Source organism: Erigeron canadensis, chromosome 6 (genome assembly GCF_010389155.1).
Source record: "Erigeron canadensis isolate Cc75 chromosome 6, C_canadensis_v1, whole genome shotgun sequence".
NCBI classification, from domain to species: Eukaryota; Viridiplantae; Streptophyta; class Magnoliopsida; order Asterales; family Asteraceae; genus Erigeron; species Erigeron canadensis.
The window spans coordinates 7601251-7719215 of record NC_057766.1 but is presented as its reverse complement, the minus strand read 5'-3'; the positions used below and the strand labels follow the sequence as shown (position 1 = coordinate 7719215).

Sequence of the window (117965 nt, the reverse complement as noted above, 5' to 3'; positions counted from 1 at the left end):
AACACCATACCTCTTTAACACCTTAGCAAGTTGGTGATTTGCGAAATGAGTTCTACGATCACTTATTAAAGCCTTAGGACAACCAAAACAATTGCTTCAAGAAATCTACCACAACCCTTGCATCATTTGTTAGCAAGGCCTTAGCCTCGGCCCATTTAGACACATAATCAACCGCCACTAAAATGTAAAGAAACTTATTTGAAGGCGGAAAGGGTCCCATAAAATCAATACCCCAAACATCAAAAACTTCACAAACCTGAATGAAGTTTTGAGGCATCTCATCTCTCCTTGTGATGTTTCCTTGACGTTGACACGCGTCACAAGTATCCACCAAGGTATGAGCTTCCTTGAAAATCGTTGGCCAATAAAAACCTGCATCAAACACTTTCTTACCGGTAACGGAAGGTCCATAATGACCACTGGTTAGACCTCGGTGACATCCATCCAAGATCAAATGAGTCTCTCTTCCCGCAACATATCTTCTAATAATTCCATCCGCACAAACACGAAACAAATAGGGTTTTCCCAATAATAATGCTTAACATCGGAAAAGAACTTTTTCCTTTGTTGATCCTTCCATCCTTTTGGAATCACCCCTGCAACAAGATAATTGGCAAAATCTGCATACCATGGAACATTAGAACTACTCATCAAAGATTCATCCGGGAAGGTATAATCAATATCATCTCTCCTTGGTTCCTCACGGTGAGGATCCTCTAACCTACTCAAGTGATTGGCCGCCAAATTTTAAGCCCCTTTCTTATCTTTTATCTCAATGTCAAACTCTTGCAAAAGCAAGACCCAACGTATGAGACGAGGTTTAACATCTTATTTAGAAAACAAGTACTTAAGGGCTGAATGATCGGTGAAAACATTGGTCTTACTAAGCACCAAATACGACCTAAACTTATCAAACGCATACACAACAACAAGCAACTCTTTTTCAGTAGTGGTGTAATTTTGTTGAGCACTATTAAGAGTCTTACTAGCAAAATAAATAGGACGAAAATGATTACCTTCTCGTTGTCCTAAAACAGCTCCAACTGCAAAATCACTCGCATCACACATTAGTTCAAAAGGTTGAGACCAATCAGGAGAAACCATAATGGGTGAGTGAGTTAAACAATCTTTAAGCAGTTCAAATGCCTTTACACAATCCGAATTAAACTCAAAAGGCACATCTTTTTCAAGCAAACGGGTCATAGGTCGGGTTATCTTTGAAAAATCTTTAATAAACCTACGGTAGAACCCGGCATGACCTAAGAAACTTCTAACGCCCTTTACATTAGTTGGTGGATGTAATTTAGCAATAACATCAATTTTAGCCTTATCTACCTCAATCCCCAAACTAGACACCTTATGCCCCAAAACAATGCCCTCTCTAACCATGAAATGACATTTTTCCCAATTAAGAACAAGGTGTGCCTGCTCACATCGCTCAAGCATCTTATCCAAGTTAGAAAGACACTTGTCAAAAGAGTCACCAAAGACCGAGAAATCATCCATGAAAACCTCCATAGATGTCTCCAACATGTCTTGGAATATCGCGATCATGCACCTTTGGAAGGTGGCGGGCGCATTACACAATCCAAATGACATCCTAAGATAAGCATACGTGCCAAAAGGACATGTAAAGGTCGTCTTTTCTTGATCATTAGTGTTAATGGGTATTTGAAAGTACCCGGGGAAACCATCAAGAAAACATAAATACTCGTTTCCGGCTAACCGTTTGAGCATTTAGTCAATGAAGGGTAAAGGGAAGTGGTTTTTATGGGTTGCATCATTCAGTTTCCTATAGTCAATAAACACCCGCCACCCGGTAACCGTCCTAGTAGGCACAAGTTCATTATGTTCATTAGTGACAACGGTCATTCCCCCCTTCTTCGGTACACAATGGACCGGTCTTACCCATGGACTGTCAGAGATAGGATAAATAGTTCCAGCATCTAAAAGTTAATTATCTCTTTCTTAATGACATCTTTCATATTCGGATTTAGCCTTCTTTGTCTTTGAACACTCGGTTTGAAATTTTCATGCAAATTAATCTTATGTTTACAAAATTCGGGGCTAATTTCGGGTATGTCAGTTGTACGCCAAGCAAAGGCTCTTTTATGAGTCTTCAAAACAGTCATTAACTTACCTTTTTCATCATCCGAAAGTGATGATGCAATGACAACGGGAAGAAGTGACTTACCTTCGAGGAATGCATATTCCAAGTGCTCGGGAAGTGGCTTGAGCTCCAAATCGGTTTGTGGATTATCCACCGAAGTTTCAATCTTCAAACCATCCCTCTCGATCTCCTCAAAAGTCTCATCCTCTGGTGGTGATTCATCCGTGCTTAACTCCATGATCTCTCTCACCATATCTGCAACCATCACTTGCTCCTCTCCACTACAAGCAAGCAAAGCTTCTCCTTCATCTGTGTCCAAAAAATTCATCAATTTCATTTCCAAAGCTTCATCCTCGTCAATTACATCAATCCTGAAACATGAATCATTAGTAGAATAAGGATGTTGCAAAGCTTTATCAATTGAAAACGAAATCCTATCATTTCCCATACCCAACGAAATAACTTTATCCTTGACACGAATGATGGCATCGGCCATATACAAGAAAGGTCGGCCTAAGATAAGAGGCACCTTGGCATCCTCTTCCATCTCAAGGATAACAAAATCGGCCAAAAAATACAATATGGCCTACTTTAACACACAAATTTTCAGCAATCCCCATGGGGTACTGAAATGAATGATCAACGACCCTAATGCCATCCGAGTTGGCTTTAAAGCCACTAAAGACAGTCGCCTATAAACTAAAAAAGTCATCAAATTAATGCTTGCACCAATGTAGGCCAAAGCATCACAAGTAAGCTTAGCATCAAGAGAACAAGTAATCAGAAAACTCCCTAGATCTTCAAGCTTAGGAGGGATCTGATTTTGCACAATTGCCGAACACTCCTCATTGAGGAAAGTAGCCTTAGCTTCCTCTTATCCGTCACAAGATCCTTGATGAACTTGGCATAATTTGGCATTCCTGAAAGCAAATCAACCAAAGACACATTAATATAAACCGATTTAATCATGTCTACAAACTTACCGTATTGTTCCTTGAGCTTATCCTTCTTCAATCTTTGAGGAAAAGGAATCTTAGGCTTGTACGCCTTCACCTCATGTTTAACAACCGTCGGTTTAGCAATCGGTGTAGTAGATGTAAATGGAACGGCCGGTGATTTCACGGCCAGGTTCGGCTCCACTACAATCTCTTCATCAACTTGATCATCTTCATCCTCACTATCAACCTGCATAAGAACATTAGTAGCACTAGAAATAGGAGAAGAAATATGAGAGTTTACTACCTTACCGACCGAGTAGTAATGGCATTTACATGCTCATTTCTAACATTTGGTGGTTGATACTTATTACCTCCATCATTTGCACCTAGGCATGAGCACGGTCAGAAGACCGAACCGGACCGGACCGAAGAAGACCGAAGACCGAAGTTGCTTGAAATCACAGACCGAAGACCGGACCGAAACCTGCTCGAGCGGTCTGGTTCGGTTCTCGGTTTGCCCGGGTCGGTTCGGTCATTCTTGGGCCAGACCGAAAATGCCACAAAAACTCCAAAAAAGGGCCTTTTCCTGCTGGGCTAAAGACAATAACCTGTTGGGCTTACCTGCTGGGTCAAAAACTGTTGGGCTAAAACCTGCTGATCAGCTGATGTGCTAACATTTAACAACATATATGACCTGCTGGGCTAATGAATCCAAAGCAAAAAAACATGGTGGGCTAATTTCATGCATTGCAAATTTGCAATTTGCAAACCTGTTATACATCTTCATGCAGAATTGCATATTATCAATATATATTAGTAATATTACATACCAGTATACCAGTACATATGATACTTCATTAACATTACAGTAGCCCAAAAGAAATGATCAATGTTCACACTTTCACAGTAGCCACACTTTCACAGTTTCACCACAAATACATGCATACTAAAGTACTAAACTACAATACTACATAATATAGTGCAAGTTGTGCCACAGATTCACAGTAGCCAAAATTACATAATAAGTTCATGCACTACATCACTAAACTACATCAAATTGCCAAAAATATAGTGCAACAATGTAGTGCAACAAAAAAGATATATAGTTATACCCATATCTTCATCATCAAGTTGTTATGATCATCCTAACTTCCGCTTCTATATCTACAAACATAAACACAAACAAATTGATAAAAAACACATATATGTAAGTTCGAAATTTGATATTGATTGAAATTACCTCTTACAACGTCTTCATCTTTTTCTAAATCCACACCTTCATCATCGATTTTAACCACCATCTTGTTTTTCACCCAATCTTGAGTGCATATCAATGCCTCCACTAAAGTTTTGGCCAACCTATTCCTATAGGGATCCAATATACGACCACCCGTGCTAAATGCATATTCACTAGCAACGGTAGACACTTGTATTGGTAATATATCTACAACATACATAGAATTATAGAAATTATAAACTAAAAAAGTATACAAACATCACAAAAAAATTAAATAGAAATATAGAAGTACCTTTAGCCATCCTTGCTAAAATAGGGAACCTTGGACCATTGAGTTTCCACCAAAGAAGGACATCAAACACGGGATAAAGTTCGTCACGTGGCTCATTTAGATACTTATCTAACTCGGTTGAAATTTTATATGAGCCACCACCCCTTCCAACCAAAAAAACATTCACAACCGAGTTTTTTGTTTGACTTGGAGCAACTTCATTTGAAGATTTCTTTGATACATTTCTTCCATCCAAAGTATCAAACTTCTCTTTGTATTTAGCACACAAATCCCCAAAGGCTTTCTCAACTACATCCACTTTAGCCTTAACCATTTGTTCAAATTCATCATTCATGATCTCCGGTTTTTGGTCATAAGACATCACCATATCAAATCCATGTGTAATACCATCCAACTTCATAGTAGGATCTAGAATTAGAGCAAAATACATATACACATTGAGATTCATATAATCTCCCCAATACTTTTTAAACTTGTCTCTCATTGCTTTAACCATGTCACTATAGCCCGGGTACTTTTCCCACACACAAAGGTGACCATCCATATCAAGAACTTCCATGAAAAAAAGATGGGCAACCGGATAAGATGTGCCCGAAGCCAATTCCGTTTGATCTTTAAACTTCTCAAACAACTTTACAAAAGTTTCAATGTCTTCCCAATCCGAACGAGTAAACTTATATTCCGAGTCATATTTGAAAATTGCATCACGTAATTCCCACGCCGTTTTTAACATATCTAAAGTGGAGTTCCACCTAGTTGGGCAATCCGCACACAAGAACCTTTTAGATGTACATTTTGCCTCAAGTATACATTCCTTAAACCTATCTATTCTTTGTGTGGAGTTCTTGATATACCTAACGGCGTTACGGACACGATCAATAGTTTCATCATAAATAGCCAATCCATCTTTCACAATCAAATTTAGTATATGTGCTATACACCTAATTTGAAAGTGTTTGCCATTATCATACATAGAAGGCAACATATCTATTAAATACTTAATGGCCCTATCATTAGAGCTTACATTATCAACACTCATGGTCATCACATTCTTTAGTTTCCATTCATTGATGCAATCAAATAATTCTTGTCCTATATCATCACCTTTATGACTATAGATGCATTTAAAGTTAATGGTTTTCTTATGTAGCACCCAATCATCATCAATAAAATGTGCGGTCAAGACCATGTAGTTTTTTCTTTGATTGGACGATGTCTAAGTGTCCGTTGTCAAGTGCACTCCTTGGATATTGTTACTTAAAAAGTTATGTAATTTCTTTTTTTCATCAACAAAGTATTTTGATACCCCCTTTGAAGCGGTCCATCGTGAAGGCAACTTGTAAATGGGGGACAATGATTCAACAAACTCTATCATAGCCGGATGTCTAATTATAGAAAATGGTATCTCGGCTAATACAAACAAATTCAAAACCGCCTTCCAAATTTGATCATGATTATACTCCCACTGACGGACACTACCACTAGCATTTTCCCCATCCCCCACCGGTTTTGGTTAAACAAATGTTACTTTGGTTTTCTTGTTTATTTTCCGGGTTTTTATCACATTTCTTCCAATGACGGTTTAAAGCGGTCGTACCATTTTTAGTACTATCAGCTTGGTAAGACTTCATACAATAAACGTATTTACCTTTAAACAGCCCGTCTTTGATATCGGTATGTGGTTCAAAGTGATCCCAACAAGGTGCCTTCAATAGCCGCTTCTTGTTCGGGTTACTTTTTGAAATATAAACCCTCACACCTTGACTCACTTTCTTTCCCCGTTTCCGTTTTGCCTTTTGTTTTCCTTTAGTCTCAGTCGAGCCAGATGGTTTGTCACTCGCTACTACTTCTTCAGCCGATGATAAGTTCACTTCATCAATATGTTCATCACCATCCTAAAACAAGTTAAGCAACAAAAGAATGATTAAGGGACTGTTTTTTGAAAAAAAAAATACATATATATGTATATGCATGATATTATGGCTAGTTGGCTACTGTCCTACACTCCTATTATATTGTTCAATTTCGAATATATATGTTCTAATTTTCGAATTAATGCCTACTGAAATAAACATGATAAAAATTCATCCATAATAACTTAATAAACATACAACAAATTCATCTCATATGATAAAAATAATCTAAATATCTAGGGTTTTTTCAGAAATAATAATACAATTTAATCATAAAATTCGAAAAGAATAAAACTTATCTTACCTTGGATGATGATGATTGAGACATATTTGTAGCCTTGAATTCGAAAAAAACTATCAGATTTCTTGAGGATTTGAAGAAGATCTAGTGAAGAAGAAGAGATTTCTTATCTTTTAACAATCCCCACAAACCTACTTGTTTTTCTTGTAAACCGTAAAGACTAAACTAAACTACTAAAGTGTATAAAAACTAGTTACTGAATACCAAATAAGAAGCACGTTCTTTTTTTTTAAGGGAATGAATGGAATGGACGGTTGGACTTGGATTTTTGGAGACATGGACTAAATAACATATCAAAGCCCATTAGTAATATATTCATAAGCCCAATATATCAATGAAATCCCATTGGAGTCGGGTTTCGGTCCTGGACCGGTTTTTTCCGGGTTTTGGACCGAACCGGACCGATCCCGGTACACCATTGAAATCCTAGACCGAAGACCGGACCGATTATGGCTCGGTCGGTCCGGTCCGGGTCGGTTCTCGGTCTGCCAGTGTCGGTTTTTGGGTTTCCGGTCCTTTTGCTCATGCCTATTTGCACCGGAAGGCTTAGGATTTTGTTGGTGTTACTAGGCAAAGAACCTTGTTGACGATTTGAATTACCCAACCTATCAAGCCTTACACCTAAATCCTTGATCGCCGTTTGTTAACTCTTGATATTTTGATTCATCTTATCATTCAAAGCGGTGATATCGGTGCGCTGGTTCTCATTCTTCTTGTCTTGATCCACCATAAACTTCTTCACAAGATTCCTAAGCTCGGCATTAGGATCAACAACTTCAACGGGTTGAACTTTTGCACTTCCTTGATTATTTCCTTCCCATGAAGCTCCCAACCTAGACCTGTAATTTCCCGCACCATTAGAGTTAAAATTAGAGTTAGAATTGCCTTGGTACCAGTTTTGGAACGCTCCATTCCTTTGAAATAGCCCTCGATTTGCAAACGGTGGTTGGTATTGATTTTGAACATAATCGACTTCTTCTTTCCTTGGCGCTTTATCACAATCTTCCGTGTAATGCTTATCACCACAAATGTCACAACCCGCAACAGTCGTCTTCAAATCCTTCTCAATCAAACCAAATCTTCCATCCATACTCGCAAATTGCTTATCCATGTGACTTGCCAAAGCCTTAATTTCAGCTACAACATTATTACTTCCACTACTATCAACCCGAGCCACACTTCTTATTCCCGTTTTAACAATATCCGGTTTAGTTCTACCCGCTTCTCGAATTACACTTATATGAACCATATCTTCCATAACCTTATAGGCTTCGTTGTAAGTAACAATATTAATGTTACCTCCACAAGCACAATCCAATTCCCTTTGAGTGCGGCTATCTAAACCCCGGAAGAAAATAAGAATGTGCTCATTTAATTGAATACCATGCCCGGGACAATTCCTCATCAATTCCTTCAACCTTTTCCAAGCCTCAACCAAATCCTCACCACTATGTTGCTTAAAAGCCCGGATCTCCAACTTCATTGTTTCAACCAATTGAGCCAGAAAGCTCCGCTCAATGAATCGTTCCCTCAGTTCTTCCCATGTCTCAAATATGTTTTCATCGAGATTCTTATACCAAGTTGTCGCCTCTCCCGTGAGAGACAACGGAAACAATTCAAGCTTAACATGTGGCATTTGAGTCTCCCCATACTTGAACAATCGACAAACCTTTTCAAACTTCTCCACGTGATCATACGGATCCCACTTATCAACCCCGTCAAACTGATTTTCCTCAACCCAAGACAAATGATTACCCTTGACATTGAAATTCGGAGCGGTGGTTGGAGGACGAATAGTCGAGCCCCTATTAGGTGCAATGACTTTAGTACTCTCCCCAATAGTCCTATCAAATGGATGAACCATGTCTTCGGCCATGGTTCTAGGTGTAGTAGGAGGTGTAGAGGGTGGAGTGGAGTTTGGTGTTGAATGTGGTGAATTTCTAGGTGAAGTTTTCGGTGGAGTTGGTTGATTATTTTCCGGTGGTGTAGAATGGGTGGAACTTTCAGCTTCAACGTTTAAGTTTAAGGAATCTATTTTGATAAGTGGAGAGGTAACGGTTTTAGAAGGTTTCTTCCCACGTCTCTTCGTCTTTCCCGGATTAGATTGAGGACTTACTAGTGGTACACCAGCAACCCTTGTGGTCATCAACTAGGAAACAAACCTGAAAACACAAACAAATAAAAACCGTCAAACGCACCAGGTTACACAAACAAAACAAAACAGAAAAGTTAAGACTAAAAATCGAAAATTATCCTAAGAAAACAAGTAACTCTCTTGCACGTGAGTACAAGAAAGGATCAACTACGAAATCTCAAACTAAAACTCTTAAATTAGTCCCCGGCAGCGGCGCCAAAAAACTTGATGTGTGAAAATTGAGTTAAAGTTAAATACTAGAAATACTCCGAATCAAATACCACACACAATCGGGCAGTAGACCCGTCCGTATGCAATATAGACTAAAGTAAGTCCAGGTTCGTTCCACAGAGACTACAAAGAGTTAGCGAGTTTTAAGTAGCCAAAAAGGATTTGGTTTTTAAAGACAACACGTCATCTTGATTTTTATTTTAAAAAGTTAGTTGATTGAAAGAGTTAGAAAATTCCGCAGAATTTATCGAAAAGAGAATTGTCTTATTATCAAATAGAATTAAAAGATTATCCACTTCGACTCTATGACACACATTATTTAGGTTGCATCTATGTTAAAACCAATTCAACTTGTTGATTTTATAACGAGGTTAAACAAAGAACTCGCTAATAGCGCTCCTAGCTTATTACCCTATCCGACCCATTAACCAATCTTTCGACCCCTAAGTTCCGGTGACCACCTTCCCTATCAAGACCTACTAAATTGACGAATTTGTATTGTTATTGTAAAAAATCTTGTCTATTGATTTTACCAAACCGTTAACACTTTGAATTCTATTATCTATTGTTGTTTATTGTCTTGTTACCACAAGTCAACACCTATTAATTGTACCCAATTAACTAGAACAATGTACTCCTAAGCTTAGATACCTCTAAATCATTCTTACATTATCAACAAAACAGTAGATAAGAGCACAAGAACTCAAAATATTAAGATTACGACAAAACGTTTAACAATTAACTTGAATTCAAAAGATTATGCAACCATTATTCAATGTGTCACTTCATCTCAGTGGATGATGAAGTTATTTAGCTAGACATAATCATAAATAAGTCACAAATAGTAAAAGAAAGAGTAAACATCTTGTACCAAAGTGCGAAAGAGAATGAAAAGCTAAGAAAATCGACGTTTGAATGCCTTGAAACTCACGAGCAACCCTTAGATCTTGGTGGACGAAAAAGCTATTGAATATTGCCTCAAAGAACCCTAAAATCGACTGGAAGTGAAAGTATATCGAATGGGAGGGTTTTGGTCTCGTATTTATAGTGTTTCGCAAAAGTCTTCACAAACCGACCTACAGGTGCAGCGCACCTAACCTTGTTTCCAAAAATATATATGCCCGATACGCGACGCACCAAAGGAATGGTGCGCCGCACCTCCTTACTTACTCAATTCTTCCAAGTTTCTGATCAAAATATGCCCCGCACCAACCTTTCAGGTGCGACGCACCAGCTATGTTTTCAGCCAAAACTTGTAATTTTCATTATGTCTTCACTCGTACACGTCCACGGACCATCTTTATGCATCTTTTAGTCATCAAAAAGCCATTTCTAACCATTTCACCTGTTCTAAGCCTGCAATCACTAACAATACCATCAAAGCATCGAATATACATGTAATTTGCACATAATTAAGCTTATAACGTCTTAGAAACGATATGGATATGTATATATAAATGGACATATCAAATTACCCCATACTTAAGCCTTGCTTGTCCTCAAGGCTCAAGCAAATTCAGATCGTTGTATACAATATCAAGTGAAAGACATAACAGTTTAATAAAATGTTAGTAAAATAGAATTTTATTACGACAGTTTACATTTATGGACCAAATATAAAGGTTTTACTTGAACAGTCATAACTAGAAATCAAACATTTATAGATTTTGGGTGGCTTGTTTCAAAAAAATCTGTGTATTAATTGGCTATAAACTAGCCTTGCAATAGAAAGCATGAAAGGTTAGCGGGGGCTAAATAACCCTCAGTCCCCTACTAGCTCTACCTCTGTAGATAACTTTGATTAATAACTAAAATCAGTTCAAACATGTTGGAGTTATCAACTTTTTTATTTTGAGAGAGAGGTAGAACTACATATTATTTTCTTAAGCTGTTGTAATCTTATCTTTTGTTTTTTTTTCAAGGCAAATCGAGTATATTAAAAACTAGCCGCTAGTGATATGTTAAAAGCTGAAATGTACAAATATAGAAATGAAACAAAACAACACAATCTAAATCCTACCAGACATTAGCTGCAAGCACTAAAAAATAAATAAAAAGTCTCTTGCCAATTATGGAAATCGGACCAGGACGAGAGGAAAACCTCCTGCCTACAGAGGTCATGCATCATGCATGTCAATGGTTTTCAATTTACAAAAAGAATAAAAAGTCTCTTGCCAATTATGGAAATCTGACCGGGACGAGAGGAAAACCTCCCGCCTACAGAGGTCATGCATGTCAATGGTTTTCAATTTGTGAGGTGTTTTTCAATCTATGTTGTTTTGATGTAATCCTATGCATGTCATGATAAAAATATAAAAAATAAAAAAAAAAAGATGATTTCTATATATCCATTCGTTCCAGGATTATCTATAAATTCATCAAAATGTGCCAAAAATTTGGACATAAAATCAAATCAAGTACGTCTAGGTGAAAAATATCACTGTTTAGAAAAAAAATAAAAAAATTAAAACATGAAAAACCCCATTGCCATGTTACTTAAAATTTACTCCATTAATTAATTAGTTTTAATCTGTTCTACTTACTGTGTTTTTGACATTATTATATAGCTTTTAGATAAAATAAAATAAATATTAAAGTAAAACAAATAAAACAATATGTTTCTAATATATGAAAATCATCGTGCATCATGAAAATCATTATACATCAATTGTTTCATGAATCTTTGTGCATCAATTTAACCATGATCTAAGGGTCATGATCTTGTGTTATATGTTTTACTTTAATATTTGTTTTACAACACCTAACCCCTTATTTTATATATATATATATATATATATATATATATATATATATAGGGGATGGGAATATAAGTAGAGATGTGCATGGTCCGGATTGGACGGTTTTAATTAATTATTTCATCCAAACCAATAATAACGGTTTAATGTTTTTTCAAACCAAACCGTCCAGATTAGTGTCTTAAACCAAACCAACCAAAACCAATTAAACCAGTTTGGTTTGGCCGGTTTATCTTTCATAAATATATAAATAAAATCATGTGCTTATAGCTAACTAACATACTAAGATATAGTGAAATTATATTTTCTTCATGTCACAACTATTAAGTATTTGATATGTATACTTGTAAGATATAAAACAATACCATGATATAATTAATACGATGACATATTTACTTGAGTAGAATTATAATGTTATGTTTATAACTACATATTTTTAATCGAATGGTCCGGTTTGGTTTAAATGGTTGGTTCAATCTTTAAGACCACAAACCAAACCGTAAGAACGGTTTATTGGGAGAAAAAACCGTCGGTTTAAATTTTTGATGTCAAACCGACCAAACCGTACAATTGGTTTGGTCTAATTGGTTTTATTGGTTCGACCAAACCATGCACATCCCTAAATATAAGGTTGTCGGGTATCTAAGCTTAGGTGTAGAACATTCACACATATTATTTTTTTAATCCATAAAAATCATGGGGGCTCATGCATTTATTCATTAAAAAATAAATAATAAAATATTAATATGTGAGGGGATCCACACCTAAGCTTAGGTGTCGGATAACCTTATATTCCCTTTTCACTATGTATATATATATATATATATGGAAAAGGTTAGGTAAAGCATGCATTAACTATCTTAGGTAAAGCAAGGGGAATTATGTAAAATTTAGGGGGGAATTATGTAAAATTCAGGGGCAGTTTTGTATGTTTATCAAATTCAAAGGTTTAATTTGTAACCTTTTTTAACATGGCAGTACCTAAGATAGGTAAAGCGGTGCAGTAAGAATTATTTTCTCATATATCTATACATATACCTACATATAAAAAGAATAGCATCTTTTATTTATGAAAATGTTGAAATTACTCTATGCGATATGACAATAATACCCCTACTCTTCTTTTTAATCATCTCCATCTTTATTCACTAATTTAATTATCTCCACTATTATACCTAAAATACGCTTAATAAAATAAATTACACGGTCAGTCTTTCAAGTTTTAAAATACTTCAGTAACCATTATATTAATTATATTTATATCAATAGTCTAAACTACTCGTTTTCCCCTGTTGCCGCCACCATCCATCGAGCTGTCACCACCGCTGCAATCGCGCGGGAACCATGCTAGTATATATATATATATATATATATATATTTTCTTAAGACAGCCTTAATTACAGTTTCCTTTTTAACATTTTCATTTTTACCACTAATTACTTCTCTCATTTTTGACATTACCACACAAATTTACATTTTTTTTTTGTTTTTAACACAAAAGTTTGTATCTTCTTTAGTTTGTTTGGCCTTCAGTTTGTCTCCACTTTTTCCACTTATTGGATAAAGCTGTTATTTGTGTTTCCTAATTTCTCTCCACTTTTTCTTCTTCTTCACCATCTTTCTAGCACCTAGTACAACCACAAAATCTTCATCAACGACATCGGGAAAAAACCACCTCTCGTAAGAAACGCTGGTTAACTACCACGGCCTTCTTTCCTTAAATCTCTAAAAAAAAAGTTGTAGCATGATAAACAATCATATTCTTTTGGAGAAAATAAATCCTTTAAATCACTTTCTAAACAAATAAAGAAATACTATCATAGAACAACCAAAAAAAAACCAAAATGGTTATTGATGTGAAGAAATTGATATCTAGTGGTATTAAGAAAAGAGTATAGCGGGAGATAGCATTTATTACCATCTTAGTTAGTGTAGCAGGAAACCATGTTATTTAGTGTAGCAGGAAAAAGAGCAACAAAAAAGAGTATGTACATGAATGTAAAAGGAAATATTGATTTGATGGAGATAAAGAGTAGAAGAAAATACTAATATTATTTGGGATGGAAAAGAGGTAAAATGGTTGAATATACAACATAAAAGAGAGGAAGGAAAATGAAAAAAGAAATAATAAGATTTTCAAAGGTATCATATTCATTTTTTTTTTCTGGTATATATGGAGGGAAAGGAATGAGAGGAGGTTCAACGAAGGGATGACATGTAGTAAAAAGGTGTTTTAAGATATCAAATCTACTAGTTTTTTATGATACAAGAATAGAACTAGAAATTGTTGTATTAGGTGGGATGATTGGAATTCTTTCACCGTGGGTATATAAATAATGGTATTGTAAAGCGCATTGTTTGCCACTCTGCATTTGTGTGAGTTTAGCATTATGAATAATAGCTACTTTAAAAAAGAAAAAAAAAATACCCACCCACCGTTTTGTGATAAAATTCAGTACTTTTGCAAATTATATATATACTAAAAATCAATATGCTATGTACAAGACTTTATGAATGATATACAACCCATTTTAACTTATGGTTTTGTCACTTTTACCCCTATACTTTACATGTTTTACTTTTGGCTATGTACAAGATTATATACATTTTGGTTTTTGTCACTTTTACCCCCTGTAATTTATATGTTTTACTTTTGGCTATGTACAAGACTATATGCATACACAGCCATGTAGTGAGCACAAAGCGAACTATTCTTTCGCCTTTTACTAAAGACTATATGCATGATGTACAACTCTTTTTACCTTTTGATTTTTGTCACTTTTACCCCTATACTTTATATGGTTTACTTTTGACTTTTTTCGATTTTTTATCTATTAAACTTGCTATCTTTTAACTTTGTTTCCCATCAAAGTTTTTGTTTTAATTTTTTTTACATAAAACTTTTGGGTTTTAATGTTTCTATTAAACAACTTTGATACTTTGCAATTTTATTGCTAAAAAAGTTTGATTTTGATTATATCTTTTTATGTTTATTTGTATGACGTTTTAAATATATAATAATTTTTATTATCGTTATGTCTTAAATTCATTTAACACTTAAAACAAAACATTATATTATATCACCGTCGTCAAAATGTGATCTCTTTATTTGCATAAATATAGTTTTTTTTACATGTTTTTATATATCTATTAATGTTAATATTTTTACACGTTATTTTTATTACTGTTACATGTTTTGTTGTATATTTTTGAAATTTGGTTTCAAGTTTTCGACATAAATGTATTTAATAAACTATTATATATTGTTTATATCCAAAAATTTGTCGTGTAAATAGTATGTCCTGCGGCAATGCACGGGTTTAATAAATAGTTGATTTCTAGATAGGTGGCAATACGCCTACACATGTAGGGGTGTTCATATTGCGGTCCAAACTGAAAAAACCGAGAAATCGAACCGATTTTGAACCGAACCCGAGTAAAACCGAGATCATCGGCCCGGTCCACGGTCCTGTAATTGCTTGCCATTCGCTTCTCGGTCCGGTCCATGTCTAATCTGAGAAAACCTTCGGTTTGGACCGACCCGAAATATATTATGCCATCTATAATTCAAAATATTCAAAATCTAAATTTAAATTGGATTTTAGTTTAGCATAATATTATCAGTTTATGATTGATTAATTGTCCGTATACATCCATGCTCATCCAACGTACGATACATTTTAATATCATTAATGCCGACGCCTATGAACAGTGCCACATGCCACGTGGCGCTGTTCTATTGGTCTCGCCTGTATCCCGCGTTTTTCCCAGATTTTGCCATATCGGATTCCGTTAAGGTTATTTTTTGTTCGGTTTTTTTTTGTTTCCTACATAGTTTTTTTTGTGTGTTTTCTTTCTATTGGTCCACCTATACCCCGCGTTTTTTCAGATTTTGCTATATCGGATCCCGTTAAGGTTATTTTTCTTTCGGTTTTTGTTGGTTTATTACATAGTTTTTTTTGCTTTTGTGTTTTCTTTCTATTGGTTCATCGTATACCCCCATCACTATTTAGATTTTGCCATTTTGGATCCCGTTTAGGGATTTTTCTTGGTGTTCATCATAGTTTTTTTAGCTTTTGTGTTATGAATTAATATATTGGAAACTTTTACACAATATTTAATTTTTTCTTTGTTATTTCTATTTTCGTTAAGGTTATTTATCTTTTGGTTTCCCTTGGTTTTTTGATACCTTTTTTTTGCTTTTTTGAGTTTTTTTTTTTTTTTTTTTTTTTTGACATGGTTATCAATAGTCACCATGCTTATTAAAACTTGACACGTCGCATCGATTATAAAGTGACACATCGCATGTTTCCTATAGTTTGGATTTTGCCACATTGCATCCTGTTCGGATTTTGTCACGTCTTTTTCTTTTTTTAGTTTTGTTTTTCCTTTTTGGATTTTTTTATTACGGGTGACTTCTTTTGTTTTTTTCACACTTTTTAATTGTCATTCAACCTTATTGTGATACACCCCGTACTACTACTTGCATTTTGCTATATCGTAGCCACCTGATATCTGAATTAATATATTAATATTTTTGTCATATCACATCTCGTTCAGGTTTCTACTACGGGTTACGTTTTGTTTTCTTGCATACTTTTAAACAAACATATTAATGACAAAATTATTTCTATTAAGCTGTCGAAAATTCACGGCATATATATTAAAATAACGAACCGTTTCAACAAAGGAATTGAGACCCCGCAACGCGGGGTCCAAAATTTTCTAGTTATTAACTATGATATATAAATATTACAATTGTTAAACAATGGTTTGCATGAACAGATGCACATTTAGTCATTGACATTGCTGATGGTTCGTTTGCTATTGAAACACTGTATGATAGCCATACGATTATATGAAAAGAAATTCATGTTTCATAACATTATGATAATACCATATATTCATACTATATTCAGCTTTTGTTTGGTGGTGAACTACAGAACTTTTAGATCGATGATAACGATACACGCACAGAGTAGTCTTTTTCGTAGACATGACAAAAGTTAAAGCCCAAGACTTGGTCATCGGTCCAACCTTTTAGACCCATAAACCGAGTGTAAACCGAGCATGGACCGAACCAAAGCCACCGGTCCGGTCCTTGGCTCTACATTTCCACCCAAATGGTTCTCGGTTCGGTGCGGTTTTTGCCACGAAACTTTCGTTTTTTTAATTTTTGCCACAGAACTTCATTCTTTTTACTTTTTATTACATAAACTTTTAAACTTTTACTTTTTGTCACATAACTTTTATCTCTTTTACTTCTTACAGGAAATTTATGTTATTTACTTTTTAAACTTTTGTTTTCTAACTTTTGTCACAAAGTTTCATTTGCTTTAAATTTTATTACATAAATTTACTAGAGTTTTCATCCTTTTATTTTTTGCCACATCACTTTCGTTTTTTCTACTTTTGACACAAAAATTTTGTTTTATTTACTTTTTATACTTCTAATTTTTCAACTTTTGCCAGAAAAGTTTTATTCTCTTACTTTTTATCACATAACTTTTTTTTTTATATATAACTTTTGTCAACAATTTTTATTACATAATTTTTGGTTTTTTTAACTTTTGCCACAAAAGCTTCATCTTATTTGGTTTTTACACATACTTTGAGTTTACGCCATATTTTATACTTTTTCTTTTCTAACTTCTAACACGAATGTTTTATTTTCTTTACTTTTTACTACATAACTTTTGGATTTTTAACTTTTGTCAACGATGTTTTATTTTCTTAACTTTTTACCACATAACTTTAAGTATTTGAAGTTCAGTCCCCAAAGTTTTATTTTATTTACTTTTTACCATATAACTTTGTGTTCTTGCCACATAACTTTCAGTTTTGTAACCTTTTTCACGAAAGTTTCATTTTCCTATACTTTTCACCACATAAATTTTACATTTTCCTTTTGTCAACAAATTTTCATATTCTTAACTTTTTACCACATAACTTCAAAATTTTCAACTTTAGCCAACAAAGTTTCATGTTCTTAACTTCTGACCACATAACTTTTCACGTTTTAACTTTTGGCACAAAAATTTCATTTTATATAATTTTTTCCACGTGTATATTTTACGTAATGTCTCCCGGGGCAACGTCCGGAGACAAAAAACTAGTTAACAATTAAATACAACTAAACTTTATAAGAGATATTTTACTTGGTTTTATATGCTATCCTTAACTTAAATTTTTACAATTGAATTATTCAACGATATACTCAAATTTATACTTAAGCATTGGAAGTTGTTCTATGTCAAAAATTAACTTTCGTATACATTATTACATATATATTAATTAGATACGCGAAGCGCGGTTATTTTTTCTAGTTATATTGGTGTAATAATAACTCGTATATTATATATAATTTTGCTGATCGATGTGTTAATAAACTGTATATATATATATTAGGCTCCAAGTTATAACTTTGATAGATGGCATCTTATTAAAGATACATACAAATAAATTTTCCAATACGTACCTAAATATATTTGAATAAGTTAGTGTGAAAAAATTAAACTACTAGTTGATAATTAACCTTCAGTTTAGTGAAATTTGATGTCCAAGAAATAAAGTATTATTTAAGAAACCCATAACATATAGTAGATCGATTACTCAAAAAGTGTATCAATCTAATATAAAAAGCATGTTTATAAGATAAGTGGTCAGTATACTCCAAGCTTTTTTTTAACTACGAGTATAAAATAATTGTGTTTTTCCTTGCTTATTCATTGACCATTGAGTCCAATTTCCTTTTTCACAAGTTAAACCGACCTCTTACCTTTAATAAATATAAAATTATATGGGAACATATATGTATATATATTTCTGTATTCCCTATTTTGACCCTTAAATAATTAGTTCCTTTCACTGCCTAATTTAATTGATTAGCCATGCATGCCATGTATTAGGAGTAGTATATATATGATCAATTCAATGAAGTATAGTTTGGTGCGTCTCTCTTTGTCTTTGCTAGCTTTCATATACAATTAACTAAATGTAACATATATATTTCACAAGTCATCATACGTACTAATTTAATTCTAATCTAGCTACCACGCACCTCGTTACGGTGGCAGCCGTGGGCTGGGGAACGATTCAATACTGACGAAAGAGATCGATGGGAGACGACGAGTTGAGCCAAAGTAAGAAACAGCAAGAGGACTTGCTTGATAAAATTCTTGAGAGTGTAGATGATGATCATGAAAAGTTTTTAAAGAGATTAAGGGAAAGAATAGACAGGTATATATAATTTCGTTTCTCTCTTTTTAACTTAACTCATAAATTTGATCTTTTATCTTAGTAAGAAAATTAATGTACATAATCATTTTTATAAACTTTATTATTTATTTTTATCCTTCAAATTTAGGACAATAACTTATTAGCTAACCAAACTTATATTTGTTCAAACTGAACATTACTTATGTCACTAATCGATTTATAATTATCCTAATTAATAATAGTTGTTATCCATATATCTTTAGTCTTTTTATGTTTTAAATTAATCCATATTTTAATTACACCTAATATTTATTTAAAATATTTATTAGTAAAACCTATATTATTAATACTAGATTTATTCTCGCACATAACGGCGGTGGTAGGGGTGGTGGTGGTGGTGACGGGTGGTAGAGGTGATGGCGATAGATGGCGGCGGTAGTTTCGACAACGGTGACAGTGGCGGGGGCGACAGTGGAAGTGACGATGAGTTATTTTAGGAGTTGTGAGATTTATGTTGTATATTATTTCATTAAGGGTAATATAATATAGGTTTATTAGATGGAGATATTTAAATTAATGTAATAATTGAGAGGGGTATTTTTGGTTTTTCAAAAATTGAATTTTTTTATATAAAAAAAGTCATTTATTTATTATATTAAATATAAACTAGCACGGTACTCACGCAATGCGGCGGTCAGTGGCGGAACATCAGTAAGACCAAAAGGGGTTCTGGTCCCTCTAGATATTTGGGATATAATAAGCAGTTATTAATATTTTATACTGAAAATTAAAATTTATGTGTATTTACCCCTCTCAAAATTGAAGATATATATATATATATATGTATTAGATTTAGAAAAAATTTGACCCCTCCTATAGTGATGTTCAAGTTTCGCCGCTGGCGGCGGTCATTGTTACGACGGTCGTTGATGTTGGGGACATGTGGTGATAATGACTATTGATGCTGGTGGCGGTGGCGGGTGTTCTAGATTGATGTAAATGTAATTGATGTGTAAGTAATTGATTTAAAAGACTAGTTGAAATATTTTAGAAGATTAAAGACTAATGGTGTAAATTATTTTATTATGGGTATAATAGTCGTTTTGTATCTCTTTTTTTTTTAACTTTTCAACAAGGGGTGCATAATTTTTATATAGTAGTAAAGATAATTAGTAGTATTAATAACTATCCAATCTATCCAAATCCAAATATTTCTTATCAATTCCTAAGAAATGATGGAGACTTGGAGAGACACAAACTATAATATAAACCAAACAAAAGAACGTATTCTTTTTCATTTTACCAACCAAATTAGAATTCATTTTCCATTTTTTAACAGTTACTTTATATAGGTTCACCATGAAAGTTTTTTTATAGGTTTTCGGCTTAAACATTTTAGTCCTCTTATTGCTACCATGTGATTATTTTAAAGTCCATTATCTTAAGAAGAAATTTTCCGACATAAACCTAGTGAAAAAAATTTTGGAAAGAAAATTAAAAATTTACTTGATAGGAAAGTATGTGTTTTGTAATAAAATCTTGTATTATTTGTTCTTTATCCAATATAAAAACAGAAAAATCAATCCAAATGACATCGCCATATACATGAAGACATGAAGTATTACTAAAATGGTATCCGGCTATGGTGGTGACACATATCTATATACTGCTAGTGATGATCTAGATTGTTGATCCGGCCCAAAAAAAAAAAACAGACTACTCTTTAAACAAGTAGATATAAAAACAGAATTGAAAAAAATATAAGTAGAGTAACCCCTAAGGCTGTTTTTTCACGGATTTGAAAAAATATATGTATTAAATAAGGAAAATAACAACACAAATTCTAAAATCCATTGCCACCACATGATTATTTTAAAGTCCATTTTTAAAGATTAAATTTTTTGCCAGAAACTTATTAAAAAGCTTTTTAGAAAGAAAAATAAAAATTTGGTTACATGATAGGAAAATATGTGTCTTTGTAATAAAATCTTGTATTATTTGTTATATATCGAGTATAAAAACCGAAAATCTAGTCCAAATGACATCCATATACTTGATGTAGTATTAAAATGGTACATGACTTTAAATATTTTGGAAAACCCTCTAAATTTATTTATAATAACTTTATTGGTAAAGTTGGTGATCCTAAAATAAAATCAAGGGTCAAAATTTAAATATGATTTTTAAATCTTGATTATTGATTTTAATTTAAAATAAAAAATATTTTCAAACAATTTTATAAAAATCTCATCGCAATATGACTCTAGTCTCTAGATTCATTAAAAATTATAATGCATAGGATTTTTATTTTTAATTAGCAATATTGGAAAAATAAAATGTCAGCTGTTACTATAGCAAGTGATGGATTGGCAGACTAATCTTGAACAAAACTGACAATACACTAAAAAAGTGTCGCTATAAATAGAAGTTTCCATCATAAAGTGGTTGTTTTAATTACTACAATTGATGGCAGGATAAGAAAGGTTAAATTTTGTTTTTTCCATCATAAATGAGGTTTTGTAACCGATTTAAGATAAATTATGCATTTATATAAAGTACGGAAGTATTATGGCTATCTAAATAGCTAGAATGAATGCACCGAACATTCAGTGGTCACAAACTCACAATGGTACTCTTAGTTTGTAAATAATTAAATATCTATTCCTTGTAAAAGTTTAGAAGCTCCTAGCATTTTTTATTAATAAAATTTGACTGTTTGAAAAAAAAAGGGGTTATTATAATTTTTTAAAAAATTTCATATATATCTTAAGTGAGTTTTTAATGCATAAATATAATGTTTTAAAGCATGTTTTAGACATACATGAAATTATGTCTTTAAAATGGGACATATATGAAATTGCCCTTAATTTTTTTAACATTGTCATCTATATCTATCTATATTCTATTATAAAACAAACTACCCTTTTTTTGTTTCAACTCTCTACCTTTAAAATACTCAAAATACCCTTAATTTTCAACACATCTCTAACTCACACTAAATCTATCCAGTATGTCCTAAAAATATTTTCCAAGCATATTTATTCAAACTATATATCTCTTTCATTCGGTAATTTAAATATTTCCACCTGATATCTTTATAATACTTTTAATAAAATTATTTACAACAGATACATCCCTTAACCATAAAATAAGTACACTACTATTTACATCAATTACTTTTAGATTAATAATCACATCGTTACCATCACCGCCTGTTGTCGCCACCGTGGCCGCATTACGCGGGTACCCATCTCGTAATCCTATAAATGTATTAATATGTAATTCATTTTGTACTATATAAATTGTATTCCTATTATCTTTCAGAATATTAGTCTTTGTAATTTAGAAACAAATATTTTAAGGCGTGTGCCTATAAGAGTCCTGGGTGTGTGTCTCAAGGACCAAGGACGGAGGACACCATTGACAGGGAGCGTCCTCCCATTGCGTTTTGAAGGGGGAGTCCTCCCCAAGACTTTGCAGGCCGACACGCATGTGGGGTAGGGGCGGACTGATGTGGGGTAGGAGAGAACTAATGTGGGGTAGAAGCTTGTCTTATAGGCAGGAAAAGTTCTGAGGGAAGTCCTGAGTGATGTGATGCTAACGTGACGGTGAAGAAATCCTAAGGACGGAGTACTTATAAGGAAAGGCCTAACCATGTATCCCCATGATAATTTACCACTAACTCCCTTAACATCACCAAAATATTAATATAGGCTTCGAACTTGAGCAATCTTCTAACATTACATTAATCTAATCATATGAGAAAATGAGAGTGGTACTTTTACATACTCAAGTGGGGTGAGATCCTTCTTACATATTAATTTTTAAATTTATAGAAAACATGAAGTGGGGTGAAATCCTTCTTACATACTAATTTTTAAATTTATAGAAAACATGAAGGGTCAATTATTTATTCAATATATATTAAACATTAAAAATTATTGTAAAATGTAAGGGATGTTTCACTTAATTTAGGTGTGTGATAACACCACCTTCATTTTTTCTTTTCAATATTTATCCGATGGGATTTTCTAAATTAAATAATTTGAAATAACCAAACCCTTCTAATGATTTTTTTTATAAAAATTTTATGGATTTTATTATATATCATATATAGTGGTATAAAAATGTCCATCTACCCGTAAGATAATCAATCTCACCTATACTAACACACTTTCTTTTTGTGGGAAAATAATCAACCAAGCTACCACACAAGTATTTTCATCAGCTATCATATTTTTCGACGATATTTTTTTTTTACCTAAATGTTCGATATGCGAGATGTTTGGAATTGTCATCGATGACTTCCGCAGCCACAAGAAGATAATATCTTATTGCATCTGAGATTTAAACTTTGAACATCCGAGTGATTTATTTTATAACATGCAGCGCACATCATATTTTCCAAAGACGGAGCTAAAAAAGTTTTTACAAGAGGACAACTTTAAAAGTTGTTTGTTATATTTATAAGAGTTGTATCCGAACGTGTAAAAAAAATGGTAGCTAGCTCGAGAATAGAAAAGGAACTCTAAAAAAAATTTTGTTCCCCACACCAGGTGTAATACTCATATTTCCACAAACACTTACATTATTAATGTACTACACATGTACATATTCGAACAAAAAAAAACTTTTTATTAACCCTTTTTCATTCTTTCTACTAAAAATAAAAGTAGAGACTCAAGGTTCTTATTGATTTAATTCAAAATCAATGTTTTGATGATCAATGACTTATCCTACCACCCCATAGTAACTCCGCCCCTGATATTTTCGATGGTGAAATCAATAAGTTATTCATGTTGCTTTGTTGCACACGAAGAATTCTACGTGTACGTTTAATAAACTCAAATAGCAGACACAACTTTTATTGTTACAAAAAGTTATTCAGCCATTTTATTTTTGACTAATGACTTCAGTGACATTAAATCTTCCCAATAATCTAGTTTAATACATCAACATTTTTCCATCTTCCATGTACATTTGCGAAACCAAGACTGAAAGTGATCCATAACAAAAATTTCCTAACACCGACCTATATCAACACAAAATGATTATTACAATTATTAGCGATATTTAAAGGTTATTTGGCTAATTTTTACGGTTCTTTAATGAACATTTTGCTTTTTACTGGTTAGCATTTATAGTTGAGTTGTACAAATACGGTTTTATAAGTCTCATTGCTAAATAATAATTTTAAAACTTTGGATTAATTACATTGCTCGATATCTCATGTCGTGTTCATACATAGAGAATACAAAAACTTTTTTTTTATACTCTTTCTTTTCTCATTGTTTTCTACTCAAGCTTCCTAATAGGGTGATCATGGGTTCAACCCGGCTAGACCCAGCCTCAACCCAACCCGGCCTGTGATCCAAAAAATACAAAATATGTAGACCGAGAACCGGCCCATGTTTCATTGGGTCAGTCCAGTCCGGGTTAGCATGCGGGCTCGGTTTTTTTGCGGGCCGACCTGTAACCCGAAGAACAACAATATATTTCATCGTTTTTTAACTGTTTGTAGGGTTATTGTAATCATGTTTTAACTACAACACAATATCTTAGTTCTCATTTTGGTTGTGCTTTAACTATCAACAACAAGATTAAGAAATTATATGACAATTCCAAATTATAATATATAATATATATTTACGTGACTCTACATGAGTCCAATAACAATATATATTATTATCATTATTAAAAATACTAAAATACATATATAATATATAAATATACTAGTAAAAATATTATTATAATATATAATCTATATATTTATGTGAGTATTCATAAATCTTATAACAATTTAATGTCAATGTTGACTGGGTCGCCTGGTTCTTGGGTTTTTCCCTGGGTTAGCCCAGCCCGGCCTGTAACCCGAGATTTCATAAAATATAAGCCCGTGGACCGAACCATATACCTAACGGGTTGGGCCGAGCTTGGGTTATAGCATAAGTATATGACCAGTCATATTAAATTTTTTTTTTTTAATTTTGGATTAAAATCAACGAACAAAATTCAAAAATAAAAAATTTTAATTTTGACCCCTCGATCAACAACTTGAGGGATGCCTCTCATTTTCTATAGTTGCAATCTCAATCGAATCATTATGTCTAAAAACTTTTAGAACCATAATCAAATTATAAACCTATATTTATGATCAGGAGTACAATAGAATGTCTGGAAAAAAAAACATGAATCTTTGCCAAATTTTGACAGGCACAGATGACTAGTGTATGTTAGCACAGATAAGATGTGTTTCTAAATTGATTTTGTTCAATAAATTTTTAAGTTAAAGTTAGAAAAAAAGGTTAATTACTTTACTAGAAAATGTTCAATATAAAAAGTACTAATAGAAAACGAAATGCATAGTTTACTAGAAACAGATGAAATTTCCGATTGTTAAAAGGAGTAGATCGATTTAATTGATTGATTGAATTAAATAAAAAAGGAGATGGATGTTTGATGCAGGGCTGGAATAGAAACACCAAAAATAGAAGTGAGATACGAGAATTTATCAGTGGATGGAGATGTTAATGTTGGTCATAGACCTCTTCCTTCCCTCTTTAATTTCACTTTTAACTCCATCCAGGTAGTATATACATACACCCTCCGTATTTAATATAACACGTAATTTAAAAGTTCTCGTGAAATAATTCTTCTAAATCATGCATTCAGGACGCGTTGGCTGGAGTTGTTGCTTGGAAAAAGAAAAATATCAATATACTTCGCTCCATCTCCGGTATTCTCAAACCATCAAGGTATTTTTTTTTTTTTGTAGCCCAATTAGCATTTCTTACTTTCAATACCCATTGAGATAATTATTATGTTATGTAATATGTACAAGTCAGGTATATGGGTTCGGGGAGGGTTTCAGGTATACAGGTCAAGTTTGAGGGTTTCATCTAAAACTGTATTTAAAACCATCCCCATATACCCAACCTTGGACCTGCTTACCCGGACTCAAACCCGGTCCAAAAATGTCGGGTTTGATTTCCTTATCGGATATTTAACTATACACAAATGTCTAAAGTATATGTTCAACTATCGTTATCGTGTTCATCGTAGGTGTTTAACTTTCAAACTTTTAACATTGTATGTACCTGGGTATATTTGACTAGTGGCGGATTTAGGAAATCTTATAAGAGTTTGTAATATCCTTTTTAATACGTGTATACAGTGTGACCAATTTGTATTTACACTAATTTTTTTTAAAAAAACCGAAAAATTTACATTGATATTTTACTATTTTTCTTTGGAGGGTGTGCAAGTGCATACCCTCTTTTCTAAGTAAGTCCGGCCCTGTATGTGACATCTATATATGTTGCGAGTGTGCGACTTCAGGTGTCAGGTTGTTAGTTTGAAAGTTTTTGATTGGTCGGGTACGTCTAACGTTAAAAATAATAGAAGTTAAATACATACAATGAACATACTCTATAGTTGGTCACATTGTTGGTGTTGTTGACGGTTAATGTTGTAAAAATATGCAGGTTGACTTTGCTTCTAGGTCCACCAGGTGCAGGCAAAACCACATTGTTGCTAGCACTAGCAGGGAAACTTGATCATCACAATCATCTAAAAGTACGATGGTAGTATCATTGCATACCCTTGATTACAACTGCGTATATACTTACAAACGCTACGTATTTTTGTATCGCGAAACAGGTATCTGGAGATGTTACATATTGTGGGCATCAATTCTTTGAGTTTGTTCCTCAAAGAACTTGTGCTTATATAAGTCCACATGATCTTCATGCTGGGGAGATGACAGTTAGAGAGACATTAGATTTTTCTGCAAGGTGTTTAGGTATTGGGTCACGATATCGTCTGCTTACCGAGCTTTTGAAGAGGGAGAAAGAAGCAGGAATCGAACCAGATCCGGATATTAATGCTTTCATGAAGGCCACAGCCGTGCCAGGCCAAAAAACTAATTTAATCACCAGTTATATCCTCAAGGTTTGTTATTTAGTAGGTATCAAAGATGTATTTCATTCATGTGATTGATTGACATTCTAGTATGATTTATAGATACTTGGCTTGGAAACATGTGCTGATGCTATGGTTGGTGATCAAATGATAAGAGGTATCTCTGGTGGAGAAAAGAAACGTCTTACTACCGGTATGGTTTTCACGAGTTGATGAATAGGCTTCACCTACAATGCATATATATTTAATGCATATATATTTACATATATGAGATGGTAGATATAGGTGATAATTAGCTACATTTTGATTGCAATTCTAATACAGGGGAGATGTTAGTCGGACCTGCAAGAGTTTTTTTCATGGACGAAATATCAAATGGGTTGGACAGTTCCACTACTTATCGTATCATGAAATCCTTAAGAGAAATGGTACACATAATGGATTTGACCATGGTCATCTCTCTTTTGCAACCTGACCCAGAAACATTTAAACTATTTGATGATGTCATATTGATGTCAGAAGGTCAGATTGTATATCAAGGTCCTTGTCAAAATGTTCTTGAATTTTTTGGATCGATGGGTTTCAAGTGCCCAGAAAGAAAGGGGGTTGCCGACTTTCTTCAAGAGGTAACTTCAAGGAAAGACCAAGAACAATACTGGCTTAAAACCGAACAACCTTACACATACATCGGAATCCCTGAATTTTCACAGGCTTTCAAATCTTTCCATATTGGAGAGAAACTTGATATGGATATTCGTACGCCTTATGATAAATCCAAAACACACCCAGATGCCTTGGTGAAAGCTAAGTATGGAATATCTAAATTTGAGCTTTTGAAAGCATGCTTTCATAAGGAATGGTTGTTAACAAAACGCAACTCTATGCTTTACATATTCAAAACATTCCAGTTAACGTTCATGTCGTTGGTAAGCATGGCAGTCTTTTTTAGGACTGAGATGCATGTGGGAAATTTAGAAGATGGAGTAAAGTTTTTTGGGTCGCTTTTCTTCGCTCTCCTTATCATAATGTTTAATGGGATGGCTGAGCTTGTGCTGACGGTTATGAGACTCCCAGTGTTCTATAAACATCGAGATTCGTTGGTATATCCTGCATGGGCTTTTGCTCTTCCCATTTGGGTACTGAAAATACCCTTATCTTTCATGGAATCAGGAATATGGGTGATTTTGACATATTATACTATAGGATACTCGCCAGATGCCAGCAGGTAAGATAATGAGTCAGCTTTGTTTAGACTCTGGTTATGTCATACTAGATAAATATGGGTGATTCTTACATATAATATACTGAATAAGGATATCTCTGTTTTCCTATGGTGGTTCTTGTTTCACATTTTTATTCTCGGATCTTTTTGTTTCAGTTAATAGAGGAAAAATAAGTTTTTTAAGTTCAAAAAACAATTAGAAAAACAATCACTATTTCTTCTGCCACACAACCACTAATTGTGCAACTCCTTTTCATTAACTAGTAAAGTGTTATGTTTCAGATTCTGGAAGCAGTTTTTGACCTTCTTTGCCATATATCAAATGGCTCTCGCCCTATTTCGGTTGATTGCTGCTGTTGCAAGAACAGACGTTCTTGCAAACACCTTGGGTGCCTTCACATTGTTGTTGATTTTACTCCTTGGAGGATTCTTAGTGGCCAAAGGTAAGTTTGCTTTTTCAGGTTTTTTGGTATCTATTTTAATGTATCTACTTTATAACTTTCTCTGTTGGCGACTGGTTGCTGATAAAATATTTTCAAGTCTGAACACAAAAAAGGGACAGATTGTGAGATGACCATATAATTTTGTTGTGACATGATTTCAGATGATACGGAGCCATGGTTGTCATGGGGATTTTATGCTTCTCCTATGATGTATGCACAAAATGCCTTGGTTATAAATGAGTTTCTTGATTCAAGATGGAGTGCTGTAAGTGCTCTTCATAATTGAATTATTCCGTTTCAGTAAATGTGTCAGAATATGAATTCTGTTAACTTTTTACATTGTTACATATTCATGTTCCCATTGCCATCCCTGTTATTTTCTTAGGACAGCCCAACAGAGACCCACGAATCAATGCATCAACCGTTGGGGAAGCTCTTCTCAAATCAAGAAGTTTCTTCACTCAGGATTACTGGTTCTACATTTCTATTGGAGTACTTATTGGCTTCTCATTTCTCTTCAATATATTATTTATTGTTGCCTTAACTTTCCTAAATCGTACGTCACCTAACTCTAAAAGCTCCTCTTTTTAGCTTGCCTATAGATTGACTTAGTAGTTAATGATCCCCTTACCTGGAAAACAATTTCAGCATTAGGTGACACTAAAACTGCTATTGGAGATGAAAGTGATGTCAAGTATTCAAACAGTGAACTTAATCAAAGTGACATTGAAGGTTTGACCTTTACCTTTGCCATATCATAAAGTTTTTAGCACAAAAGTTGTGAATTCTCGTCTAACATGCTGCTAATAAAGTTGTCAATATGGCTAACTATGCTTTGAAGAAATTCTTTACTCAGAACATATTAATAGCACTTGTATAGAATGTTGCATAATGATGAAAATATAATAGATTTTTGTGATATGCCGATGACTTTAGGTGCCGATATGACTGTAAAAAGCACTACAAGGAAAATTGGCTCAATCGTTGGTGATGATAACCCTATGAAAAGAAGAGGAATGGTTTTGCCTTTTCAACCCCTTTCACTTGCTTTCAACCATGTCAGCTACAGCATTGACATGCCTGCTGTGAGTATATGGTTTCTTTCCAATGTTTATTAATACCTGATTTGCAAAAGAGGGCCACATTTAATTCAAACAACATGATATCTTCTATAAGTAAATATGTTATTGAGAAGTCGATGCATTCCAATTAAAGAAAAAGTTGAATGATTGTTAACTCTTAGACCGATCACTTCTTCCATTAATAATTTCTGCAGCTTTTTAGTTTTAGACGGGCCTTATATTGATTAATCTGGGTCACAATTAATACTTCTGCCTTAAAACTTCCTGATTTCACTAGGAAATGAAGGCAAGAGGTGTTGACGGTGGTCGTCTTCAATTGCTTAAGAATGTTAGTGGTGCTTTTAGACCTGGGATACTGACTGCACTTGTAGGCGTGAGTGGTGCTGGAAAGACAACCTTGATGGATGTGTTAGCAGGACGAAAAACTGGTGGTTACATCGAAGGAGACATCTTCATTTCAGGCTACCCTAAGAACCAAGCAACATTTGCGCGTGTCAGTGGTTATTGTGAACAGAATGATATTCATTCACCAAATGTCACTGTTTATGAATCTCTTCTGTATTCTGCATGGCTTCGTCTATCATCAGATGTGAATACAAGGACACAAAAGGTATTCCTCAGCAGTGTCACTTGCTATATATTAACTTGAATGAAGATTTTTTTTTGATATACTGTCTTAATTACTGCTAGCAGACTTGCCTCTTTCCTAAAATATGAGTTCACCCGTGGCCTCACACTAGTATTAAAAAAAGTACTCTGTATATCTATAGATAATTACTTCCAGTCATTGTAATTGGGAGGTGTAGAAGATCAGTACTCGAAGTTCATATTTTTCTTAATGTTTAAAAAGGAAATAGGACTTACGCCTCTAAGTCGCCAAGGAAAGTCACCCTCCCTACATTCATACTTTCTTTCCAAGTCAAACTCATGAGCTGCACATTGATGTATGAGATTGATCGATGTTGGTGATCCAGCGTTTGACCAATAACTCAGGGGATATTTAAGTTTTGCGAATCGAAAGACGAGACCATTTACGGGAAGAGGAGAGTAAACTTCCATCAGTAGATTGTATCTAAGTTAGGCTACTCATGTGTCTCTCCTTGATTCTACCAGACTAGTAACAAAGTTGTTACTGGCAGTGATATATGTCTAAAGTATAAGTGGATATACTGTTTATACGTTCACATTTAGTCCCTTGAATTGATCCTTGAGCCGAGCGGTTAAAAGATGAAAACAATCTTTGTATTTTCTTAGTTGGTTCTGAAGTTGCTTCCCTGATGAAACTTCCACTCAATTAACCATTCATAGCAACTTATGGTAACTAGTATATGCAAATCTTCCTCATATAGAGATACTATATATGGAAATAGAAATACTGCCGCTACCTAGTTTAACCTTAGTCCTTAATTGTTATACTTCCCGGACAACTGACTAGTGACTACTACATGCCTACCAGTAAAATAGTTATAATTTTTCTGAGATAATGAGCATGATTTGGAATATATTGTGTTTAACGTTTGTTAACATTTTTTTTAAAAAAAATATAGATGTATGTAGATGAGTTAATGGAACTGATGGAGCTTAAATCTATAAGAGATGCTATAGTGGGCCTTCCTGGAGTAGATGGCCTCTCAATTGAACAACGAAAAAGGCTGACAATAGCTGTAGAATTGGTAGCAAATCCATCCATCATCTTTTTGGATGAGCCGACATCCGGTCTTGATGCTAGAGCAGCTGCCATTGTCATGCGTACTGTAAGAAACACAGTAGACACAGGAAGAACAGTTGTATGCACAATTCACCAACCAAGCATAGACATATTTGAATCTTTTGATGAGGTGCGGGGCCCCGAAATTTTTTTATTAATGTTTCTGATGACACCATCTGTCACTAATTGTCGCCCCGTACTTGCAGTTGATTTTGATGAAGATGGGAGGACAAGTTATCTATGCTGGATTATTAGGTCAATATTCAAACAAGCTAGTGGAGTATTTTGAAGTGAGTGGTAATTCTAAGTCTTATTTAGAGGCTTAAAGTAGGGTGGCAAAATGAGTGAGTTGGGTATTGGTTCAAAATATATTTGTGTACAAATGGAAATTTTTTGTAGTGGGTTGAAATGGACAGATCGGGGTGAGTTGACTTTAGTCCAAATGGTTGTATGTTCGCTATTAATAAGTAGTTTCTCAAATACAATTACAAAATCCATACTTTTTAAAAAACATTACAGTTTTGAAAAGAATGATTCACGAGGTTGTATGCAATAAAAATACACTTCCCGTCACTTTAACCCATTTGACCTGTATCTTCTTAGTATAATTATTATTTAATGTACCTGTTGAAGATAGAACATAACCCTCCATTCAAAAGTAAATGGGTTGAACATACCACCTCTGTTTTAGAGTGATAGTATCCCTAATGGTTGTTATAGGCTATTACAGGAGTACCAAAGATTGGGGATGGTTATAATCCCGCCACATGGGTGTTAGAGGTGACCTCTTCAGCTGCAGAGAATCAACTTAACATTGATTATGCTGAAATATATCTAAATTCCTCTCTTTATCAGTAAGTTATAGCTGTTTCCTTCTATTTGATAAGAAGTTTCTCTCTTTATGCTTTCAAATTTTGGAGTTTTTAAATGGGCTTAGATAGAAATGTTTCACTATTAGTCAACAGTAAAAAAAAAAAAGAGGACAAAAACAACACAATTAGTCAAGGTGTATCCAAAACCATGACCAGCTCCAAATGGCTCGAGTATGATAAATAGATCACTTTCACAATAATATAGCTTTTGTAATCATATCTTTCACACAATGTTAAATGTTATGCCTCGAACTCATTACTCATTTCATCTAGCTCGTCCATTTTGCTACCTCTAGGCAACTTGCAGTTTTAGCTAAAATAAATATGCCATGGGATGCAAAATTTGATCTGCACAGTTAGAGGGTGTTTGGGATTGCGTTATAAAGCGATTATTTGATTATTACGTTTGTAAAACGCAAATAATCTAAAAAAGTGTTTGTATGAAAAAGTGATTATTGGCTATAAAAACGCAGTTTTAGAGAAGCATGTACCTACATGCTTTTTCAAAACGCAGTTTTGAAAACGCATAATTTATTTAGAAAACGCAGATTTTGTTTTGTAATCGCAATACCAAACACCCCCTTAGTAGGTGATATACATAGTTTTAGAAATTTTGTTATATCTACTATATCTTCTTACAACTCTTTGGCACAATATTTGTAGGGAGAATCAAGAAGTTGTTAAAGAACTTAGTACTCCTTCAAGTGGTTCCAAAGACCTTTTCTTTCATGATGAGCACGCCCAACCATTTCTTGTACAATGTAAAGCTTGTTTTTGGAAACAACATTGGTCTTATTGGAGGAACCCACAATATAATGTCACTCGATTTATCACCTCCATCATCATTGCTGCTATATTTGGTGGCATTTACTTCAACAAGGGTGAAAAGATGTAAGACTCTGGTTTGTAATGGTGGCTAAAGGGGTGGGTTTGGTAATTACTTAAATGGTTAAAAATTTTCTAGTTTCTCATTTAAGCAACATGATTTAGAAATTTCAATGTTAAAAAGACACTTCAGCAGGTTTTTGTCTATTTGATCAATTTTCATTTGAGATAATCTTTTAGTATGATGACTGGTTAGAGTCTTAGAGATTAAGCATAACCCTAATCGTCCCATTTATAAGGAACTGGGATGAAATTGTTAACAGGTGGTAACTTTGAATGGTAAATACAATATGCTTAGTATGATTTTACTATTACTATGGGGGCCTGCTTAATACCACCTGCCAAGTGTTCACTAATTGGTACTTTTGATTACAAATAGAGGACTTTATAAGCTTAGTTATGCCTACATAAAGCATATCTTCCTAGCATACAAAGAGATTATAGAGAGTTGGTTATCTTATTCTCCTATTTGTAGGATAAATCTTTTTATTTGCTTGTAGTTTATACTAAATTGGGGTTCTCATGTAAAATCCATGTCATGTTTTGTTGCTTTTCCCCCCCATCAAATGTTACTTGAGTTCTTTTCTGATTTGGTGTCACTTTCCTCAACAAATGGTATGAGAACGAGTGCCCAACTAGTTTAGTATATTGTGTGATTCCTGCTACAGTAGGTCCTCCCCATTAGAAAATAAGTATTAATTATTCTCACGGCTGTATAGTATTCACGTTCAATAGTAAGAGATTGTGATTGAAGCAATGGCGTCAAGATGGAAAAGTTCAATGAGATTGATTTGTTTCTGTGGGAACACTGAACTCACCGTCAAAAACTATATATTGCAGGCTTTACTCTTACTTTGCAGGCTTTACTCTTACTTTGCAGGCTTTCCTAACTTCACCTTCCAATTAGTGTTGGCTAATCAGAACATGATATTTACATTTCAGCTGACACCCATAACTATAAATAGAGCACCTTGTAACCTCATTTATGGATCCCAAAAACATGTATTCTTAGCATAGTGAGCTATTAATAGACACTTAGTGACATTGTTGGATATTAATTCATTAATCCATGTTTAGGGGTCATTATGTAATTAGTGATTTAGGTATTTAGGGTCGAGTTTGTAAAGTTAAGCGTCCTAATGTGTTAAGATTAAAGTTAATAACCGAATGGTAGTTATATTCGGTTTTAGGAAGTTAGTTATGAAGGGTCGTGACTTTTGGGAAAAGTCACAATGGAAGTTATTTATGGAAAGTTGTGACTTTTCATGAAGAGTCACAATGGTTCGGTAATATGAAAAAAAAAACGGTAGATTGATAGGAACCGTAAATAGAAGTGTCTGTCCATTGTAAAACGCAATAGACTTCATATATATAAAGTGTGAGTTTGTGTGTGTGAGTTTTGTTCGTTAGACATGTTTGATTCGAACCCGAGATGATCTGAATGGGCCAACAGACATTATTAGGGTTTTACATGTTTAATCAATGTGCCATCTTTAACCTTTTTTTTTCAAGATATAATTGCAATTCGCTTGAGTTCGGCGTCACTTGTCTACTAATTTTGATAGATATCTTTAAGTGCTACACTATCTATTTACTTTATTTCCTTTTGGATCATCTGGTCAATTTTTTATTAACATCTTAGCTTAGAACCTTCTGTTAGCGGACCTACATTATGCTTCAACTTAACTATATTTTCATGCATTTAGGGGAAAACAGCAAGATCTGCTAAATATATTTGGAGCCTTGTATGCTGCTGTTGTCTTTCTTGGAGCAATCAATCAAAATGCTGTGCAGCCTATTGTTGCTGTTGAAAGAACAGTTTTCTACCGTGAAAGGGCTGCAGGGATGTATTCATCTTTACCATATGCTCTTGCCCAGGTAAACATAAAATGGTAGGCTCGTGAGTAGTACCCCCGGACTTCTCATGAAAAATTACAAAATTTGACCATTCACATGGTTATCGGGAACTATTTGACTATTCCTCTAAGATAAATTGTGGTATTCGTAAGTCATAACTAAGGGAGTCATGATCTTTTTATATTTTTTGTTTTTAATATTTATCTTTGCAGTACTTGATGACTTTTCAAAATAGTAAATCTTATAAAAATGTCCATATAAACCTTAAAACTTCAAATTTTCAATATAAATTCTTACTGGTTACAAGATTAAATGTTAAAGGCGGATGGCATGACGATACCTTTGAAAATGTGTTACTTGTTACTGATATGGTGCTAAAACAACACTGCAACTTACCTTGCTTCATTTAAAACAAAAAATGTAACAGCAACTTTTGGTAAAAAGAAATTCGGTACCCAAAATAGCATTCCGAGCATAATTGGTTACCTCGTTATTCAGTTACACCTTTTCAAACCATTGTGCATGGGCTTCTATGCTTACAAAAAGGACGATCTCGTTCACAAGAATTAATGGTTTTGAACAAACTGTGGAAGTGCATTTATAATAAAAGTTTTGTTTAGCGGTGACTTTTGTGTAAAATTGCTTACTTGATGATGTCTTTTCTTACCTTTTTGTAAATTAATAATAGGTCTAAAGTTGAGATTGTACTTATAGGTAACTGTAACTTATAAAGAGTTGTTCCAATTTTGTTGATTTGGGGTGTTTTTATAACTATCTTGTGATAGTTTATTTACATTCTAATAGTTTTAGTGGATGCAAAATATTGCAATTTGCAGGTTTAAACGCACATATACTAATTAGAGAGTTCATTTGTTTCAGGTGTCCATAGAATCGATCTATATTGCAATTCAAACAATTATCTCTGTCTTCCTTTTATACCCACTGATCGGTTTCGAGTGGAAAACAATAAAAGTTTTGTGGTTCTACTTTTATATGTTCACAAGTAACATCTACTTTACCATGTTTGGCATGATGGCCATTTCGCTGACACCAAGTCCCCAAATTTCTGCTGTTCTAGTCTACTTCTTTCTTTGCCTTTGGAACTTATTCTCAGGTTTTATCATCCCTAGACCGGTATGTGATTTTTTTTTGTACCATTCTCTTTTTAAATTTTTTAGAGGGGGCATAATGGGTGGGTTTGGTATCTAGACAATGGGTTCGGGTCAACATGGTGTGTCTTAAGCTTACCAGGGTAAAACCCTTTAACTATAAACACATGGTGTGTTTAAATGTTTGTCAAAACATACATGGTGCGGTTGGGACCAATGATTAACACTTTTTATCCTTTTTTAAAAATCACTCGTGTGTATGAGCAAATAACAAGTACGGGATGTAACTATGAATGGCAAACTATACTCGTATTTTTAAAAGAGAATCTGAACTCTTACTAATAATGTGGTTTTATTTATTTGAATACATATCGGATCATGATGATGTTCCAACCAATTTTCATCTACTGTCAAGTCTTTTATCATGCTTCAATTGACCCGTTAGAGCTACACCATATTAGACCAATTGTTTGTAAATTGCTTCTCTTAAGCATCTCTAGTTGGCTTGGGTTTAACCATCAATTTACATGCTGTAATGTAACTCGGGTATTGCAGCAAATACCAATTTGGAGTAGATGGTGTTACTGGGCAACTCCTTTGAGTTGGACGATGTATGGTCTTTTGACAAGCCAAGTTGGTCAGCAAGACCTTCCTTTTGAGGTGCCAGGATCTCTCAATATGACTGTGAAATGGTTCATCAAGGAAAAGTTTGGGTTCCAGCATGACTTTCTTTTCGTGGTGGCCATTGCACATATCGGTTGGATTCTTCTTTTTTTCATCATCTTTGTGTGTGGCATAAAGTACCTTAATTTTCAGCATCGTTAGTTTTCGATACTCATGTCTACGTTTACCTTTTCTTCTACAATGTCTTGGAACAAGAACGAAATCTTGTGTAATAGTTTGCTAAAGGAGCAAACCAAAATGTATAATTTGGTATCTATTATTTGATGATGTAGGCAAAGGCGGCACTAGTCTAGTTTTATGTTTTTTTTAGAGGAATGAGATTCCCTCAAGTTCCTCTTGTGGGAATCCTCCTCCTTTTGTAGAAGCGTTGGGTTGACATGAACATGTAACACCCTATTTCAAAATATTATCATATATATTATAGTTTTAAGAGTATCCTCAAGTATGCATCATTAAATGGTCTAGTGTAGTCGTGTACAAAGATCGGGTTCTGTTCTAACCGGTTCGGGTCTCAACCCGATTCGGGTTCTGGTCAAACATTCAGTAACCAGGTTTGACTCTAACTGGTTCGGGTTCTATCCGGTTTTGTGAGGAAGGAAACCCAACCCACTTGGAACCGATTAGGGTCGGGTTCTCACCGGTTCGGGTTCGTAACCGGTTTGAAACCGGTTTGGTTTTGCCGTAATTGAATTATTAGCCTCTTTTTCGCTTAAAAATGCATACTTTTTGTTATAGATCAAAGTTTTCGTACACATTCAAATACTTAATAAAAAGTCTTCAAACACACAATAAAAAGATGTTCAAACTTCAAACGAGTTCGACATTAAACATTAAAATTAAACGTCTTCATTAATAAAAGTCTTCACTAATATAAATTCTTCAACTTTGTTTCTTCAAGTCTTCCAAGTCTTCAACTAGTCTTCATTCTTCAAGTCTTCAAAGTCTTCAAATACTTAATAATACTTGATAATAAAAGTCTTCATTAACAAACACTTAATAAATAAAAGTCTTCAAATACTTAATAAACATCTAAAAGTCTTCAATAATAAAAATAAACGTTTTTGACTCTTTGCTAATAAAAGTCTTCAAATCTTCAACTAATCTTTAATCTTCAATGCATCTTCAAGTCTTCATTAAACATCTTCAAGTCTTTAATCATCACCAAGTCCCAAAACTTCAACGAGTTGATCATCATCTTCGGAACTAGCCTCACGTGAAGCTTCATCAAGAGCAATTTCTTCATCCAAAAGTGATATTGCAACACCTTCTTCAACCTCAACCATGTCTAGTTCTTGCTCAATGTCTAGTTCACCTTCAAGAGATGAAGTGTCTTGTATACGTTCGGCCGCATCTAAGTGATCTTTTAAGCAAATGCACATCTCCAATGATGCCGGCGTGAGTCTTGTTCTTCGTATAGTAAGTACCCTACCACTAAGAGAAAAAGCGGATTCCGAAGCTACAGCTTGGGCACTTAGCAAGTCTCGGGCCATGGTGGCTAGAATGGGAAATTGAGATTCCCTTACTTTTCACCAAGCCAATATATCAAAAGAATTCATCTCATCGCCTCCCATGGTGACCAAAAAATCGGTTTGGGTATATCTCCCATATTCCCCACTAATCTCATCGCCTTCACCCCTAGCCCTTTTAGTGTTATCACTTCTCAACTCATTCATAAAGTTAGTCATTGGGTTTGAGCTTCGAGGTGTAAAATAAGATGATGAAGACGAACTTGAACCAACATTACCACCATGTTTAGCAAAATAACATTTAAACAAATCCAAACCAATACTTATTTTTTCAATAAGTAGTCTCACCCCGTTAACGTTCATACATGGGTCTAATGCGGCGGCACAAGCAAAAGTAGGTGGTATTTCCTTAAAATACTTAGCAAGTTTCTTTTTCATGGGCATTACCATTTTTTCATACAACCCACCCTTCCATTGAAATTCACCCATTTTCTCACTCAACAAAAAAATTTGTTTTAGAACCAAATGAGACGTGGGATAATGAACACCGGATAACAAAGTTGTTGCATCTAGAAAGATTTTGAGAAATTCGGTTATTTGTTCAATTATAGCCCAATTTTCCGTCGAATATCGTTTAGCCTTTTTCTTATCCACAAGCATATTATGAAAAACTTGCAAAGTATCTTTTTGACGTAAACCACACATAAACAATTTATAGGTCGAATTCCATCTTGTGGGTACGTCCCAATTAGGGGTCAAAAACGTGTTATCCGTTTCCTTGCACAATTTCATATATGATTTATATCTAGCTCCACCCCCCCCCCCCCCCCCCATGAATATGTCTTGTAACATTCTTTTAAACTCGTTTTTTGCAAAACTCACTTCCCACACCGCCAACCCATCTTGGACAACCAAGTTTATAATATGAGTCACACATCGACCATGGTAAAAAACACCCTTCAAAGGCGGATTGTATTTTAGAATGAGTTTTTTTTACGGCACTAGTATTGTTACTAGCATTATCAAAAGAATTGGAAAAGACCTTTTCTTGTAGTTTAAACTTTTTTATTACATCATTCAACATAACAAATAAGTTTTGAGCCGTGTGAGGATATTCAAAGTTTTCAAAAGCAATGGTACACTTCATGATTTGCCACGTTTCGGGTTGAATCCAATGGGCGGTAACACATAAATAAGAACCGGGCAAACCATGAGGAGCGGACCAAACATCGGTAGTTAAGTTTACACTTGTTTTTAAATTTTCAAAACTTGTTTTTAATTCTTCTTTAGCCTTTTTCCATAATTTCATACAATCACGTCTAAGAGTAGCACGGCTTACTTGAGTATATCGAGGTTGAAATGCGGTTTGAACGACCTTGGTGAATCGTGGGTTGTCAAAGTGGTTGAACGGTAATGCCTCTTGAATCACAAATTGTGCAAATAGTTGACCACACACCTCCGTCGAGTATGCAAAAATACTCCCATCTCGTGCCATTGTTGATTGACCTTCCTTTGCAACGTTTTTTAATACTTTACAATAATCATCTCTATGCGATCTTAACGTTGTGTTAGAACCGGCGCCCAAATGAATTTTACATTGTTTACATATCGCCCCTTGTGTTCCATCTTCATACTCCACCAAATCGAAACAAGTACCCCAAACATCTTGTGCTCGAGTCGTAGTTAACACTCGAACAACATTTTTACGTGGTTGTGTTTTGTCATTACAAGAATTTGGTGTTGCCATGTCAAAATGAGTTTTGAGTGAGTGATTTTAGTGTTTTGTCATGAGTTTGGAATGTTTGGAAGACTTTTGATTGTTATATATTAATGAAAGCTCATTGTATACATATATAAGGTGTTAGGAACTTAGGATGGCAAAGTTAAAAAAAAAAAAAGAAACAGTAAAAAACGGGCAGAAAGAAACGGCTACAAAAATATTAACGTTCCAATTTACTTACTGGAGTTACTGACATGCCTATGTAAAGCACTACAATAAAACTATAAGAGTATCAACTCTATAAATATTTATAAATGTATGTAAAGGATATGACAAATACATCCAAGGCAATCTTGGACTCCCCAACGTTCATATTGCACCTATTGACTTTCTTCAGCACCCTTGTCTTTTGCATATAACCGGTTTCCAAATGGTTTGGGAATAACCGGGTCCAACCCGGTTTCAATGGCTAGAAAACTATAACCGGGTACTAACCATCGGTTTATGGAGAACCCGAACCGGTTAGGATCAAACCTGGTTGTTGACCAGTTTCGGTTACGGGTTGACTTTCGGGTTCGGTTTTTTTTACACAACTTGTCTAGTGACAAATATGTTTCATGACGTCGTCACAAGAAGTTTCAAGTTCAGAGTCTTATTTTAGACATACTAGGGTGATCAAAGGTATTTAATCTCCATTTATGTGAGTCTTGGTGAGTTTTCCTCGTTGATAAGAATTTCTCATTGAGAAGTTTAAATTGCAGATCTATTTTGCGAAGCTTTAGCGCGAACCTAGTTAAGACGACGCAAAGTCGCAAACTGTCATTCGCGAGTAATTTACAGCTTAAAAAAATCTATGTAATTTAAATACTAACTAAAAAGAAAAATTCTATCTAAATTTTAATATAAATACAAACTAGGGTTGTATTCATATGGATCCTTAAAAAATGGTGGAAACCAAGGGACTAATCTAAGCCCTTGGATCAACCATCATCAAAATCCAATCAAACATGATTGGTTACTCTGGTGAATTACTCCGGCGACTGTGCAATCATATTTGATTGGTCAAGTCAATCAAGCTTGATTGGTTACTCCGGCGTGTAGAAGAAATTTCTGATAGGCTTTTGTTGTCCGTTGCAATACAATTCAAAGGGCTGATTATGATGAAAAGAAGATATCATCAAGGTCGTGATGACGTCAGCACGAGGCAGCAGTTCGTGCGAAGGAGCTCGAAGCCCACGAACATGATAGAAGCCCAGCCCTTTCGATAGCCTATATATACACGACTTAGGTTACAATTTAAGGTTAATGGTTTTAGACTAGTCAGAAATCTATTCATAGGATCGGTGTAGAGATCTATACACCGTGTCCGTCCATGTAATTCATTATTATTGTCGTCTCTTTGATTGTAATCCGTAATCATTGAGATGTTTTCTATACGGATTTATCATTGTATTGTAATCGAGATGACTGAATAATAAAGGAATTCGTTTTATATCTCTTGTTCTTTGTTTAATTCGTGCCTATATGTTCATGTTTATTCAGAATCCTCAAAGACAATTACAATCGGATTCCGCACGTTTGTAGTTGTTTAGATCACGATTTGAACGGTCCTCGTGTTTCAACACGGTGGATTACTCCGGTGAATTACTCCGTTGACATTGTCCAATCATGTTTGATTGGTCAAGCCAAATCAAGCTTGATTGGTAATCACTAAGACACCAAGCCAAAGTCAACAATTTGTGTCTACTTGTTCTGCTACAGTGTTTTCATGTGATCGATCAGAGTCTCTTACAGTGGTTATCAATTTTTTTTAATTTATTTTTATTAAAAAAAGAAGGAGAAAAAGGAAAAATATCAAAATTTTTGTTCATCTTCTCTCTTCAAATTCATCTTTGTTTTTCATCAAATCGAGCTGAAAATCATGAGGTTTTGTTCGCGGACAAATTCTGAACATAATCATCTTTTCAATTTTTCGATTCGTCGAGTTTTGTTGACGGTTACAAATTCAGGCGAAACTGTCATTTTTCCGGCAAGCTCGAAAACAATGTTTATTGGCTAGGGTTTGTGCGGAATGTGTTCTGAGTGATTTGGTACAAGTTTCATGCATTAATTCAAAGAAACAACAAAGCTATATATAGAGTTTTTAATTTTTCCGGTGAGTTTTTCAAGTTTTCCGGCAAGTATAGATCGGATTAATTTCTGGTCAGGGTTTGTTCGCGGTGTGATTGTGAGTGTTTTGGTGTAAGTGTGATGTTCTAACTCGAAGGAACGAAGGTTTTATCGGCATTTGAAGTTTTCCGGCGAAGTTGTATCGCCGGAGAAGAAGGAGGAAGAGGTGGTGGTTGTATCGTCGGTCAGAGATAAAGGTGGAGATGGTGGTGGTTCAAGATCCCGTCACCGGAGATGAGATCGTCACCGGAAAAGCAGGGGAGCGAGAGAGAGAGAGAGAGTCAGATTGTGTTTAGTGTGTGTGTGTGTGTGTGTGTGTGTGTGTGTTTGGTGGGGGAAGGAGACGAGGGGAAGGGGGAGGGCAGATAAAGGGTGGGGATTTATTTTTAAGGGGATAATCCAATGGTCAAGATTTGTCTCCTGGTTTCCAAGGAAAATTCAAGACTCAAATGAACAAAACTCCTAGAATAGAAGCTTAAAATAAATTTCCTCCACATGGACCCTCTACGCCTACTTTTTCCCGGCTACACTATTCTGTACGTGAGTTTTTTTTTTTATTATAAATAGATCTTCTAATAAGGTTTTTTATTTTTTTGTTCCATTAAATCTTTTTAAACTTAAATATTATCCTTTGAAGAAAATTTGGGTGAGTGAGTGAAGAGCTGGAGAACTACATAGATGATGATTGTTTAGTATTCGACTGCTCAGTTACTACTTATCCCATCTTCATACTATTATTTGACGATATGGAATTTATAAAGGCAACATTATGTCATTATTACGTCAATCAATATGCAAATGTTAATATGTTATATTAGTAGCATGTTAAATACTCATTTTATTCCGTTTGTTACCAGCCTTCATCAGTTGTATAAGACCTTTTCTACTATAATAACAATCTAATTTCTTTTAGATTCTTCCGTAATTAATGAAGGCCATCGAACTCTTTTCTTATGATAGTAGCTCGAAGACTAAACGGAATGGGAAGAACGATTTTATTGACACAAAGTTTTGTATCATGGCATCAAGCTGCAATTCTAATCATGATCTTACTAGAGCACAGACCTTTTTAACTGATGCTAACTTAATCACCTTATTGTACAGATAAGTTTGGTAGCTGTAAGATGAAAGAGAAGATATTTGAATGCCTAAATCGAACATGTTTTTAGAATATCATTATATTTAATGGCAACTAACTAGCTAACTAAGGGTGTTTAGATTGTGTTCCTCTCATTATTATGAAAAAAGTTTTGCTAAAAGCAACCCTTGAGAATATATTTAAGATGTATTACATAATTATACAATTACCATAATACTTAGGGACGAGATTTTAGTATGAAATATACAATTTTTTTATGCACATTAATGCAGTCTCAAAGGCTACATTAAACAATTTCCTTATGAAAATGATGACTAGCATTTGTTCCATGTTTTTTGCGATTTATAATCACCTTATATATCTACCAATATATATATATATATATATATATAGAGGAAAGTTATTTTTAGTACAAGGGTTTAAAAAAGTATAAAAAGTACAAAGTATTTCCTCCTTTTTCTCCCTTCTTCCTTCCATCTCCGACCACCACCACCACCACCATGATCCTCCGGCGACGGCGACCATCTCCGGCGCGAGTTACACATGTGTAACTAACTTACACATGTGTAAGTACAACTTTTTTTTAGCATTTTAGGGTCTAAAATTTCTAGGTTTTTTCCTTCACGAGACAATCACCACCAGCCACCATCATCTCCGACCACCCCAACCACGGCGCCGGCGCCGACATCAAGGGCTTCGCCGGTACCGTAGCAAACCATCACCATCTCTTAGATCGCCGCCCATCAAATCCATACGATTCCCATATGCGTCCCTTGACGGTCAGCTGATGTGCAAAATCGAGCTTTAAATTTATAAACTAAAACTACCAAAGAACTAACTACTACGCACTCACGGGCAGTGGACCCGATCGTTTGTAATATAGTTAAGAGGTAAGTCTGAGTTCGTTCTCAGGAACTGTGAAATGATTAGTTGCTTGTTAAATGGTTTGGAAAACAGGTGTTGTTTCGAAATTCCCCTTTGACAATTAAACAAATTGATTTGCAAATTGATTGCATAAAATTAAAAGACAAGTTCAGACGATATAATTAAAAGTCATCCACCTTGACTTCCCTTGACTTCAAATGTGATTGCATTTGATGAGTAACGAATTCTCTAGAGTTTGAAAGACAGTCGTGACAAGATTGTACTACTCACGTGGTACCACCAACCGTGAACAAATTATCGAATCACCTAACTACTAGTTGAATTACCCAAGCCGGTACCACCAAGACCAAGACAATTCTCCTAACAATCAGTTTTTATTGACTTATCAAATTATCAATTGAACCTATGTAACAATAACGTGGTACCACCAACCGATATCAATCACGTTGACAAATTTAATCTTTTCTTAAAATGATATTCACTATCATACCATGAACTAGTGATAATTACTCATAGATAAGTAACCGTTTTAAAATCACATACACATTCAACTGGTACCACCAACGAAGAATCGTATGCAACCAATATCGAAATTAATTAATTGAAAAAAATTAAAATCATCAAGATCACGAAACAACGATAATTAAACAAACCCCTTTGAATTAAAAATATAGCAATCACATTATCCGTCTAGTTTCATCAAGGTGGATGATTAAACAGTTAGCCACTTATGATCAATTCACAATAATCAAAGAAATGGAAAAGAAACATGAAGTACCAATTGTTTGAAGAAAATAAATTGCAAGACAATAATGTAGATACGATCTAGATAGGTGCCCGTAATATCTTCGATGAATTCGCCTAAGTGTAACACTTGATTGGAGAAGGAAGAATCCTGATAGAGCAGCTCCTAGAAAGAGTTTGAATGCCTTGAAATTCGTGCCTAGGGTTTATATTTATACCCCTTGAAAAATAAGGCTTTAAGTCGGTAGTTGACTTTTGTTGACCAGCCTCCCACTGCGGTGCAGTGGGCATGTGATGGCCTCCACTGCGTCGCAGCCAAATATCTCTGCCCAAATCTTCGCATGCAAACTGGTTGACTGCGGTGCAGTGGCCTCGTACACACCTACCACTGCGGCGCAGTCATGCCTTATGACTTGTCTCCGTGACTTGCTTGATCACTGCGGCGCAGCCAAAACTCACTGTTTCAAATCGTTCGAGAATGTGTGACCACTGCGGCGCAGTGGGCATGTGTACGCATCCACTGCGTCGCAGTCAACCTATATTCACCGATCTTTCATTTTTCAACTTTTAACTTGCACCTTTCATCATTTCTCCTACACGAATCAACTCTCGACATCATAAAACACTTCTAGGCCAATAAGTCTTCCAAAAATGCACCAAATGAACGTGTAACCTGTTTAGAGCCTGAAACCACTAACAAACACCATAAACGCGCCAAATGCACACGAAAACGACTTAAAACATATAAATAAATGGCCAATAATGATGTGGGTAATGGGTATAAATTAGTCACATCATCAGCTTAGAACGGATGAGGGTCTCTGGCCCGTACCGTATCCACCCGAAAACGAACCTGATTATCGCCGGAAAGTTTGTAGTTACACATGTGTAAGTCTCGCCGGAGCTGGTCGCCGTCGCCGGAGAATCATGGTGGTGGTCGGAGATGATCATGGTGGTGGTGGTGGTGGTCGGAGATGGAAGGAACAAGCATGTGTAAGTTAACTTAGACATGTACTTTTTGTACTTTTTTAAATGCTTGTACTATAAATAACCCACCCCTATATATATATATATATATACATATATATAAAACAAGGTGTTAAATTTATTCTTAAACAAACAAGAACTCTTGGATGAATTTCATCTTTGATTTAGAACCATTAGATCAAATTTAATTATTTCATCTTTATTAAATGACAATATTGATACTTATACTTTTTATAATCATACAAAAAAATCTCCCTTTATATTTAATTTACACTCTTTGATTTTCCATCACAAATTTACACTTTTTACTCAATAATTCTAATATAATATATTCAATATATTATATTAGAATTATTACAAGGTGTTAAATTCATTGCTAAACAAAAAAGAACCCTTGGATGAATTTCATCTTTGATTTAGAACCATTAGATCAAATTTAATTATTTCATCTTTTTTAAATGAAAATATTAATACTTATACTTTTTATAACCATACAAAAAAATCTCCCTTTATATTTAATTTACACTTTTTGATTTTCCATCACAAATTTATACTTTTTCCCCAATAATTATAATATAATATATTCAATTGATTAATAGCTAATATATATCCTAATAATATAATAATACTATCTATCTTATATCTTATCCAATAGAATAATAGTTAATATCATATAAAAAAATAAAGCATATTTTAATTTGAAATATTTAAGATATGTTTCATATAAAATCTATAGATCAATTTTATATTAATAAAAATATAGTAAGCTATGTTTTAGACCATAATAAAATAAAATTGAATATTAATAATGTCATAACACCCTGTATCTACAATATATATATATATATATATATATATATATATATATAATGTCGGGTTTAGAAATTATCAACGACAGTGTTGAGAAGGGGAGTTTAGCTTAGGTGAGTGACAACTTTGGAAATGTCAACCTTTAACATTAATCTGCAATTTTGGAGCATGTGGTGACGGAAAAGTTACGCTCTATTAAACAACATAATATAAATTATCGAAATTAATGATATATAATTTAACTTCTAAATATGCATGACTATTGTGATTACTATTATAAATGATTTTGAAAAAAATATAATGTTTTTACATAAAACTATACTATCAATGTACTGTACAATTACCTAAACAAAGAAAAAACCTTTTTTCCAACCTTTTTTCCCCCCTATATTATTAAAAATAAAACAACTTAAAATTTTTATTCTACTATTAGAGAGGTTTACCTTAAAAATAATGTTTCCAACCAAGTAATGTAATTCCAAAGAAGAGGCCTATGACAACAAAGTCAATGTTTGTATGTATTCTTTATTTATTAATATTTTGTAGGAACAAAATTACAAAAATACCATTAAAAAACTTTACATTGTACCAAAATTGGAGTGAGACTCCATCCATGGTTATATTTCATAAATTTTGCAAAGTTATTATAGAATAAAATCTAAACTCAATACTAATGCGTTGTCTATAATGGATTCTAACTCAGCAATTCAAAGTATTTAGGATATATTATTTTTCTCTATTTCAATTGATAAAGATTACAACTTCATTTTTTTGTGTGGAAGGGGTAAGAGAGGAGGGGGTCGAACTCGGAAAGGAAATGTAATAAATCTACTGGAAGACAATTGTCAGGTAAAAAAGTGGGTGGTTTAGGTTTTTTTTTTTTAGAACGGCGGAAGGGTGGTTTAGGTTTTGGTGGTCTAAATACTCTTAATTTAGCATTGATTTGTACAAATGGATATGACATGTGGTTCAAAATCTGAATTACGTTAGGTTTAAAATCATCAATGTGTTTCATGGTTTTGACTCTGCGTTCGTGTGTAAAACAAATGGTAATAATATATGGGCAAATATATGTTTCTCATTCTCTGAGGCACACTCGATTGCTAGACCCATTAAGATGTTATTAAAGAACAATTGTTAGCGAAAATAAGACAAGATTCACCAAATTGGAGTGGGGACTCCATCCAAGGTTATATTTCATAAAATTTGCAAAGTTATTATATAATAAAATCTAAACTCAATACTGATGCGTTGTCTATGATATTTTCTAACTCGGTAATTCAAAGTATTTAGGATATATTATCTTTCTCTATTTCAATTGACTAGGTTACAATTTCATTTTTTTGGTGGAAGGGGTAAGGGAGGAGGGGGTCGAACTCGAAAAATGAAATGTAATGGATCTACTAGAAGGAAATTGTCAGGTAAAAAAGTGGGTGATTTAGGTTTTGGTGGTCTGGATACTCTTAATTTAGCATTGATACGTACAAATGGATATGACATGTGGTTCAAAATCTGAATTACGTTAGGTTTAAAATCATCAATGTGATTCATGGTTCTGAGTCTGCGTTCCTGAGTAAACAAATGGTAATAATATATGGAAAAATATATGTTCCTTATTCTCTAAGGCACACTCGATTGCTAGCCCCTTAAGATGTTATTAAAGAACAGTTGGGAGTGAAAATAAAGCAAGATTCACCAAATTGGAGTGGGAACTCCATACATGGTTATATTTCATTAATTTTGCAAAGTTATTATAGAGTAAAATCTAAACTCAATACTAATGTGTTGTATATGATGAATTCTAACTCGGCAATTCAAAGTATTTAGGATATATTATTTTTCTTTATTTCGATTGATAAAGATCACAACTTCATTTTTTTTGGTGGAAGGAGTAAGAGAGGAGGGGGGACAACTCAGAAAATAAAATGTAATGGATCTACTGTTAGACAATTGTTAGGTAATAAAGTGGGTGGTTTAGGTTTTGGTGGTCTAGATACTCTTAATTTAGCATTGATATGTGGAAATGGATATGACATGTGATTCAAAATCTAAATTACGTTAGGTTTAAAATCATCAATATGATTCATGGTTCTGAGTCTACGTTCCTAAGTAAACAAATGGTAATAATATATGTTCCTCGTTCTCTGAGGCACACTTGATTGCTAGCCCCCTTAAGATATTATTAAAGAACAGTTGGGAGTGAAAATAAGACAAGATTTTGAAATGATCATTGGCTTGATGGTGCAACTCGGTTTAGAAGGTTGTATGGATTGACACACATTCAAAGAATGTGTCATGTGTGATATTTTTTATGATTTGACATGAAAATCCGAATGACATCGAGATATTTGTGATGACATGGATAAGCAATAACTTTTGACATTGAATGATTTATTTTATCAATAAGACTTAATGTGCAACACAATAAGTGTTTGTGAAATTATCAAGGTAAAAAAAAAAAAATTATAAAGTGAAATTGAATATTTTAATTTGTAAACTTTTAATTAAAAAATAGTATTTTATATATATATATAAGTATAACAATATATTTACCCGCGTATTACGCGGGACAATAATCTAGTTTGATAAGATGGTAGAAGGTTTTATGACCAAAAAAAATAAAAATATAAAATACATTTAGGGACTTTTCCGTGAACGGATTTTTTACGGCTAGTCTTTTATTTGGCTCATTTTACCCATTAGAGGCTACACAATGCATCCGGGGAATTAGTTTCTACAGGGAAGAGTTCTAATTTTAGTGGCGTGTGAGGTGTTCAAGGGATTAGTAATAATAAATGGTGGATCCTAGATAAAAACTAGCATCGGGGGCGTATTAGACATATTAACAATATGTAAATATGGAATATATATATTGAGTTATTATTGTAATATATTCCATATTTACATATTGTTAATACGTCTAATAACTCTTCTTTCTAAAAGATGAGTCGGGTGCCGAGCAACCCCTTAAGCGAGTCAAGCCATTCACAAGAATCTGAATTGCACTTTGATCATAAAAATATATATGCAATTGGATGTCAAAATCGGCTTGAAATAAAGTCATTTTCTTGACTTTTCCTTTATGAAATTCGTCAGACTATGATTTTTGCATAAAACATTATTTGTTCATCTATATAAATATAAATAATATCCGTGACGGATCTAGGATTGAAATTAACATAATAACATGTGTCCGATTTGGTTGATTTTGAAATTAAAACAAGGCCAGTGAATTGAATGTCGAGCTTGATCAGGTCGGGCCAATAAATGGTCAACAAAATATTTTTGGTGATCAGGTCGGGCCAATAAATGGTCAACAAAATTTTTTTGGACTACATATAATTTATCAATTTACTGCTAGGAAAATTTTAAAATACTACAAAGTATTAAAATAGCTTTAAGCATTAGTAATTGAAGTTTTAAAATGGCACTAATATGAACATTCCGAAATTTACAAAAACATATAAAAACCATGTTAATTATGAATATCTTGATCTTGGATCAACAATAACAATAACATCAACAATCAAGAACAATGATATTAGTAAATAGTAGATGATGATGATGAAGCGAGAGAGAAAAGATAAAATAAAATGTCTGTATTTTCAACTAATAGGGCTAAACCCTTATATAGAGTACGTTAATTTAAGAAGTAAGCTAGGGGTAAATTAGTCTTTACATAATCAATATATATTTGATACTCGTGTATAACACTCCCCTCAAATATATATTACAGAGTTGTATTGCTATATTAAAAACCTTATTAAGAAAACCTTATGGGATAAAACTTAGTTAAAGAAAAAAAGAGTGCAACGCGTGTAATACTCCCCTGGCATTGGGCAAACACCTTCAATCTTTGAACCCCGATCTTGTAAGACAACAACTCGAAACTACTTCAAGGTGAGGACTTTGTATATAAGTCATCTAAGTTCTCACTTCACTCGATTTGTTGCATGAATATTTCTTCTTCCCTTTTGTAGATCATATGTTGAGAAGAATTTTGGTGAGATGTGCTTTAGTCTATCATTCTTGATGTACTTTTCTCTAATCAGAGCTACGCAACTAGCGTTGTCGTCATAAATGGTCTTTGGGTCTTCTTGATTGATTCGATCGTGCATGCTTCTTGTATTTCTTTAGGGGATCCAATCATGTTGATGTTGCCAACATATTTAGGTCTAGGCCGAATACCTCTTTCATGTTTCAACTCATACCCAAGACAGTCATAAATCTCTCATAATAGGTAATGTAACTCCAAAATTGATCCAATTTATAGGAAAAGTGGCTGGCTGCATTTCATATTCTAGTGAGGTTTTGTATATGTTTTCATTGGTGTCACTTATGTTGTGATATGCTATAAACAGGTGAGGGAGCCAGTGCGTGGGAGAGCCACCATCCGTAAAGGTAATACTTATTTGTTGTATACAGTATGTGTTTTTTCTTTGCTAAAAATTATGGGGAGTTTCCTTACTTTTAATGATCATTAATACAGATTCATGCCATTCATCATGTTGGTCATGCAGTCTGATATGATTAAAATCTCTCAAAATAGGTAATGTAACTCCTAATATTTCAACTTGTCAGTTTATTTTCAAACATAATTATATGCATTTCTGGATGATAAATCAGATCCCTTGATGGTTTATCATTAATACGAGCTTGGATTGGTATATATATATGAAAAAATGTAAATATGATTTGGTTAAAAGATTTTATTGAAAAAGAAAGAAGTCAAATTCAATGTGTAAGGGAATGCATAAGACCGACATCTCTTTGTAATCATATTTTTAAAAAAATGAGTTTTCTACCTCAACCTGGTTTTCCAATATGTCTGTTACCACCTGTAAGTTTCGGTACTAACTATTTGAAGGCTGTTTGAATTGTAGATGAAGTGACTAGTTGACAAGTTCAAATCGGAAGACAAAACAAGAAAGTGGAAAAGATGTTAAGCTGTTTTGAAGATATGTTTGTGTGCTTTTAACTAGTATCTATCATGTTGACTGACCTAATACGTACTTAATCCCTTTTTTCAAGTGGTTTCTAAGCACAATTTGGTTTTATACTGCTCTCAAAGCCCCCTTATTATGTAGTCATCTTTATATGGATATGCTGCATTTGCCTTTTGAAGCATTTTGTGGGTTTTGCAAATCTTGTATGTTGTCGGCATAGTTGTCAAACTCGTACGAGTCACAAGTCGACTCGTACGAGTCGAGTCAAAACAAAGTAAAAACGAGGTGACTCGGTGTATGACTCGTCTTTGCTACAGACTCGTAACATAACTCATGTTTTGTTGTGCGAGTCGGTCCGAGTCGTGTCCGAGTCACGAGTCGAGTCACGAGTCACAAATTTTTTAATTTTTCTTTTCAAAAAACTTTTATTTTTACAAAACATAACTCTTTTATATGTTATTAAATTTGATATTATTTTGATAGTTTTTTCCATTTTTAGCTTAATATATCAATGAAATACTATATTTTTACAATAAATACTTATATATAATTATATAATCATATATTATCTAATATCCTGACTCTTACGATTCGAGTCAACAAATCAGATTTCGAGTCGAGTCGATAACTATGGTTGTCGGTTTAACCTATTATTTGAGACGAGTATACAGAGCCATGTGTTTAGTGCTTTTGGAACCTGTACACTTAAATTTGATCAAAAGTACCAATCTATCAATCATATGTCCTTGGTTGTACTTTGCTTATAATATTCTCTCGACTTTCAAAAAATTCGTACTTTTGAGGATTTTAGCGATTTGAACCAACAAGAGCGTGCAGATTTACTTACAAAAGATTTTGGGTTCTCGCCCAAGACAGAGAAATGGTTCTAGAAATGATGCTTTCCATTACCTTCGATATCAACTGTGAAACCGAAGGTGAAGAAGCAATGCAAGGTGGTGACATAATCACAATGAATCGATGGGTCACCCTTAACTGTAAGACCACTTGGTTCGAGCCCTTCCCCATTGCCCCAATTATCCTTTGGTTACTTCTATCTGACCCTGATTTCAACAGTGGCTGGATATCACAAAAGGTCAGTTTCATAGATGAATCTGTGATTATCCCAAGGTGATCGTGGGATCAAAGGAATGTGCCGTTGTTTGCCCAAAGGAATTAAATTCTTTTAAGGAAAAGTGAAAAACAGGTCAATATTGCTGGATTGTTCATCGGTCGCTTTTTGGCTCCTGAAGAGGGTACATATAATTTGACTTGTGGCTCGGTTGTGATGTGAAGATGAGTTTGATGTTGATGGTTTTCTCAACCATGATTGCAAAGTTCGACTGATGGATTGTAAAAAAAAATTAAAATCAGCATCAGCCACAAAAAAAAACAAATAAGCTTACAAAAGTTAGTGGATTTCGTCAACTCTGCCTTTTAACCAAAGATTGGAGATTTTGATTTTCGTCAACTTTAAATTCGTAAGTGTGTGTATAAAATCTACAAAATTTATAAAAGCAACCTGAATATAGTGAAAAACCCACCACCACATCTTCTTGTTTGTGGCCTTTACGAACTCTCGAGTGATCAACTCATCCCACCACCATCGTCAGAGGAGAAACCCGCCACCTACGTTTTCTTGTTGGTGGCCTTTACAACCTATTTGGGTGGTCAAATCATCCCACCACCACTAACGGGATGAGAAACGTCGGTGATGCCAACTAGGTGTGCATTATTTTCAAGTTATGCCAAGTTGGTCAGCAAGACCTCCCTTTTGATATACTAGGATCTCTTTATATGACTGTAAAATTGTTCATGAGGTAAAAGTTTGGGTATGAGTATGACTTTCTTTTCTTGGTGGCTATAGCATACATTGGTTGGATCATTCTTTTCTTCATCATCTTTGTGTGTGGCATCAAGTACCTTAATTTTAACATTGTTACTTTTCAACACCATGTCTATGATTACCTATTATTCTACAATGTCTTGGAAGAAGAAAGAAATCTTGTCAACAGTGAGTAAACCAAAATATGTAATTGGTATCTATAATTTGGTGATGAAGGTCCTCATTAAGAGAGGAAAAAATGAGAGTGTTAAGTAACTAGTCAAGTTTTATGTCTGTTGTAAAAGAGTTGCCTTAACCCTAGTATGTACACCCTATTTCAAAATATATATTATGTTGAGTTAAGTATCTAGAAGTGTAAGTAACTTTTATATTTTTCCTATCATGTGAATGTAACTTTCATTTGGTTCATTGTATGTAACTAACCCGCTAAATTTGAACGATTAATGTAAAATTTTTACGTTGACCAATCAAAAACTTTTACGTGGCATCTCATATAGTGAGCCACGTATACACTTTTACATTAATCGTTCAATTTAGCGAGTTAGTTACATACAATGAACCAAATGAAAGTTACATTCACACATTAGAAAAAGTGTAAAAGTTACTTACACCCCCAGATACTTAACCCTACAAAATTATTACAGAAATAAATCCGTGGAACCAAAATATTATCATTATATAGGGCAGTTGATCCAGATACATAACAAAAACTTAATGATTAAAACACACACATATATATGTAAAAATCAGAAAAACCACCAAAAAATGGTAAAAAATAGTTTCACGTACCTTTTCAAATGTTTATGGTATACAATCCAACAACTTAAAGATTAAAACATAGTGGTCTTGGACTCTTGGTCCAACGCCTAGATGAATAAAATCAAGGAAGGTTATAAAACTAAAGTAACATATTGGGGAAAAGAAAAAAAAAAGACAGATAAATAAAAACAAAAGACTCAATATTAGAAGTTACAACAAATATAAATCAATTACTTCAAATCAATTAATTACACAATATCAAACCTTAATTCCTTCAACACTTACCTGTTGGAGGCAAAATCGGCAACGATATGATAGCAATCATGACTTTGTGATGACGTAATGAGATGGATGGATGGATAATTATCGTGATATAGGGTTAAGTATGTGGTTAATAGTAAAAATATGAATTGATGAAATAAGAAAAAGAAGTAGCAGCGGCCGCAACATCATCGATACGTAAAGAAACTCTATGGAGGTTTTATCATGGGAGAAAAAAGAGTATTGGGGCGGTTGTTTTAGGATTAGCGTTAAAGAGGAACTTAACCATTAATTGACACCTCAGATTTTTTCCTAATAGGCAATAGTTTAAATATGACAGGTAATCAAAAACATATCCTCTCTCAGTTATATAGAGAGATACATACACACAAACATAGATATACACACAGTTACCACCACTCACCACCATCGGCCACCACCACTTTCCAGTCGTCACCAACATCATCAAACGTATATATATCAGATCCGAATTGAAGAACCCATCTGGGTTCGGACCAAGTAATGAGAATCATGATTTGGGCGGATAGTGTGAACAAGTCGAAGATCTACAGGTTAGTCCATTGAAGGATATTGAAGAGGTTGTATCGGGTCAACTCTTGTTGACATTCGATCAAAAAGTTTTAAAAATGCCCCATTTTTGGAAGTAAAAGAAGACAATATGATGGATTCATAATTTTATATGTTTATTGGAAATGAAGGAAGTATACGATTCGAATGGGACCATGGATTTAGAATTGTCAACATAAACTGTATGAAAAATGAAAATGGTAGAAAATCATTTTTAATGAAGCCTCAAGTTAGATTCCATCTCCAGGCTATGTAAATATATGATATGATATTTAGATTTATAGAAAGTGATTTCTAGATTTAATTGATGATAATCATTCTTAGATACGGTTTCTAGAATTAAGACTTTTATGTTTTCGGATTTGGGTTCACTCATGATTGACTTAATTTGTTTATGCATCATTGTTATTTTTGATTCTTTTTTATTAAGATTTATATTGTTTGGTGTTGTTATTGATGATGATGATTAAAACAGAGATATATATGAATTCAAAATTTTAAATAAACTGTATTATTACAAAAATAACATATTTGCAGTCAAATTCCACATAAGCTAAATTTAATGACGTGACATTTAATGGGGTTGACGTTAAAAATTAACGATATTCCCTTTATTGCGAATTTTTTAGACATATAGTCCTTTTAATAGACGAAAACTAAATAAGTTCTCCTTATTAGGAATTTTGGGTAAAAACATTACATTTTTATATATTTTTTCCTAATAATAATAATAATAATAATAATAAGAGTCAATTACAGAAATCGTCTCTGTCGTGGACCTTCACTTGCATCTTTCGTCCCTAAGTTTAAGAAATTACATTTTTAGTCCAAAAAACTTTGTCTCGTCAACACTTTTGGTTAACGACCCAAACAGAAGTTTAAAATGTGGTCATGTGACCTGCACATCGAGGGTATAATGGTCATTCTATTGTTTAGGGACCAAAAATGTGAATAACTCTTTCTTTATGTATATCTTCATCATATTCAACATCATTAACCATCTTTATCATCTTCAATATAACCATAATATTCATTATCAAATCTATAATATTCATTATCCAATCTGGACTAGCAAAAACTCCATAAATCCATAATACTCGATATCAAATCTAAACCAACAAAAATTACTATTTTTTTTTTCCAGAAAACGCATCCATTTATATCATATATATCTTCATCATAGTGCAATTTCTGTGCACTTATTATTGTCCGCTGCAATACAATTTTAAGGCTGACAATGTAGAGGCTTTGAAGTTAATTCAATGAAGTTAATCCTTTGATGTTAACCCATTGATGTTAATTAGTTGATGTTATTAACATTAAAGCAATTATGGCAGCCACGATTTTAAGAAGTCCAACCCATGTATGTTCCGCCTATATATAGTTATCTTAGGTTATTGTTTACAATTGATGATTTTAGTTGCAACAGAGAGTCATCCATAGGGAACGGGGTAGAGATCTAGGGTTAAGTATCTGGGGGTGTAAGTAATTTTTACACTTTTTCTATTGTGTGAATGTAACTTTCATCTGGTTCATTGTATGTAACTAACTCGCTAAATTGAACGATTAATGTAAAAGTGTATACGTGGCACACTATATGAGATGCCACGTAAAAGTTTTTGATTGGTCAACGTAAAAATTTTACATTAATCGTTCAAATTTAGCGGGTTACTTACATACAATGAACCAAATGAAAGTTATATTCACACAATAGAAAAAATATAAAAGTTACTTACACTTCCAGATAGTTAACTCACCGATTTATAAGGCCATTAGGTTATTTTTTGATGTGACTAGCTAGTCCGTTCTTGTTGTTATATCACCACCCAGCTTGTCTAAGCCGAAAGTAATTAGGCATAGATAAGTTTATTGTAGATATGTATCTCCATCATATACATACTCTTATAACAAAACAATTGTCTCTTAGTAAACATATGATTTTTTGTCCTATTTCTACTCTCTTACTGTTTTTCAAATAAGTTTGCTTAGCTACTTAAAATACATGTTGTTTCATCAAGGAGGAAATTCTTGGTTTTTGGTGACTTTGCCGACATTGTGTAAGATGTATAGTATGTCTAGTCGTTCATGGTATACTTCTTTATGTTTTTGAGATTACATATGAGATTAGTTTATGTTGCCGAATTTCCCTCACACATGATCTGTCATTCGGTTAGATTCTTGCCTTTTAACAAAAATTGAGACTAAGAATCAGTGTGTTACGTATTCGGTATTCTTCAGTCAAGCCAAAGATGAAAACCATTCACTATAACTCATCTTGTGACCATCATTTTCATCATTTATCTGCACAGTTTAAGTTTGGTAGCTGTAAGATAAAAGAGAAAATATTCAGCTGTAATGTCCCTTTGTATTAGATCTTGTAGCAGGCTTGCATTGCTTGTTTCGGCGGGGAAAAAGTTATCAGCTGTCGGGTGATAATGGTTCTTTTCTCTGTGTTGATCTAGTATTTCTTGGATATGAATGTTTTCTCATTTTGACCATATATCATGTTTTTATATTTTGACCAAATATTGATCTCTTTGTTAGCCCCACCACCTAATGCGAAATTTAAATGTTAGCATCTCTACTGTCTAATGACAGTGTTCTGCTTTCATTAGTCACATTGCTCTACGATAATGTTTTTTAAAGTTTCTTATACTAACTAGCATAGGGTTCTCATTTACAGTATTTTACAAGAGGGGACCAGAGCCAAAGTTCTCATTTACATTCACCACGGTGAACCCGACACAACCCGGTCAACACGGGCTGCTTCCGAAAAAAAGAAAAGATTGACCCACGAAAGCTTGGTCTTGGCATTTCAGGAAGTTAATGTTGGAAATAACAGTATAATAACAATATATAATTCTTTAAATATATATATATATATATATATTATAAAATGATTAAATAATGATAAAGGAATTAAACAAGAACAGAATGGAGGAACTAAATAAAAGAGGCGATTTGAAAGCTTCCTACAAAACAAGAAAATGTAATAACAATAAAGAAGAACCGGGCTTGTGTTTGACACAATTCCCTTAAACAGATTCGTCGTCTGTTCCCAGGGTACACCGGTTAAAAGCAGCGTACTGCCGGACGTTGAACACTTGCCTGAAAGACGAATGGAGCACAGGGATGTGTGTGTGGTATGAACGAATTCTATGTATTGTTGTTATGTATTTTCCAAGTCCCTGATAGGAATTGTAACTCCAGTTTCATGAGTTACAACAGTTTCAGGACTTCCAACAGTTTCAGGAGTTATCAATTAAAGTAACTGGTGAGCTTGTGAGTCCAACAAGAACTTGTAAAAGTTTGCATTCGATTGCAGGTCCGGTGTTGCTGATCAGTTGGAGTAGATTATGAATTATGTCTTCTGACACAAGGGTTTGGTGGTTGGGACCCATTGGGATTGAGCCAAAGTCACGATCACAGGTCACAATATTTTCCAGTATTGTGGCTGAGACTTCTTTCAGCCGCATCAGGAGCTGGTTTTGCCCTGCCAAAAGCTCTTTGACCAGAGGTGAAAGTATGCCTTCATCAACCAAGAATTAGGCACTCAGGCCACAAGATGAAACTTGATTAAGGAGGTTAATTAAGGAGGGGCCCTTGGTTCGAGCCACAAAGGCTTTTACATCATTGCTGAGAGCCAGCTCACTAAGGTATGCAACCATGGACAGTTTCGTTTCTGGAGAACCTTCATAAAAGCATCCAAGTGGTTAACGTTTTCAACAATCAAGTATTTCGTAAATAGCATCCAAGTGCTTCTAAATTTCTCGAGTGAAATACAAATTAATGTAGTCACTGCCATGTTATATGAACTTTTTGTTTTGAACAGATATTTTGGGTTGAGCGGCATGTCTGTTCATAAACCCAACTCTAATTCCCGAGGAAACCATTATGTCTCCATTAGTTCTTGGGAGCTTTTGCTCGTATCAAGTCCCTCCATGTATTATCACTAGGCAAGAGAGATAAACTCATAAATTATCACAGTTTTCACCATAAATTATCAAGTCCCTCCATGTATTATCCATGTATTATCATGTTATATGGACTGGTGTTTCCATGTATTCATCATTAGCTTTTACAAAAACATCCCTTACCGAACTTTATTGTTGATAAAAAAAAAGAATTAGTATTTTAGAATGTAAACAACTTTACACAAATAGTTATAGTATGTATCGAACTTCAATCACGTGTATTGTATGTAATAAACTTTCAAATGTTGTGCATTGTATGTATCCGAGTATATGTGACAACCATATAAGTTGCCAGTTTTCAAGTTTTGATTGGTTGAATACATACAATGCACAAGATTTAGAAGTTCATTACATACAATACACAAGATTGAAGTTCGATACACACTATAACAATTCGTGTAAAGTTGTTTACATTATGGATACTAGTAAAAAAAAAAAAAAAGTACAATAGATACTAAATACAGAAATCTGTTATTTGTGTTCATTATCAGATGGTTGTCTAGCTTGTAACATGCATAAATTATTAGTCAGTTGGATGATCTTATACCATAAGATGAGATGATTTTTTGATCTCACAGGATCAAAAATTACCAAGAGTGGATCATAATAAAAGGAAAAATCATCTTTATTGATTGCATTTGCATATCGTTCTTCTGAATAACCAGAAAACTTCTTATGCATAAGGCTTAATATCAACTACTATAATATGCGCACGAGAGCAACTACAAAAACAATTAGCTCACCCTATTTATTCACAGAGCCAGATATTGAGAACTTCAAACTTGTGGGCCAAGGTGCAACAACAAAGCATAATATATATTCAATTATTCATGGAGTAAATGATGTAAATAGCTAACAATATTGATAACAAAGGACATTTAGGTAGATTATGAATGATGTATCTAAAAAAATGTGGCATTTCATCTTTCCATTAATGATACAATTTGAAATCTCGCTCTAGATCCAAATTACATGAAAAAGTGAAGGATTTAAGAAGATAAAGTTACAAGAATCATTTTTTTATTCTCAAACCATAAACTTTAAGGGAGGTGAAATTTATACTTATGATTTTACTTCCTCTACTACAAATAATTTTTAATGACATTTTTGCCCTTAGTAGTTTATTATGACATTTTCCCCTTAGTTATAGCTTTTAAATTGTAATTAACCTTATTATTTATTTTTGATGTCAACAGTATATTATAATAATAACTAGATTTTAGACCCGTATTCAAAACTGGACATGAGATTTACGATATTATTAATATTAGATTTTCATACATTTAATTCATAAAAGCTTATAATTTTGAAGGTATACGGTTCTAAGTATTATACTTTGCAAGTTGTTGTACAATAATCACAGGTTGTCACTGTCATTATTAGCTGAAACATATTGATGGAATTATTTGTCGTAATCATTCCACAAGACACATATTATAGTAATTTCTCTATAATATATATATTTTTTTAAACCAGTTGTACTTATAATATGATATTATTATGAAAGTTAATTAAGAGTTAAAATATAAACATACTTGTGATCCTGTACTTGACATTCAAATATATGTATTTGATCATGATGTATAACCATAACACAAATAGGTTTATTTTTAATCATCTGTCCTATGATATTTAGATAACAATTACGATTGTTTTCATATTCTCTAATAACAATTAGCAGAGACGATACCATAAAGAAATTTAAAAGGGAGCAAAATTAAAAAAAATTCGTGAAAATAAATATAAAATGAATCAAAATTGTTAAAACCTATAGAAAATTTTTAAAAATCGATGTCAAATTTAAAAATACATAACAAAATCAAAATTTTGAGAGGGACATTTTCCCCCTTTGCCCCCCATGTGGTACCGCCACTGACAATTAGGACTCTTGATTTTAATGATAATTGTAACATTAAAAAATTAAATATAAATACTTTTTGTAACTTTTTAAAAATATTTTTAAAAAATCTTCTCAAGATGATGGCTGAAAATAAATATAAATTAAGTATTTAGGATTAAAAAGTGTAAATTATTAATGGAAAACAAAAAGTGCAACTTAATGAGAATTTATCTATAAATTAATATAAATACTAATATAATAATATATCTGGATACTGATTATTAAAAATTTTAATTTATAGTTAATCTAAATGATGATATAAGCGAAAATCAATTTGATTGGTTAATAAATCATTAGTTCAACTGTCTTATAATATATATTAAGATAATAATAATAATAATAATAATAATAATAATAATATTTACATATGATGTACATATATATATATATATATATTGTTGTTAAATGGCTGCCTAAAGTCTTTCTTTCATATATTTTTTTTCATTTAAAAAAATTGTTAAATTTCTGCCAATTCATTTTAATCTATCAATAATATAAGATTAAGGTATGATCATTGCCTTTTAAATTATATTCTTGAATCAGTTATTTGGATTTAGATGATACAATTATTTTGTTTTATGAAAAAAGATCTCTCTTTTTCTTACCGGAAGTATGAACAAATAACCATTGCATTTGAAGATTTTAAAATTCAATTTGGAAGTGTAAGTGGCTGTATTGATGTATTACATTAGTAGTTTTGTTTATTTTAGGCCTAAAAATGGAATGAGGCTTCTGATGCGTATAACAAGAGAAAGGACTAACAATACTTAATTATTATGAACTAACGAAGGACATTTATTTTCATTTAAAAGTCATATTGTATTGTTAAGGGTAAAAATGTCATAAAACATTATATGTAGTAGAGAAAGTATAAAAATCACCTCCCTAAATTTACGAAGCGCGTAAAACCCGACCACCCACTATTACCGGCGACGTCGCCGCAAATAGTGGGTCCCCAACTGTCAGTGGAGCCCACTATTAGCGGCGACGTCGCCGCTAATAGTGGGTCCCCCCACTACAGATCCATCGTCGATATAAACAAGGCAGCCCTCTTGTTCTTCTTCTTTGTTCGTCTTCTCCATTTTACTCCTCCGTAAAAACTTTTAATTTCTCCAAAAAATCCATTCTTCTCCATTACTATAACTCATAAATCCGACCATCTATCCCCTCATCATCATTATCAACGTTCTTTTTTACACCACCTACGTTTTCCGGCCTCCCGGAGTCCATTTTCAGGCGTATTTTTAGCGGCGACATTTTTCCGGCGATTATATTTTCCGGCGTACCAGTTTTGCGGGGAACCTATTTTCCACCATTGATATACGGGAAAACAGATTTGAAACTTTTCCGGTTTACTCCGGCGATATTGTTTTCCGGCGACTAATATTTTTGCCGGCCAGCCTCCGTTATTTGTTCTACTCTTTTTTCCGGTAAACCATTTTTTAGACGAGGTAACACTCATTTACCTTTTTATATATAATAATGTTATCAAATTTTTATTTCTTATAGAAATTATTAGTTATAGAATTGTTATATTTTTTTTTTAGAAAATATATGTTGAAAAAAAAAGTTAGAAAAAATATGTGTTAGAAAATATGTGTTATAAAATATTAGTTATATAAATGTTATAGTTTAATGTTATATAAAATATATGTTAGGAACAAGTGTTAGTAAATATATGTTAGAAAGTATTAGTTATAGAAATGTTATAGTTTTATAGTTAGGAAAGATTACTTATGTTATTATAGTTAGGAATGATATGATTTTTAGAAATTCATAAATATTTAAGAAAACATTTGTAGTTATAATTATTGTTTATTATAGTTCAAAGTATGATCCTTAGTTAGAAAACACATTTTCGTATGATTGTAATTGTTAATATAGTTGTTATTAGGTTAGTATTAATGTTATAAACGAAGGTTTGAAAAAAAATTGCAAAAAAGTGGTCATTTTAGGTATAATAATTTTGGAAAACAAATTTGTGTCCAAAATATGTTAATTTACGTCGCACCTTTTTTATGACTTTTATGTTTGTTTATGTTATTTTATAAATTGGGACGGCTGATGTAGGTTAAAATGGTTGCACTTCACGGCGGAGATGGTGGCAACGACCCTCCAAACTGGGGGTGGAATCCCGAATGGGGTTGTAGGCGTACGGGTGGTAAGTATATATTAATGTACGATGCATATAAATATATGGTACATATGTATATATATATATTTGTTATTTTATTTTGTTTTGCAGGTATTAGCACAGGGAGAGCTGCTGCTGCTAACAACGATCTGGAGCGCGAGTTTCAGAATTCGGGACACCGAATCTCGCTTATGTTGAATAACGATCTAAGTAGGTGGCAGGCAATCGGGGACCACGCCAAGTGGTACAAGAGCTATTTGGGGACCTATGTCGCTACGGTCCCACATAATTACGAGTCGTGGGATCAGGTGCCCCAGCCCATCAAGGATGGACTTACTGACTGGCTTATGGTATAAAACTAATTTTTTTTACTTTTTAAATACTTTATTTTAAAAAAATGGTAGATGCTAACTTTTACTTGGTACTATTGCAGAGACGGTTCTACTTAGAACCATATCTAGGTCACCTAGAAAATCACCCGTTACGAGAGGCCGTGACCAGGATGATACGTCAGGATGCCCTGAAGATCTACAGGGATAAAAAAGCAAAATTCAAGAAGACTTGGTTCACTGACAGGGGTGGGTCCCAGAGGCTGGCAGAACTGGAGGGTCAACCTCCCTATGGGATGCCTCCACAGGCGTGGAGTTATCTACTGGGTTACTGGACCAGCGAGCCCCGGATGATTGCTGCCCAAAGAAACACGACAAACAGGCAGCAACAAAATAATTTTGTCAGTACTCACGGTCGGTAGTCATACGCTCAGCGTGAATGGCGTTACGCTGTAAGTTATACGGCCTTAAGTACGATGGTATCTCACCTAGTACCCAATCGTAATTTTTGGAAAGACTGGCGTTATACGGTTCCGCAACATACCCAACCCAACTGGCCGTTGACTGTGCCTCTGACTCCGGATCCGAAACCTGCGCCTCCCTTGATTCACATATGGGTGCATTTCTAGATTGTGTAGGTGGTGGCCCGAAGATGTCATCTACTAAGTTAGAATATGGTTGGTCATAGTTGAACCAATGGTCTTGGGACGTATCGCCGAATCCATATAATTTTTGTGTCACATATGGTGTATCCCCGACCCCGTAGGATTGGGACGGGTCCCCCCACGTATATATATCATCAAGACCTGGATATGGGTGCAGGTTTCCGAAAATGTCAGGATTATCTTTGACCCATTCTGATTCAGGCTGGGATTGATCGTCGAACAATTTTCGGTTTTCGGGATAACGACAGGACTGGGACGACTCGTACGTACTGTGTCTGGCGGGATGCGCAGGTGGGGGTTTATTCAAATCTGGCACCTTGTATTCCCCAGGTCAACTGAACTTGGATTTTCGTAGCCCAGGTGGGTTGGTATTAAGATCCGGTACCTAGACCATTAGTAAGAATTAGTTTCCTTAACTGAGGTAGTTATATATACTGTATTTATTGAATAAGACAAATATTTTTTTAGATGTATTATGTATACCTTTGGCGGCTTTTGTTTCGAGCCGACTGGTCTTCCGCGTGTGGTCTTTTGAACAACAGGATCTTTCACTTGTGTCTTACCAGGCTTAAACATGTCTTTAATTTTTGACAACCAATGTTTCTTTTGAGCCTTGGGTTGCTGATCCAAGAAATTCGTAAGACCATCAACGACTTTATGGACATCGTCTTCTTCGTCTTCGTCTTCTACGCATGTCCACGGTGTTAAGTCAAGCTTTTTCCAAAAAGGGTCTATGACATAGGGCTGTATACGAGTCCCTGCATTTATTTTATATAAAAAAGTCAACGAAATTATGTCCTTTTGATGAAAAAATACAAGCAATAAATCGTACTAACCGCGCTGCATGTACTCGGCAATCTTACAGGCACATGGTAGCCCGCAACTGGACTGAACCTTGCACCCACATTTGTTAACCTGTCTTTTAAGGACTTTGTCTAAGCGTAAAATTTCATCAGCCATGATGTCCAAAGCTTTAAGTGAAACCTTTCCCAACAGGTCCTTCATACAGTTGTAATTATGTTTCCCCTTCCGGGTCCCGTTGCTATACCCTAGTTGGCCCTTATTTCTGCTTCTTGACTGATCAAAACAGAATCAACACATTGGAGGATTCTAGTAAATGTGCATTTCCCCCTCAATTCTTCCTTCAGTAAATGGTGCTCGGCCTCCACTCTGTTTGTGGTGTGGTTTTGGTAGTTGAGGTGTTCATCGACCCAACAGGACACAAACTGCTCTCGGTATGGGGACAACCAATTATCGGTCAGGTACTTGTAGACGCTTGGAAAACCCGCAAGTTTTTCCTTTAACTCCTTCTCATTTGACTTAAACTCGTCAAAAGTCCGAGACTGATAGACTTTTTTCCACCAAAAGTTAAGCCTGTCAATGCTAACAACTTTTTTCATCCGCAATGCCGGTTCGCAGTGCTTGATTATGTTTTGCCATATATGGTACCTACACAGCAAATGTTTCGCTTCCGGCACAACAACCTTCAAAGCTCTCATCAGCGCTAGTTCCCTGTTAGTAAGAACGACACGAACGGCAAAGCTATCAGCAAGGGTGGACCGAAGACATCGTAAAACCCATTGATAATTTGCCTCCCGCTCGTTTACGATAAACGCATACGCTAAACTGAAGGTCTTCCCCGTTGAAGTCACGCCGACGATCTCAACTAGCGGCATGTTGTAGATGTTAGTTTTGTACGTGGAGTCTATTTCAATAACCCAGGGAAAGGCGCACCATAGGGTCATTGATGTTGGATGAATGAATAACAGGTTCTCCAAGCGTCCATTTTTGTTATTTGTGGTGAACTGGTAAAAGTACCTTTTCTCTTGCAACAGTGAAAACATAACCTGCGATTAATGACCAAGATATAGTAAATAAGTCAATTCCAACAACGTAGTAGAATAGAATATTTAATGTTTGTACCTGCATAGGAGTACGCCCTGCTTGCCCCGACCTTCTTCTCGCTTTTAGGAAGTTCGTAATGTCTCCTTTGCGAGTCAAGTTTCCTGGAAATTCAAGTTTGAGGTTTACCAGGATCTGATGTGGGTACAAACCGCGATCCGATTGGGTCCCCACAAATTCCTTTTCTTCATCCGTCATCCGTCTGGTGTATGCATTCCCTTGCAGATTGGTAGTTGGATCATGATTGTGTCTCCAATCCTTGACAGTTAACCTTCAACCACCATCACGCCCAGGGCGGCCTATTAAAGTGAAGGGACAACCTATCTTACTGGACCGTTTGGGTTGGCCAATTAACCTTGCATCGCGCGCTCCACCGTGGTGACATATAAGTGTCACTTTATTCACCACCTCTTTTGAGTTTTTGTTCGTCCGCCGTATAACTAGAACATAACCCAAATCCATTGCTGTTCTTTGAGCCCACTCCGTTAATTCTTCAAAGGAACCGAACACCTCATCAGTTTCAAAGTCCCCAGCTTCGCATTCATATTCACCGTCTGCATCAGGTTGCTCAAACACATTATCCGGCACTTCAATACGTACGTTTTCTGGGTCTGCCCAAATATCCTCCAAACTATCCATCTGAAACAATTCAAGTAAACATCAACCTCATTAACTATTAATGGTGTCCATACTCTATATATATATATATATATTTACATCTATACTCAATATATATATATAAACAAAACGCTTGAAAAAGAAAGATACACAATACCTTCAACTACAAATACTGTTAAAATATATATCTTGAAACGCTTGAAACAATACACTTGAAAAAATACGCTTGAAACAATACGCTTGAAAAAATATATATCTATACTGAAGAAATTTTTTTCAGAAACTTATATTGTTTCAATATAGTTCCGTAGTACCATATATAGTATCTAAAAATATGGGCTACCATCATTTTATCCAATGAAAGTATGGCAAATTTTCATTACCAAGGTCGACAAAGTATGGCATGCATCACTGTTAGTACATGACGAGGACTGACTAACCTACTGTTACTATATGACGACGACTGACTAACCTGGTGGTTGATGAAAACGAGGTACACGTCCATCGCATTTGCGGCGACGTCGCCGTTAATAGTGGGTGCGGTTCGTTGTATAATGTGTCGTTGTAATTTTGTATAGAAGGACCGGTTACCTTCACGTGATTTGAGAGAGAAATACAACGCGTGAGTTTGAGCAGTAAAAACTAAAAAGCTAAAGAAACGTGTAACAGAGAGGAAGCGTGTTGTCAGGATATCACAGTTCAAGCGGTGTCTTACTTTTCCATTGAGTAGTCAAATTGTGAGTGGTCCAACTTTTATTTTTATTTAAAAAAAATGATTAAAAAATGGTGCATTTGAGCTGTCATATTCACGCGTGAGAGAGTCAAAAGGATTGAGTGTGAGCTGTCATATTCTTTGAGCATTGTCACGTTATTTATCTTAATTTAATTTGAGGAATCTTTTGTTTTTATTTTTTTTGGAAAGCTCACGTGAACTAGTTTTTAGTTTTGTGAGTCACATTTTCATTTTGTGGGAAGATTTCTATTTGGACTAAAGTTTTTTGTTGGGCTTGCATTTTAGAAACTTCGGGCTAAAGGTATTTTTGTAGTTAAAGCAATCTGTTAGGCTAAGAGTGTGATTGGGCCAGATCTTGTACTAGTATTTATTTGGGCTGATTTTTTTTTAAGTTTTTGTCTTGGATTGTTCTTTTATTGGGTTATTATCCGGTTTTAATTCAAAATGTCTATTAAAATAACGAAAGAGTTTGTTGCGATGGTATTAGATCTTTTAATGGGTGAAGAGCCAAGTTGGGAATAAATACGTCGTCATGATAACCACATTTGTATGTGTTGTACCAGTTCGTTTCCATGTGGAGTGGTTATTTTGAAGAAATACAAGTCAATGTGAATACATTTAAAAGGATTGTGTCACAACACAACATTTCTAAAATTGAAATTAAGCAACTCAAAGCAGAGAACAAAGAGCTCAAATCTGCTAATGATCTCATTTTGTCAAACATGAAAAGTCTTTGAAAAGACAATGATCATTTGCAGTCAAAGATTCTCAATTTAACCAATGAGTTGGATATTTCTCACAAAGAGCTCATTGAAATCAACCTCGAAACCCAAGTTAAAGAACTTGTTTTGCAACAACAACTTTTGAAGCTCAATCGTGAATTGCAAAACAAATCCATTTCTTCGAGGAATAACGAGCAAACAAGTTTGAAGTTAATCCAACAACTTCAAGCTCATTCCTTATTATTGGAAACTCAACTTGCAACCAAGTCAATTCATGTGAATCCTCCTTCAACTCGTGCTCCAGAATCACTTCTTCTCAACCAACCCACTCCATCTTCAACCAAAACAAAATTCATTCCTTCAAATGCTCAATCAAACCACAGTCACCCAAAACCTGTCAACCAATATCAAACAACACCTTTCCTCCAAAACCAAAACAAATCCTCATAATACAAAACCATCTCACCAAAACAATAAACACCCATACCCATCTTCCAAACCAGTTCATACCACTCCCAACATCTCAAGAGAACCTCATTCCACCAAAACAAAAACTCTTCTACCTAAACCTCATCCTACTCTCAAACCAATGAACCCTTATTACACATCTCGCATGACTAGACCTCCTCTCAAGCCTCTAAACAACCATTGCCAGATATTCAAGGATTCCAGCACCGGAATCATTCGCTATAAAGATCAATATGGTTGGTTCTCTCATACAAAACCCAACCTAAAACCTAAAATCATTCCCATAAAATACTCTTTCTCTGAGTTGCTTACATTTGCACCAAGAGTCATTCACCCTCGTGTGTAAAAAGTGATTGCTTATGCACAACCTCCTAATTCTCTTTTCAAATATCCAGTTGGACCCACCCTCACATGGGTTCCAACTTCTAGATTCAAGTAGGTGGTTGTGATTTGGCTTGTACACATATTTGTGTACAACCCGTTCAAAACTTGTTTTATCGAGACGTTTCTTCATAAATTATACCTTTGCATCTACCATTTGTGCTATCGATCATTGTTGCATGATGAACACGTTACACCTGTTCATCATGAGGGGGAGAAAAAGTTTAAAAGATTGATTATTCGTTTGAGGGGGAGCACATGGATAGTTTGATTACTTGCTTTGAGGATTATGCTCAACTTGAGGGGGAGCTTAATGGATTGCCCATCTAAAGGGAGCACAATACATAAATTAATTCTTTGCCTAATTTCTTGTTCCGAAGATTATGCTCAATTTAAAGGGGAGCACAATGAAAGCTTTGAAGATAATTTATTGCTCCAAAGATGATGATCATCTTGAGGGGGAGTAAGAGTGACAAATCATTTTTATACCAAATTTACACTCAAAGCCAAGCCAAGCTTCCGCATTTATTCAAAGCTTCCGCATTTTACAAGAAACTCAAGTTTTCACATCCAAATAATGTTTAAGGTTCCATCACCAAGTTTTAAAGATCGAAGACGATGCATCATTTACAATTCAACACCAAGGGGGAGATTGATAGCTTTATAATTTATGGTGTTTAATTGTAAAATTATATTAGTGGAAGGGGTGTTAATGTTAATTAGTGGAATGTATAAATATCCCCTTCCACCCCCATTTGTAATCAACACTTTACATGCATATAACAAAATCTAATTCTAGTTATAATACCGGTTTTCTCCAATCACACACACAAACACACTTTTTCACATACTTGATTTAACAACAATAAAGAACAAATCTGAATATTACAGAAATTCTCCAGACCTTTATGTTATAAGAATTTAAATCTTTATAACTAGAAACATGTCATTTCTCAAAACAAACACCAATGTTCATCCTATAAATATATCGATCAAGAGTTTTTGAGATTATCTTAATTTTTTCATATAACATAAATCTCTAAGTTTTTAGATTGATTATTTATTTTTTTAATTGTCTTTTACAAGTATATCATGATTGGAAATATTTGTTGTGTAAGTTAATATATTGTTTTTACAGGTATATTATGGTTGGAATTAGTTGTTCGTTGTGTAAGTTCTTAATTATTTTGATTTAACATAAGTATGTAACTTTTTGGATTGATTAATTATTATTCAACTTATATTGTTTTTTCAAGTATATCATCGTTGGAATTAATTGTTAGCTCCTTTAGATTGGATATTTCATTATTGGAGACCACACTTTTATTGTTTGGCCTAAATTGTGTTGAAGTCATATGATCATGATCTATCTCAACCGATATACTAGATTATTGTGTAATAATAAACATTCTAATGTCTTTGGAAGCATTGATCCAAACTCCTTAAACAAGTGAACATCTATCTAAAGTGATAAATATTATTCGAACAGCCTTGACGGTATCACATGAATGATTTTCAGCTAATCCTAGAACTACCATGAGGCATCCCATCTTAGAATTAAGATACGTTTACGGTCACCATGTTTAATGGTAAGTGTTACAATAAATTCTTTCACCTTTAAAGTAGTTTTTTCAATGCAAGTTATATTAGAATGTTGTGAACTATAGATTGAAATATTTTTTGCTACACGTAATCTGTATTTGAATTGAATCATGAATACTTTGAATTTTCATTTCTTTGTAGTCATTTTGTGATTGTTGTATGTTTCCGATTACTTTCTAAAGTCTTAGGCAACTAAAAATACATACAGTATGTATTTCTTTAGTTGGTTGGTTAATTAAAAAACAATGTAACATTACCCCTTTTAAAAGCTTACGTTTTAAGATTTGCACAATAGTGATGACTTCGATTTTGGTCGTAAATTTTCAAAACTTAATCACAGACGTCATTCTTATTGCATGAATGAACCACGCTGCACAGGCAGTGAAACGGGACACTTAAAAAGCACCATCCACTTTGTTAACCCATTTACTCTTAAATTATACTCTAATAGGTTTCTTTTGTAATGAAAAGAATTTTTAGGAAAACCAGGAGGCACATAATAGACGGGAGATTCAACTGAATTTTTAGGAAAACGAATTTTTAGTGTACAGCTGATTTTTAATTTTATAATTAACTAGATATATAGAATAAGTCAGGTTGAATAACATGTTACCGGTTCAGGATTGGGATTGTCTAATATACTGCTTTATAAACTATGTAAATGTATGGTCTGATTCATATATTCTTTTTTCACTAAAAAAATAATTATTTTTAGGAAAACCATATATATATATATACAGTGAAAAACCCCTCACATACCTTTTTTTAAATCATAAAAATCATGAGGACCAAACATTTATTCAAAATATTAAAATATCGGTATGTGAGGGGTTTTTTACCCAAGTTGGATGCATAACAGCCCTATACACACTTTGCTCATATATATATATATATATAGTAGCATAAGAAGAATGTATACGCACAAACAAAAAGATAGAGAACTGCTCAATCGATCTAGAGATGATATAATTTTAGAAGATGACTTAATGGGCTAGCGAGTATCCATATATCAATCATCCAGATCAGACGACAGTTTGCAAGAAAAACAAGAAGCTAGAAGCAACAAAGATATTTATTAATTGATTCTTGATGAAAAATAAGTTTAATGAGAGGATTGATAAGGGTTTTGTTCTGTTTACAAAATCCATATAGTAGTTGTATTTATGAATGTGAATCAAGTTTGGGTTGATTTATAGCAGGTCCCGACCACCACCTAATAAATTTTTAAAGTTAGAGTTTGAATGTAGATTTTTTTTTTTTTTTAAAGAAAAATTGCATGTTAAGGTACGTGTTATTATCCCATACATATGATCATTTCCAATTTTCATAGAATAAACCCATTACAAGTGAGAGAACTTAATATAGAAGCTCAATTTTATCTTTTGTTATTGAAGTCATTTTTATTATCATAAAGTTAAGCTAGCTTGATGAAATTTTTTATTTTTTTCCCCAACTACAATTCTATATAAAATCCACGAGTATAATAAAAAAATCTTTAACATTTTGCTTCCACTACTTAATAAGTGCCTCATTTCAACTACTACTATTTATAGATAGTTTTATTTTGAAAGTTGAATATTTGACTTCTTTTCTACGTTACTTCTTAACGAGAATGGCACTCACGCGTTGCGACGGTGATAAAGGTAATGGCGGGGTGGTGATGGGGTAATCTAGCTGATGGGCTCCACTCTTAGCCTTACGGGCTCCGCCCTCGGATTTTAAACTTCGTCAAAAGTATATCGAATAACCACTCTAATGATAGATCATGAAATTTTAAGAAGTAAGAACACCCATATAATTTTTATAACTTATCGATGTATGGTTTTTGAGATAAAAGATTTTGAATGAATTAGAAAAATAAAATGATTTATATAGGAGGGGAAAGAAATTATTGGTTGGGATTTGAGTAGAGAGAAAGAATATTATAGTTATTTTAGATAAATACAGAATAGATAGGAGAGACATTTTGAGGAGGTACTTAAAAATCAGTATTAAATATTTAAATTTAATGCTGAAAATTTAAAGGAAATCTGTTTTATAATACGAGAGATAGTGTCCGTGCATTGCGGTGGTGAGATAGTGGGGGTGATAGGTCAAGTCATAGAATATGATAGTCAAATGCCTTAGCCGTACGAGCACCGCCATCTTATTTAAAAATTCGTCGAAAGTATATCTAATGACATCTCTAATGAAAGAGCATGAAATTTTAAGAACACCGATACAATTTTTATAATTTATCGATATACGGTTTTTGAGATAAAAATTTTTGAATGAATAGAGGAATAAAATGATTTATGGATGAGAGAAAAAAAAATTAAGTGGTTGAGATTTGATGAGAGAGAAAAATATAAGTGGTTGAAATTTAAGGTTATAATAGGTATATTAGGTAGAATTATTTAAATTAGTGAATAAAAAATAGGGGTATTTTGGGTATTTCAAATCATCTTTTTAAAAAAAAAAACAAAATGTTTTATAAGATAGTATATTAGACTATATAGATATAGATAATGGATAGTGATAAATCAACCTAATTGGTGTGCCTAAAGATATGCCTAATAGTAAGATGATGACATGTGGAAAAATCAGAAGGCACGATTAAGAAAGAGAATTAGTGAAATCCACATGTCAAATTCTTAAAATTTTAAGCATATCTTTAAGTATATGAGTTAAGTTAATTAATCATTTTCTATAGATAATATATTGGCGGGTAGGTAGGTTACTTGTTGCAACATTATCTTTCTAGCCCAGTAAAAAGTAATGAGGGTAGTACCTTCTAGTACTAGTTTTTCTTTTTTAATAATAAAATTGAATGTTTAAAAAAAAAGTACTCCTTCATTCAAAATTTCAAAGTCGATTGGACTACCTGGATGTATTAGCTTTCATTTTCTCGTTTATCTCTTCATTAATTTCAAACTAAAGGACTTAACCAAGATATTTATGATTTTATTTCGCATTTGGGTCGGATTTGGATGCACGGACTCCAAAAGTGGATTCGAAAGTAAATTTTAGCAGGTTCAAATTTGCGTGTCTCATCGGATAAAAAATAGATTATTGAAGCTATATTTTTTTGTTGCTGCTGGATGATTTAGAGTTATCTCAACAACGAGGTATTCAATAAAAGGAAACATCGTAAAGAGTTTCTCATGGATCTCATCATCCCTCAATCATCTTTGTGGTATTTTAGTAGGTGCAAAATGAAATGAATTTTGTGGGTGGAGTGGCTTAAATGTCCACTTCTTGTTTCTTAGTTTATTTCATAATTTTTACCTAGATTGCGTGTTTGAAATTGTATTTGCTTTGATCTTGTAGTGTTTGACATTTAGCACTTTGCTAAAAGTCTTTATTTTTAATATAAACTGCTGTTAAAAAAAAAAAGAAAAAAAAGTAAATTTTAACATGTCGTCTAGGTGGAGTGAAAAAAACTCTGTATACTAAACGTTTAAATTATATAAACTGTTCTTTTTTAAAATTAAAAGATAAAAATGTTCCACATATATATTAGGAAGCTACGACTTAGCAAAATTCATGTAGTTTAAATTTTTCAAAAAATGATTTGTTTATTATTGGTGCTACGGGTCAGATAAACATAGGATAGTGGTCAATGTAGTTAACTTTAAAATTTTGAAAGATTTTTCTACCAACAAAATTTATAAAAATGTACTTGTACTAATAAAAGGTAATTGTTAAAAGTCGCTAAAAATAGCTAAAAATTCTTTAAATATGTTAAAAATTGAAGCAATTCAGTCGTTATCGTTACTTTATGCCAATACAAGCTAGTAAAAAAATTTGTTCTACGAGTCACTTTCAATTCTAGTGATGCCACTGTAATGCTATGCCAATAAAGAGGTGGTGGCAGAAATATTTTAGAAGATAGAAGGATACCTGCACAATACAACGGTGGTGGTCGTAACAACGGTCTAGTGTTGTCAACGATGAGTGGTGATAGCGCCGAATATTGGTGGTGTGGCGGCGGTATTGAGTGTAACTGACATAAAGGTGGTGGTGGAATATTTTAGAACATAGAACTATACCAACACAATATCGCGCAATGTGGTGGTGGCGGCGACCAGTGGTGATGGTAGTGAGTTGTGATGGTGTGAGTAGTGATGGTGGTAATTGATGTAAAGGTAATTTGATCTAAAGAAGTAGTGAAAATATTTTTAAAAGATAAAAACTAATGGTATAAATTAATTTATTAAGAATAGAATGATCATTTCGCATCTTTTTTTTTCTCTAACTTTTCAACAAAGATATATAATTTTTATATAGTAGTACTAGCATGACACCCGTACCTTAGGACGAATACAATTGACACTCCAAAATTGTCCTATGTACACTGTAACACCCCGAGCTAGGCTCGAAGTGCACTGAAAAGCATGACACAAGATGGAATTATCGTAGAACGAGACTATATGAATATAAAAGGATTCCGTGAACCCAACAATTAGTTTTTAATGTCACAAAAGCATAAGGAGCATACAACCATCAAGAGTTTACAAAACAATATCAAAAGATGGCTCATGATCCTAAGCGAGGTCCCATCAACGGGTAATGAATCACGGATCCATGGTCATAGTCCAACTCCTAGCAATGAAATCAAGCTCTTGGATTCTCTTGGTTACCTGAAATGTGTACTAAACAATGTCAACACTAGTTTGGTGAGTTCGTAGGAATGAAGGAACAAGAACACGTACCAATGCCACCCATCACATAAACAAACATAAAGAACAAGAATTTAGACTTCAATTAAGTATCTAACGTGACCAATGGTTAAACACTTGCACACAATGTCCCTCAATTGTTCTCATGTCATCCATAATTGTCATCAAGTACGTATCGTACCCGTTTAATGTCATCAAGCACTAAAATGCCCGTTTGTATTGTCATCATGCCCCTCCTTGTATTCATTGCACATAAATTGATCATCCATGACCATCATTGTCCACACATAACCAAACGCCGTGTGTATATACTTCGTATGATACTACTTTTGAAAGGCCCTTGATGTTTATATATAGGGTCACCCGCAGCCTTCCCACCACATCTCCAACCTTTCAAAGGCATTATCATCCTTCATATATACCCAACTATCCTAAACAAACTCATCATACATACACAAGTAACCATACAACGAATCACATTTTTGCATGTCTACAAAACCATCACACAACATGTACATCACAAATGTCATCATACACGAAGTACACTTTTCAGCCCGACTCTTAAAAGAGTAAGGGAAAGCTACGAAAACTCACCTTGCTCGGCAAAAGAGGCTAATATCAAGTTAAGATGAGATTATAAGTGATCAACTTGCTCCACGCACCCACAACCTAAGAACGTATTCAATATATGCATTATTAGCCAAAACGAAGCTTTAACTAGGTTCTTAGCTAGGTCTCATGGCTTGGAAAGGCTTCCGGGACTCGACAAGGTCACTGGGGGGTTATATAATAGTTTAGAATCAAGTTGAAGTCGTCCCAACGTTTCCTTGTCCTCAAACAAAAGTTATACAATTATGTAGTTTATGTTAATGCCTCGAATTAGGTTCCAAAAATGACGCTCAACTTTGAACGACTCGTTTGTCATGTACAGGGCACCAATAAAGTCTTAAGAGTACATTCCGGAAAGGTCGGGACGATCCTAGGACATTAGAAAGGAAGCTAGGAATCAACCAGGTGAAACTGGGCCCACTGCGTCGCATCAAGTGGACTGCGTCGCAGTCTTGATGTCGAGAATTCTGCTGCTTCGCAGCTTCATTAAACTGCGTCGCAATCAACCCAGATCAACACCGGCATCAGATTTACGAGCCAAACACCCCAAAAACACCTATTTAGACCCCATAGTCGACCAAGGAGGATCTAGGACTCGATTTCAAGCTTGAATCCACACATTTAGACATAAACAAACTCAAATGAACATAACCCATTCCAAGATTTCATTTCAAAACATCAAATCTAGTTCCAAATTAGTTTTAACCCATTACAAACCCTAATTCGACCCTTGGCTCAATTTGAGACCCAAATTTACTAGAAATCAACTAGAAACAAGTTAATAAACATAAAATGATGATTATGAGATGAGTTTCACTTACCAAAACCTCTACAATAGCTCAAATCCGAATTTGACCTAATTGAAACTTAGTCTTGCACTTTGAACCTTTAAATTTTTGATATGATGTTTAGATGAGGAAGAAGTAAATTATTCTTACATTAAATTGCCTTGAACAACCATAGATGGTGAATTAAATTAGAGAGAGAGTGAGTTTGAGTGTATTTAGTGAGGTGGGAGAGAAATGATAAGAGAAATGAATGAATGGATGAAGAGATGAATGGGTAGGGATAGGGTTGGGTTATCTTGGACGGGTCATGGGTTGGGTACAACCCATGGATAGGATCCATATTCATTTACTAGTTAAAGTTAAAGGTTATATAAATGAAATCAATTAGCACCAACTAATGACCTCGACTAGTACATAACTCTCGAATCGAACAATAAGTTGACCTATATGAACACATTGCACCCAATTGGACCTCATATTGCACTAGAACATATATTGATTAACTAATACTTAGTCAAATATACACATAGTCAAAGAGTCAAGAATCACAATTGTTACACCGACATCAATTTCTCTAAAACTACTGACACGATACCCTTGCCTTTATGGCATATTCATAAAGGCACCATTGTAGCGCAAGTTTGGTTCAATTATAATGTCTTTATTCTCTTAATCAAGTCATAAACAATATTTTTTTTTCCCAACACTCTAGAAACACAGGGGATTGAACTGTGTTGCGGCTTTGACAAGGAGCCTAGATTAGGACCAGCTTCCAATCCATACTCAAAGTTTATGACTTGGAAGCCTTATTCTACATTTTATTCCAAGATGGATGTTAAGAGCAGGTTATAAGCATTTTGAGGTGAATCTTAATTCAGTACAAATATCCAATCAAGTTTGTCAACCAAAAACGAAGAACTAATAAACCAACCAGTTCAATGGCAATCATATTGCATTACCTAAAATGAAACTAAAGTAGGGTTCTATTTGTCTGGTTTGGCTGTTAAGACTTCCCCCTTTCAGATAAAACCATAAACTGTTATAAGACCCATTTACATGCCTAAGAGAAAATCATCACAATTTCCATGAGAAAAACATACCCAGATGACAAACCATCTACTAAAAAATTTTCATTACAAGAAAGGAGTGTTCTAAGAGCTTACTGTAACTGTATTCCAACAGGTAGTAATACATACAATTACGATGTACGTTCCATATATAGCGCGTGATTTTAGGGGACATAAACGTGGATATATATTCAGTGTATAACACTCCCCCTCAAATATATATTATACATTGGTTTTGTTGTCTCATTAAAAACCTTATTAAGAAAACCCAGTGAGACATAACTTGGTTAAGAGGAAAAGAGTGCAACGTTTGTAAATGTTCCCCTCATTATGAAAGTTGTTAGCTACACTGAAGAGTTTCTGCTCATCATCGATCTTACCTTGAATTTGACAGTGTTTAGGAAATTCGAAAAATTGACAATGAAAAAGAGTTGGGAGTTTTGAGATGCCATTATGCGGTAGTTTCCGAAAGGATGTTTTACCAAACCTCTTAAATGACATTTTCATATGAAATATATTGGGAACTTTGTTTCTAAAAACGATAAATTTTTTTTAAAGGTGTGGATCATTTGCTCGCAACAGGGGATCTAGCTTACATTGTCTTAACCGGATCCGCGCTAGAGAGCCCCCTCACCCTCAATACCTAGTAGGAAGAGAAACTCTCAACTAAACCGCCCGAAGGCACGACATTTAATTGGGTAAAACCCTGCCCCCTCTGCAGGACTCAAACCTGCTTCACTAGAGTACTTTATTGTGAAATTCCCTCAAATGTCCTTCCCAGGGTCTCGAGTCGAGACCTCCAACATGTAAAGCTGGTGCTCAACCACTCAATTATAATGAGAAGTACTTCATAAGGGCAAACTTGTTTTTGTTGCGTGTCAGGCCTTCAATTTCTGGGACAACAAATTCATTGGTTGTAGTGATAATTCAAAAGGGCAATGAGACAGGATCTTTAAATTAAACTTGGCAACTAGAAGTTTAAATATTATTTTTTTAACTAACGAAATGATTTCATTAAAACTAACAAAGGGGCCAACCAATTAAGCAAGATGCTAAGTAGGAACACATACAGCAAATATCTTTTACATCAAGACAGTAAGCAACTAAAAACAATACATGGTCAAATCATAAAACTTGCCAACCAGAAGTTTTGTTGCGATTTTTCAGAACTTACAAAGCTTTTCCCTCGAGGCAATACGCTATCAGACACATCTAAATTAGAAAAGGAAGAGATTTTATTCGAATTGAAAGCTTGTAAGTTATGTTTGACTGGGCTCGATAATACTGGTAACGCATGCTATATGAACAATACTCCACATCTTGCCGCTTAGTTCTTTTCAGACTTCAAAAAATCTATAGAGAATATGCTCGCTTTAGCATATGGAGGCTTGCTAAGGAAGCTATGAACAACTGGAGGTGTACTACCTCAGTGAATCCGCAAGATGTCAAGTCAGAGCTACGTAATTTCACTCAGTTTAGTAACTCAGGAAAACAAGATTTGCATGAGTTCCTTGGTTATACTCAATGAACTCCACAAAAGTTCGAAGCAAGTTCATATAAAGGCTTGTGAGATAATGGACGTGGATGAAATTCCAGACTAAGAATAGGCTGAATATTGGCAGCCTCACAATGATTCATTATAGCTTGCATGTGGTTGGGGCAGGAATGGTCAACTATGATTTGTGCACATTGTAATAAGTCTTTTATCATTACCGTTGCCGTCAACATTTATGTCATGTCCACCGCCTTCTTCTATTATGAGTGACTATGAATTTGACCATATTGAGCACCGATGGATCACCTTTACTTCCAGTTAGCGTATCTATCCAACAAAGTGGAAAGTTTATGGATCTTATTAAGATTTTGCTTGATGAATGTTCTTTGGGGTTCACGAAACATATATTGTTGGTAGCTGAGGTATACACGAACACAAAGTTCGCCATATGAAGACGATAAATCGCCTTTAGTCATGTTTAAAAATTATCAAAAATTCAGGTCCTAGTCAAAAGTTACAAACCTTCAATAAATTTGGTACTCCTCTAGCAGCTAGGATTCCACAGTATTGTAAAGGTGACATGATACGTAACAAGTTTTCTGAGGTCCTCTATTCATATCTTAAGTTAAATCACTTCTGCTTTTAATTTGATGATGCTAAACATGAACCTAACAGAAAAATCTTCAAATTATACGTGCAACATCACAGGCCTTTCTTGGAGCGTTACCTAATAAATGAAGAATCTTTCCACCAATTGAGAGGGTGTTCTTCGGTCTCGGTACGGTGGCCAAATGAAGAACGAAGGCATTATGATCATTCTAAGAAAAGCCATTCAACGGAGACCAGTATGGTTCCAAAATCAATTTCATTATATGCATGCTTATATGATTACCTCAATGAAGAACTATTGGGAGATAAGTGGAAGTGTCCTAAATGCATGGTGTATAGCAATGCCAAAAAAAAATAAATCTCTGTAAATTACCAGATATTTTCATTATAAAGTTGAAAAGATTTTCTTATATAAGTTCTCGCTCTAGGAAGTTGGATACTTTTGTTGACTTCCCTATCTATGATTTAGACCTATCAAAGTACACCTTGCATAAACAGTCCTTAGCATCCTCGCTATAAGTTGTATGCTGTCAACAACCACTATGGTTGAGTTGATAGTAGACGCTACATTGCTTTTGCTCAATGTAGCAAGGAGTGATATCAATTTGATGACAAAAAGTTCTCTCTCATTAGTGAATACCAGATCAAGACACCTACAACATATTTTTTATTCTACAAGAGAATTTGAGATGTTGACTCGACGTGTATCAAAATGGTAGAACTTTTGTAGAGGAATATCCAAGGATTTGAGGTAAGAAAGGAAATCCTTTAAAGTTTTTTTTGTTTCAATCGAGTTTTGTTGATTACTTGTAAAGAAGAAACAAAATGCAAAACCAGTAGTGTCACCATTTTTCCTTTTTGTTCGTTACTGGTTAGAATGGTGATCAAAAAGAAATCGCTAGAAGGAAGGCTTCAACATATGACCTTGTGGTTATAAAGATGCAAAATATCTTATCCTTATCCTGTCTTGTTTTGGTTGTCAATCACGTGATTTCCTCCTTTGATTGGCTCACTGATTTGTAGCATCCTTTTAATGAGATACAAATTAAGTAAAGTAGTCTTGATTCAAATTGTGGTCCTATTCAACACTGGCATGCAACATAATTGATATATTTAAAGAAAGTATGTGATTTTGGTAATGAGACCTTTACCATGTTGTACAAATATCATAGCATAAAATGCAAGTCATTGAAGCAGTGTTGCTATATAAGATAGATAGTGGGACTAAGGTTTTCTTTGTTTGTATTAACTCCTACTATAGCATATGAGTAGTAGGTAACGTGTTTGTTTTGGAATTTTGGTGTGGACCAGGCGTGACTGACCACTGCTCTGATACTATAAAAGTTTGATACTATAAATGTTTGGTCAGAAAGCTTTCTTTAAATTTCATGATATTTGAATACAACGAGAGGATGAGTCTAAATAGGCAATAGAGTCAACAATAAAAGGAAACTCATTAAAAGGATGCTACAAATCAGTGAGCCAATCAAAGGAGGAAATCACGTGATTAATAGCCAAAGCAAAGAGAAGATAAGGACAAGATATTTTGCATTTTAATAACCACAAGGTTAAATGTTTATGCCTTCCTTGAAACGATTTTTTTTTTATCACCATTCTAACTAGTAACCAACATAATAAAAAAGTAGTGATACTTCTAGTTTCCCATTTTGTTTCTTTTTTAAAAGTAAACAAACCTAGAAAGAAACAAAAAACTTTAAAGGTTTTCCTTTTCTACCTCAAACCGTTGGATACTCCGTAACAAAAAATCTACCATCTTGATACATGTCGAGTCAACATCTCAAATTCTCTTGAAGAATAGAACATACGCTGCAGGTGTCTTAACCTAGGCATCACTAATGAGAGATACCTTTCTGTCATCAGTTATATCACTATTTCCCACATTAAGAAAGTGCAATTGGCCACTATCATCTCCACCATGTTGACAACATATCTCTTACAGTGAGGATGTTGGGCATCCTTATGCGGGGTGTATTTTGATAGGTCCAAATTATGGATAGGGAAGTCAATAAAAGTATCCAACTTCCTAGAGTCAGAACTTGTATAAAAAAATCTCTTCAACTAAATAATGAGAAAATCTACTAATCTACAGAGATCGAATTTCTATTCGGCACTGCCATACTCCATGCAATTAGGGCACTTCCAGTTATCTCCCAATAGTTCTTCATTGAGGTAATCATCTAACCATGCATATAATGAAATTGGTTTGGAAACCATACTAGTCTTCGTTGCATGGCTTCTCTTAGAAGGATCATAATGCCTCTATACTTCATCTGGCCACTGCACAAAAACTAGAAACTGAAGTACACTCTTTCAATTGGTAGAAAGATTCTTCCTTTATCAGGCGACACTCCAAGAAATGCCCGTGATGATGCCCGTATATTTTAAAAAAATTTCTACTTAGCTTCACTCTTAGCATCATGTAAAGCGGAAAAGTCCTTTGGCTTAAGTAAATCATCGTCCCTCTTTCAAGGATTAGCCTAGTGGTAAGGCAAACACTTGATAACCTTAAGGTCTCAGGTTCGATCCCCGCTGTGAAAAAAAAAATAAAACCTTTAAGGTATCTGTTACCAATGAAGCCTAGACTCATATGTGAAGTTTAAATACGAGGGTTCGATCCTTCGGGGTGCCAAGATCATGTGGGGATTAAGATGGAGGTATTTTACCGGCATCATATATATGGCTTATACGGGGCGGGTCGATGGGTATCTAATAGTGGTACCGGGGCTAGGGTCCCCCTCATTACCCTTTTTTCACATACAACACGAATTTTTCGGACCACGACTGCTTATGTTAGGTATTTTACCACGTACCGCGACCAGTGTAGTTATGTTAGTTTTAAGGTAAAACTTTAAATTAATTCTTCTTTTAATTTTTTTTTTCAACTTTAAGATACATTTTTATAATCTATGTTTAGATACATTTTTATAATTTATGTTTATCGTTATGTATGTAGCAACAAACCTTATAAAAAAACTTATGAGTTTTGTTTTTTCAGTACAAAAACTAGTTGAAAATTGAATCTCTTGGCTCATTTGGGCTTTTCATCCAATTATATATACTCGTATTTAATATTTTTTCTGAACTACGAGTACATTTTTACTTGTTACTGGTGTGGCCTACTTTGCAAATAATATAGGTAATGAACGATATTACAACTACATAAGCTAGATAAATATGATTTTCATTTTGTTGTTCAGAAATAAATAACTTAAGCAGAAGTAAACACCACCTGTATAGCCGTATTATACTGGCGAGAGCTGCCATCTACATGTGGGGGACGCAGTAGAGCTGTCATCTACAACAAAAGAGGTAAATTATTAAAACTACCAGGATATTAACCATAAAAATTTTAGGACATATACATAAAAAGGTTTAACTAAATATGTCATGCACTAAGCAAGCGCCTAGCAGTATGCACCCCAAATTAAAAAAAAGGGATAAAAAAAAAATAGCACCCATATAAAATGAACAATTGGGAATTTCAAGCTTAAATGACTTGAACATGTCATTTCACAAGGTTTTGGGCGTTTGATTCAAAGTATGTTTTTGGAAGTAATGAAATTTGACGGAATGTTTTTGATTTTTTGAAGCTTGAAGTGAGAGACGGAATGAAATTCCTTCCCCCTCCCTAAGGAATGGAGATTCCATCAAATGAGGAAATGTTAACATTTTAACGGAATGAGATTCTTCCATCTTTAACCAACCAAACACGTTAAGGAATGAAATTCAATTCTAATTTCATCAAATTTTATGAATCAAATGCGACCTAAAATTATAATAGAAGACAAAATGCCTTAGAACATAGCGATAATTAACATATCAGCCAAGAAATTGCATCCGATACTCATTCATGTTCATAACATCTCATGATGAAGTGTAAGAGATTCATTATTACCTTTGTAAAGATTTAACCAAAGAGAGGCTCAAATTTGTGTTTTTTTTTTTAATATAAAATAAGTATCCAGCCCGTTTTGCGAGCCGACTAATCTCAGTAGTCCGGAATAGTCAATGTAGATCAACCAAAAATAACCGCATTAAGCATGTCGTTTCAAAATCTACATTCAACCTAACCATGTTGATACCAAATGCGGTGCATCATGATTCTACATATGCATAAAAGAATTTACAAGGTGAAAGATTCTATGTTGGCTACGGATAGATATATGGTATTGTCATCACATCATCTAAGAGGATGAATAAAAGCTCTATGTTTGATGGTAACAACAAATTAAGAGTATTTCATTTAAAAGTAGAGGATTGATTGATTAGGGTTTTTGGTGTTTCAAAATGTATGTATGTATATGTGAAAAAAGTTTGGATTGTTTTATAGGAAGTCTCCAACTACCACCGTGGTAATAAACTTTTAGAGTCGGACTATTAGAGTATTTATGTAGATGGCTTTGTTTTTAAACGTTTTAAACAAAATTGGCTATGTAGTAAATACATTGTTTTGGTAGTTGAACTATTGGACTTGTTTTTACGTATTTATCGTACTCTTAATAATAATACTACCTTTCGGTTGGTGGCTATGTATTAAATATTTTTTTTTTGGTAGTCGAATTATTGGTCTTGTTTTTACGTTATTTATTATAGTCTTAATAATATTGTCACCTTTGGATAGGTAGGTAGATTTTCTTTGGAATGGCAAGTGGGTTAGTTGATGTACTTTGGTACCTCTCTTCATCCTTAATGACAATACTTTGTTTTTTTTATAAAAAACAATTTAAGATTAATTACGATAATTTTTACTCATATAATTATGACAATATCTAATATAGATAGAAGTTTATATTTTTTTTATTAGATATAAGTTTATATTTTTCAAAAAAAAAAAAAGTTTAGGTTGAAACTTTGATATAAGTATATTGTGTATTAGATTTAAGAGTAAAAACAAATTTAGCGTAATCTCTTCTTTTATACTATTATATAAATAAAAGACAATTGTTTCTAGAAGCTTTTTTAGACAAAAATCTTATATAGCAACTTTTTATTCTTTCTTACAAGTGTTTTAAAAATTCATGACATCATAAATTTTTTGAATTTTTTTTCTTTTGATCTTTATATAATTTAATCTAATATGGAAACCAAATTACTTTTTAAATTAATATATCTCTTACAAATAACAAATCAAGACCCCACAAATTTTATGTCGAATTTTCCTTTATACGAGTAGTTATTCGCAATTATTAAATAATTATGCTAATGTTATTATTCATAATATAGAGTTATAGTATATTTTAATTTGTAGCTTAATTATTAGTTTCTTTTAAATTCTAACTTAACTGAAGGAATATAATTATAAAATTGTGTTTATTTTATGAATTTTTGGCTTTTATAATAATTTTTTTTCTTGAACAGTATGAGTAAGTAATAATTTTTATAAAAAACATTCTCTTTAACTTGAGGGTGTAGAGCAAATAAAAAGTTAATTGTCCAATATCCATTTAAAGGTTTTAATACATTATTATGCTTATAACTTATTTTTCTCATTCTCGTGTATTATTTTATCACGTGTACTCATTTATGTGACATATAGTCAATGCTAAAATATTCTATTACATCATATTCAATTACTATTGCATTATTTGATTGTGTTATTTGACATATCAACTTTTCATATATAATAATGAAACAAACCTGCAATTATTGTTTTAATAATTATTGATTATTGATTAGCAAAATTTATATTAAAATTCCGGGTTAAACCCAGGTTATTTAGCTAGTATTTAATTGTTAAAAGAATTTGAAAACATCAATGTAAGATACCAAGCCTCTACTTCTTAAATCTTATTTAATTAGTGTGTAGACTTTATATGAAAAAAAAACCCTTTACATTCATATATTTTTTGTATGTAAGACTCACATGGTCCTTCAAATTTACGGGACTCAAACATGGACAAAAGGTTGTAGAATATACATACTTTTCGAAATCATATATTATCTTCTATCCTGAAATATTACTCTACCAGCTAACTAACCTAGATTCAACCCGGGTTTATAAATATAAGTTTTTTAATATTAAGTTACGTCGATGTCTAAGAATTATGAGATAGTTCAACCATACTCATACTCTCGGAATTGTATACCTTATATTTTGAATATATATAATTAGCTTATTAAAATCCAGATAATATGCGGATAAATGAAAAATCTATTAAAATAAAACTATTTAGATGATGAAAATTTAAAATACCATGTATAAAATATTAGAGTTGTCAAAAGAAAATAAAAACTTATTTTTTTATATAAAAAAAAAGACATCATAAATAAAAATGAATAAACTTAGGAAAGTTCTTATAATATCATAAGTAGATTAAATTAGATAATTACATAAAATTGAACTTAGGCATAAAAAGAAATTAATCATAAATCAATTAAAAATTGATTTAAACTTTAAATAGTATGATGTTATAAATCAACAAAATAAAAAAGATATAATTGATATAAATAAGTGTAATAATCACAAACAAGTATTATTAAATAATTAATGATGTCATAAAAATCTTATTTTATTATTTATATAAGAGATGTATTAAAGTTATTATGATTTTCAAAGAATTTTTTTAGCTTGTTATCTCAAAGCATATGTGAAAATCCAACTACAAAAATCATTTTAAAAAAAAATTATATCCGGATAACATCCCCTTAAAAAATCATAGAATATATTTTCTCACATCATCTCAAACCAAGTTGAAATATGATTTAAAAAAACCTAAGATTAAACCTAAACATGTTTATAACCCATTTATTACTTAAAGGATTAACCCATTTATTACTAAAAGATAACCAACTCCACTTAGATGGGTTGGCCAGGGATATTTTTTAAATTCACTATGTGGGCCCCGGAGGTGAGTTTTTCCTAAGGTCTCGGGTTTGAGTCTTGGGTTTCTCATCTCAAGGTATTTTCCATGAGGAGGGGGTTGGAGGTCTAACGATTTGTTGGTTAAAATTGCCTCTAGTACGTCTGAATCGAAACTAACTTTACAAAACAAAAAAAAAATTACTTAAAGATAATTCCTATTATACCTTTTTTATAAAGCAAACTAATTAATCAACCTACGCACATGAAAAAAATGTGTTGCTAATCACTTTTTTTAACCAAACAATTAATGGTATTGACTTTTTGCAAAATGTCAAAATCATAAGCATAGATATGTTTCTAAATTTAATTTTTTAAACGTTGCGAAGTGTCCACAAAGTAACTACAGATTTTTGTATTAATAGCTTCCATACGTTTCATCATCAAAATGGCAAAATCACAGGAAATGCAGAAACACCTCTAAAATTGTTTGTTCATCAAACAAGTTGTCATCTCAAGGGGATAAATGATTGATTTAGAGATTTGTATGTGATTCTTCGAAGGTATAAACACTGTAAACAATAGTACATTTGTCCACACTTTTAGTGAATGTTAACAAATTAAAAATTTTGTCACGTTTTTTTGTGTGCAAAAATATATAAAAATAAAAGTGCATAAATTTCTCCACACTAAAAAGTGGATAAAACTAAAAGTTCTCACTTTTTAGTGTGAACTTTCATAATTATTTTGTAACGCTTCATTTGTCTACGCTAAATTTTTAGTTACCGTAGACAAATGAGGTGTTACAAAATAATAATGAAAGTCTATACTAAAAAGTGTGAACTTTTAGTTCTACACACTTTTTAGTGTGGAGAGATTTATACACACTTTTATTTCTATACAATTTTATACACAAAAAAGTTTGACAAAAATTTTAATTTGTTGACACTTACTAAAAGTGTGGACAAATGTAATATTGTTTACAGTGTTTATACCTTCGAGGAATCACATACAAATCTTAGGTGTGGAACAGCCCAAAACAACGTCGTTTGGCTTAAATACATAAAAGTCATGCCTCTTTTTCATTTATAACAAAAGAACAAAATCACACTTTACCTTTTTCTTTCATCTTCCTGATCTAAACCCTAAATTAAAGCAATGTGCGATCTTCCTTTTCAGTCTCCAAAATCAATATTTCTATTTTTTTATAATCCTAATCAAAAGATTGCTACATGTATTTTTTTTATTAATTTATTCTTTTAATTTCTCTTTTGATCTAAAGATATGTTTTTTTTAATTCATTTAATGTATTTTTTTCTTCTTGATTTTGGTTCTCACTCAAACTCTTGAAATAACTCAGGTTTGTGAAAGTTATTATCAGTATCTTGATTAGAAGCTTGTATTCATTGTTGTTGAGCAAAAGTAAATTGATATCAATGAATTTGAAGCTGGGGTGAATTAACTATCAAAAGATATATGGAGTGTTTGAAGATAAAACAAGGTGTGTGTTTGATGAAATTGGCTCAATAGAAGGTTGATATATGGAAGATTTAAGATGTCATTGGGTGTTTGATTTAACACACTATAACGTTAAGGCGCTAACTGCACTTTCCCTATCTATATCTTCCATTCTGATGCTAAAAATATCCTCCTTGTACCTAGTATCAAGTGTCCACCTAGGCAAAATATAATGATCCGGAAGTGTTTCAATATGCTTCTTCTTTAACACATATAAGATATGCTTACACAACATTCCATAAGTTTCAAACTTGGCACATGAACATGTGACATCTACTTTACTTGAAAGACGAAAAGTAACCGTCCTCCAATACCTTTTCTCAATATCCAATTGGCCAACCTTATATATGATCTCTTCAACATTTTTAGTCAAAGTTTCATGAGTTAAATTGTTAGTCGCTTGTATCCATTCTTTTTGAAAATCTTCAAATATATTACTAGTATAACGTGTACCTGCTTTTGCTTCTATTGGATTTAGAGATTACAGAACTGGCCTAGAGTTTATGGTCCTGAAATCTTCATCTTCTTCGGCCTTTCTTCGACTCTTAACAGCGTTGTCATACTGGACTACAAACTCATTCAACATGGTATTTGAACTAACATATCCATCAAAAAACAAAGAATGAATACTCTCGCTTCTCCCACTAGTTGTCATACCAGCAAAAAAACAGTCTTTTAAAAAGACTTCGGCCCAATGATGATGTTGTGTATACATATACATTATCCAACTTCTACTTTCAAACTTATATTGGCAACTCATAACTTTCCACCTGGTTTCAAACTCTTCAACAGTGTCACTCTTCACCCATTCTCTATAAAATTCTTCAATACCGGGATGTAACATCCTAAATTATTAAGCCAATGAAATTTAACCTCTATTATAGTTTTGACATTAAAATGGTTTCCTAGTATTTTATTTTTGAATATGGGATTGTTTTAGTTGGAACTTTAGCGGATAGCGGGTATAATACCCATTTATTTTGAAATTTACGTGCCTAGAGGGGAACAAGTCCAGCCATTTGTTTGGTGACTCACAACTTCATTTCTCTCAAATATTCAATCCTCTAAAATCTTCTCCATCCTTCTTCCAAGTTCTTTCAAGAGATTTGGTAATATCTTTCAAGTAAGAATAATAACAATAATAATAATTCAAGTTTTTTTTAACAATTGAAATTGAGATGATAAAGCATGGTGTGTGGGCTGAATTTTTACAAGAACAGGGAGGAAGAAAGAATTTTGTTTCTAGTTATTCAATTCCATTCTAGCAAAATTACTCCATCAAGGTAATGATTGCTTTAACCTAATTTTAATTTCTTTTAAGAATTAGGGTTCATGCAACTATCTTTTTATTTAGAATTTGGGGGTTTTCATAAAAATGAGTTAATTGCTATAATACAAGTTAGGGTTATTGTAATTTAATCAAATTTAGGGTTTTTAGTTGGGTTGCATGAAGGTTTTGAGGAATACTAGTAAGAACAATGTTGGACAGATTATGTCCCTGAGTTTGAAACGAGTTAAACACCCTCATGACAGAAGTTTCACTTGTCGAGTCCTAAAAAGAAAATGTAGGTTATTGTGTTAAGTAAATTTTGCCACTGGAATGGGTTAAAAATACGAAGTAGAACTCCAGATATGAATTTTTGAATTCAGAGGCGCAATGCTGATTTTTCAGCAAAACTGATTCTATGTCTGTCATTAAAACGGGTAAAACACATTCTTGCAAGTTAATTCATATCTTGGTCACTGAATATAAAATGTACCTAAATGTGTTAAGAAGAAGTGGCCACTAAAATGAGGTCAATATATGGTGTAGAACTCAAGTTATGGTCATTTGAAGGCAGTAGGGTCAAAGCTGTTTAACAGCAGCAGTTTTGATTTTTAAAACGACCAGAAGTCACCTTTGAATGACAATTCACATATTGGTCACTAAAGATAAAAAGGTAGGTGTATGTGTCATGAAAATTTGGCCACTCGAATCATGTTAAAAGAGTAAGTAGAACTTGAGTTATGCTTGTTTGAATTCTGCTAGGTCAAATATGTTAATGACGATTTTGATATGAAAGTAACTCTTGGCCAATTGAAAATGATATAAGAGATACATGTTATGTGAATCAACCCAAGATTAATATAAGATTGTAAATGATGGGTTGGGTGTTGAAATGTTAGTGATTATGGCTAGATGGCCTAGTATGTGATTGATGATCCTATATGCGTTATGATTTGTTGCTAGGTTGAAGCATACATGTTTTGTGTTCATGCGGTCTTCTTGATTTATGATTTTGGTTGTCGCGGAGGAGGTGGGTACTCTTGCATACCTTTATGTATACGTTGAGTCAATCGACCACATCATATTGAAGCCTTTTGTCCATGTGTGGTGTTGACCACATCATGTTGAAGTTTATTTATCCATGTGTGGTGGTTGATTCGGCGTAGGCCCATATGGGGCATAGTGTTTATGAGGCCTAAGAACCTCCGGGGCCTAAGAATCCCAATAGTTAAACCTGTTGATGATTGTTTAGCGTATGTGGATCCATGTATGTTTTGTTAGCACAAAAGTGAGTATGCAAGTGATGATATGACGGTATCATTGGCTACATGCGATAGTCTTTTGTGTTTTTGCCCTCCTTCGTATGTATATTTGTATGCAAGTTTATTCACTAAGCATTCGCTTACTTTTTAGTTGTTTACCATTTTTATAGGTAGTTCCGGAAGAAGGAACTAGTTGTTGATTTAAAGCTTGAAGTATTAGAAGTAAAGATTTTGCAAGACTTGGAGGTATTTAGGTCATTCATGGATGAATGACAATCTTGTGGTTTAGTGGCTTAGTCATCCCTCTCCTTATGGCTCTTGGTACATTTTGTTTTGATGGTCATTCTATTGTCAAATTTCTGTAAATGGTCAAGTGTGGTTCCATGAATTTGCAAAACTTGTATTTTGACTTAAAAAGCGTCAAAATGGGTAAGATGACCCATTTACTTGTATAAACTTGGTTTGTATAAATGGATGGTATGGAGACTTTTGGAAATGTTGTGTTAGTTGATTTATGTCAAAACTAAGTTGCTAATCAGGCGTCGGAAGCTCGGTTTTGAGAAAAAGGGTCGAAAGTTGTTCAAAGTGTCAAAAGTACGAAACCTGAAGAGGACGGCTTTTGTGCAGAGGACGGCTCTTGTGGACGGCCTCTGCAGGACACAAGAGCCGTGCTCCTCTGTAATTTTTTTACACTTTTTTTTACCGAGGCTTCATTTGACCTTTTCGGGACCTGAAACTCATACAATAGACTTATATTAACATTCTAAGAAGGTTCAATTTGTCATTTTTCAAATTTGAGAACTTTGATTTTTTGGCGAAAATTGGCTTAAATTTTCTAAGTATAAAATTGTCTAGCTTGTTTAACATGGTGAGTTCGTGATTGTGTTCATCACTAAAAATATCTACAAACCATTTTCCATCTTTACGCTTTGATATCTGAAATTTTGCATCACTTCCCTTTAGAAGTTTCACCTTTTGTCTTTTTAAAGCCTTCTTTGTTGCACACATAAATCCTTTGATACATCTCGTTTGTAACCCTATTTTTATAAGAATCATAAATGCGTATACCAAATCCATGTAACAGGGCATACTGATTATAGAATGCATATGCATCTTCAGGTGAATCAAAAACCATTCCCATTACACCATTATCATCGACATCATCCCTTACTTCACTTTCAAATTCAGAACCAACTAAATACCCATTTGCATCAATATCATTTATTAAAAGTGCTTTGCAAGGTTCATCCTCTACAACAATAATTCCCAAATCCATTGATTTATCCATGTTCTGTATAAAATGAGATATGTTTATATTAAAGAAACTAAAATGAGCATTAAAATGTAAAGTTATTATCTTATTGACACTACGAACATAATTATGTCTTTACAATATATAGAATTAAAATCAAGAGGTTAAAAGAATAAATTAATAAAAAGCATACCTATAACAATCTTTTGATTAGGATTATAAGAAAAATAGAAATATTGATTTTGGAGACTGAAAAGGAAGATCGCACATTGATTTAATTTAGGGTTTAGATCAGGAAGATGAAAGAAAAAGGTAAAGTGTGATTTTGATCTTTTGTTAAAAAATGAAAAAGAGGCATGACTTTTATGTATTTAAGCCAAACGACGTCGTTTTGGGTTGTTCCACACCTAAGGTTAGGTGGGGGATAGCCTCATATTCCCATTGCCCATATATATATATATGGCTATCAGAAAGCGCTCACGTGGCGCTCTCTGAACCCACCACGTCAGCGTTTTCCTACGTGGCGTCACCAGGTTCGTTCGAGTGGCACGTCATCAGCCATTCTTAAAAATAAATATGCAACGCCGTTGATAATATCTAAAGATTAATATATATGATTCTTAAAAATAAGCGAGTGACATATTTGTTCCTTTTAAAATTACTTAATGACAAATTTTTTCTATTAAGGTTATTAAGTGGTAAATATAAGCTTTTAAAAAAAATTGATGGTAAGTTTGTTCTTTTATCATATACTAAATGGTAAAATTTGTTCTTTTACCTTAAATATATAATAAATAACATATACGTCTTATGGATATTAATTGCCCCATATATATTGGAGTAGCTGGTCATGGATTTTGAAATAATGTGGGTTATCTTTTACCGTTGGCCTCAAACCAAACCATTTGTGTTACAAGATTCTCATATCACTACTACAAAAATAGCCTTTAATGACACCAAAATTATGACACTCGCATTTTAATGACAAACAAAAACATATGTCATAAAAATACTGTCATAATTTGTAAAATCTGAAGGGTTTATGACACGCAATTTTTAGTGTCAAAAAAAGGTGGTGTAACACGGGATACACTTTTTTTGCGTGTCATCCCTGAGCGTCGTCTTATAATTTTGTTAAAAAAACTTATATTTTCCACTAAAACAGAAAAAAAAAAACCAAAAATAACCCTAAGTATAACGACCCCAATCGTTTCCTCTCTCAATCTCTCCCCTTTCATTTGCAGCCACCATTTGTTTCACCATCGCCAAGGTCGCCGTGAATCGGGTAATAAATCTGTTTTGATTCGGATCATAAATCTTTCAAATTTTCTTTTTAAGATTAGGGGTTTCATCAATATATATGATTATAAAAATTTATTTTCCAAATTTGTTGTTTTTGATATTTTGTTTTATTTTCCAGATCTCAAGTGAAGATATATGATATTTTGTTTTAATATTCAGATTGCGGCTGCGAATTTGATGGTTGGAACTTCATCAACAGCAGCAGCAGCCCTGTCCACCAATTTCACTAGTCGCAATTTCCTTCCAGGTTGTTTCATTATCCTCAAATTCAATTGTTTCCATTAGATATTGTTAATTATAACTTTGTAATCGTTTCATTTTACATTTAATCATCATTTTTGTTGTATGTATGTATGTGTGTATATATATATACATACAAACCTGAAGTTGCATTACCTAGATGGCCTGAGCTCGATTAAAAAAGCTCAAGTTTATATCTGAAGTTGCATTGCCTAGATTCAAATGCATGTAAAAATGAATAAGAATAACAAGTGTCACTTAATGTTATACATATGTATATCAGAACGAAAGCTGAAAGCCTTTATATCATAATCTCGAACAACGATATATGTTTTGTAAATCAGATACATATTACCTCAGGCCGGAATAGCTTGATAAGAGCTTGAGCAAAGCAGAGCCGATCCGAGATCTTAAAAGCTTGAGATTGGCTCGATATACATTTCAAGCTCGATTTTTAAACTTTGAACTCAACTTCAATAAAAGCTCGACTCAATTGCAGTCAGCAGTCCTGATTTGAATGGTTGATTGATTGAGTTTCAGAGAGGAAGACTAGTTTTGTTGTGGTGAGATGTGGTGGTGCAAAGACGCATGGTATATATTTTTGTTTCTTTATATTTTTTTGGTATACAAATACTTTATTTTGTATGTCTTCGATTGTAACAGATTACAGCCAGAACTCATAGCCCTAATGGTAAGATTTGTTCGAAAGTTGAATTTCGGAAAGATAGAAATCGAATTATATTGTGTTTAATCAATGTGACTTCTTTATATGTATAGATGAGTGGCGATTATGGAATATCTGCATTTCATGAGGAAGACAACATATTTTGTTGGAAAGGAACGATCTCGGGGAGCAGAATGTTTATGCACTTCAGATATGTTCTGAAAGATCAATAGGTTTGTTATATATGGCGTTCTTCACATTGCTTTGTTATGTAATGATGTTGTACAGTCTAGTTGATGTCAAGAGCACTTTAGTGTCATGATAATGAATTGGTTATTCACCTTGTCTGTTTGAGATATACACAACTCTTTGATTAACTTAACTATCAGGCGATACTGAGAATGCCTTATCGTTTAACCACTCACTCATTTTCTTTAGTATATGTTTTGCAATAAGCCTGATAACTTCAAAGAAGTTCATGACGAAGGCACGAAGCTGATAAAATATCGAGTAATGACTTTGTTTGCAAGTAGCACATGGCCGTAGAGAAAATCACATGAATACATGCTATCTTTGAGCCAATATACAAAGTAGGAAAGTTCATCACAGAAAACCGCAACATACAATGCTTACTTATTGTAGATAATGACGTATAGCTGTGATTAATTACTCTTCTTAGTTCATCTATACCGGTTCCTCGATCACATGGGCTTGTATCACGATAACATTAAGATAGTATCAACGACTGTCACAAATCTTGCATTTTTTGCTCCAGATGTAGAGAAGATTGATAACTTTTGTTTGTTTAGTGAGTTGCATTCTCTTGGAACATAGCCCAGTTATATGCCACTTTTGTGTTATGCAACTTTGGTTTGTATTATCTATTTTCCAGCACAATACATACAAGTATTCTCATACTGAAATATGTTTTCTTTGTCAGGTGCAAAAGATTCAGATATTGACTCCTACCATTGGAGTAGTATATAGGTGAGATTCTTAATTTCTAACTGAACATTGCATATAAGTTTCAGTAATAAGTTTCTATTTGTTTTTGATGCACCAGTCCTCCTCTTAGCCTATTACACATAAAAGAAAATCGCATCTTCAGAATAATCTGCTATACAAAGTGTCTTGTGCTTCTTCACAGTTTATTTCTTCTCTTTACAGTGGGATGGGGCCTGATTCGCGAGTCTTGGTCAGAAAGAGTAGGAAGCAGGCAGAGCAGTACAATCTACTCTACAAAGTATGTCACCCTTCTTCTATTGCCTTTTGCTACTGTTTTTCTACAAGTTGTTAACTATTGTCACGTATTAGTATCTCTTAGTATTAAAAGTTGTTAACTGTATCGCTGTTTTCGGATTTAAGATGTTTATTCATGGTAAATTTCGTTGTTGTTTTTTTCACACGTTTTAATAAATGTATTAGGGTGAACTCTGAAGCTGCATATCATTGCTTGTTAGTTAGTTAATGACAGTTCTTATTAAGGCCTGTTGTTTAGGACTTTAGGGTGGACAATGTGACCACATCAAAAGAGAAAGTCGCCTTACTGAAAACGACACCGAATCACTTTTTACCCGGTGTGCTCACACAGATCACTTTGATATCTAAAAAGACACTGGTAGTGGTGTTGTTTGACCCCTGAAAATTTGGTGCAATGCGGTGCCTAACCGTGGTGTGCTGGACCGCGGTGTGGTTTCTTTCTCACACCATCCAACCTTAATGTTAGTTACGCATGGAATGGTGCAGCCACTTATTTAATTATGCTTATTTTAATCAAGATTGCTTTTTTCAACTGTTGAATGAATTCGATGGTGAATTTGCCTTTTTTTTAAAAATAGAAATGGGTGTCGTGTTGTAGCCGGTAATAATATCAGAGAATTGGGATGTCATTCTTGACATTTGTGGGAATTCATTATGCCCATGGTTTTGACTGTTGGCCTAGGATATGGTGGAACTTTTGATATAATGTAGGCATTATTAGCTACATGAGTGAAGGGGACTTGACCTGTAAGTGTCGAATTAGAGTTATGGGAACATGTATTTTAGTCACTTTTACTATAACAACAAAATGATCAAAGGTCAGACTTTCAGAGTAATTCAATTTCTTCAGTCTTACAAATACTTTGCAGCACATGTTGCAATTGACTTTCTACATAGTATCAACTGCAATATTATATTTCAAGCTTATGGATTGTTATGCATCTTGGACATATTGGTTTAGATGAATAAGGTTTAGATGCTTGTAACAATTTTCTGGTTACTAGTACCATTTAGTCTAATTGTGATATTTCTCATTGTTGCAGAAAGTCGAATCACTGAAGAACGACTTGATAGCAAATCGGATAGGCATCCATCAAACTTCATTTACCGGTTTTGAATTCTATATAATTTAGTGGTTGTAAACTTATATAGTTATTAGAAGTTTAAAATAACTTGTGGTTGTATGAAACGCATTGTTTTGATATATATGAAATGCACTCTTTTGCTATTTGTGTATTTTATTTGTATTATGAGATTAACTGTAATTTAATTGGTGGATATTAGTAATTTTATAAAAAAAAAAATTTTTTTTTAAAGTTTTGAACCATGACACGCAAAAAAGGTGTCATAAAAGTGTGTCGTAAAAGGGTGTCATAAAAGCGTGTCATAAATTCATAACGCGCGAAAAGCGTGTCATAAAGCTTTATGACGGGTCGATTTATGACACCAAAAAGCGCGTGTCATCCGACTCCTTTTATGACACGCAATCGGTGTCATTAAAGGTATTTTTTCTAGTAGTGTATCAACCGATAACCTGCCAGAGCCACACGTGTAAGTGGTCATTATTCTTACACCGTATTCCCGTATGGATCACAATCCATTAAAGCCAAAACCAGCAAGCTATTGTTTAGTTTCTAAGTTAGATTTTTTAAAAGAGAATGGGTAACCATATATTGCTTACCTTTACCCGTAATTAATATACAGTGAACCTTCATGTGAAACTTATCTTGAAGTAATGTTGTATACATAGATTCTTAAGTATAAACTTCGCCTTACACGATATAATCTCAAAATCAAATATAGAAGGCGAATATAATTTTCTCAATTCCTCAACCTTCATCAGATTGCATAACCTACCATTCTCTTTTATTACAAGGGACCTTATGGCTAAACCCTTTGGGGCACCTATGATTCTCAATGTGCATCTTTTAGCCCGGAGAAGAACACAACCATCATCGATTAATGAACCACAATTTGTTTGTGATATAAAAGATCCTTATTCTCGTAAATGCACCTTGTTTAGATAAAAACTTATTTTCCCGATTTAAGACAAGTAAAATATAATGAAGATCAAAGAACCAATTACATGTTTCTTCCGTTGCCTTCCGAAGCTTCAAATTGTTTGACTTCATGCATACCGTGCCTGATACATAAGAAGGCAATTGAAGAAATGTGTAGTAGGTTCGTTGATCTTCTTGATATTTTACTTGTCTTAAACTGGGAAAATAAGTTTTTATCTCTAAATGAGGTGTATTTTACAAGAATAAGGAATCGTTTATATCATAAACAAATTGTGATTCGTTAAACGATGATGTTTGTGTTCTTATCTGGGCCGCAAGACGCTCTTTGAGAATCATATCTGCCCAAAGGGTTTAGTCATAGGGTCCCTTGTAATTAATCTGGTTAAGGATGATGATATGGGAATATTAATTTCGCCTTCTATGTTTGATTTTGAGATTATATCCTGTAAGGCAAAGTTTATACTTGTAGTGGAAAAAGAATCTATGTATGCATCATTAATTCAAGATAAGTTTCACATAAAGGTTCACTGTATATTAATAACTGGTAAAGGTATGCCATATATGGCTACCTGTTAACTAAACAAGGGGTTTCCGGTTTTGGATTTAATGGATGCAATCCATACGGGGTAAAAATCATGACCACTTACACCTTACACCTGTGGCTCTGAGAGGCTATCGTTTAATAGTGAGAATCTTGTAACACCAAGTATCAAATGGCTTGGTTTGAGGCCAACTCATTTAGAAAAGGAAAAATACATAGTATCAAATGGCTTGGTTTGAGGCCAACTGCGTAGCGTAAAGGTTGCTCTAGAATTGATGCAAAAAGTTTTATTAAGGATAAAACTTCTTGGATGTCAAAGATTGGAAGGATGTTGGCATCGATGAGTGAATGTGGTCTTAGGTCATTAAGCTCAAAGATGGTCTTAAAGAAAGTGGCAGACAAGGATTGGCTACCCGGAGTGGGTGCCGTTGGAACATATTCTAAATGGACAATGGTAAGTTTCTTTTGTTTAGTCCTATATTCTTAAATTTACAGGGCAAATGGCTATTATATGCCTACTTGTACAATGGTCGTTTTTCAGAAAATGACGATGACATTATCATATTTGTATTTAACGTTTTGTTATTTTTGAATATGTATGTAGATGACTTAATGGAATAAATGGAGCTAAATTCTACAAGAGATGTGTTAGTCGGCCTTGCTGGAGTAGAAGGTCTCTCAATTGAACAACGAAAGAGGCTGACAGTTGTTGTAGACTTGGTAGCATATTAATCCATCCATCTTTTAGGATAAGCCGCCATCGGGTCTTTATGTTAGAGCTGCTGCCGCTTTACTTGCATCTGTTGAGCTTTTTGTTTTTAGCTTTCTTATATTAGTGTTACCTGTTAGAGAGAAAACATTTTGGCAAGTTTTGGTTTATTTGACTAGTTTTTTGTTTGAAATCATCTTTTAGTTTAACCAGTTAGAGATAATCTATTAGTTTGACTGGTTAGAGATTAAACATAATACTAATCGACCCATTCACATGGAACATGATCGAAATTAATAAAGCTAGTGAGTTTGAATAGTAAATACCACATGTTGTATATGGTTCTACTTCTTTTAAAATCTTTTAAAGTCTCAAACTTTTGATGTAATTTGGATCAAGATTTCAAATTTGATCATGCATAAAAAGATGAAAGGGTATATTTTAGTGGATATATTGCCCCTAATCTACCTGAATTGATTTGTTATCAATGTTAGCTAGTTAGGTGTATTTTTAATTTTTTTTAAATTAAGGTGAATTTTGCTTGAAACTTCTTGTTACGATTTGAAAGTGACAGATCTAACATACGTCGTTTTAACCAAGTCTACTTAACCTCAACTTCATCTAGATGCTTGGCTCTAAGGATAACTACGGTAAGCAGATTGTGTTTATGCTCCTCTCGTAGACATACTAATATTTGATATTGATACTTAATGTATATAGTTTTAGGATTTTCTTAAAAAGAAACAAGTATTATTTTTAGGGATGGTGGCTACCACGCAGTGTCACCTCACCTGTTTATAACATATGACTCTATAATTGACAACAATGGAAACATATATGAAAAGTCACTTGAAAACTAAAAACAAATAGATAAAATGTAGCCAACCACTTATCCTATAAAGTAGATCGATTTTGGTTATGTTTTGTCATAAACAAGTAAGATATCGAGAAACAAAATAAAATTAGCTAAAAGATACATTAATATGTTTATTAAGAACATTTTATTATAAAATTAAACAAGTAGTAGTAGACACACCTGAATTGTTTAGTGAATGCTTTTATAACCTGCTCCTGCCCCTTCCGATTATATTCTCTTGCAGTAATAATACGAATAATATATAAGATCATTACATATGCAATATATAGTAGCACCAGAAGAATTATACACACATATTGACAAAGAGATAGATCTTAGTAACCCGCTCAGTCAATCTAATGATGAAATAATCATATCCGATCAGATGGATCGAATTGGTGCACAAAACATAATGGGCTTGGTACTTGCAACCATCATCCAAATCAGACGACAGCTTACAAGAACAAAAACAAGCTAGAAACAACAAATATTAAAAGTATTTCATTTAAGAGTAGAGGATTGATTGATTAGGGTTTGTTGTGTTTCAAAATGTATGTATGTATATGTGAAAAAAGTTTGGGTTGTTTTATAGCACGTCTCCAACTACCACCGTGGTAATAAATTTTTAGAGTTGGACTGTTGGAGTATTTATGTAGATGGCTTTGTTTTTGAACGTTTTAAATAAAAGTGGCTATATATTAAATATACATGGTCAAAGTACTTTTTTTCGTTCTTGTGGTTTTTCGAATAAACATTTTACATCATCGCCATTAACTTTTGGCTAAAATCGTTCATATGGTTTGCATTTCGTCCTTGGATCCGTTAACCCCCTCACGTGAAAAAGGGCATATATGTCTTTTCACCCATTTGTCCCTATGGTTAAGTGCAAAATTCGTCCTTATGGTTTGTCGTTTTTATATTTTTCATCCTTGTACTTAACAAACCTCCAAACAAAAATTTAATCAAAAACCAAAACAAACTCAAATCAAAAACCTATATATACACCTACATATGAGGATCTAATTTAGTACCGGCCAGTACAACTAATTTAATTTTTTTTTTTAAATTGTTTTAAAACTTACTACAATTTAATGAAAATAGTCAAAATATAATTACAGTTCATTAAAAAAAAATACCAAATAGGTACTTTATAACAAAATACAGGAAAGTTCACAAATTACAAAAAATAACATTAAAGTATTATAAAAATAGTTTTTTAAAAAATTCAAAAAATAAAAAATGTGAATACCGGAACGGTAATACCGAAAATATCAGAAATAGTTGTACCGGGGTACCCTCTGATACCGATATTACGGGTAATACTACCAGTATTTAAAACATTGTGTGTATGTGTTTGCATTTGATAGTGATTGAGCAGATCCTCAAATGTAAATATATAGCTTTTTGTTTTGTTTGGATTATATTGGTACGGTAACTTTTGTTTGAATTGTTTTTTTGTAAACTTTTCTTTGATTTATTAACGTCGAGGACGAAAAATGCAAAAACATAAACCACAGGGACGATATTTGCACTTAACTCTATGAAAAGATGAAAATGCCCTTCACGTGACTTGCATGTGAGGGGGTTAACGGCAAAGTTATAACGGCATGGACGAAATGCAAACCACAGGGACGATTTTAGCCAAATGTTAACGACGAGGATGAAAAATGCTTTGAAAAACCACAGGGACGAAAAAAGTACTTTGGCCTAAATACATCGTTTTGGTAGTTGAACTATTAGACTTGTTTTTACCTTATTTATCGTATAATACTACCTTTGGGTAGGTGGGTACGTAGCTTTTCTTGGAATGGCAAGTGGGTTAGGGGGGAGGGAGTCGATCACGAGATGGGGTGCGAGTTCAAGGGAGATGGAGCGAGCTCAGAGGGTATTGGGTGCGAGCATTGTGAGCTAGTGAGCGAGATCCTTCAGCAAGCTTCAAGCTCACAAAGAGTTGGGTGTAGAAGCAAAAAAGTGACCGTTGCAGGGGGCGAAATGTTAATTATTCAAACGGTCAAGTGACCGTTTTAGGGTGGTATTTTGCCAAAAATTCGAAGATGAAAGTTTCTTCTTGTATGTTTCAAAATACAAATCTCCATTGTATATATATATACATATATCCGGTTTCAAATCGAATGGATCCTAGAAACAATAACACATACGCAAAGATGAAAGGTCGTGGATGGCCAAATCATCAACAACAACCCACACCTTGACAGCCCACAACTCGGCAACCACAACCCACACTACCACACAATCAACAACAACCCATACCTCGGCAGCCACAACCAAAAACTCGACCCCACCACCAAACTCACGTAGCCGGCGACCCATTACATACGAGTGGATCGAGCTCTCAACAATACTATTGACCCGAACCAGTAACACTACTACCACAAAACTCTATTTCTCAACCCAATCAATCTTATTCTATTGATGATTTCGTCCTCCCCATTGCGGATGAGTTCGAACCGTTTCCCGACTATTGCCGAGAAGTATGGTTGGAATTGTGACTTTTAGAAGCATTATCGTATTTTAATATTTGTGTAACGAACTCTTTAATTAATAGTAATGTTAGTTTTTAATATAATTTGGTTAACTATATTCTTGAAAGGTTTAAAATGCAAAATTATTAATGTTAAGGATAAATAATGAAAGTTTAAAGAAAAGGTTGAAAAAAAGGTTGTAGGGTTGAAATGAGATAGAGTAATATGATTGGTTATTTGAAGGGAGATGGGAGGGTTGAACCTTTCACTCCCTCCACCCTTAGTTGTTGTACCTCTCTCCAGCTTTAATTATAATATATTTTAGTTGAGTCTTTTTTAAAAACAATATGAGATTATTAACGATCATTTTCACTCATATATAATTATGATAATATATCCATTATAGATAGAGGTTTATATTTTTTTTTTAAGAAGAAAGTTTAGGTTCAAATATAAGTATATTTGGATTAGATTTAAGAGTAAAATCAAATTTAAGGTAATTTTTAATTGTCGCCGATAGGGTTGATAGTCCATTGGTAAGGTCTTTGACCTTGGAAAGATATACCTGAGTTTGAGTTTTACTTCTCACATTTGTGATGATGGATTAATAAGGGTTTTTTGAGAGTCCTGATTTTTAGCATACGTGTAATTTAAGAGTATGAGTAGTATAGATAGTCGTTAAAAAAATATATATTTAATTGTTAAAATTTCTTTGAAAACATCAATGATACCAAGCCTTTACTTTTTCAATCTTATCTAGTTAGTGTGTGGACTTTTTACAGAAAGAAAAGCATTTATATTTTTCTTATGTAAGACTTTACTTTTTAGCTACTCACATGGTCCGTCAAATTTACGGGACTCAAACATGGACAAAAGGTTGTAGGATGTACATACTTTTCGAAATCATATATTATCTTCTATTATGAAATTTACTCATGTATTAAGATTATTATGATTTTCAAATGATTTTTATAGCTTGTTATCACAAAGCATATGCTAAAATCCAACTAAAAAAATCATTATTTTTTAAATTATATCATGATAGAATGCTTTTAAAAAATCATAGTGTAAATCTTCTCACCTCATCTCAAACCAATAACCCGATGATCATTGGCCCCTAATTTTAACAATTGGCAATTCTGCTCATGTTATTTCCATGTGGTTTTCAATATTCATGGTCTATAATTAGTTTATCCATTTAATTACTTTGAAAATGGGTTAATAATAATATACTCTCTATAAGATAAAAATAAATATCAAATAGAAAAATGATGAAAAAGCCTAATAAATAAACCAAAAAATTAGCCTAACTATAACATTATAACATCTCTCCAACATTTCTATAACCCATTTATCACTTAACTATAATTCCTAATAAACTTTTTCTATAAACCAAACTAGTTAATCAATCTACATATTACCCGGGCAAATGAAAAAAATATGTGTTGCCAGTCACTTTTCGTGACCAAACAACTAATGGTATTGACTTTTTTGCAAAATGTCAAAATCATAAGCATAGGTAGGGATCTTCATCAAACCATTAAACTGTCAAAACCAAACTAAACCGAGGTATTTGGATTGGTTTGGTTATATTGAGTTGTTAAAGTCTGGTTTGACGATTTAAGTTTTGAAAAACCGGATTCCCTGGTCTGATTACAGTTTGAACGAATAACAAATCGTCAAAAACCGGACCGGACCAAAAAATACATGGATACTTAATTCACATATATATTAAAGTTACTGGGGCATTTTTATTTAACATCTATATATCTCTTTAATATGTGAAATATATAATATAATGAATAGTCTTATAATTGTGATTTTTATTTTTTTGTCATATAAAAAGAAGAATTATATAGAAATATGCATAAAATACATTAGAGAAATAAGAAAAAATAAATATAATAAACGAAACCCTCAAACCAGCCAAATCGAACCGACTTATATGGTTTGGTTTGGCCCGGTTAAACAACACACTTGGTTTGATAAATTTTAAAATCAAAATGTCGGTTCAATTTGAAATTTAGTCAAAATTGAACCAAAACGGACCATGAACACTCCCAAGCATAAGCATGTCTCTAAATTTGATTTTTTAAACATTGCTCAAATGTCCACACAATAACTACACACAATAACTACAGACGTTTGCATTAATAGCTTCCACACGTTTCATCATCACAATGGCAAAATTACATGAAATACAGAAACACCTTTAAAATGATCATGAGGATGTAAACGCAAACAACTGTTCACAAAAGGAAAAAATTAGACGTTTGATGCAAATTTAAAATAAGATCCAACATACAAGTATGAAGGTCATTCTTTTCTAAGGAGTCAAATCGAAGTTTGTCCCTACAAACACGAATTGAAGCACTATACTTGTTAAGACAAAAGTTTATGATTAAAAGCAGAGTTCTTCATAGATTATGGATCTTTTTGTTCTAAAAATAGCATTTGCAAACTAATCATTTGGGTTTTCAAAATTCATATACAACTTGTTACCTAAACCTCATAAGGAATCGGGAGAGTTGCTTAGAGTATGTAAGGTTGGGCTGGTCACTAAATCTTAAAAATTAATATATATAATTCTTAAATATAAATATGCAACGCTATTGATAATGGTGAAGATATATATATATATAATTCTTAAAAATAAGCGAGTGACATATTTACTCCTTTTAAATTACTTAATGGCAAATTTTTCCTATTGAGGTTATTAAGTGATAATGTTGAGCTTTTGAAAAAAATTGATGGTAAATTTACTCTTTTATCATATATTAACTAGTATAATAAATAACATATATATCAAAATCATAAGCATAGTTAGTCATGGGTTTGAATTTTTTTGACATGTATATTGAGAGATCCTTGCCAATAATTAGGGCAGACAGACTTTTCTTTTACATTTAGTGATTTAGTTGGTTTCCTTTAGAACGGTAGTCAGACTTCTACCGCCATTCATGCTTTTGGTTTGACTATCTTGGTGGCCTAGTCGATATCTACCAAACGATAAATATGCAACGCCGTTGGGTCCAATCGTCACTGCTATTAGAAAAAGAGTTAATTACCAAAGGCACAAAGATCCAGCTAAACAACACCATCTAAAACCTTAAATCCGAACAATAAGGAACAAAACACCACCAACACCTCCACCCACCGCCACTACTTTTCTTTGTGTCGAAGTTATAGATATAGATCGGAGGCATATACATATATCAGAGATATAGATCGAAAGGTATGGATAGTCTTGCTTCAGAAACCCGTTCTCATAGAAGGAAGTAATGAAGACAATGGCGGTGAAGTGAATGAAGTTCATGAATGTGAGGATTGAAATGTGTGTATGTATGTATGTATATGTATATGTATAAATCTGGTTTTGTTTTTTCTTTATAGTTTTCTTATCTTTGAAGTTAATTATACTTTTGGTCTCTCAACAATTGAAAGGAAGAAAATACTGATAACGTGGTCAACATGTGATTGGTTTTAAATGGACACTGGTAGTGAGTACCAAAAGTGTTGACAAAACAAATATTTTTAGACGAAAAATGTAGTTTTTAAAAGTTAAGGATGAAAGCTACAAGTAACGGTTTTTGACGGGGACAATTTCTGTAATTAACTGAAAAAACAAAAACATATATAGGAAATAAAAAAATTGTATTAGTGTGAAATAAAAGATTTTGTAAGATGCTCTTTAGCCAAACCATTCCCACACACCATTAAAAGATGCCGTTAAAAACCTCCTCCTCTCATTTCACACTAAGCAATAAATTTTCACGAAGGAGAAAAAAAAAAAACAAAAAAAATTCTCAAAATCATGTCTCTTGAAACATCATCATCAATATCAAACACCAACCAAAGAATAGTAATATGCATAGGAGATATCCATGGATACATAACCAAGCTTCAAAACCTCTGGTCAAATATCCAAACCCTCATCCCACCTTCTGATTTCATCAATGCCCACGTCATCTTTCTTGGTGATTACTGTGACCGTGGTCCAGACACTCGATCAGTTCTCGACTTTCTTATTTCACTCCCTTCAAAATACCCAAATCAAACCCATGTGTTTCTTGCCGGAAACCACGACTTTGCGTTCGCGGCGTTTTTGGGTGCAATCCCGCCGCCCCCAGATGGTTCAAGGTTTAGTGACACGTGGGCAGAGTTCGAAATGAATGAAGAAAGGGAAGGTTGGTATAAAGATTTTGGATATGAGAATATGCATTTGCAAGGTAGAAGGTGGGCTGGAAAGATTACTGTTCGGTTTAATGCTGTAAAAGGGACTGAATATCAAGGTTCTATTTATGATGCTGCACCTACTTTTCATTCTTATGGTATTCCTCATGGCTCCCCTGGTATGTATCTATAATCTATATTTATAACTTTTTAGAATTGTTATCTATAATCTATATCTATTTACATCTATCAATGTATGTATATGTATGTTAGTAAATACCTGGAATGACAACATTAAGACCACTTTAGGGCCTTTTTTTAGTCATTATTAAGTAGCTGAATATATAAATAATGTCAGTATATACTAAGTAAAAAAATAGGTAATTAACAGTTATTTTTGATTTTTTGTTTATTAAGTAAAAAAAAACATGAAATTTGACCAGCAACAATAACAACGGTACCCAATCCCGATATAAGCCCGGATATGGGGAAGGTATGTTGTAGACAGACCTTACCCCTACTCAAAGGTAGAGAGGTTGCTTCCAGATCCACCGTAGTGGAAGGGACCTCTGGCCCAGGGTATTACCCTTGAAAAAATAGTCTCGATGACTAGCCCAAGCAAAGCCGAAAGAGAAGAAGAGATCTAGAGAGAAGCCGGAGCGTGCTTAACGGCTCTCTACTTGCTTAGCTAAGTGAATACTATATGCTGGATGTATTAAGTTCTTAGTTATGAAGTCTATTAAGTAAAAAAGATCTAATACGATTATGTACAAATAGTAAAGTATGTTGGCATTTCAGATCTTTATCCCTTAGTCGAAACATTAAGATGTCGAGAGAGGATAAATGACTTATTGTTTGTTAAATAGTGAAGGAAAGTATGCACATTTCTAAGGTAAATAGGTAATAGTTTTTCCTTTTTATGTTACCTAGGGAGGAAGAGTCTTTGAATTAGGTATACATGGTGTAATTGGGGTATTTTATGTGAGTGTTTCCAACCCTTTTCTTTTGTCGCCCCCAGATGTTTACCTAAGGAGGTTTGAACTTGGGTCCACTTGTGAGGACATTATGACGCCTGACCACTAGGCCACCTTGGTGGTGCTTATTATGCATTTATGCATATTTTTAGGCACAACTATTTTTTTTTTCCTGAGAAAAAGGTTTACTTGGTTCCTTAATTATAAGGTGTGGAATACCTCAATTTAAGTAGAACAAAAGATGGGATCGGTGGAAAATATAGTGGATATCCATTTTGTTTTGTATTATGTGGAATTGTATGCTCAATTAGGTTCTGATCAAGGTTCTAACTTTCTTTTACTTAGTTGATTTGACTTGTATTTAAATTAAACTAGAATTGAACCCCGCCTCTGCTCTTTTACTTGGTTGACCTGACTTATATACAAATTAAACTGGAATTTATCCATGCGCACTGCGGCGGGGTTCAATATATATACACACGCTTGTATATATTGGCATTTATATACACACACCGTTGACAATGTAACCTACAAACAACATATCTAATATATGGTGTCAGATGTAATGGTTGAAAACGTTTCAGGTCAATTAACCTGGCGTTGCCCATATTGACCCTCAAATATGACCCATTTCAATCTAAACTCTCAAGCTTCTGCCCTACCCAAAAAGAACATTTGTCCCCCTAAGAATATAGTCTGTAAGACTGTAACTGATTTCATATATATAAACTAAGCAACAAATGCACTTCTGGTTTGGTTTAAAATATATCTTTCTTGTCCACGTTCCATGTTCATACACCTAAACGATAAAATATAAATAAAAAAAAAGGGATAATTGCATATATCCCCAAATATGCCATGTAAATTACATATTTTTCCAACTAAATTTTAAATAACAGATATACCCATTATTTTCTATTAAATAACATATTTACCCATTTACATCTATTTCATCAATTAAATTTTATCTTATGACCATTTTATCCTTCTTCACTTAAACAATTTGATTGATCACTTAAACACTTTGATTGATCACCGGCCACTAAAATCAAAAACTAAAACAAAAACTTACGAACTCCTATGGAGGCCAAATTCTATGTATCCAGTTACATAAACACTTTGATTTATGTGCACAAAGTTTTTGAAAGTATACACTGATAGGCAAGCAGACCACCTCAACGATCCACAACCAAAACCAAATGAGCAGCACACATGGGTCACTTTGATACAGCTGGAGAAATAATCATGTGAAAATATGGGGCTTTTCAACTTCACTCACATAGCTGCTTTTAGTTTGTTTGTTTTTATTTAATTATCACATGTTTTTATGTTATTAATTAGTCTAGGCAGTTATTTCCATTTCCAAAAAAGTGTACTGCAAACGTGTGAAAGCAGTTGGCCTTTTTTCTCTTTTATGTAACATGCTCATATGAATAAAAAGGCAGATTGGAAGTTAAACTTTAGTTTTATTCTCTGATTTAATTTCTGAGAATAAATTAATCAATGCTATCCTAATTGTGGCGAATTAGGAGGTGATCTTTGATAGCTAATTTGTTAAACGTGGTGAGTCTGTATCGTTTTATAAGTTAGTGATTTAGCCAAGCAAATATCTCAAGTGGTGAGGCTGTAACTTGAGATTAGAGTTTTCTGTTCGGGTTTCTTGCTGTCATTTTGAAGGTCCTGGTTATTATACACGTACATATATGAAGTAAAAGACCGACGGTGGATGTTGGTGATAAATATCTGTTGTGTATATGTATGAACATCTTATGTGTTTGTAAGTATATTTGCTTGGCACAATTTCTTATTTGATAAAGGGCATGATTGTCCAATTCATATTAAAAAGTAAGATTGGGTGTATTTGTAATATAAATTTATTGTTGGGGAAATTTGTAATTTACATGCTATTATTGGGTATATATGCAATTAACCCTAAAAATGGAGGTGGGAATTTGTTTGTCTCGCGACAATAGTCTAGCATCACATACTGATCACTAATACTTACCAGTTAAAGTTGGGCTTCATTGAGAAAGCAGAGCAAATCAACGTTCACCAACCACCATGTGGGTGCATCTACAGTTCCACAGCTCCTCCAGCAACCCGTAAGAGGTCCACCATCCTATATAGAAATACATGAGTTATGGTGTTAGGTGAGCAAAAAATTAAAACAAATGCAAAGAGTATTGGCTGGCTCCACAACAACATTAAGAACCTACAAAAAGCAGTAGCATTACAATTGTAGTAACCCAAATCACAAACCTGTTTATATGAGCTAGATAAAGACTTGATAGTAAATACAACTCTCACCATCTGATACGACAGACTCTAATGGCAATATTTAATATGTTTCTTGCAATACCCTGTCAAGGTGCTGATTTGGGTCTTTTCTGTTTAATTTGTCAAAATTAGGTGCTTTGATTATTTTCTGAGATTTAATATTGTTGCTGGTTAATTATAACAGAATATAATTACTTTTGACCTGTGGTATTGGTTAGCTTTGTGCAACAGTAATCCTTCGTTGCTCTGAGATGACTTCTTTGTAGTGTTAACTTCTTTGTAGTCATTTTGGGTGAATGAATTAGTTCATACTTACATGGAATCCTGGGTGAAAATAGAAGTTGAATTCTAATATCATATTGCTGGTTAATCATATTTAAATTAAATTACTTTTGACCTGTGGTATTGGTTGGCTTTGTGTAATTCAACAGTAATCCTTCGTTAATCTGGGATGACTTATTTGTAGTCATTTTGGGGTGAATGAATTAGTTCATATCTACATGGAATCCTGGGTGAAAGTAGAAGTTGAAAAGTTTAGCAATGCAAAAGGATAAAACTGAAAAGAGTAGCATACTTTAGTCAAAGTTCTATAATCTGTCGCTGTTTCGACCTCTTTCTAGTTTTATATAACCTTGATACTTCGCTGTCCAATATATGAAAAATCCCATATCAGTTGTTTACCTTGTAACAACGTTTCTTCTCTGACTCCATGTATTAATTTGCTAATATCATATTTATGTATGTAACTTACCAAACATAATGCATATGGTATGTTCAAGTGTTCAACATAGTAGTTTACAATGGTAATTGTAGGCATCAACATTTGAATGAACTCTTGCAAGTTTTGAAAGTCAGTCTTTGACGATTTGACTTCCAAATGTCAAATTATGTTTAACATGTTGCATCATTTGTTCATGGCTTCGTGCAGATTTGATGAAAGCAGTTTCTGATGAACACAAGAAGTTTCTTGCTGATTTGGTTTGGATCCATGAACGAGTTAGATTTTCCTTTAACTTGAAATGCATTTTTATTCTGTACAATATACTAGGTCTCATATCTTAGCTTATAATACATCTGTATAGGATAATGTGTCCATAGAGACAGACAAAGGACTTAAATCCTGTAAATTGATAGCGGTTCATGGCGGTTTGGTTAGAGGAGAGGATGTTGGAGAGCAGATTAAATATTTGAAAGCCAAGGACACCAGGATTCCTAAGGTGGAGCCTCTCAGCGGGAGAAAAAGCGTATGGGACATTCCTGAGGTGACTATACTTGACTTTCAAAATATACAAGGTTTTACTCTTTAAGTTAATAACTATATACAATTAGCTTCATACCAAAAAAGTTATAAATATTTGAACAGACCATCAATTTGGGGGAAATCATCTGTTTAGCATTCAAATTAATAAACTTAGTTTTTCTCAATTATTGTAGAACTTTGATCATTGCATCAATATATCTTCATGTCCTGTCATTTTTAGTTTATTTGTTCTCCTTTTTTGGCCAAAAATGAGTGTATTGACAAGTTTAGTTTTCTAAGCTTTACTAGACTTTTACAATACCTAAGCAAATTCCCAGTAAATTTGTTGACCAAATGTATCTACCTGTCAATTGACTTTACTAAAATATCTATATACATTATGTTGTCTTGTATTATGCAGTTTGACTAAAAATTGATTGTTAGTATCATACTGACAGACTGTTTGTCCATTGACATTTGGCGACTCGTATAACACAGACTAATGTTCTGTATGAATTGCAAGTTGATTGTTAATCTAAATTTGGGGTTTTAGATGTGCATTTAACCTCATCATTGTGATTTGCAGTCATGATGATCAGTTTTGATTGTTTGGATATACTTAGTTTTAAGCCATCGTAAGAAAAACATGAGCACCCCTTTGGAATTACTTGTATAGAATTGCTCATTTAGTATGTTCATAAATCCAAATAAATTCATTTTTGTTTTACATGACTTAGGAGCTATCAAAAACCTCGACAATTGTGGTAAGTGGTCACCATGGTAAGCTTCACGTGGACGGTCTTAGACTAATTATTGATGAAGGTGGTGGACTCGAACAGAATCCCGTGGCTGCAATCGTGCTCCCTTCAAAGACTATTGTTCGCGACACTGATAAATTAGGAGAATGATTACTCACACGATGTACATCACTTGATAGGTTAAAACATAATTCCAAGAGATAAGATATTCATGTATTCTTGTAGAAGCAAATTTTGCAGTTCTTACTATAAATCATAATTGAACACGTTGGGTTTGAATTCAAATTCTCAATATAATTATTGTCCGCTCGAAACCTATTGATCCAAATACGATACGACATCACTCTTAGATGATTTATCTCAGTAATATTGAACTTTAAGTTCAAGAGATTGCCCACCAAGTGCAACATCTTGAGATTAAGAAGTAAAAGAAAAAAGGTAGTAGCTAATAAATCGATGACATAGGCAGATTTTTTTTTTTGTTTGGTCAGAAACTTTATGTCAAACAAACCCTAACACAATCTCAACCTTTGAACACAAAAAAGTGATATACAAACGGAAATCAATCTCGAACCAAGGTGTTGAAACCTTTGGCTTTAATACCAGTTGTAAGTTTTGAGGTCGCTCTCGTTTGTAAAGCGTTAAATTGAGATTGACTAAGGATATGTTGAGGTGCAGCACCCTCAAGATAACCCACGATTTCTATATCACTTTTTTGTGTGTTTAAAATATGTGAATATAAACACTCGTATTTAGTTAACGGTGCAAAGACTCTCAAGACAAGAATACCCGATATGTATCCTACTTTCTAAGCCTAGCTACCATGAATGTGTGTGTTTTTAGGTGTACGTGTAACACGTGAACCTCTTGATTTGTGAGTTCTTAAGCTGTAGTTGTACAAGTCTTACAAATCCTCTCTATTTTGCTTGCTTTGTAAACACTCTCTCTCTCTCTCTCTTTCCCTCTCTCTCTCACACACAAAAACATGCAAACACACACCGGATGTGTTTGGCCAATGCGTGTTTTCCTTTAGGTCTAATAGGTCTAGGGTTTCGACCATTTGCTTGTTCTCACAACACGCAAAACAAACGTGTTTTGCAAGAACACTCAATTCAACCATACTTAAGCAAATTGAAGTTTAATATTTTCATTTATATAAATATAAATCTAATATTAACTCATTACCATTATATGTATTGTTTATATTTGATCATATACCCTGCAAAACAAACAAATGTAACAAACAAATTATCTTTCTCCTATATTTATGTATAGGAAAAGGTTCTTGTGAGAACTAATTGAATTGGAAGAACCATGAGAACCTCTAAGTTATAACTTAATGTTCATATGTGAATGCTATATGTGAACAACTTTGTGCACATATGAACATAAGAAGTTATACCTAATATTACCCATGTGTCATATATGATTAGTTCTCACATGAACCTTACATTATATATATATATATACATATATATAAGCAGTGGTGAAGCTAGAAATTTTTGAGTGGGGGGTCGGGATCTTTTTTTTTTTCCTAACGCTATTTTTCGGGTAATATGTTCGGCTCGATGATTCGATTCGGGTTGGGTCAAAAATTAAATACTACTATTATAAAAAAAAAGTTTCAATCACTAAAAAAACTAAACATTTGTCCAAGACAAGTAAACATTAAAAAAGAGACAAACGGTTGGTACCTGATTTGATTCACTGAAGAAATTAGAATTCAACCTTTCGACCTTTAAGAACCTTGAATTCTTCAATTATGGACTCTGTATCAAACTTGCTAGCAATTTCTTTTTCTATGTAAATCACCATACTGTTTGCTAGATTGTCATCTGACATCTTATTACGTAGGCGAGTCTTGAATATCTTCATTGCCGAAAATTCCCTCTCTGTTGTTGCAGTTGAAACCGGAAGTGTCAAGAGTAGCCGACACACTCTTTCAACCAAATCGTACATGCTATTTTTCCCAGTTTCTACAAGAGTTTGGCAGAGATCAGAAAGGGTTGCTACCTTATTTATCCTTTCAACTTGAACGGTTTTTCCTTATTTGTTCTTCACTTTGTTTTTCTATGAAATTTTCAATGTGTGCTTCTTGATTCACTAAATTAGTAGCAAACATAAATGCCTTTTTGTGTGTTGAAGATTTAATGTGCTTCAACAAAGGACAATTATTCTCATCATTAACCTTTTTCCAATTGTCAAATCCGTCACAACTAAATGCACTATGACCACTTTGCTCATTTAGTTTATCCTTATACAAATAACATAAAAAACAATAAGCCTTGTGTGTTGTTGGAGAATACTCTAACCAATTAGGGAGCATACCAAACCAAACATATTTAAATCGACGAAGATTATTCTTTGGACCTCTAGGCTTTATACACTTCAAGCTTAGGTTGATACACTCCTAATGATATATATGCTAGCCTTACTTGCTCACGTACCTTAACCAGATATTTCCACATTTCAAGTCGTTTAATAGAATCTCTTTCTAGGCTACTAACATCCACTTCATTGATGTTAGGTTGTGGAATTTGTTCATTGCAAGTATCCGGACCAATAACCGGTTCGCTTGTTGAAGCTTTTTGACGTTTATTCTCTTGTTGTTCTTCATCATCAATTCCTTCAACTTGTTCTTCTTGATTCTTTCTTTTAAAAAATGAAGTTATGGTTTTGTTTTTCATATCTTCTTTTAAAATCTGTCCTACAACCACAAAAATTGCAAATAATAATTAACAAATCAAGTAATTAACAACTCAAGTTAATAAATCAAGTAATCAACCCTAATTTCAATTACAATTTACAAGCTTACCCAATATGATAACAATTAACAAAAAAAACACTATCTCAAATTCTCAATTAACAATTAACAATTTCTACTTATATCCCTAATTTTACTAAATCCCTAATTTCTACTAAAAACTAAATCCCTAATTTCAATTAAAACCCTAAATAAAAAACACACATACCTAAAATGGGAGGCTGGTGACTGGTCGGCGGCGACGCCACTGCCGGAGGTCGGACGGCAGCGGGACTGCAGGTGGAGGTGGTCGTGGTCGGCAGGGGACAATAGGGGGAGGACTGGAGATGAGGGAGCGGGAGGAATTGTGAAATTTTTGTCCGGTTTCTTTTTTTTTTTAATTAATGGGCTAAGTTTTTAATTAAGTAATGGGTTTTAGTTTGGGCTAAGTAATTGTGAATGGGCTTATGTAAAATGTAATGGATCAATTTTATTGCTTAGTATATATAAAAAAAAATTCACAATTAAAATGGGGGGTCAAAACCGAGTATATCGGAGTTTTCTTACACGAAAGCAGTATACCCCCTACATTGTAAAAAAAATTTCAGGGGGTCGGCCCCCCCGACCCCTATATAGTTGCACCCCTGTGTATAGGCTTTAGGTAAAATAAAACAAGTATTAAAGTAAAACAAATAAAACAATAGGTTTCTCTTCACTAAAGATCACCGTGCATCATGAAAAATCATCGTGGATGAATTACTTCGTGAATCTTCGTGCATCAATTTGACCATAATCTAAGGGTTAAGATCTCGTCTTATTTGTTTTACAATACCCATATATATATATATATATATATAAACATATGTAGTGATCGACCCAAAGTCTTTAGATCATTAAATATGTGAAGATAATTTTATTAACAGACGGTAATTTCTAATATAAATTAAAAAATTTGATAACAAAATAGACTTCACATCTAAAATGTTTTTGTCACAAACACCAACACATTGTTACCTACACTCCGCCCTTCAAAGGGTTGGTGCACCCGTAAGATTACCTGAACGAGAAATCCAACTAGATTTTTTTAAATTACTAATGATGACAGAAATAAGTATACAAACAAAGGCTAATTAAGTGCGTCGGAATGCACTTAACTAATCTCAAAAAGTTATTGTGTGCACGAACTCTAGGTTTGTTTTATTGTATTAAGGAAACTTGATATTATGTTTATTGTAAACGTAAAATGGGATTATGGATATTTGTAAACGGTTGACTCTCCACGTCAGATGTTTTTTCTATATATAACCCTTAAAAATATTATTTGCTTTATTGCTTATGTGGTCGATAAAGTAATTTATAAATGTTGATTTTCACTTGTACGTATATATCTATATTCATACATACATTTCATGGATATTATACGCTCATTCATTAAAAACCAAACCTCAATCACCGCCATGAATTTCATCTGCCGATAATCAAAGTCGGTAGATGTAAAATATGAATTTCATATGCCGATAATCCATGAATAGATGACATGAATTTAGCCAAACGTCCAAACGTCCCACAAAACCAAACCATGAGCCGATTACCTAAACCTCACATCATCGATTACCTACACTCCTGTAACATCCCAAATTTCGCAGTACTATTATATTACTAAAAGTGATATATATCAAATGAATAGATGTTGAATTATCTAAAAAGCCGTGTAAGTTGCAATCGTGAAAAGGACTAAATTTGTAAAGACTTAAGAAGTGGAGGGCTTAATGTATAAAATGGAAATTAATTCCAACTATAAACTAATATATACATGATCAGTTTAGAAACCACAAAGAAAAGTCGGCAGAGAAGAAAGGAACGAGCAAAGTCGGCGAGAAGGAAAAAGAGAAGAAGAAAAAGAGGAATAGCGGGCTTCGGGTCAAACCAGATATGCCAAATCATTTCTAATAGGCTTTGATTATCATCTTCCTAAGGTATCATTTCTTAGTTTTTTATTCTAATTAATAGTTAAATAAAAATATCCTAGGTCAAGAAAATGTGGCTGTTTAGGTCCATATTAATTTTTTAGTATCTAGGCTCAGCTATGAAACATATATTAAAATTTGGTAAGATTAGGAGATAGTTTTTGTGTCACGTTATGTGACATAAAAGTTAAAGAAAAACTATGATTTTGTAAGGTAATGATGAAATAATGATAACAAAGTGAAAATAATTGGATTGGGAAGTATTGGGCTCACATAAATTAGAAAAGATGATATGTCTCAATATTGATGATTTATATGGATTTTGGTTAATAGGTAACCAAGAATTTCGAGGAATACAAATCTATGCTGTAGCAGGACCACATGTGAGTATATAGGTCTTAAATTGGCAGATTGATTATATTATGGCAGATTACTTGTACGTAAGAGATCGCATATGATGGTATAGTTATATAATGTCGTATTTGTTTAGTTGTTCTAATTGTTGGAAATATTTGTTGAAATTGCCGTTATTAATTAAATAATGCAGGATTGAGTCGTAACATTGAATTATCTGGAACTCGGTTATCTATGTGTGATCCATTTCATATAATCTTGCAGTTGGTGCTAATATAGTAGTAGTTGATATGCAGTCTTGTTTAGTTATGTGATATGGTTTTTGTTAAAATTATGAAGATAAATAAGTCGTAGCAATGATATTGTTGTTTTGATAAGATTATGGAAATTAGCATGATAATAGAGAAGTTAGTGGTAAAATTTGTTGTTATTAAAAATATTAAGTTGATAATGTAATAAGCAGAATCCGTATTCTAGTTGTAAGTTTTAGTTAATAATCAAGCAACTAGAAGAGTAATAGCCAGTAATTGCGGTTAACCATTGTTATTGGCCTTAGATAATGACCGTGCCAAAGGTAGAATTTAAGTCTTTGATGTTGTATATTGAGGAATGATTATAACGTTGAATCGACTTATTTGTGTGCTAGAACACTAAGTAGGCTAGAAATGTGATAGCCATGTCTTTGGATTAACAATGTGTTATCTAGATGTTTGGTTGTGTAAGTGTGTATGTTATTCAACTACACGTGCTTTAGTTGTTATGTGATCGTAGAATTGTGTTAGTCATGTTGTTATGTGTATTTAAATGTTTTGTTGTGTAAGTGTGTATGTTCTGCAATCGCACATGCTTTAATTGTTATGTGATCGTCATGTGATTGTGTGTTGTTAATTTGGATACATAAGGCTAATGTGCAGATTTTGCGGATGTATGCGGATTGACAATGTAGAAGCAGATAATCCTTTGATGCAAATAGTTGTATTATTTACTTTCTTATAGTTTGTTACAATGAATCTATTTTAGCATGTAGAGTCAGAGTTGATTATATGGAGGTTGGCTATATACGTGTAGTCTTGTCCATATAACTGAATAGCTGGCAGATTGTAGTTGCAGACTATCATGCAGTTTATCTCATGCGGTACGATATACACGTAGTTTATATAATGCAGAAGGTTAATATATATACACGCAGTTTATATAACGCAGAAGGTTAATATATATACACGCAGTTTATATAATGCAGAAGGTTAATATGTTTATTTTCTATATATTCACTAAGCGATGTGCTTATTCCTTTAATTATAATGTTGTATGTGCTTATGGATTTAGCGTTTGGTGATGAGCAACCTTAAAGTATGAGCCCTAAGAAGCCATAGTTGTGGATGAGCACTTGTAGAAGGTTTACACAAGTGTTATCTTTAAATTACAACCGAGTATATTA

The 117965-nt window shown here is 33.6% G+C and overlaps 2 protein-coding genes and 2 long non-coding RNA genes across 7 annotated transcripts; 2 read left to right on the top strand and 2 right to left on the bottom strand.

The window, feature by feature from the left end:
• The first annotated feature begins 19029 nt into the window (after nt 1–19029).
• On the top strand, nt 19030–37240 carry LOC122604246 (ABC transporter G family member 39-like). Its single transcript, XM_043777137.1, has 20 exons — nt 19030–19151; nt 25596–25716; nt 25803–25885; nt 26615–26705; nt 26790–27080; nt 27153–27243; nt 27375–28275; nt 28555–28715; nt 28877–28980; nt 29106–29271; nt 29364–29447; nt 29652–29800; nt 30075–30407; nt 31345–31635; nt 31712–31795; nt 32226–32359; nt 33041–33268; nt 34969–35140; nt 35999–36253; nt 36784–37240. Exons 1-20 carry the CDS (start codon nt 19030–19032, stop codon nt 37051–37053), a joined length of 4131 nt encoding a protein of 1376 aa, XP_043633072.1. The 3' UTR covers nt 37054–37240.
• Nucleotides 37241–75030: 37790 nt separating this feature from the next.
• LOC122602581 lies at nt 75031–100144 on the bottom strand. Of its 4 annotated transcripts, none has more exons than XR_006324326.1 (3): nt 99739–100141; nt 83097–83162; nt 75031–75239 (listed from the first exon to the last, which is right to left on the bottom strand). It is a non-coding gene; the product is annotated as an uncharacterized LOC122602581 (long non-coding RNA). The 4 variants fall into 4 exon arrangements; XR_006324324.1 differs by lacking the exon at nt 75031–75239 and adding an exon at nt 81344–82396; XR_006324327.1 differs by lacking the exons at nt 75031–75239; nt 99739–100141 and adding exons at nt 81344–82396; nt 83763–84203.
• On the bottom strand, nt 78877–81170 carry LOC122602582. Its single transcript, XR_006324328.1, has 2 exons — nt 79760–81170; nt 78877–79564 (listed from the first exon to the last, which is right to left on the bottom strand). It is a non-coding gene; the product is annotated as an uncharacterized LOC122602582 (long non-coding RNA).
• Nucleotides 100145–105780: 5636 nt separating the features above from the next.
• Nucleotides 105781–111742, top strand: LOC122603439 (tyrosine-protein phosphatase RLPH2-like). Its single transcript, XM_043776139.1, has 4 exons — nt 105781–106393; nt 110394–110461; nt 110548–110727; nt 111443–111742. Exons 1-4 carry the CDS (start codon nt 105856–105858, stop codon nt 111611–111613), a joined length of 957 nt encoding a protein of 318 aa, XP_043632074.1. The 5' UTR covers nt 105781–105855; the 3' UTR covers nt 111614–111742.
• The last annotated feature ends 6223 nt before the right edge of the window (nt 111743–117965 follow it).

Bases quoted from the DNA above. Each gene is read 5' to 3' on its own strand.
- LOC122604246 (XM_043777137.1), top strand. From the start codon at position 19,030: ATGGGAGACGACGAGTTGAGCCAAAGTAAGAAACAGCAAGAGGACTTG. The intron at 26,706-26,789 runs GTACGATGGTAG...ATCGCGAAACAG, and splicing joins ATCATCACAATCATCTAAAA to GTATCTGGAGATGTTACATA. The intron at 32,360-33,040 runs GTAAGTTATAGC...CAATATTTGTAG, and splicing joins CTAAATTCCTCTCTTTATCA to GGAGAATCAAGAAGTTGTTA.
- LOC122603439 (XM_043776139.1), top strand. From the start codon at position 105,856: ATGTCTCTTGAAACATCATCATCAATATCAAACACCAACCAAAGAATA. The intron at 110,462-110,547 runs GTTAGATTTTCC...ACATCTGTATAG, and splicing joins TGGTTTGGATCCATGAACGA to GATAATGTGTCCATAGAGAC. The intron at 110,728-111,442 runs GTGACTATACTT...TACATGACTTAG, and splicing joins GCGTATGGGACATTCCTGAG to GAGCTATCAAAAACCTCGAC.